The sequence below is a fragment of the Oncorhynchus keta genome, chromosome 18 (assembly GCF_023373465.1).
Source record: "Oncorhynchus keta strain PuntledgeMale-10-30-2019 chromosome 18, Oket_V2, whole genome shotgun sequence".
Lineage (NCBI taxonomy): Eukaryota > Metazoa > Chordata > Actinopteri > Salmoniformes > Salmonidae > Oncorhynchus > Oncorhynchus keta.
In genome coordinates, this window is record NC_068438.1 from 35,247,604 (window position 1) to 35,391,782 (window position 144,179).

Sequence of the window (144,179 nt, forward strand, 5' to 3'; positions counted from 1 at the left end):
ACAACCCAATTTATGTTTATTTTCCATTTTTAACTTCAACCATTTTCACAACTGTATATATCTACTTCACTTGCTTTGGCAATGCTATCATATGTTTTCCATGCCAAGTCCCTTGAAGAGCCAGAGCGATTCTTACGTGCTGACCAGACCTGACACGTAGCGAGCGTCACAAAATAAATTTTGAAATCCATGTTATTCAATTATGGCTCCCACACTGCTCACGTGCAGCAACGAGCGTCTGCGTTTCCAAGGGCTAAAATAGAAGTCATTCCTATTTCTGACGCAGATCTTTCTGAAAGTCCTGCCTCTCCCATCTCCTCATTGGTTTATAGAAGCAGGTACCCACGTGCCATCTCCTCATTGGTTATACCCACGTGGGTGATTGAAAGACGAACTGTGTTGCCTGTCGGTGTGGTAATACAATGAAAGTTTAGATTCCGATCACCATATAAGTTCAAAGATGAAAAAGCCTGGAAGGAGGAGAGATGACTACAAAACGGCAAACAGAATCGTTTATGTGTGGGTTAATTGTTGGAGTAGAGGAACTTGTGCATTTCAGGTAAAATAAGAACTCAATAACAACTTTTCCGCCGCAACCAGTGATCCGGGTCAACGGCATCAATGTAACAGCATGGCTTCCATCCCTCTCCTACCCCCTACCTGGGCTCGAACCAGAGACCCTCTGCACACATCAACAATGAGCATCGCTCCACAAAAGCTACGGCCCTTGCAGAGCAAGGGGAACAACTACATCAAGGTCTCAGAGCGAGTAACGTCACTGATTGAAACGCTATTAGCCGCTAACTAGCTAGCTATTTCACATCGGTTACACTGAATTAAAAAATGGAAATATATTTACATAAATATTACAGCGATTACAGCTTCGAGTCTTGGGTATGACGCTACAAGCTTGGCACACACGTATTTGGAGAGGTTCTCCCATTCTTCTCTGCAGATCCTCTCAAGTTGTATATAGGGAGCTTTGCTGCACAGCCATTTTCAGGTCTCTCCAGAGATGTTTGATCAGGTTCAAGTCAAAATCTAATAAAATGTTATTGGTCACATACACATGGTTAGCAGATGTTAATGTGAGTGTAGCGAAATGCTTGTGCTTCTAGTTCCGACCGTGCAGTAATATCTAACAATTTCACAACTACCTTATCCACAAGTGTAAAGGAATGAATAAGGATATGTACATATAGATATGGATGAGCGATGGCTGTGTGGCTTAGCCAAGATGCAGTAGATGGTATAGAGTACAGTATATAGTGGGGCAAAAAACATATTTAGTCAGCCACCAATTGTGCAAGTTCTCCCACTTAAAAAGATGAGGCCTGTCATTTTCATAGGTACACTTCAACTATGACAGAGAAAATGAAAGAAAATCACATTGTAGGATTTTTAATGAATTTATTTGCAAATTATGGTGGAAAATAAGTATTTGGTCAATAACAAAAGTTTCTCAATACTTTGTTATATAGCCTTTGTTGGCAATGACAGAGGTCAAACATTTTCTGTCAGTCTTCACAAGGTTTTCACACACTGTTGCTGGTATTTAGACCCATTCCTCCATGCAGATCTCCACTAGAGCAGTGATGTTTTGGGGCTGTTGCTGGGCAACACGGAATTTCAACTCCATCCAAAGATTTTCTATGGGGTTGAGATCTGGAGACTGGCTAGGCCACTCCAGGACCTTGAAATGCTTCTTACGAAGCCACTCCTTCATTGCCCGGGCAGTGTGTTTGGGATCATTGTCAAGAGAGTCTAAATACTTAAGGGATTATGGCTAGCGGAACCCCTCAACATTCCGCTGAAAAGGCAGCGCACAAAATTCTAAAATATATTTTAGAAATGTGTAACTTTCACACATTAACAAGTCTAATAAACCAAATGAAATATAAACGTCTTGTTAATCTACCCATTGTTCAGATTTCAAAAATGCTTTACAGCAAAAGCACAACATGATTATGTTAGGTCAGAGCCAAGTCACAAAAACAGCCATTTTTCCAGCCAAAAGATAGGCGTCACAAAAAGCTGAAATATAGATCAAATGAATCACTAACCTTTGATGATCATCAAATGATACTCATAGGACATCATGTTACACAATACATGTATGCTTTGTTCGATAAAGTGCATATTTATATCAAAACATTGTTTACATTGGCGAGTTACGTGCAGTAATGTTTTGCTTCCAAAACATTCGGTGAGTTTGCAGAGCCACATCAATTTACAGAAATACTCATAACATTGATAAGATATTATTCACAGAATTAAGATAGACTTCTCCTTAATGCAACCGCTGTGTCAGATTTTAAATAAAAACTTTACGGACAAAGCATACTATGCAATAATCGGAGTACAGCAATCAGAGACCAAAACAACCCAAAAAGATAACCACCATGAGTCAACATAAGTCAGAAATAGCATAAATATTCACTTACCTTTGATGATCTTCATCAGAATGCACCTCCAGGAATCCCAGTTCCACAATAAATGTTTGATTTGTTCAATAAAGTTCATCATTTATGTCCAAATAGCTACTTGTTGTTAGCGCGTTCAGCCCAGTAATCCATCTTCATGAGGTACGAGCACTAGATACTGTAGACACTATTCGATAGGCCAAGCTTTGAAAAACTACAAACCTCTGATTTCCCACTTCCTGGTTGGATTTCTCAGGTTTTCACCTGCCATGAGTTCTGTAATACTCAGACATCATTCAAACAGTTTTAGAAACTTCAGAGTGTTTTCTATCCAATACTACTAATAATAATATGCATATATTCGCAACTGGGACTGAGTAGCAGGCTGTTTACTCTGGGCACGCTTTTCATCCAAATGTGAAAATGCTGCCCCCTATCCCAAACAGGTTAAAAAAAAACATAAATGGGCACATTTTTTTCCTAATAGCCTGTTTTTCCTTTGTCATTATATGTAGAGGTATTAAATTATATTTCATAAATGTTTAGAATAATGCTGTAATGTAACAAAATGTGGAGAAACAGGTCTGAATACTTTCCGAGATCACAGTAGACAGTTTATCTGCTGGACAAGGATTGTCCCAACTTTCAAGAAACCCTGAGCTAAGGGGCAGAAGTAGCCAGGCTATATAAATAAGTGCAGGCAGAAACTTAGAGGTAGCTTACAACAAATGCTAGCAGACAACTTTATTTAACATTATTAAAAAGTTCCATTAAACCATCTCACATTTAAACAATGGAAGCCTGCTTTTTTTGTCCAACATTTTCAAGAAACAGTAAAAATGATAAACATCATCAAAAGACAAAACATTTTTTTAAATTTTATTCGCAATTAGATCCAAGATAAGAGCATAAAAGAAATGTGGCACTGGCCAGTCCAGAACAGGCACTCAAGTCCTGCTTAACCATACAAGTCAGTTAGGTACTGCATATTATATTGACGTCCCCTTCCTCCCCCTCACACCTCTTCTTGATGTGGTGGGTCAAATGTAATCTCGCAAGCCTTCATCTCAAGCTCTCTCGTTTACAATCTGAAATGTCTGGAAGTAAAAGTTGACTAAGGGCCAGCAGTCCTCATTTAGGATGTCCGTCTCCCTTCCTCAAAATGTGATACTGATTCCTCCTAAAAATGGCCCATTCCCAGAGAAAAACAGTGACGCGCACCTCATGTGTAGGCTACTGTGGGGCTTCAGGTGTGTGTAGTTGGCAGGCCCAACAGACAGGGGGCACTCAGCAGGGACGGGTGGCTGCTGACATGCATGGTCCCTGCTGTGGAGTACTTGAGGAAAGTAGCGCGAGTGTCTTTGCTCTGGGCCCGGGCTGCAGCCCCTGCCTGGATGAGCATTATCCTCAGCAGGGTCGTCTCACTGAAGGAGGCAGACAGGACAAAAAGGTTGTGTCAAAACACAACAGAAGTACATTCTACTTCAAAGTCTAATAGTGAAAATGATTGGGTATCATATCAAGTATATTTGCAATCAAGAAAAGAGCCTCTTCTCACCTGCCTACGTGGATACTTGAGGCAACACACCAGGCAGTCTCTCCCTCTGGGGTGGGGGGCTCCTGCAGTACCCTGCGGGACAGACAGAGGGCAGCACCAGCCAGGTGGGCAGCCAGGAACACAACACACTGTCCCTCCAACAGAGAGAGCTCCAGAAGGTAACGGGCCATCCACACCACCTGGATGTAGAGACACGTAAAGGGGGATGTTCCAGGTTGTCTTAATTGCGGTTGTGCTGCACATCTCAGATTACTAATATTTTCATGTGGATCTGATAATGTGAGCAGTTTGACTAGCAACTAGGTTAAAGCAGTCATTTGGCCAATGCGGCTTCTGTCTGAACATTCCCAGGGCGCCACATAGCACTCGCTAATTGACATTCTGCGGCTTATTTCTGAAAGTTGTATATCCCTATTAAGATGTCCAGTGAAGGTAGACATGCAATTTGTTGACATCACAACACCGTACCAATTTACATATGATCCTGAAGGCTAAACAAAAAACGGGTGTTAAATTCACTGCTCTGTCATTTGAGGGAACTGTCGGAGGCACTCGTCTTGTTAACTCTCCAACATTTAGAGAATAAAGGAGCCAACATGGCATCCATTCTAGAATCTGGCCGAACTGCTCAGGGTTAAAGTGGTGAGGGTTCACCCACCTTGGCACTGCAGTGGGCGATTGAGGCAGAGAGGAGCAGGAAGTGCAGGGGAGAGCAGTGGGAAAGCTCAAACTTCAGCTCAGTGAGGACTCGGCGCTCCATACGGAGCAGCTGTCTATTGGAGTAGCCATTCTCCATGAGGAAGCACAGCTCAGACACCTGGAGAGAGGAAGATGGATGTTTAGAGAACACTAGAGAAAGCCCTGGTCCAAAAACAACCCTGCTCAATCCCCTTCTCTAGCTCCCACTGTCAGTGTTTTAAAGTCTGGAAGAACCAGACATATATCCAACTCTTAATTGATTATGCTACACCAAGCTAGGCATAATGGCTTCAGTGAGGGAAAACATTGAATAACACCATATGTATCTGACCTAGGTTTTATGTAGAGTACCTCAGGGAGCAGACACTCTTCTTTCTTGGCAGCCAGGAAGAGACAGACCACTCCCAGTAGCTGCAGTTTGGCTGTGTTCACCTTGATCTGGTGTAGGCAGCGGTTCAGGAGGTGGACAGACAGGTAGAGGGTCTCCTCTGAGAAATGGAACACCTCCTGTAAGAGGCAGGGGTGATGGGAGGACACAATGGCCTGAATTCTACCACATACATTTAGTCTTAGGTACGCTTAAGGTCATCTGCTTAAAACCCGCTTCACTTTAGAGGGTCAACCTGTTGTCAAGTGCACATTTTCTACATTTGAGAAGTAGCAAGTTGAGTACATTTTAACCAGGAAATCCTTTTAGATAAATAGTAGAGGGACACGAGGGCAACTCACATGGACTTGGATGAGCCAGTCGACCAGGATGGCACGGGTGGTGTATGTGAAAGGTCTGGGTAGGTCTGCATTGGGGAAGGTGAACCGCAACTGACTTCTCTGGAAAAGGAGGCAGTGTCAATTAGAGGTCGACCGATTATGATTTTTCAACCTCAATACAGATTATTGGAGGACCAAAAAAGCCGATACCGATTAATCGGACGATAAAAAAAATGTATTTGTAGTAATGACAATTACAACAATACTGAATGAACACTTATTTTAACTTAATAAAATACATCAATAAAATCAATTTAGCCTCAAGTAAATAATGAAACATGTTAAATTTGGTTTAAATAATGCAAAAACAAAGTGTTGGAGAAGGAAGTAAAAGTGCAATACGTGCTATGTAAGAAAGCTAATGTTTCAGTTCCTTGCTCAAGAACATGAGAACATATGAAAGCTGATGGTTCCTTTTAACATGAGTCTTCAATATTCCCAGGTAAGAAGTTTTAGTTTGTAGTTATTGTAGGACTATTTCTCTCAATACCATTTGTATTTCATTGACCTTTGACTATTGGATGTTCTTATAGACACTTTAGTATTGCCAGTGTAACAGTAAAGCTTCCGTACCTCTCCTCGCTCCTCCCTGGGCTCGAACCAGCAACACAGCGACAACAGCCACCATCGAAGCAGCATTACCCATGCAGAGCAAGGGAAACAACCACAGGCTCAGAGCGAGTGATGTTTGAAACGCTATTAGCGAGCGCTAACTAGCTAGCCATTTCACTTCGGTTACACCAGCCTCATCTCGGGAGTTGATAGGCTTGAAGTCATAAACAGAGCAATGCTTGACGCACAACAAAGAGCTGCTGGGAAAACTCACAAAAGTGCTGTTTGAATGAATGTTTACGAGCCTGCTTCTGCCTACCACCGCTCAGTCAGATACTTGTATGCTCAGTCAGATTATATGCAACGCAGGACACGCTAGATAATATCGAGTAATATCAACCATGTGCAGGTAACTAGTGATTATGATTGATATTTTGTTTTTTTTACAAGATAAGTTTAATGCTAGCTAGCAACTTACCTTGGTTTACTGCATTCGCGTAACAGGCAGTCTCCTTGTGGAGTGCAACGAGAGAGAGGCAGGTCGTTATTGTGTTGGACTAGTTAACTAAGATTGGATCCCCCGAGCTGACAAGGTGAAAATCTGTCGTTCTGCCCCTGAACGAGGCAGTGAACCCACCGTTCCTAGAACGTCATTGAAAATAAGAATGTGTTCTGAATTGACTTGCCTAGTTAAATAAAGGTATTACATTTCTTTTTTTAAAGGCAAATCGGTGCCCAAAAATACCGATTTCTGATTGTTATGAAAACTTGAAATCGGCACAAATTAAAATCGGCCGACCTCGTGTCAATGACAGAAGTACAGCAAACCAACAAAATAACTCCACTAGCTTGGTTTCCAGCCCATTGGCAAAAGATTTCATGCAGATATTCAAACAATTTCCCAGTGCAGTTTCGAATAAATTGAAATTTGCAGACAAAAATAAAGTTTGCATTTCCATCACAGCTTCAACTCTACCGATAGTTTTGTCACAAAAACGGTTGCATTAAATAGCAAATGTGCAGACTCTGGCCTTCGTGACTCAACGTTTATGGTTGCTAAAATCAATAGCTTGCTGAATTAATTTTACAGACAGAAAGATCACACTATGTTGAACTAACAAATGCTCTGTCCGCATTTATAAAATTGTAACAAAACTTCCTGTTGCAGCACAGCTGACGTGATATATTTTTTTATTATACGGTATGACTACCAGCATAAAAACTGTAGCTGGAAACCTATTTACTGATTCAAATGTAGAGCAATTCTCGACTAACAATACAAGCCTACTCCCAATCTTGTTCAACTTTCCTAAGTTGTGACAAGAGTATGAGCTAAAGCCTAGGAAGCTAAAAACCCTAGGAATTAACTCTGGGATCTAACAAGACTATCTGGGTCTGACGCAAAGCTACTCATTAAATGGAACCACCTCTATTACACCCCCCACCATCATGTCAGAGAAGATGTCCCATGCGTAGCTCCTGTCGTAGATAAGACCAAGCGTCTCCATGGCCAGCTCAGTCTCATGACGAAGCATGCCAGGCACCAACGCCTGCAGGCTATAGAGGCCCTGGAGGCCATGCAGGTAGATCAGCACAGCCTCTTCCTCCATACAGCCACCTGACCTTAGTAGAGATAGGGTTAACTTAGTACAGACATGGCTTGACACACAATTATATGTTATATTTGGTAGAGGAATATATTGCAGTGACCTGAATGAGAGGGGCTGTCGTCCTCATGGAAGCCCATGATAATGCCATCATCTGTTGACACAGGCAGCCTCCTGGCCTGCACAGACATACACAGCAGGACAATTACATTAACACAGAGCGTGACACAGAAGGATAAAATATCAAAATATGGTATTGTAAGATTGCATTAATATGGAGACTCCACATACTGTTCTGAGACTTCAATAAATGATTTGATGTGAAGTGTACTCGATGCATAAAGACTAGAGAGCAAGCAATGGGGTGAGACAGTATATGCACTTGAATGTGGGCCTTCGCAGCTGGGGTTTATTCATTATGCCATTTACGTTGCAAAACCCTCCTTAAACATAAGCCAACTGAAAGGAACCTACCTGAATTTGTCCAATAGAACCTCAAATTTTACAGTATGGACTAATGTTTACACTCCAGAACAGACAGAAGAGCATTAACAGGGGGAAGAGGAAATGGAATAGAAGGCAGGTCAGGCTCTATTAGAATGAAAGAGGTGTACCCATCTGGCCTCTGGCTCAGTTTTCTGGTAGGTCCCCTTGGACTCTCCCTCCTGGGGCTGCCAACGCTCTTTGGGCCCACAGGCATTGGCCAAGGCTCTTAAGGGGGCTCGTCTCTCTTCCGCCACCTGTGTTGGAGGCAGCCAAAAATACATCTTAGGGACGGATGAAGATGTACACAACGGTTACCTATATAAACTCAGCATTGCCTGCAATGACAAGCAAAGTTCCAAGATGCGGTGACACACCACCCCAGACCACGACGGAACCTCCAGCACCAACACGATCCCGTTCCAGAGCACAGGCCTCGGTGTAACGCCCATTCCTTCAACGAGAAACGCGAATCCGACCATCACCCCTGGTGAGACAAAACCGCAACTCGTCAGTGAAAAGCACTTTTTGCCAGTCCCGTCTGGCCCAGCGATGGTGGGTTTGTGCCCATAGCCGACGTTGTTGCCGGTGATGTCTGGTGAGGACCTGCCTTACAACAGGCCTACAAGCCCTCAGTCCAGCCTATTGTGGACAGTCAGTACTAATGGAGGGATTGTGCGTTCCTGGTGTAACTTAGGCAGTTGTTGCCATTTTGTACCTGTCCAGCAGGTGTATGGATGTACCGATCCTGTGCAGGTGTTGTTACACGTGGTCCGCCACTGCGAGGACAATCAGCTGTCCGTCCTGTCTCCCTGTAGTGCCGTCTTAGGGGTCTCACAGTACGGACATTGCAATGCATTGCCCTTGCCACATCTGCAGTCCTCATGTCTCCTTGCAGCATGCCTACGGCACATTAACGCAGGTGAGCAAGGACCCTGGGCATCTTTCTTTTGGCGTTTTTCCAGAATCAGTAGAAAGGCCTCTTCAGTGTCCAAAGTTTACATAACTAACCTTAATTGCCCACAGTCTGTAAGCTGTTCGTGTCTTAACGACCGTTCCACAGGTGCCTGTTAAGCATTTCACTGTAAGGTCTACCAGTTGTATTTGGCGCACGTGACAAATGAATTTAGATTTAATGTTCATTAATTGTTTATGGTTCATTGAACAAGCATGGGAAACTGTTTTAAGCCTTTACAATGAAGATCTGTGAAGTAACTTGGATTTTTACAAATTATCTATGAAAGGCAGGGTCCTGAAAAAGGGACGTTTCTTTTTTTTGCTGAGTTTAAATCCTAATAAGCATTCTAAAAACAGAAATGACAAATTACAATGCCCCTCCCCTGGACTACATTTAAAAATCACTAAACCATCCACTTGTCTGAAATTGAAAATGCCTTTAGAAAGTATTCAGACCTGCACTTGTTTCGCATGTTGTTACAGCCTCCTAAGATGGATTCAACCCCCCCGCCCCCCCTATCAATCAATCTACACACAATACCACATAATGACAGAGAAACCAGGTCTAGAAATGTACTGTATTAAAAATGGAAAGATTTACACAAGTAGCCGGACCATTTACTCTGTACTTTGTTGAAGCACCTTCGGCAGCAATTAAAGCCTCAAGTCTTCTTGGGTGTGATGCTTCAAGCTTGGCACACCTGTATTGGGGAGTTCCTCCCATTCTTCTCTGAAGATCCTCTCAAGCTCTGTCAGGTTGGATTGAGAGCTTTGCTGCATAGCCATTTTCATGTCTCTCCAGAGATGTTTGATCGGGTTCAAGTCTGGGCTCTGGCTGGGACACTCAAGGACATTCAGAGACTTGTCCAGAAGCCATGCCTGTGTTGTCTTGGCTGTGTGCTAAGGCTTGTTATCCTGTTGGAAGGTTAACCGTCGCCCCCAGTCGGAGGTCCTGAGTAGGTTGTCATCAAGGGTCTCTGTACTTTGCTCCATTCAGCTTTGCCTCAATCCTGACTCGTTTCCCAGTCCCTGCCACTGAAAAACATCCTCCCCAGCATGATTCTGCCACCGCCATGCTTCCCCGTAGGGATGGTGCCAGGTTTCCTCCAAATGTGACGCTTTGAATTCTTTGGCCTGAATGCCATCTTGGTTATATCAGACCAGAGAATGTTTCTTATGTGCTGAGAGTCCTTCAGGTGTCTTTTGGCTAACTCCAAGCAGGTTGTCATGTGCCTTTTACTCTGGAGTGGCTTCCATCTGGCCACTACCATAAAGGCCTGATTGGTGGTGCTGCAGAGATAGTTGTCCTTATGGAAGGTTCTGCCATCTTTAGAGAGGAACTCTGGAATTCGGTCAGAGTGACCATCGGGTTCTTGGTCACCTCCCTGACCAAGGCCCCCCTCTCCCGATTGCTCAGTTTGGCCAGAAGAAGAGTCTTTGAAGTACTTTGGAACCACCATTTAAGAATAATGGAGGCCACTGTGTTCCAAGGGGCCCAACAATGACAGTCATTTTTTGGTACCCTTCCCCACATCTGTGCCTTGACACAATCTTGTCTCAGAGCTCAACAGACAATTCCTTCAACCTTGTGGCTTGGTTTTTGCTTTGACATGCACTGTCAACTGTTTAACCTTATATAGACAGGTGTGTGCCTTTCCAAATCATGTCCAATCAATTTAATTCCCCGCAGGTGGACTCCAATCAAGTTGTCGAAACAGCTCAAGGATGATCAATGGAAACAGAATGCACCTGAGATACATTTCATAGTAAGGGTCTGAATATGTAAGTGAATAAGGTATGTTTTTATAAATTAGCCAACATTTCTAAAAACCTGTTTTCGCTTTGTCATTATGGGGTATTGTGTCTAGATTGATGAGATTGTATTTAAAAAAAATCCATTTTAGAATAAGGCTGTAATGACACAAAATGTGGAAGGGGTCTGAATACTTTCCAAATGAAGTGCACACACACGTGCGCAATGTCACCCCTCATCTCTGATTCTCCCCTGGGCGGGCAATATCAAATGCGCCTAGGGGCCATCTAATGTGGTCTCAATCATTTGATTCACAAGCTACTAAGCACAGATAAAAGTTATATTTCTAAGACGCTGGGATGGTGTAAATAAAACAAGGCAGCTTTTACACACTGCAATAGATATTCCAACCCTATGCCAGTCTGCTCTTCTCTTCTCTTGCTGATCAAAATCGTTTGTGTGCTTCTTAACCAATGGCTGTGCAGTGTAGAGCTACGGTGGCAGTTCAGGAGGGGAGTCAACGGAGTCAAATAGTTTTTGATTAGGCTTGGTTCCCCCCCTCAAAATATACCATATTGTGCACAGACTAGTCTATGTTCTGTTCAGGGTAAGAAGGAGAGTGCATAGAGGAGGACCAGAGAGCAACTTTGATAGCTTGCTGCTACTACTACTACTACAATAATTATTTCCCATGATGTATTTATCAGATTCAAGTAACTTACAATACATCAGATTCATATTGGGATATCCTTGTATTGTTAGACATTTAGAGGCAAACTTCGCTTGGGAAGTAATCGAGACTGAACTATAAAACGCAGCATGTAAAGTGTTGGTCCCATATTTCATGAGCTGAAATAAAAGATCTCAGAAATGTTCCACAAGTACAAAAGCTTCACTCAAATTGTGCACAAATTTGTTTACATGCCTGTTAGTGAGTATTTCCCCTTTTCCAAGATAATCTATTTGACAGCTGTGGTATATCAAGAAGCTGATTAAACAGCATGACCACATATGCTCTCTCGGAGGACCTGAGCCCTAGGACCATGCCCCAGGACTACCTGACATGATGACTCCTTGCTGTCCCCAGTCCACCTGGCCGTGCTGCTGCTCCAGTTTCAACTGTTCTGCCTTATTATTATTTGACCATGCTGGTCATTTATGAACATTTGAACATCTTGGCCATGTTCTGTTATAATCTCCACCCGGCACAGCCAGAAGAGGACTGGCCACCCCACATAGCCTGGTTCCTCTAGGTTTCTTCCTAGGTTTTGGCCTTTCTAGGGAGTTTCCTAGCCACCGTGCTTCTACACCTACATCGCTTGCTGTTTGGGGTTTTAGGCTGGGTTTCTGTACAGCACTTTGAGATATCAGCTGATGTACGAAGGGCTATATAAATTAGATTTGATTTGACCATTACACAGGTGCACCTTGTGCTATGGAAAAAAGAAAGCCACTAAAACATGTCGCTACAGATGTCTCAAGTTGAAGGGAGCACAAGAGCCATTGCCAAAGAATTTAATGTTAATTTCTCTACCATAAGCTGCCTCCGTTGTTTTAGCTAGTCACAGAAGAGTAGCCAGCAGTTAAAGAATCGCTGTCCATTCTTAGCCTGTAATTGAGGTAATTTGTGTGGTATAAAAATAAATAAAATCTGCTAATATGTAAAAGTATGTAGAATAGCATGACATGTTTAAAGGCTTTTTACTTTTATAAAACCAGGCAAACCAAAACAGCCAAATGCATCTAAACGTGAACCAATGCTCAGTTGCGGTATAGTTCTAGAAACAAATCCCTCTACTTTCATATCACATCAAAAGTATTTCACAAATGTAAAACACTGCATACCACAAGAGGCTGGTGGTGCCTTAATTTGGGAGGATGGGCTTGTGGTAATGGCTGGAGCGGAATGGTATCGAATACATCGATTCCATTTTCTCCCTTCCAACCATTATTGAGCCGTCCTCCCCTCAGCAGCCTCCACTGCTGTACAGTTTTAACTGGTTGTAACAGTGGCAGCCGACAGTATTTTTTAGTGCCAACATGTTTGTGGTGTCTGTCTCCTGTTACACACAGATATGCAGATACTGTTTTCCACAAACAATCACCCCAACCCTACACGGCCGCGTGGAAACCCCAACCCTACACGGCCGCGTGGAAACCCCAACCCTATTACTCGATTACTCGATTGTGGGGGTTGAATAGTGTGATTAGGTAGCAGTTGGTGGGAATCACAATCAAATAAATCTGTAGAATAAATTCTAGCTCTTAAAGGGGCAGTAGACTACCTTGGGTGTACAATTTAATTTAAAGCAGTTATTAATCTGCAGTAATTCTGCCATTTCTTCTGTCCCCAATACTATTTACATGTTAATAGTAGCTTCTGATTACAATTACATCTATTAGCTTCCTAAATGTACGTAGGCACATATACACACATACACACACATGCATATATACACACATGCATATACACACACATACATATACACATACTGTTCAATAACACGTCCTGATGGAATGGCTTGTGCTTTACCATGTAAAACCCTGAGAGCATTGAGTGACTGTTGTAAAAAGACCTTGGTTTGTTCCTAAATATAGCAATGTGAATGCAAAGAGAACAGAAGCCTAAACAACAAAAAGGGATGTGAGTTCTCAACCAAAGGCAGTACAAAAAATGATTTTCATTTATTTATTTTCCCCCAGCGTTCACTTTAAAGACTGAGATGGCTTATTTTATTAAGAGGACGATGTGTAAACACCCTTAATAACAAAACTCCCTCCTACAGAAGATGCCTTTGTCCAATGACATGTGTAATGGACCTGAGAATCATGATCAAGGGCTACAAATGATTTATGAAACCATTCCCACACAAAACCAGAAAATGAATGTAAATTGTTTTAATACTTTTATTTAACTAGGCAAGTCAGTTACTAACAAATTATTATTTACAAATTGCGGCCTACCAAAAAGGCAAAAGCCCCCCTGTGGGGTTGGGATGAAAAACATAGGACGACAAACATCACGACAAGAGAACCCACAATACATAATGGACCTAAGAACACAGCATGTTAGCGCCACATGACAACACAACATGGTAGCACCATAAAACATGGTACAAACATTGGGCACAGACAACAGCAAAGGTAAGGCAGATACAGTTGTAGCTGCTTCGCGTGATGTATTGAATGTAAGTGTCCATGATTGAGTCTTTGAATGAAGAGATGGAGATAAGTGTTTTTTTTGCAGCTCATTCCAGTCGCTAGATGCAGCGAACTGAAAAGAGGAGCGACCCAGGGGTGTGTGCTTTGGGGACCTTTAACCAAATGTGACTGGCAGAACAGAACGGGTGTTGTATGTGGAGGACGAGGGCTAAAGTAGGTATTTTAGGGTGAGTGAGGCCTATAACTTGAGCACAACCAGTGGGTCGTGCGACGGGTATAAAGATATAACCAGTTTATTTAGTAAATATTTTATTCACCAATCATGCCGTTAAAATAGAGTTACGGGCTTCTAAGTAAGCATTTCACGGGAAGGTTAACACCTGTTACATTCGGCGAATGTGACAAATAAAATGTGATATACTTGGAAAGGGATAAACAAACTCGCAGGTGTGGGTCACCGGTGTTGTGCGCCATTTAAATGTTTAGACACATTATGGGACGTCGAATACACAAAACTGTACGCATTATATTTAAACTTTAAACTCACCTTCTTGTGCAAGTCCAGCAGTGGTATGGAATCGCAGAATCCAGTCTTGGCCATGATGCTTCGATCCGGAGAGAGAAAATTCACTTCGAGGCGCTGCAGCTACTTGAAACCACGAGGAGTGGCAGATGAGACGCGAGACACAAAACAGTCAACATTATGTGACAGTCGGCTAATAAACACACGTGATTGACTAATTGGGGTTGGGGATGTAGACGTCATGATTTGCATGTGTGTGACTGATCCCTGATCAGTTTACACTCTTACATATTCAGCACACATTTGGCAGATGAGGAATTAGCCTACATCAATCAATTTGTAAAAAAAACTTTTACAATACAATGCTTATTTGCATTTTTGTTGTCACGATACCCAAACGGACACACAACATTTGATTAGATGTTCAGGAGTCTTATGGCTTGGGGGTCGAAACTGTTTAGAAGCCCCTTGGACCTAGACTTGGCACTCCGGTACCGCTGGAGTCTGACAATTTCAGGCCTTCACCTGACACCGTCTGGTATAGAAGTTCTGGATGTCAGGAAGCTTGGCCCCGGTGAGGTACTGGGCCGTACGCACTACCCTCGATGGTGCAGCTCTGGAGCCTTTTGAGGATCTGAGGACCCATGCCAAATCTTTTCAAACTCCTGAGGGGGAACATGTTTTGTCGTGCCCTCTTCATGACTGTCTTTTTGTGCTTGGACCATGCTAGTTTGTTGGTGATGTGGACACCAAGGACCTTGAAGCTCTCAATCTGGTCCACTGCAGCCCTGTCTATGAGAATGGGGATGTGCTCGGTCCTCGAACACATCACAGGCTGGGAGCAGGGCACCGGAGAAATTAGGGGTATAGTGCCTTGCTCGAGGGCACAACGGCAGCAGGTAGCATATGGGACATTGAAGCTGGTAACCAAATGAAGAGACAAACACTTAATTCAGTAAAAGTCTTTACTGGCACATAATTGTCATAATGTAAAATCTTGTAACAAGGGAGCTGAAGCTGTCTACCAGGACATCATCTTCTCCCTAAAAACATAGCTCCTCCCCAGGTAAACCTCAACTCAAAAACAAGCTAAGAATTATTGGTACACCAGCATTGCGATATGACATTCGTGACTATTGATCACATTCAAAATACAGAGAAGCAAGGTAATCATTGTAAAGCTACAACTCACATTCTATCTACAAAGCTGTGGATTTCCCCCTCTTCTAGCCTATAAATGATGCATTCATCAAACCTTTTTGGTATTTACATTGCCACTGAAGAGTTCCATATCGATTGTCTGTGTGTAAAGCCTACAAGAGAGGTCAGGGGTGTTGGCTTGCATGTTAGGTGTACACACTACTAGACAAAGCACGTTCAATTTATTGAGACAGAGAGCAACAAGGTTCAGAGACGTGTGGCTTTACTGCCAGTGTCAACATTACAAAAGGTCCACAACACCCCCCCGTGGCCATCCTAACATTGAAGACGACATGAGAGGTCCATCAGAGGGAGGTTGTTCCTGAAATCCGGTCCTGCCGTTTCTGAAGCTGCATTTACCAGGGCTGAATATGGGCCTTAGTCAAAAAGGGATGGTGGAGGGATGTTTCCCATAGCCTCAGCCGTGGAGTACAGCAGTCAGACTATACTAACCCACTGAGGTACGGAGGATACAGGTACAGAGCAGACTCGAGAGCTGTTCTACAATGCCCCACATCAACCTGCTGCTGTGCATGAGTACACACACAAAGGAACACATGAATGATCGAAATGAACAACCTAAAGAAATATCAACATGTTTAAACTTGTTTTATACACACAAACACATTTAAAATAACATATAATTGAGACAATGTCTTCCAAAGTTTTGGAATAGGTGGACCAAAGGGGAACAACTTATATCAAGAACAAAGATAAATGAAATGTTCCATGAGTGAAGGAATCTTTTTTTTAAGGCATAAATGAAATGTCACAGCACTTAGCTGGAGCCCACAATGGTTGTTTCACCTGTGACCACTTCTCTATATGCCTTACGGGGAGTAGGCACGCATTCAAGACTGGTGCATCATGTGAGGGTTCCGCTCCCGTCAAAATCTGTCTACGAGAGAATACAGCGATAAGCAGATTGACTACCCTCCCACCTTTGGGACGACTCCCTTTGTTTGAGCAGAGACAAGACCATCTCATCATTATATACAGCATCACACCAGAATTGGAGTCAATTCCATTTCAGTCCATGACTAACGCCGTTGACTTCCTACATTGACCCCAACCCTTGTTTACATGGTCCTACTCCAGCATACTGACAAATGACTTGGTCTGTGTCTTATATTACTTTAAAAATACAAACCACAACCTTCAATATCAACCTCGTGATGAGTCCAGCTTGGCCTCATCACAAATAATAATTGATCCATGATTATAACGTTTTCATCCTTAAATATGGAAACATTCCAATTATTTAAAAAAACAACAGATCTTTAAATCAAAATAAAAAGTGAACAGATGATTAGAAAAAATGATTGACAGCTATTCTCCAGGATATTTCTGCTCAGAGGGAGTGACAGCTACTGGAAAAATGTGAATGCCTGTGGGGATCTGGACTGGGCTCCGGACAGGGGATTGGTCAGGCTGACGCTGTGGTCACTCTTCTATTCTTTCTTTTCTCATGACCATTCTAACCACCAGGGGAACAAGTCAATCCACAGGGCTGCTGAAGCTACAACTCCACCACCTCTCTTTTCCCCTTTAAAAGTCTCATCGACTGTGCTGTCCTTTCTTCTCCCTGTTTAGCCGACATGCAGAATCCAAAGATATCCATGCAGATGCATAAACATAAAACTGATGTTGAAATTCAAATGGTTGTTCATACATTCTCTTCAACACACTCAAACCCATTCCTATACACAGTGCAAGCAGGGAAATGGCTACTCTTCAAGGTACACACTTCTTCTTACCCCTCTCCCACTTCCAACCCACTTTCCCTCTGTAGGAACAGTCCACACGACTTGTAACAGCAAGTTTCAGCAAGAGCACTTGTAAATTGCAGAAATATGGCTTTTAAAACCGTAACAATCAAAATAAAAACGTGTTGAAATATTTTTCTTCTTCTTTCATGTGTTTCTACATTTGTTTGGATTATTATGATTATTTTTTTATCCAGTAGTAAAAAAAACAAAATCATCTGCGGTGTATGGAAGGATTGATGTGTTGCTTGTCAGAGTGTTTGTGTGTGTTGGATAGGTGCCGCATGCGTTTGGCTGGTGGTGGAGTGGTATTTGCTGGCATAACCCAGGGATGGTAAAGTGTTGTCGATGTTTTGATGTGCCCAGTGTAGTAGTAGTGTGGAGGGCAGACAGGTGGGGTCCTGCAGGCATGGCCAAGGGCAGCCCTGTCCTGTTCCACCTGGTCCCGTCAGAATGAGAGACAGGGCCGCCAGTCTAACCACACAGGCCTGCTGAGGTCAGTCATCACGTCATGCTCTAGGATCCATGTTTTCACCACTTCCTGGTGTGTGTGTGTGTGTGTGTGTCTTGTGCAAGTGTTTGTTTGAGTGTGTGAGTTTGTGTGCACGCGCACACCCATTTCCCCAGCAGTGCTAGTGTATGAACATGTGGTAGCTTGCCTGCTCATGTGAGTGTGTGAGGTCAGTCCCGTATGCTGGTGGCGGAGTAAGAGAACTGAGGGAAGTGTGTGCGAGAGAGGTCAGTCCCGTATGCTGGCGGAGTAAGAGAACTGAGGGAAGTGTGTGCGAGAGAGGTCAGTCCCGTATGCTGGCGGAGTAAGAGAACTGAGGGAAGTGTGTGCGCTGGTCCTGGTCTTCTGCGTCTAAGCTGTGGTCTGGAGTAGACAGAACCAGGAGATTTAATACACAAACAAGGACATGTTTTATTTTTCTTCCTACAATGAAAAAACATTTTTAAACAGTGAGACAAACACAAAGAGACACATTCAACTCACACTTGTCCGGGGGCGTTACGGTGATGGTCTGTGCCGTGAACTCATCGTCAAAGTAGCGCGTGTCCGTCTCCGACGTCACCTGGGGCTTGAAGGGAGGCAAGAGCTTCCTCTCTACCACATCCTGCCAGTTGATGGTGGTGAAGAACATATGAGTCATCACGTCTTTGGCATCTTCTTGTCCACCTCCAAGCCTACAAAATGATCAGTAATCATCAGCATCGTCACTATTTTCTTCACTCAATATATATATAAATATAAGACAGAAATACACACCTCTGCTTGGGGTCCTTTTTGAGCAGGCCAGCAAGCAGGGCCTTGGCTTCGGGGGCCAGGTTCTTGGGGAAGCGGATCTCCTCCATGAGAATGAGCTCAAACAACCGCTCGTGGTCCTGGTTGTAAAAGGGCAGTCGACCGCACATCATCTCATACATGACCACACCCAGACCCCACCAGTCCACCGCTCGGCCGTAGTCATTGTCCTCTAATACCTGGAGGGGAGAGAGATACAAAGAGAAATAGAAAATCCAATTATATGGAAGCCATTGCAATGTGAACAATGAACTATTTGCAGACGGGCTGTCTATTCCGGTTGATAATCATTTACTTTACAATGGTAGAGTTATTAACATTGTATGTTAAGCATTCTTTGCCGGATAGAGAATTATTGACTGGAAACCAATCCAAGATGAGAAACCAGCAAGGAATGCATCTGGAATTGTTAACTGGACACACTGCCATGTACTGTTCAAAGCACAACTAGAATGTATGATTTTGTTCACTACACTGTAGTTACCTCAGGTGCAAGGTATTCTGGAGTCCCACAAAAGGTCTTCATGGTAGCCCCATCTGTGATTCCCTCTTTACACAGTCCAAAATCTGTGATCTTTATGTGTCCATCTTTATCCAGCATTAAGTTCTCCAGCTGGAAGAGGAAGACAGAGAGAATGAAGAGTGAGTGACCACAGGAGAATCAGCAGCAGAAAACACCACCGCTGACATGACAGCTAACTGTAGAATGGACCACAGACTTACAGGCTTTTCACCAAGAGGCTGGTGCTCAAATCAAATCACAATGTATTGTCGCATACACATATTTATATATGATGGGATGTATAGACGTTGTGGACAGAATATGTAGTATATCTGAAGAACACGTAGGATAGAATAGTCACACACACACACACACACACACACACACACACACACACACACACACACACACACACACACACACACACACACACACACACACACACACACACACAGCTGAATAGAATGGACTTGACTAGAATACAGTATTTACATATTAAATGGGTGAAACAGTACGGAAACATTTCAAACAATAGGAAATATGGGCCGTTTTCCTTGACCCAGATTAAGCAGTCTGTGGTAGGATTGAGCCTAGTCCTATACTAATTCAGAAGCACTTTTAGTCCAAGACTGGGCTTCATCTGGGTCCAGGAAAACAGACCATATTTCATATTGTGCGAAATGTTAGTCTTGAGAAAATACTTTCAATGTGAGGAGGTGCGTCAGGGAAACATCAGCCAGACATCCAGTCAGGGAAGCAGCCATTACCTTAAGGTCTCTGTAGACAACGTCCTGTGAGTGGAGATACTCCAGCGCAGACACAATCTCCGCACCGTAGAACCGTGCCCGGTCTTCTGTGAACACACGGTCTCGCGACAAGTGAAAGAACAGCTCTCCTCCGTTTGCATATTCCATCACAAAGCATAGCCGGTCATGTGTTTGGAACGCGTATTTCAGTGTCTGTGTTTGAGGTGGGGGGAGGAGTCAGAATTAGTGACCACATTTGAATCAGGTGGCTCCTTGATGAAATGTTGTAATCAGTGTTCAGTAAGGTCAGATGATGTCAGATAGGAACTCACCGTTAAGAAGGGATGCCTTGTATTCTGAAGGACTCTGCTTTCTGTTACCGTGTGTGCTACCTCATCCTTATGGAACACATCACACAAAAACACACCATGAGGGACAGACGTTCACCCAGCAGTGTACAGCTGGACTTGGACTTCTGAGCCACTCAAGAACCCACAATAGAACCAAGAAGTAACAGTCATCAAAAGCAGCATACTTCCAGGGGTATGGTGCAGAAGTCTGGCCTCGTACAGAACGGAACACTTTTCCCTATACATACATAAGGAACCATTTGGACGCCTCTGTCTGAGCGACTGTCATTTCCTTTGATGCCAAATGGTTACCTTAGCGATGATGACTTCTTTCCTCAGGATCTTCATGGCGTAGTACATTCCTGTGGCCTTCTCCTTCACCAGGATCACCTTACCAAACGTTCCCTTCCCTAGCAGCTTCAGGTAGTCAAAGTCACTCATGGTCTGCGGGGGGGAGACAAACACCATGAGAGTTCAGATCTCAGGCTTATTTCAAGACAGTTTGGATGACAAGATTTATTTGACCATGACAATTACAGAGTATAAGTAATAAAGAGTTTACATAGACCTGCACAACAGTTTTATATGAAGAACGGGCAGAGAATGGAGCAGAAAACGCACCAACACACACTATGGCCCAGGTCACATAGGGAGATGGTAAACCCGCTGTGATGAGGTACTGTTACTAAGGAGGAGATATTCAGAACGAGGATACAGAGTTTCCAAACAAACGCAGCCACATCTAGAGGAGGGCTGTTGGACAAACACAAAGAGCACTGACAGGTATGCTAGGTTGGTAGGGGGACAGTGGCAGGTCTGCTAGAGGGACTGGAGGACAGGTCTGCTACGGGGTCAGGAGGACAGGTCTGCTAGGGGGACAGGTCTGCTAGGGGGACAGGAGGACAGGTCTGCTAGGGGGACAGGAGGACAGGTCTGCTAGGTTGCTAGGGGGACAGGTCTGCTAGGGGGACAGGTCTGCTAGGGGACAGGTCTGCTAGGGGGACAGGAGGACAGGTCTGCTAGGGGGACAGGAGGACAGGTCTGCTACAGGAGGACAGGTCTGCTTGGGGGACAGGAGGACAGGTCTGCTTGGGGGACAGGAGGACAGGTCTGCTTGGGGGACTGGAGGGGAGGTCTGCTTGGGGGACTGGAGGGCAGGTCTGCTAGGTTGCTAGGGGGACAGGAGGACAGGACATGTCTGCTCGGTTGCTAGGGGGACAGGAGGACAGGACATGTCTGCTCGGTTGCTAGGGGGCAGGAGGACAGTGACAGGTCTGCTTTGGGGGACAGGAGGACAGTGACAGGTCTGCTAGGTTGGGGGGGACAGGAGGACAGTGACATGTCTGCTCGGTTGCTAGGAGGGTGACAGGTCTGCTCGGTTGGGGGACTGACAGTTCTGCTAGGTTGCTAGGGGGACAGTGACAGTTCTGCTAGGTTGCTAGGGGGACAGTGACAGTTCTGCTAGGTTGCTAGAGGGACAGTGACAGGTCTGCTAGGTTGCTAGGGGGACAGGAGGACAGTGACAGGTCTGCTAGGTTGGTAGGGGGACAGGAGGACAGTGACATGTCTGCTAGGTTGCTATCGGGACAGGTCTGCTAGAGGGACTGGAGGACAGGTCCACTAGGTTGGTAGGGGGACAGTGAGGGACTGGAGGACAGGTATGCTAGAGGGACTGAGGACAGGTCTGCTCAGGGGGCAGGAGGACAGGTCTGCTAGGGGGACAGGAGGACAGGTCTGCTAGGGGGACAGGAGGACAGGTCTGCTAGGGGGACAGGAGGACAGGTCTGCTAGGGGGACAGGAGGACAGGTCTGCTAGGTTGCTAGGGGGACAGGTCTGCTAGGGGGACAAGAGGACAGGTCTGCTAGGGGGACAGGAGGACAGGTCTGCTTGGGGACAGGAGGACAGGTCTGCTTGGGGGGGAGGACAGGTCTGCTTGGGGGACAGGTCTGCTTGGGGGACTGGAGGGGGGGGGACTGGAGGGCAGGTCTGCTAGGGGGGGACAGGAGGACAGGACATGTCTGCTAGGTTGCTAGGGGACAGGAGGACAGTGACATGTCTGCTAGGTTGCTATCGGGACAGGTCTGCTAGGGGACTGGAGGTCCACTGGTTGGTAGGGGGACAGTGAGGGACTGGAGGACCGGTCTGGAGGACAGGTATGCTAGGGGGGCAGGGGGACTGAGGACAGGTCTGCTAGGGGGACAGGAGGACAGGTCTGCTAGGGGGGCAGGAGGACAGGTCTGCTAGGGGACAGGTCTGCTAGGGGGACAGGAGGACAGGTCTGCTAGGGGGACAGGAGGACAGGTCTGCTAGGGGGACAGGAGGGCAGGTCTGCTAGGGGGACAGGAGGGCAGGTCTGCTAGGGGGGCAGGAGGACAGGTCTGCTCGGTTGCTAGGGGGACAGTGACAGGTCTGCTAGGGGGACAGTGACAGGTCTGCTAGGTTGCTAGGGGGACAGGAGGACAGTGACAGGTCTGCTAGGTTGCTAGGGGGACAGGAGGACAGTGACAGGTCTGCTAGGGGGACAGGAGGACAGTGACATGTCTGCTCGGTTGCTAGGGGGACAGGAGGACAGTGACAGGTCTGCTAGGTTGCTAGGGGGACAGGAGGACAGTGACAGGTCTGCTAGGTTGGTAGGGGGACAGGAGGACAGTGACATGTCTGCTCGGTTGCTAGGGGGACAGTAACAGGTCTGCTAGGTTGCTAGGGGGACAGTGACAGTTCTGCTAGGGGGACAGTGACAGGTCTGCTAGGTTGCTAGGGGGACAGTGACAGTTCTGCTAGGGGACAGTGACAGGTCTGCTAGGTTGCTAGGGGGACAGGAGGACAGTGACAGGTCTGCTAGGTTGCTAGGGGGACAGGAGGACAGTGACAGGTCTTCTAGGTTGCTAGGGGGACAGTGACAGGTCTGCTAGGTTGCTAGGGGGACAGTGACAGGTCTGCTAGGGGGACAGTAACAGGTCTGCTAGGTTGCTAGGGGGACAGTGACAGGTCTGCTAGGTTGCTAGGGGGACAATGACAGGTCTGCTAGGTTGGCAGCAGAACACTGACCACTTTGTTGCTAGGGGGACAGGAGGACAGTGACAGGCCTGCTAGGTTGGTAGGGGGACAGGAGGACAGTGACATGTCTGCTCGGTTGCTAGGGGGACAGGAGGACAGTGACAGGTCTGCTAGGTTGCTCGGGGGACAGGAGGACAGTGACAGGTCTGCTAGGTTGGTAGGGGGACAGTGACAGGTCTGCTCGGTTGCTAGGGGACAGTGACAGGTCTGCTAGGTTGCTAGGGGGACAGTGACAGTTCTGCTAGGGGGACAGTGACAGGTCTGCTAGGTTGCTAGGGGACAGGAGGACAGTGACAGGTCTGCTAGGTTGCTAGGGGGACAGGAGGACAGTGACATGTCTGCTAGGTTGCTAGGGGGACAGTGACAGGTCTGCTAGGTTGCTAGGGGGACAGTGACAGGTCTGCTAGGTTGCTAGGGGGACAGTGACAGTTCTGCTAGGGGGACAGTGACAGTTCTGCTAGGGGGACAGTGACAGTTCTGCTAGGGGGACAGTGACAGGTCTGCTAGGTTGCTAGGGGGACAGTGACAGGTCTGCTAGGGGGACAGGAGGACAGTGACATGTCTGCTAGGTTGCTAGGGACAGGTCTGCTACAGGGGGACAGTGACAGGTCTGCTAGGTTGCTAGGGGACAGTGACAGTTCTGCTAGGGGGACAGGACAGTTCTGCTAGGGGGACAGTGACAGTTCTGCTAGGGGGACAGTGACAGGTCTGCTAGGTTGCTAGGGGGACAGGAGGACAGTGACAGGTCTGCTAGGGGGACAGGAGGACAGTGACATGTCTGCTAGGTTGCTAGGGGGACAGTGACAGGTCTGCTAGGTTGCTAGGGGGACAGTGACAGGTCTGCTAGGTTGCTAGGGGGACAGTGACAGGTCTGCTAGGTTGCTAGGGGGACAGTGACAGGTCTGCTAGGTTGCTAGGGGGACAGTGACAGGTCTGCTAGGTTGCTAGGGGGACAGTACAGGTCTGCTAGGTTGCTAGGGGGACAGTGACAGGTCTGCTAGGTTGCTAGGGGGACAATGACAGGTCTGCTAGGTTGGCAGCAGAACACTGACCACTTTGTTGCGGGACTTGGACATGGCCACCTCCATCTCCTCCATGCTGCTGCAGTCGCTGGGGGAGCCAAACGTGACGTCCATGGGCGCCTCTTCCTCTCGCATCTTCAGGCCGTTGGCCACCGCTTGGATCGCCCTCATCCATTCCTCCCTGGAAGGAGAGAAGAGGTTAAATGTAGATGACTTCAAGCCCAAAAGACATTAATGTACATTGACTGAGTGTATGTGTGTTTGTGTGTAGATATGGTGGATATGAGGGTGATTAACTAGTGAGGTCAATTGAGGTCACTAATGGGGTCAATTGCAGATCTCTAATCCTGAAAGTTGGTTAAATAAAAATAATACAACTTGGAGAAGGAGGGCATTGACCAGTTTACAGAGAAACAAACACCCACTCAACTCTTCCATGTTGTCCCTGCCTCTGGACCTTTCTGTTCTCACCTTTCTTCTTTACTCTCCACGTGGAAGGTGCGCTCTATGACTGTGGTCCACTGTAGGCAGCGGATGACAAACGTGTTGGGCCTGGGCCTTTCTGTCTTCATCAGCTGGCACTCTGCAGACAGGAAGTAATCGAGAAGTTAGAGTGTGCTACTCTAGACACTGAGTGAATCTCAATAGTCGTCCCTCGATTCCTCTCCTCCAGTCTTCTCTAAAAACCTCCTCAAAAAGTAATCTTATGATGTGAGGAGAGGATTCCAGGAGAGGAAACACATAATAAAAAATAAAATAAAAAAATTAAGAGAGCCAATCTGTGTGAACACCACCAAGCAACTCTCATCCAAGTACCACCAGGCTCTAGAAGTTGGCCCAAAAATGACAGAGACCAACCTGCCACAGAGAAGTTGTTGAGGGGTGGGAGGCTGTGGTCGGACGACATCTCTGGTTTCTCCTTGTAGCCGATGAAGGAGCCATCGCTCTTCAGGATGAAGTACCGCGGCCTCCACGTCTTAATGTACTCTCCTGCAGGGAGCGGGAGTTAGAGAGGGGGGAGAGCGGGAGTTAGAGAGGGGGGAGAGCGGGAGTTAGAGAGGGGGGAGAGCGGGAGTTAGAGGGGCACATGAGCCATGCATACAGTGGAGAGAACAAGTATTTGATACACTGCAGGTTTTCCTACTTACAAAGCATGTAGAGGTCTGTAATTGTTATCATAGGTACACTTCAACTGTGAGAGACAGAATCTAAAACAAAAATTCAGAAAATCACATTGTATGATTTTTAACTTAAGATATAGGGGGCAGCATTTTCACTTTTGGATAAATAGCGTGCCCAATTTCAACTTCCTGCTACTCATGCCAAGAATATAAAATATGCATATTAGTAGATTTGGATAGAAAACACTCAGAAGTTTCTAAAACTGTTTGTATCATGTCTGTGAGTATAATAGAACTTATTTAGCTGCCAAAACCCCGATGACTAACTGTTCAGATTTATATTTTATTTTTATAAAGTCTGTCTGTTCACTGAGGTCTCATTGGTAAACGATATTTCTTAGGAACTTGTTTTCAGTTCCTACCGCTTCCACTGTATGTCACCAGTCTTTGGAATTTGGTTGAGGTTATTCATTTGTGCAATGAAGAAGTACGGCCATCTAGGAACTGCGTAACACTGTTGAGAGTTGCGCAAGACTTGAAAAGTAGCTTGGTTTGTTGTCTTCCTGTATTGAACACAGACCCGTCTTCAATTTGATCGATTATTGTTTAAAAATACCTAAAGTTGTATTACAAAAGAAGTTTGAAATGTTTTGGCAAAGTTTACAGGCAACTTTTGAAATATTTTGTAGTGACGTTACGCAATTTGGAAGCTGTTTTTTTCTGGATCAAACGCACCAAATAAATGGACATTTTGGATATATATGGGCGGAATTAATCGAACAAAAGGACCAATTGTGATGTTTATGGGACACATTGGAGTGTCAAAAAAAGAAGCCCGTCAAAGGTAAGGCATGTTTCATATTTTATTTCTGCGTTTTGTGTAGCGCCTGCAGGGTTGAAATATGCTACCCTCTTTGTTTACTGTTGTGCTATCATCAGATAATAGCTTCTTATGCTTTCGCCGAAAAGCCTTTTTAAAATCTGACATATTGGCTGGATTCACAACGAGTGTAGCTTTAATTTAGTATCTTACATGTGTGATTTAATGAAAGTTTGATTTTCCCTGGCTGCATTTTCCCTGGCTTTTGGCCAAGTGGGACGCAAGCGTCCCCTATACCATAAGGAGTTAAGTCATTCATTTGCATTTTATTGCATGACATAAGTATTTGATCACCTACCAACTAGTAAGAATTCCGGCTCTCAAAGACCTGTTAGTTTTTCTTTAAGAATCCCTCCTGTTCTCCACTCATTACCTGTATTAACTGCACCTGTTTGAGCTCTTTACCTGTATAAAAGACACCTGTCCACACAGACTCCAACCTCTCCGCAATGGCCAAGACCAGAGAGCTGTGTAAGGACATCAGGGTAAAATTGTAGACCTGCACAAGGCTTGGATGGGCTACAGGACAATAGGCAAGCAGCTTGGTGAGAAGGCATCAACTATTGGCGCAATTATTAGAAAATGGAAGAAGTTCAAGATGACGGTCAATCACCCTGGGTCTGGGGCTCCATGCAAGATCTCACCTCGTGGGCATCAATGATCATGAGGAAGGTGAGGGATAAGCCCAGAACTACACGGCAGGACCTGGTCAATGACCTGAAGAGAGCTGGGACCACAGTCTCAACGAAAACCATTAGTAACACACTACGCCGTCATAGATTAAAATCCTACAGCGCACACAAGGTCCCCCTGCTCAAGCCAGCACATGTCCAGGCCCGTCTGAAGTTTGCCAATGACCGTCTGGATGATCCAGAGGAGGAATGGGAGAAGGTCATGTGGTCTGATGAGACAAAAATAGAGCTTTTTGGTCTAAACTCCACTCTCTGTGTTTGGAGGAAGAAGGAGTACAACCCCAAGAACACCATCCCAACCGTGAAGCATGGAGGTGGAAACATCATTCTTTGGGGATGCTTTTCTGCAAAGGGGACAGGACGACTGCACCGTATTGAGGGGAGGATGGATGGGGCCATGTATCGCAAGATCTTGGCCAACAACCTCCTTCCCTCAGTAAGAGCATTGAAGATGGGTCGTGGCTGGGTCTTCCAGCATGACAACGACCCGAAACACACAGCCAGGGCAACTAAGGAGTGGCTCCGTAAGAAGCATCTCAAGGTCCTGGAGTGGCCTAGCCAGTCTCCAGAGCTGAACCCAATAGAAAATCTTTGGAGGGAGCTGAAAGTCCTTATTGCCCAGCGACAGCCCCGAAACTTGGAAGGATCTGGAGATGGTCTGTATGGAGGAGTGGGCCAAAATCCCTGCTGCAGTGTGTGCAAACCTGGTCAAGAACTACAGGAAACATATGATCTCTGTAATTGCAAACAAAGGTTTCTGTACCAAATATTATGTTCTGCTTTTCTGATGTATCAAATACTTATGTCATGAAATAAAATTCAAATTAATTACTTAAAAATCATACAATATGATTATCTGGATTTTTGTTTTAGATTCCGTCTCTCACAGTTGAAGTGTACCTATAATAAAAATTAAAGAACTCTACATGCTTTGTAAGTAGGAAAACCTGCAAAATCGGCAGTGTATCAAATACTTGTTCTCCCCACTGTATTAGGGTTTATGTTGAACTAATTCTGAGTAAAGTGGACACAGTGTCCTAGAAACATAGTAACAGATGCAGTGAAACAGCTACTAGTGAAGCTCAGCTCACCCCTCTTATGGAGCCAGCCCTCTCTGACCACACCGATGTCGTTCATGCTGAGGACGGAGGGTTGCTGGGTGTCAGGGTGGGGTCACAGGGGGGGGGGGGCTGTGACTGTTGGCGAAGGGCGTCCGATGTGTCTCTGACAAAAACGTCACTCAATACCTGGGGGACAGAAAGACCAAAGATAAAGATATTAGCCGCAATTGAAAGAGAATACATATTCATTGATTATTATTACAAATGAAAAGCTGAGTACCGATGATCATGAAAACACGTCATAAGCCAACGCAGTGACAATGGAAAATAATTGCCTGCATGACGATTACATAAACATCACTTTTTCAGATGTGTGTGTAATGTAAACTAGAAATAAGAGGCACTGTCGGATAGGAAAAACACTGTTGCATGGCAGGGGGCGTGGCAATGAGCGTGGTTGGTCGTCGGGGAGGCTACATTTTAGAGTACATTATAGAGGCCCCCATCTTGGTGCCGCAGAAGTTAATTTCCTGCAAATTGTACAAATTTCTCCATTGAGCTGAGAGAACATTTTGCCGTTTTAAAGCTAGTTTCCTACAATTCTATAGATTTTGCCCGGTGTTCTTTTGCTCAAACATAAAATACTTCTAAATTCATTGTTTTTGGAATGTTCTATTCTGCCTGTCTAGCTTCTATTTTTAAGTTCTTAAAGATGATATATAAATATAAAATAAATAAATAAATATATATTTATATAATAATAAAAAACTTGACCTTGGCGGCATGAAAAAAAAAGTAGGATTACAATGGCAGAAGGCTGCTTTGTGATGGTCACCTGTACAATGGTAGAGTAAGGGATAGTACATTACAGCCTTAATCTAATTAAATCAATTTTAAACACACAATAGCAAAAACAGGGTTTAGACAAATCACATTTACAGTTGAAGTTGGATGTTTACATACACCTTAGCCAACTACATTTAAACTCAGTTTTTCACAATACCTGACATTTAATCCTAGTAAAAAATCCATGTCTTCGGTCAGTTAGGATCACCACTTTATTTTAAGAATGTGAAATGTCAGAATAATAGTGGAGAGAATGATTTAATTCAGCTTTTATTTCATCACATTCCCAGTGGGTCAGAAGTTTACATACACTCAATTAGTATTTGGCAGCATTGCCTTTAAATTGTTTAACTTGGGTCAAATGTTTCAGGTAGCTTTCCACAAGCTTCCCACAATACGTTGGGTGAATTTTGGCCCATTCCTCCTGACAGAGCTGGTGTAACTGAGTCAGGTTTGTAGGCCTCTTTGCTCGCACACGCCTTTTCAGTTCTGCCCACAAATCTTCTATAGGATTGAGGTCAGGGCTTGTGACGGCCACTCCAATACCTTGACTTTGTTGTCCTTAAGCCATTTTGCCACCACTTTGGAAGTATGCTTGGGGTCATTGTCCATTTGGAAGACCCATTTGCAACCAAGCTTTAACTTCCTGACTGATGTCTCGAGACGTTGCTTCAATATATCCAGATACATTTTCCATCCTCATGATGCCATCTATATTGTGAAGTGCACCAGTCCCTCCTGCAGCAAAGCACCACCACAACATGATGCTGCCACCCCGTGCTTCACGGTTGGGATAGTGTTCTTCGGCTTGCAAGCCTCCCCCTTTTCCTCCAAACATAACGATGGTCATTATGGTCAAACAGTTCTATTTTTATTTCATCAGACCAGAGGACATTTCCCCAAAAAGTACAATCTTTGACCCCATGTGTAGTTGCAAACCGTAGTCTGGCTTATTTTAATGGCGGTTTTGGAGCAGAGGCTTCTTCAATGCTGAGCTGGTTTCCTCCAGCATCTTCACAAGGTCCTTTGATGTTGTTCTGGGATTGATTTGCACTTTTCGCACCAAAGTACGTTCATCTCTAGGAGACAGAACGCGTTTCCTTCCTGAGCGGTATGATGGCTGTGCGGTCCCATGTTGTTTATACTTGCGTACTATTGTTTGTACAGATGAATGTGGTACCTTCAGGCCTCTGGAAACTGCTCCCAAGGATGAACCAGACTTGGGAGGTCCACAAATTTTTTTTCTGAGGTCTTGGCTGATTTGATATTCCCATGATGTCAAGCAAAGAGGCACTGAGTTTGAAGGTAGGTCTTGAAATACATCCACAGGTACATATCCAATTCTCAAATGATGTCAATTAGCCTATCAGAAGATTCTAAAGCCATGACAATTTTTCCCCAGCTGTTTAAAGGCACAGTCAACTTAGTATATGTAAACTTCTGACCCACTGGAATTGTAACACAGTGAACTATATGTGAAATAGTTTGTCTGTAAACAATTGTTGGAAATATTACATGTGTCATGCACTGTATATCATTAACTTTTATGAATTAGAAAATCATCTAGCCTAGGCAGCCAATGTGCATATCTAGCCGAGTGCATATCGAACACGCATTATTGGCTTCCTAGGCTACATATCATCATCATCATATATAGCTATTTCTTTACATAACCAATATTTACAGTTACACCCCTGTTTCTGCATGAACATTTTGTTCCTCTCAAAACATCTCGAGTAGTCTGATGGTGCCCAGAATATATTGTTTGCAACTTATTTGGCTTTCCACCTCTGGGAGTACTTGGCCCATCCACAGGGGGTACTTGAGAAGACTCATGAGACCTACTGGTAAAATATACATAAGGGGGTACTTCAGTGGTACTCTGAACAAAGCTAAATGTACTTGGTGTTACATTAGGATAATTTTAATATTGCGCTACAATTGCTCCAACCCTAGCAGTCTTAGCAAGAGACAACAATAGTCATGTCATTCATGTAAATGTTATCCAACATATAGACATTCAAGCTCAGGACAGTACAATAACCTAGTCACCCCCCCACCTCCAAAAGAGCAAACATTTGCCCATAAAACATGCAGACAGTGAGAAACTTTAAGTGAAATAATCTGTCTCTAAACAATTGTTGGAAAAATTCCTTGTGTCATGCACAAAGTAGATGTCCTAACCGACTTGCCAAAACTATAGTTTGTTTACAAGAAATTTGTGGCATTGTTGAAAAAAAAAGAAAGGGTTACACTTATTAAGTTATGTAAACTTCCGACTTCAACTGTAGATAAAAGTATTCAAAGCCTTTACCTAGTACTTTATTGAAGCACCTTAGGTTGCGATTTACAACCTTGAGTTGACGCTACAAGCTTGGCACACCTGTATTTGGGGAGTTTCTCCCATTCTTCTTTGCAGATCCTCTCAAGCTCAGGCAGGTTGGATGGGGAGTGTCGCTGCACAGCTATTTTCAGGTCTCTCCAGAGATGTTCGATCGGGTTCAAGTCTGGACTCCGGCTGGGCCACTCAAGGACATTCAGAGACTTGTCCCGAAGCCACTCCTGTGTTGTCTTGGTTGTGTGCTTAGGGTCGTTGTCCTATTGAAAGTGAACCTTCGCTCCCAGTCTGAGGTCCTGAGCACTCTGGAGCAGGTTTTCATCAAGGATCTCTCTGAACTTTGCTTCATTCAGCTTTCACTCGATCCTGACTTGCCTCCCAGTCCGTGCAACTGAAAAACATCTCCTCAGCATGATGCTGCCACCATGCTTCACCGTAGGGGTGGTGCCAGGTTTCCTCCAGACGTGGTGCTTGGCATTCAGGCCAAAGAGTTCAATCTTGGTTTCATCAGACCAGAGAATCTTGTTTCTCATGGCCTAAGAGTCTTTAGGTGCCTTTTGGCACGCTCAATGCGGGCGGTCATGTGCCTTTTACTAAAGGCCCGATTGGTGCTGCAGAGATGGGGGAACCTTCCAGAAGGACAACCATCTACACAGAGTAACTTTGGAGCTCTATAGAGTGACCATCGGGTTCAAATCAAAATAAAATAAAATTGTATTTGTCACATGTGCCGAATACAACGGGTGTAGACCTTACAGTGAAATGCTTACTTACAAGCCCTTAACCAACAACGCTTTAAGAAGTAAAAAAAAAGTATGAAGTAAAAAAATAGAAAATAAAATGAACAAATAATTGATTTTTTTTGGTACCCTTTCCCAGATCTGCGCCTCGACACAATCCTCTCTTGGAGCTCTACGGAAAATTCCTTCGACCACATGGCTTGATTTTTGCTCTGACATGCACTGTCAACTGTGGTGTGTACCTTTCATAATCATGTCGAATCGATTGCATTTACCACAGGTGGAAACAGGATGCACCGGAGCTCAAATTCAAATCTCATAGCCACGGGTCTGAATAATTAATATATTTTTTTCACCTCTTTTTCATGATATCCAAGTGGTAGTTACAGTCTTGTCCCATCGCTGCAACTCCCGTACGGACTCGGGAGAGCTGAAGGTCGAGAACCGCGCGTCCTCTGAAACATGACCCCGCCAAGGCGCACTGCTTCTTGACACAATGCTCGCTTAACCCAGACCCCAGGCAGCGTGCATTGCGCCCGGCCCGCCACAGAAGTCGCTAGAGCGAGATGGGACAAGGACAAACCGGCCAGCCAAACCCTCCCTTAACCCACACAACGCAGGGCCAATTGTACGCCGCCACATGGGTCTTGCGGTCAAGACAGGCTGCGACACAGCCTGGGATCGAATCAGGATCTGTAGTGATGCAGATAGACCTGCGTTGCTGTGCTTTAGAACGCTGCGCCACCCGGAATGCTAGGGTCTGAATACTTATGTACATAATGAATCTGTTTTAAATGTGCTCCTAAATTTTATAATAAGGCTGTAACATAACAAAATGTGGAAAAAGGTGTTAATACTTCCCGAATGCACTGTAAATGTGTTGGTAACATTTTCAGTGGCCATTTTTAAAAGTAGTCCTTGTGCATAGTTCTATTGTTTGTTAAAACCTCTTAAGGATCTGACCCTTTTTCAATTTCTGCCTAAAACAACCAAATCTAACTGCCTGTAGCTCAGGACCTGAAGCAAGGATATGCATATTCTTGATACCATTTAAAAGGAAACACTTTGAAGTTTGTGGAAATGTGAAATTAACGTTGGATAATTTAACATTACATCTGGTAAAAGGTAATACAAAGAAAATAAACACGAGTTTTGTTTTTGTACCATCTTTGAAGAGAGAAAGAGAACGGCCATGATGTATTATTCCAGCCCGGGTGCGATTTGGATTATGGCCACTAGATGGCAGCAGTGTATGTGCAAAGTTTTAGACTGATCCAATTAACAATTACATATCTGTTCAAAATGTCAAAACATATGCCCTAACTGTTCCAAACTGTTATGGTTGGGAAGCATGTGGACGCATGCAGGTGTAAAATAAGGAGAGCAACAAAAAAAAATTGGACCAGCAAGGCTGACATGTTTTTTATTAAATCATCAAGTCTCTGTTGACTGACTCCTCTTTCTGATTCTGTATGTGAATCCTCATCACCAGAAAGTGTTGGGTCTGTGTCTGTTCTGCAGCCAGCTCTGTTCATACTCCTGGTTACCATGGGCACCACACTACCGAATAATCCCCACCTTGTGATGCACTGCCCACCGGCTGTTACACAACTAGGCTACACAATCAAATAACTGCCAACTACCTTTCATCTCCCCCACCCCCCGCTGCTGCTTCCTTATCTCATTTACCCAACTCATACACACGTGAAGTCCTTTAGAGCAGGGATTCCCAAACCTTTTCACTCGGGCCGCCATTCCAGCATTGGGGAACATCTTGCCTCCCCCCCACGCACGATCCACGTCTATTTCTATGCGCACAAGCACTGCCGATGACACAAACTATTCACATCCCTCTTGTTGGTGGAGACATTTTGTGGGTTTAAAGCAAATTTTCTTGCAATTCTATACATTTTGTCATGTGTATGCATGTGATATTTGAGTGACTAAAACAATATATATGGGCTAGAAAACATGACCTGAAGAACTGACGATGCAATACCCAAGGTGCATTCTACAATTACAACTTTAAAGAGTAAGTTTAGTTCCTGCCAACCCCTCAGTTTGGGAACCACTGCTCTAGAGGAACAAGACAAACAGAACTAGTGCTACCATCATGGTAGTAACATGACCTTATTGGGTCAAATCTTTTGCAGCTAGCTTGAGCTGTCGCCTCTTTTCGGTTTGTTTACCCATTACTCTGACTTCCAACTGACATTTCAAAAGAAAATGGCATGATGCAAGTCGTAATGACAGATGGAGGTAGGCAACAGTACTGGTACTCTGGTGTTGCCAGGTAAAGAGATGAGCTCTCTACTGGTATGTCACTAGCGATTTGTTTTGTTCCAAGGGATGGGCAACATGCCTGAACACTGCAGTGTCAAATCTCAGATTAGACCTACAAAGTAGAGGTCGACCGATTATGATTTTTCAACGTCGATACGATTATTGGAGGACCATAAAAGCCGATACCGATTAATGGGCCGATTTGTTTATTTATTTGTAAAAATGACAATTACAACAATACTGAATGAACACTTATTTTAACTTAATATAATACATAAATAAAATAAATTTAGCCTCAAGTAAATAATGAAACATGTTCAATTTGGGTTAAATAATGCAAAAACAAAGTGTTGGAGAAGAAAGTAAAAGTGCAATATGTTCCGTGTAAAATATGTGCCATGTAAGAAAGCTAACGTTTCAGTTCCTTGCTCAAGAACATATGAAAGCTTTTAACATGAGTCTTCAATATTCCCAGGTAAGAAGTTTTAAATTGTAGTTATTATAGGAATTATAGGACTATTTCCCTCAATACTATTTTTATTTCATTAACCTTTGACTATTGGATGTTCTTATAGGCACTTTATTATTGCCAGTGTAACAGTATAGCTTCCATCCCTTCCTCACTCCTCCCTGGGCTCGAAAATGCAACGTAACGACAATTTGCGCACGCTACCTTGCTCGCCATTTAACTTCGGTTACACGAGCCTCATCTCGGGAGTTGATAGGCTTGAAGTCATAAACAGAGCAATGCTTAACGCACAACAAAGAGCTGCTGGGAAAACTCACAAAAGTGCTGTTTGAATGAATGTTTACGCGTCTGCTTCTGCCTACCACCGCTCAGTCAGATACTTGTATGCTCAGTCAGATTATATGCAACGCAGGACACGCTAGATAATATCTAGTAATATCATCAATCATGTGTAGTTAACTAGTGATTATGATTGATTTATTGTTTTTAAGTTAAGTTTAATGCTAGCTAGCAACTTACCTTGGCTTACTGCATTCGCCTAACAGGCAGTCTCCTTGTGGAGTGCAACGAGAGAGAGGCAGGTTGTTATTGCGTTGGACTAGTTAACTGTAAGGTTGCAAGATTGGATCCCCCGAGCTGACAATATGAAAATCTGTCTTTCTGCCCCTGAACAAGGCAGTTAACCCACTGTTCCTAGGCCGTCATTGAAAATAAGAATGTGTTCTTAACTGACTTGCCTAGTTAAATAAAGATGAAATAAAGGTGTAAAAAAAAAAAGTTGGCGCACAAAAAAAATACAGATTTCCGATTGTTATGAAAACTTGAAATCGGCCCTAATTAATCGGCCATACCGATTAATCGGTTGACCTCTACTACAAAGCACAATCCAAACTGCAGCTCATCATGGCAACTGGTCTCTTGGCCAATAGATTGACATGTGAGTTTCAAAGAATCACATGTGAAATTGTTCTGCTTTAGAGGATGAGCTTTTCCCTTCATCAACTAATAGGTCAGACGTCTGTTGGGATCCAAAACATTTTGCTTCCTATCTCCAAGATGGCAGAAACAGCATAACATTATATATTTTAGTAATTTATTTGACACACTGATTCCGAGCAACTTAGAGGAGCAATTACGGTTAAGTGCCTTGCTCAAGGGCATATCGACTGATTTTCCATCTAGTCAGTTCGGGGACCTTTGGTTACCGGCCCAAAGTTCTTAAAAGGAAAACGCCACCCAAAAACTATTAGTCCATTATTGATATAGTCCCAAAATGTTTTGCATGTCAGCAATCAAGTTTAAGACATTTAACTTTGAAAATATAGACTAATGAAACAAATACCGAAAGACCATTTTTGGGTGAAATTGTCCTTTAACCGTTAGGCTACCTGCCTCCCCACAGGGGAACCAGCATTATCAATTCCTAGAAACACAATGGGACAACACGTTCTGCTTCAGGATAGGCTACATAGATTTAACCACATTCTATTATGAGAGGAGTAGTCAAATGTTCAATGATTATTTGTTAACACAATAAAATGATAAACAGTGAGAGGGACATTACACAGAAGTGACTGGTGTCTGTTTGAACTGTACTGTTTGCAGAGATAAAATCCAATGGATCCCTTCCACTTAGTCAATTCCAAATATATTATTAAAATAATCAAGTGTAAATCTGTGGGCTATTTAATGGGTTGATTTTGATGAGAACTGGGTACCACCAGTAAGACACTTGTATTGATACAAATTCAAACAACACCAATAACAGCATCAACTAGGTGGGTAGGTTGCTACTTTCAAAAGAAAAACTTGCGTGTGGGTGACATGACTTAGCTAAATAATATTACTGCACGAAACACATGAGGCTACCTCAACTGAAGCCTTATATGACCGGGCCTTTTCAGAGTAGCGTTACGTCGAACGGTGACCATGAATCGATATTAGCCGACTCAAGTCATCATAAATCGTGGAGTTTAGTTTAATCGGCTAGGTCGCCATCTACACCTGCCCCTTGTAAAAATGTTGTTGACAGATAAAATGACAACTGCATGGAGGCGTGGGTGAATGAACAACAATGGATAATGTTTAGTTAATAATAACACTTAACTAAATTCGCCTCTGCAGGACCTGCTGTGAACAATGGCCGGTTAGCTAGCCATCTGGCTCTCTCTACCTAGCTACCAATGACTGATGTTTACAAAATGAAGTTACAATTAGCCATCCTGTATGGCCTACTGAAATTAATAACATTAACTAAGCAACGATAGCAAGACAAAACGTTAACCTTACTAGATAGCTAGTTACTTACTAAACATGCTAAAATAAAGCCAAAGATGCCGGTAACCTATGAAAGTTAGCAAACGACCTGACCAATTTGTTCACATTAACGTTATCAACCAAACAAACTGCTATTTACCAACAAAGAACATGGCTTGATTAGTCATTTTCATCAGCTCTGTTGGTGGTCCAACATGTACGGAGTGACAAGACAAGGAGGGCCTTTAGCATCTGGCAAAAAAATATTTGAATCAGTTATAGAACCCATTGCCCTTTATGGTTGTGAGGTCTGGGATCCGCTCACCAACCAAGAATTCACAAAATGGGACAAACCACAAATTAAGACTCTGCATGCAGAATTCTGCAAAAACATCCATCTTCCTTATACAATGTAAAGCACAAAATAAAGCATGCAGCGCAGAATCCTGCCTATAACCGTTAATTATCAAAATCCAGAAAAGTGACGTTAAATTCTACAACCACCCGAAGAAAAGATTCCCTAACCTTCCATAACAAAGTCAACACCTAGAGAGAGATTAACCTAGAGAAGAATCCCCTAAGCAAGCTGGTCCTGGGACTGTGTTCACAAACAGACCTCACAGAGCCCCAGGACAGCAACACAATTAGACCCAACCAAATCATGAGAAAACAAAAAATTAATTACTTGACACATTGGAAAGAATTAAGAAAAAAACTGAGCAAACTAGAATGCTAGTTGGCCCTAAACAGAGAGTACAGAGGGAGAATAACTGACCACGTAACTGACCCAGAAGTAAGGAAAGCTTTGACTCTGCACAGACTCAGTGAGCATAGCCTTGCTATTGAGAGGCCACCCTAGGCAGACCTGGTTCCCAAGAGAAGACAGGCTATGTGCACACTGCCCACAAAATGAGGTGGAAACTGAGCTGGATTTCCTAACCTCCTGCCAAATGTATGACCATATTAGAGACACATATTTCCCTCAGATTAAACAGATCCACGAAGAACTTGAAAACATATTACATTTTGTTCCCATATCTATCGGGTGAAATGCCACATTGTGCCATCACCGCAGAAAGATTTGTGACCTGTTGGCACAAGGGCAACCAGTGAAGAACAAACACCATTGTTAATACAACCCATATTTATGTTTATTTTCCCTTTCGTACATCATTATGACACTGTACATAGCCATGTACATTTATTCATTTGAAACTTTTGTTAATGTAATGTTCACTGTACATTTTGTATTGATTATTTCACTTGCTTTGGCAATGTAAACATGTTTCCCATGTCAATAAAGCAATTTGAATTGAATAGTAAATTAACGTTTTACTGCCGTTAGTTGTGTGTTGTTAGCAGCTAGCTGGCTAACATGCTCTGGTTAGTTACTAACAGCTAGTTCTCAATCATTCGAGTTCTGCGTCGACTGACGATAAGCTCCTTACCTTGACTTCTGTAGATACTTTAGCCAAAGAGACCCTCTCCCCGAAATAATAGCAAACTGGATAACGCTCTCACGAAGTAGCAAATCCTCTGCAGATTCTCCAAGGTGGTGTATTGAGCTCTGTCTCACATCCTCCAAAAAATAACCAACGAATGCCAGCTGAGCTTGTTTTTCTTCCCACAACGGCGGCGTGTTATTGCAGGTTAGTTAGCTAACTTAGCATAACGTTAGCTAGCAAGATAATGTTAGTAAAACGGTGGTCGTGTAAACTCGCGAATTGTACGTTAGTTTTTACTAGTCAACTTTTAAAGAATTACAAATCGTTATGATTTGGAATTACAGTTCATGTATATTTTTTTCCGGCATTATTGTTCTCCCTTTTACGTTATAACAATATTTGCTTTTACCTTCAGTCCCCTGTTATTGCTGGTGTTTCAATTATAATCAGCAGGCCCCGTCCAAACGCTCACAAACAGGATATGACGTTTTGAGAGGCCACCCCACATGAAACAACGGAGAACTCGAAAAGAAACACCAACTATTTGTTTGCACTTGAAAATAGATACTACAAAATAAAATGTGTAATGGCACTCAAAATTGATGACGTATATGGGGCGGCAGGTAGCCTAGTGGTTAGAGCGTGGGACTAATAACCGAGAAGTTGCAAGGTCGAATCCCTGAGCTGACAAGTAAAAAAATGAACCATTATTCCTAGGCCGTCATTGAAAATAAGAATTTGTTCATATCTGACTTGCCTAGTTAAATAAAGGTAGAATAATGCAAAGATCCCATTACAATAGCTGATATTATCAACATTTGTCTAGTCCTTTTATGAAAACCTTTACAACTCACAATTTCAGGAAGATGGCTGTGATAGCTACATTTGCCACATTCAGAATTATGTCCCTGTAATTGAAGATTAGTTCCACTGTTTGCGATTCACCTGTGTCAATCGAAGAAATTAGATGAGGCTCTGAATTCAATGAAAAAAGGGAAATAACCTGGGCCTGATGGCCTGTCAGATGAATTCTATAGGCAGTTTTGGGAGATACTAGAATGCCCTATTTTTAATGTTTCAAGGTTTCATTGAAAATGGTAAAATAGTCTCCACTATGAAAAAGGGCCTTATTTCACTGATTCCGAAGCCTGACAAATACCCTTCTTTCATTGACAATTGGAAACCAACTACTTTATTAAATATTGATTACAAATGTATTGCTCTGGTTTATGACAAAATATGTTTTTTTTTACATAGATAAATAGTTATGTGATATTAAACCTTACTACTTCCAAAATATTCAGTATCAACAGAAGTGTACAACAGAGATGCCCAATTTCAGCCTTTTTATTCATTTTGGTAGTGGAACTTTATCTCTAGATATTCTTAATAATACAAATCTGCATGGCTTATCCATTTTTACATAGCAATCAAAATTTCCCAACTGGCTGATGATACAACTTTTTTTTTGTTTTTTAAGACAAAGACCAGGTCGTCCATACCCTTAATGCTATCACTGCATTCTCTATCACATCTGAATTCAAACTGAACATTTCTAAATGTGAAATCTTGATTGATAATCTTGATGATTATATGACTCTGATGTAAAGAAATAGAAAATATTCCTGTAAATGGCTGTGTTAAATATTTAGGAATACATCTACCAAAAAAGCACTTAGTCAGACATTAATTTCTCACATTTAAAAAAAGAAAAGAAAACCAAGAATATATTTAATAATTGGCTACAAAGGGATCTTTCTATACTTGGGAGAGGGACTGTCTCGCTTTGGGTGCGCCTCATTATCTTTATTTGTAAATCCCTCTACCTATAAAGACATCAACAACACCTTTATTGACTTCGACTGGAAAAATACATTTTACAAACTAAAAAAGTCAGTCCTCTCAAATAAAATATCTGAAGGAGGTCTGGAAGTGTTGGATTTTGTTGACATAAATAACACTTTCAAGAGCAATTGGTTGAAAATATGTTTGGTCAATACAGAATCAATTGGGTATTTAATTCTAAACGATGTGTTTAATAAGTTGGGAGGTATTCAGTTTTTACTGAAATGTAATTATATTCCTGAAATAGTACCCGCTAAATTGGCTAGGTTTCACCAACAAGCTTTAATGTCCTGGAAAATATGTTTCCTGCACAATTTTTAACAACACAAAGCTCTTTTGTGGCATAATTCAGACATAACTGTAAAGAAGAAGTAATTGTTCTACCCTAGCTGGCATGAGAAGAAAGAATATTCACTTTGTTCTTGATGTTTTTGACAACAGGGGTAATATTCTTTCATGTTTCTTTCACATTTCAATTTATAACATTGAATGTTTCCAATACCTTTCAGAGAGTTTATTTCTGTGATCAAAACCATTCCCAGTGGTCTTACTACACGAATGAAAACTCATCTTAACTTTGGTGATGACCACAGAGCTTATCCAGAACTCAGTTTGGAAGGTGTGAGCTTGAGAAATCTTGTTGTAACAAATACATAAGACACATTTTCCATTCACTGAACCAACTTACGACTAGAGGAAAACATTTCTGGAACATGCTTATTCCTGACATTGTCTGGAAAAAAAGCTTGGTTGATGCCTTACAAATATTGTATACCAAACTGCACTTTTAAGGTTCTACATAAGATGTATATGATATATCTATGTAATTCTATGTTGTCGAAATTTGTTGATATTGATGATATCTGCGTTTTCTGTGAAAAAGACGGTGAATATCTGACTCACTTGTTCTATGAATGTAAATCTGTGATATATTTTTGGAAAAACCTTGCAGTGTACTTATTGACCTTTTTTTAACACTGCCCATGTGTTTAACATGAAGGATATAATATGTTACTATTGCAATGATAACAAGATCATTGAAATGACTGTGATTCTTTTTATTCTTGCTGCCAAATACTTTATACACAAACAAAAATTCCACAATTCTATACCAAAATTACAAATATCTTGTTATTAAGACATTAGCCATAGTGAATAACAAAAAGAATAGCATCTTGCTGAATCATTACAATGATACTTTTTTTCTGAGTGACTACAATTGCACTAGAATTGTCATATTTTTTAAATATTTTTTAAAATATATATTTTTAATGTTATTTATATATATTTTTTGTTGTTGTATGTATTTAGTATTTTCTTGTTTATACCTGTGTTTTGTTTTGTTAGACATGTTTGATGTAGGGAATAATAAATATATACAGTACCAGTCAAAAGTTTGGACACACCTACTCATTCAAGGGTTTTTCTATATTTTTACTATTTTCTACATTGTAGAATAATAGGGAAGATATTAAACTATGAAATAACACATGAAATCATGTAGTAACCAAAAGAAGTGTTAAACAAATAAAATATATATTATATGGGAGATGGCTAGCACAGCGTGGGCAGAACTGAAAAAGTGTGTGCGAGCAAAGAGGCCTACAAACCTGACTCAGTTACACCAGCTCTGTCAGGAGGACTGGGCCAAAATTCACCCAACGTATTGTGGGAAGCTTGTGGAAAGCTACCTGAAACATTTGACCCAAGTTAAACAATGTAAAGGCAATGCTGCCAAATACTAATTGAGTGTATGTAAACTTCTGACCCACTGGGAATGTGATGAAATAAAAGCTGAAATAAATAATTCTCTACTATTATTCTGACATTTCACGTTCTTAAAATAAAGTGGTGATCCTAACTGACCTAAAACAGGGGATTTTTACTAGGATTAAATGTCAGGGATTGTTAAACTGAGTTTAAATATATTTAGCTAAGGTGAATGTAAACTTCTGACTTCAACTGTACATGATTCCATATGTGTTGTTACATAGTTTTTGAGGTCTTCACTATTATTCTACAATGTAGAAAACTGTAAAACAACAAAGAAAAACTCTGGAATGAGCAGGTGTGTCCAAACTTTTTACTGGTACTGTATAAATCATGCTGCATTCTCTTAACCCACATGTTCCCTCTTTGAGGAATGGGAACAGAGGAAGAAAATGTAAAATAGACAAATGTTGCTTTAGAAATGTAATTTGCCTTTTATTTCCTAAATACAAAATAGATTCTGTGGTTATTCTTACTTCCAATGTGCTTGAATCAGGAGAGACTCGAATGCATCCTCTGCTCAGTTTAATACAGAGAGGCTTTCATTTACATTTACATACATTTACATTTAAGTCATTTAGCAGACGCTCTTATCCAGAGCGACTTACAAATTGGTGCATTCACCTTATGACATCCAGTGGAACAGCCACTTTACAATAGTGCATCTAAATCTTTTAGGGGGGTGAGAAGGATTACTTATCCTATCCTAGGTATTCCTTAAAGAGGTGGGGTTTCAGGTGTCTCCGGAAGGTGGTGATTGACTCCGCTGTCCTGGCGTCGTGAGGGAGTTTGTTCCACCATTGGGGGCCAGAGCAGCGAACAGTTTTGACTGGGCTGAGCGGGAACTGTACTTCCTCAGTGGTAGGGAGGCGAGCAGGCCAGAGGTGGATGAACGCAGTGCCCTTGTTTGGGTGTAGGGCCTGATCAGAGCCTGGAGGTACTGAGGTGCCGTTCCCCTCACAGCTCCGTAGGCAAGCACCATGGTCTTGTAGCGGATGCGAGCTTCAACTGGAAGCCAGTGGAGAGAGCGGAGGAGCGGGGTGACGTGAGAGAACTTGGGAAGGTTGAACACCAGACGGGCTGCGGCGTTCTGGATGAGTTGTAGGGGTTTAATGGCACAGGCAGGGAGCCCAGCCAACAGCGAGTTGCAGAAATCCAGACGGGAGATGACAAGTGCCTGGATTAGGACCTGCGCCGCTTCCTGTGTGAGGCAGGGTCGTACTCTGCGGATGTTGTAGAGCATGAACCTACAGGAACGGGCCACCGCCTTGATGTTAGTTGAGAACGACAGGGTGTTGTCCAGGATCACGCCAAGGTTCTTAGCGCTCTGGGAGGAGGACACAGTGGAGTTGTCAACCGTGATGGCGAGATCATGGAACGGGCAGTCCTTCCCGTCTTGCCGAGGTTCAGCTTGAGGTGGTGGTCCGTCATCCACACTGATATGTCTGCCAGACATGCAGAGATGCGATTCGCCACCTGGTCATCAGAAGGGGGAAAGGAGAAGATTAATTGTGTGTCGTCTGCATAGCAATGATAGGAGAGACCATGTGAGGTTATGACAGAGCCAAGTGACTTGGTGTATCGCGAGAATAGGAGAGGGCCTAGAACAGAGCCCTGGGGGACACCAGTGGTGAGAGCGCGTGGTGAGGAGACAGATTCTCGCCACTCCACCTGGTAGGAGCGACCTGTCAGGTAGGACGCAATCCAAGCGTGGGCCGCGCCGGAGATGCCCAATTGCTTTCATCCCCCAAGTGTGGAGGTTCTGTCCTGGTCAGTCCTACAACCAAAGATAATGGGTGCATTTGAGCGGGTGAAATGTATGCAATCAGTCTGGTGTGTGTGTGTTTCAGCAACTGAGAAAAAGTGTAAATGTATCTCAATGTGCAAATTCATGAGTGAGCTTGTGGCTTTGTATCATCCCCATTAAGATTGCCTGTAGCCTTGATTTCTGAGGCATAAGATTTTCTAATGTAACACAGTGGAACACCCCTAAACCCCCTGGAGAGAAGGAGACAAGCAGAATGAAATGTCATCTTCTTTACTCTTTCAACTCTGAGTGAATCTTAAACATGCTGCAGGCAGCTTGGGGCTCTGGCTCTTCTGCTCATCTGCCTATCATTGTCGAGAAAAGCTGGTTTATACTGCCACCTAGTGAGAAGGATGAGACATTGCATTTACTTGTAATTTATTACATACCTCAGCACTTATTCTCAAAGCGTAGAACTTCCTACAATCTTTGAATCACCATCCAAGATGCATGGCCACAGCCAAAAAGCTTTTCATCATTAAGTCTGGAGGGTACTTTCACTGTCCTCTCCTCATTCTCTCGTCTTCACCACAGTTGGAGCCCCCCAGCAGAGACTTCTTAATGGACATGTTTGTTGTCATGTTGGGTTCGGTGAAATGAAAATATACAGCTAAACCTAGAATAAAGGTGTCATTAAAACCTGAGAGAAAAACGTGCCCTGGAGGAACGGAAATGAATATTCACACAGGAAAGAAGTGTCTGTTTTCCGATAGAGGGCGCTAGTATGGGTAATTTGGTAGTGGACGAGGGCAAATATTTTTCCTCCCACGTAAAACTACGGTCAGGGTGTGGACGCTGGGGATGTAGACAATCTGTTTCAATCCCAATCTAGCTAACTCTTTCTGTGTAATTATATATCCTGTTGAATCCATAGGGTAAGTTCAATTCAGTTGTCTTTTTTTTACGCTGATGTATATTCACACTTAGAAATCATAATATGTATTGGGTTTGTTTGCTATCGAGATTGCTAGCTTCAGGCGTCCGGTCTGAAGTCAAAGAAGAAGAAGAGGAGGAAAAACGGCTCCAACTGTTTTCCCTCTACGGGGCTTGATAATTTAACTAAGTATAAATGGTTGTTGAACAAAGTTAAGTACCTAGTGCAGTAACTAGCCACAGTATAACTTTGGACTGAAAACAGTAGCCTATTATCAGTATTCAAAACTGCTGCTAAGTAACGCTAACTATCAAAGTAGCTCGAAAGCCAGGTACTGTACTATAGTAGGAGTAGCGGGCCAGCTAACTTAGTGTAACGTTAGTAGCTAGATATGACATTCATTTTGGGCTGCCTTTGGCCAATGATTCCTGATTGTTGCTGTTGTCAGTGTCTACAATGGTAGATACAGTATTTGTACTTTTTGTACATTATTTTTTTACACAATAATACACTTTGCTTCAACACAGTAATTTACACAGCACCGAGTTATATTTTAATTAATCTCAAATAAATCATTCGTCACTAACTACTAGGCTTACTAGCTAAATGGCTATAGCTAACTAGTAATTGTATTTTGGGAAAGAACCCTAGCAAGAAAATTTGCTCTAACTGTCAGGTACTATAAATTAGCTAGTTTTATGCGATTAGCTAGTGAAATGTAATGTGGAATGCTCCCTGACAGCCACTGCTCATGCCATGGGTCTCATCATGGGCTATTTATCTGTGCATGTACGATAATATCCACCAATAGCACTAATACGACCATTGCTTGTCTTTACAAATACATTAATCTATGAATTTCAAATCAGTCTAAACTTAACCCAAAATGAAAGTGTATGCAGTTTGTGTTCTCGCCCTGAGAAGCCTTCAGAAAATTGTTCAAACAGGGTTTTAACTCAACTCCGAGTAGTGGATTACTGCAGAGTTTGTCAAGGTGTGAGTCACGACCAGGCATTAGGTCAGGGTATCCCAAACTCTGTAATCGTTTTGTTTTTTGCCCTAGCACAGTACACCGCTGATTCAACTAATCATCAAAGTTTTATCATTTGAATCAGCTGTGTAGTGTTAGGGTAATAACCAAAACGTGCACCCTGCGTTTGGGGAACACTGTATTAGGTAAATCACAAACAACTTGGCTTTACTGCACACCCAATGCAGTTGATTCAGAGTTTGACTGGATTGCCCAATGACTGAGAGGTCTCCTGTTGCAGTGCAACTAGACAATCCTTGTGCTGCAGTGCTGTGAAACTAATGAGGGCCCTGAAAGCCTGCTGTGACCTCGTCAAAGTTTTTAGTCTATAGATTACATTGTTTGGTAGTCGGAACAGTGTTCACTGTCATGTTTTAGAATGTATTTAAGAACTGCGAGGAATCTTTGTCTGTAGTTCTGTTCGTCGAGCATCATACTTCTCGTGTTTGTCTTTTCAGGATTGTGTCACTGGAACTCCAGTGTAGCTGAACGTCTCCTGTCGGTGTCCCTGACTGTAGCTGTTGTCTCCTTGCTAAGGGACGAATGCACTCCAGGCCACCCCTGAATTCCTTTGGCTGCCTCCCTTGTGTATCCCAGTCCCATCAACGTCTCTCAAAGTGTGAGTGTAAGTTAACAGAAGAAGCAGAGTGAGCCATCATGGATGATATTTTTACCCAGTGCCGGGAAGGCAACGCAGTAGCTGTTCGCCTATGGTTGGACAACACAGAGAATGACCTCAATCAGGGGTGAGTAACTTATCAACACCTTTTTTTACATAAACATTTTTGTGTCAGATGTTGAATTGTACGTACAAGGATATTGATTCACCTGCAATCAGTATCAAGTCTCAGAATCATGCATGTAGGCTGGAGCTTGTGACGCACTATCAGGAAGCCATGTTTCTATTGGAAATAAGAAAATATATTTTTTTTTAAACCTCATCTGTCCTATATTCAGGCCTGTTATCTCTGCATTCAGAACTATAGAGACACAATTGCTGCCCCCAGGGCAATGCTGTCTGGAGCTGTTTTTCTCAGTCTCATGCAGAGGCTTGATTGTTGTTGATTACCTTGCTTAGACATTACAGAGCACTATGCATAGATTTTATTTACTAGCGTTCATTGTTTCATTTTTAGTTTTGCGTTCATGCTATTGTGTGTACTTCACTGTAAGTAGCCTTTGGGATACACATGCATGGATCTATTGTATTTGTGTGAGTTTGCACGGCCAACCTAACACGTGTGACCCTTCTCCATTAGCCGATTGCCTGTCAAGTCCCACTTATCGGTTAGGTTGATGTATATTTTCCTACTGGGCCTTTCAGCCCCTGCAATAACTGTGATTACATGGGTTTTATAGCTGACTGTACAAACACCCACATCCACCCTGTTGAATCCCACCATATCCTATATATTCCTATCCCACACTTTCTCATTGATGGTTTAGTGAAGGTGATTGTGAGCTCTCTTCTCTGTGTGGATGCACAAATGTAAATGTGAGACAAGGACCGTAGTGGAATGCTGAATTCCCTTACAAGGAATAACACGCCAAAAATGAGCAAGAGAAAGGGGAGGTGTAAACCAGGGAATTGTTGTGGGCTGGACGTAGGGCGCAAAGGTGTGTTAGGCAGCGTGTAGACAGGCGGCCCATTTCTGTTCTGTTTTTTTCACTAGTTGGTCTTTTGACCAATCAGATCCGCTTTGAAAAATATCTGATGTGATTGGTCAAAAGACCAATTAGTGGAAAAAAGATCAGAACTCTGCTGCCTGGGCAAACACAGCCTTAGTGTGTGCAAAGATTTTTCTGCCATTCAAATCCTTGTATTGGCCGCTTGTGGATTTTCGGGACGCCTAAGTACAAACAGTTAAAACATTTTAACAAAGTATATTTAAAAAAAATACATTTCCGGGACGGTAAAATGCTTTCTGTGCAAACGTAAATGACAAAACATATCTACAGCATGTAGAAAAGATGATGGACCTATATATTTCTTTGAATAATCTTTGAGAACTAACAATTGCTAAAATATAAGCAAGACAGTCACCTGACTTTAGCATTATTGTATTTTTTTATCCATGGCAAACTGCATGAAATTGCAGTAAATTTGTTTTTAAAAGGCAAACAATTATCTCTGCTCCATGAAGACATTTGTAGAGTAGCTGCAAATTGGTTTTAAAATGGCAAGATTTCTCTACACTGCCAAGATGTGGGCCTCTAAAATGTTATCTTAAGCCCCTAAGGTCGATGTTCACGCCCCCGCAGAAGTCTAATTACCGTAATAAAACGACTCGTCTGAAGGTCCCTGGTACCAGCTGAAAAAATGAATGGAAGTACATATGGAGACCTTTTAGTGCCAAAAATAAAGGGTTAAATACACATTAAATAAATGGAAAGGTTTCCTGATCTTTCCTGTCTCAGATCTAGGACAGATACTTCAGAACACACTTCCTTTAGATTTTGTTGGGGGACAATCTGTTCCATGTTGTGAATATCTTATTCAATGCGTTTGTATGGCAGTAAAGCAAACAATGTTTTTCACTTTTTTATATCTTTGTTATATACTTCAAGGTATCTTAATTCAATATCAAATTGAAAAATGATCCTTGGTTTGCCCTTGTTAAAACAATTCCATATGACGTAGTTGATGTTGGTTAATAAATCTATTTGTGCATAAAGCTCTTTCCACCACCACCTTTTTTTGCATGCTGAGATTTACAGACACAAAATGATCCCTCCATGTCGAACGAACAAATTCTGTCGCCATTTATAAAATTGTACCGACACTTCCTATTTCCATCGCAGATATTGTTTTTTATTTTATACGGAATTACTTGACTATGGATGAAACGTAGTTTGAGTTTTTGCAGAAGGAATGCACAGGCAGAGCCATAACACCTTCCTCTCAATCATTCTTCTGTTTCCTGTACTCCTCTCCCAGTGGTAATTAGATGGTGCCACTCATTTCCCCTCAACATTTCCTCACGATGGACCAGCTAATTACAAACGTACGCAAATGAGTGACACTTTAAAAAAAATGCAGCATAAGGCTATTTCTTGAATTTGAATCTTTCATTAAGGCCAACTCTACCATACTACTTTATTTTCTCTTATACATCTCTGATTTGAACTGAAACTGTAATTGAACATTTGAGAAAATTCCTACACTGAAGATTGAGGCTCTTAAAGATAATATTGGCTATGTTTACACAGGCAGCCCAATTCCTATCTTTTGACCAATTATTGGCAAAAGAGCTGATCAATTTGTCAAAAGACCAGAAAGAGCTGCCTGTGTAAACGCAGGTTTTTCAGACGGTCAGTGTATTTGGTCCACTTAGCATAGAAAAAGCCGACACCAGAACATTACAAATGCGACTCCCCACTCTTGAAAATACCTTGTTTGTGTTGTGGACTGTTCTGCCAGTTTTCTGGGTGGCAAAGGAGTGTGAACCATGGCTGGAGGCGTAGTATAGTCAAAGCACATTCAAGAAGTATAATTCATGTTAAGGATTCTTGCTTTAATTTCTTCTCTAGTCTAGCTGACTACTTCTGTAGATTTCTGCTGTGGGTGAAAAGCTGTCATTAGGCCTATATTAGAGGTCAACCGATTATAATTTTTCAACGCTGATACCGATACCGATTATTGGAGGACCAAAAAAGCCGATACCGATTTTACTCGGCCAATAAAAAAAAAAAGACAAAAAATACTGAATGAACACTTATTTTAACTTAATATAATACATCAATAAAATCAATTTAGCCTCAAGTAAATAATGAAACATGTTCAATTTGGTTTAAATAATGCAAAAACAAAGTGTTGGAGAAGAAAGTAAAAGTGCAATATCTGCTATGTAAGAAAGCTAACGTTTCAGTTCCTTGCTCAGAACATGAGAACATATGAAAGCTGGTGGTTCCTTTTAACATGAGTCTTCAATATTCCCAGGTAAGAAGTTTTAGGTTGTAGTTATTATAGGACTGGGCTCGAACCAGCAACACAACAACAACATCCACCATCGAAGCAGCGGTTACCCATGCAGAGCAAGGGGAACAACTACTAGAAGGCTCAAAGCGAGTGACATTTGAAACGCTATTAGTGTGCGCTAACTAGCTAGCCATTTCACTTCGGTTACACCAGCCTCATCTCGGGAGTTGATAGGCTTGAAGTCATAAACAGTGCAATGCTTGACGCACAACGAAGAGCTGCTGGCAAAACGCCTGAAAGTGCTTTTTGAATGAATGTTTACAGGCCTGCTTCTGCCTACCACCGCTCAGTCAGATACTTAGATACTTGTATACTTAGTCAGATTATATGCAACGCAGGACACGCTAGATAATATCTAGTAATATCATCAACCATGTGTAGTTAACTAGTGATTATGATTGATTGTTTTTTATAAGATAAGTTTAATGCTAGCTAGCAACTTACCTTGGCTTACTGCATTCGCGTAACAGGCAGTCAGTCTCCTTGTGGAGTACGAGAGAGAGACAGGTCGTTATTGTGTTGGACAAGTTAACTGTAAGATTGGATCCCCCGAGCTGACAAGGTGAAAATATGTTGTTCTGCCCCTGAACAAGGCAGTTAACCCACCGTTCCTAGGCCGTCATTGAAAATAAGAATGTGTTCTTAATTGACTTGCCTAATTAAATAAAGGTATATTTCTAATTAAAAAAATATCTATATATATATACTTGAGGCTATATATTTTTTTATCTGCAAATCGGCGCCCCAAAATACCGATTTTTACGATTGTTATGAATACTTGATATCGGCCCTAATTAATCGGCCATTCCGATTAATCGGTCGACCTCCAGTCTATATTCAGTGCTGTGATATACCATGGTAATGAGTTAGAGGCTCCTTGTTTGGTGAGGAGGCAGGGTGGGTTGTGTATGGTCATGGAGAATGCTGTTTATATTTAATTCCCCAGGGGAGGTTGGTAAATATTGTTCACCCGCCTAGCTCCTGACTGGGCAGATCACATAGTGGTCTTGGAGGGTCACCAACCTAACACGTTACGTCTGTGTGAGAGGGGCTGGCCCGGGACTGGGGTGTGAACTCTAGAGCCAGCTGTATACTCTTGGCCTTCCCAGCTCCCACTGGAGCCAGCTGCAACCAATCCTACTGTAGGCTACAGTCAGACACGAAACAAGTATGAGATTTCTCAAATCAAGGTCATACCTCTTTAATTGGTAGCTTGACTCTCCTTTCTGTGGCTGTGTGGATGACTTGTTTCTTGTGTGCAAATAGACTAGTGTGAAAGAGTAAGTCCGTATCAGCCTATTGATGTGAGTCATATGATCTCACAGTGAGCTCAGCATAGAGACAGACAGGGTGTAGATGGGGCTCTTCAGTCTACAAATCTGAGCCCTGTTGGCAGGTGGAACTGCCTGAAATAACCCCACCCAGGGGGTTGGGAGGGGGGGCAGGCAGGAGAAAGCACCTCTGAAGCCCCCTGGCCTGGGCAACCTTGCTGGGAAAGGTTGGAGACACCCCCACTCCTGGCTCCACTGACTGATTCATTGGCCTGGGTCAGAGCCCTGCACAGGCATGAACTTTAATCCCGAACCATGCCCGCGATGTTCAGGCCCTACACTACCCAAGCCAGATTGCTTCTGCCAAATTTAACGCCCTGGCTGAAATCAGAAATAACTTCCTTTTAGTAAATCCGTTAGCTTCTCCTCTCTGCATGCACTCTGCATATTGCGGCTCCGAGTATCCATAGCAACGGCTCTGCTTGGGCTGCTCTGCTCAACGAAGAGACCTTAGGGCAGTTAGCTACTTTGTCACTCAACTCAGACAACTAAACAAGCATTATTTTCTGTGAAATATCTCCTGCAGTGGTGTAGTGGAGGGTATACGCTGTATACCCACGTATTCTTCAATTGACATTGAGAATACTCACTACTTAATCCCCACACACCGTAACAATTAAGACTGATGGAACCAATCAGAATGTTTATCTTAAAATGTTAATGGTTCTTAACATTTTAGGCATAGAAATGGGCACACGGCGGTAGGTCTACGCCAGTACATGCTCCTCGAAGGAGGAAGGGTGAATTAAAAAAATAAATAATTGTGAAACATTTTCAAATGGATCCTTTTTAGATAACTACTAAATATATTCATGTCACCAAATAATAGTTAAAACACTGTTTTGCAATGATGTTACTGTAGACCTTCAACAACACTGTAGGGTATCACCATGGTGTAGCCGGAGGACAGCTAGCTTCCATCCTCTTCTGGGTACATTGATTTCGATACAAAACCTAGGAGGTTCATGGTTCTCACCCCCTTCCATAGACTTACACCGAAATTATAACAACTTCTGGAGGATGTCCTCGAACCCTTCGGAGCTCTTTGCAGCATGAACTGACATGTTGTCAATCAAAGGATCTGAGAATGAACCTAGTACTGTAAGCATAAGCTACAGCTAGCTAGAACTGCAGTTCATTAAAGGTGGTGAGTAATTGACTCTGAGAGATGAATACAATAGTAGAACAGTTTTTAAAAATGAATTTCTTCCAAAATAAAGAAGCAAGAGATTTCATTTTTTTTTCCAGTTTCACTTACTTAGCTAGCAAATGCAGCGAGCTAGTTTAGCTTATTCAAACACCTTACTCAAACACCTTTCTCAAACAGAGGGATGCTATGTTAGCGAGCTGGCTATGACTATCCAACACAACACTGGAACTCTTCCAAATCATGGTACGTTTTTGGTTTTACTAATTTATTACCGGCGGTGTAAGTGCTAAACGCTTACTGACTGTACTCTGCAATAGAGGTCGATCGATTTCAATACCGATTATTGGAGGGCCAAAAAAGCCAATGCCGATTAATCGGCCGATTTGATTAAAAAAAAATTAAACAATTTGTAATAATGACAATTACAACAATACTGAATTAACACTTATTTGAACTTAATATAAAACATCAATAAAATAAATGTAGCCTCTAATAAATAATGAAACATGTTCAATTTGGTTTAAATAATGCAAAAACAAAGTGTTGGAGAAGAAAGTAATATGTGCCATGTAAAAAAGCTAACATTTAAGTTCCTTGCTCAGAACATGAGAACATATGAAAGCTGGTGGTTCCTTTTTAATATGAAACTTCAATATTCCAAGGTAAGAAGTTTTAGGTTGTAGTTAATATAGTATTTATAGCACTATTTCTCTCAATACCATTTGTATTTCATATACCGTTTTATTATTTCAGTGAAATACGGAACCGTTCGGTATTTTATCTAAAGGGTGGCATCCCTAAGTCTAAATATTGTTGTTACATTGCACAACCTTCAATGTATGTCATAATTACGTAAAATTCTGGGGAATTAGTTCGCAATGAGCCAGGCAGCCCAAACTGTTGCATATACCCTGACTCTGAGTGCAATGAACGCAAGAGAAATTACACAATTTCACCTGGTTCATATTGCCTGCTAAACTGGATCAGTAGTTATAACTATTGATTATGATTGTTTCTTATAAGACAAGTTTAATGCTAGCTAGCAATTTACCTTGGCTTCTACTACAGTCGCGTAACAGGCAGGCTACTCGTGGAGTGCAATGGTTAGAGCGTTGGACTGGATAACTGTGGTTGCAAGATTGGAACCCCTGAGCTGACAAGGTGAAAATCTGTCGTTCTGCCCCTGAACAACACAGTTAACCCACAGTTCCTAGGCAGTCATTGAAAATAAGAATGTGTTTTTAACTGACTTGCCTAGTTAAATAAAAGGTATGTTTTTTTTTTTAATAATCGGAAATCGGCACCCAAAAATTCAGATTTCCGGTTGTTGTGAACTTGAAATCGGCCCTAATTAATTGTTCAACCTCTACTCTGTAACATTACTGTGTGTTTGTAGCAGGTTTGTTCTATTGTAACACGTTAGTTCTATTAGCTATGTTGACCTTAGGTGTCAACGATGTAAGTTGTGTGTAGCAGTTAGGATATGGTTTAGAGGTCGACCGATTAATCGGAATGGCAGATTAATTGGGGCCGATTTCAAGTTTTCATAACAATTGGAAATAGGTATTTTTGGATGGCAATTTTGAAACTTTTTTTTAAACATTTATTTTTACAAGTCCGTTAAGAACACATTCTTATTTTCAATGACGGCCTAGGAACGGTGGGTTAACTGCCTTGTTCAGGGGCAGAACGACATATTTTCACCTTGTCAGCTCAGGGATTCAATCTTGCAACCCTACGGTTAACTAGTCCAATGCTCTAACCACCTGCCTCATGAGGAACCTGCTTGTTACGCGAATGCAGTAAGCCAAGGTAAGTTGCTAGCTAGCATTAAACTTCTCTTATAAAAAAACAATCAATCATAATCACTAGTTAACGACACATGGTTGACGATATTACTAGATATCTAGCGTGTCCTGTGTTGCACATAATCGATGCGGTGCACTTTCGCGAAAAAGGACTGTCATTGCTCCAACGTGTACCTAGCCATCAACATCAATGCCTTTCTTTCTTACAACGAAGTATATATTTTTAAACCGTCATATTTAGCTAAAAGAAATCCAGGTTAGCAGGCAATATTAACCAGGTCAAATTGTGTCACTTCTCTTGCTTTCATTGCACGCAGAGCCAGGGTATATGCAACAGTTTGGGCTAAACTAATTTGTCAGAATTTTACGTAATTATGACATTGAAGGTTGTGGAATGTAAAAGCAATATTTAGACATATGGATGCCATCCGTTAGATAAAATACGGAACGGTTCCATATTTCACTGAAACAATAAACGTTTTGTTTTCGAAATGATAGTTTCCGGATTTGACCATATTAATGACCTAAGGCTCTTATTTCTGTGTGTTATGTTATAATTAAGTATATGATTTGATAGAGCAGTCTGACTGAGCGATGGTAGGCACCAGCAGGCTCGTAAGCATTCATTCAAACAGCACTTTCGTGCGTTTTGCCAGCAGCTCTTCGCATTGCTTCAAGCAATAGTCCAAGGTATATGAAATACAAATGGTATAGGGAGAAATAGTCATAATTCCTACAATAACTACAACCTAAAACTTCTTACTTGGGAATATTGAAGACTCATGTTAAAAGGAACCACCAGCTTTCTGATGTTCTGAGCAAGGAACTTAAACGTTAGCTTTCTTCCATGGCACATATTGCACTTTAAATTCATTCTCCAACACTTTTTTTTGTTGCATTATTTAAACCAAATTGAACATGTTTATTTATTTGAGGCTAAATTGATTTTATTGATGTATTATATTAAGTTAAAATAAGTGTTCATTCAGTGTTGTAATTGTCATAATTACAAAAAAAGAATAATAATTGGCCTATTAATTGGTATTGGCTTTGTTTGGTCCTCCAATAATCGGTATCGACGTTGAAAAATCATAATCGGTCGACCTCATATGGTTAGGCTTGGAATTTTTTATTTTTTTATTTTTGGCCTGGTAACACAACTGATGTGTTGTGCATTTGATGTCCACAAACGAAGGGAAAGGGTCATAAGAGGAGAGCACATAGATGCAAGAAGGAATACAACGTGGCTGCTATGAAAGTGAACTGTGTTTACGTGTGCTCAAGGGTGTATTCATTCTGCTGATTCTGTTGGGGAAATCAAAAATCTTAAATGGAAGTGAATGAAATGGTGTCAAACATTTCTGAATTGGTATAATAGAAACTCTTATGCAGCTGTTTGGACTAATGATTAACCCTAGATCAGCTAGATACAGGCAAGAGTGTGCGAGGCGTTATTGAATGTGTCACTGTCTGTCCATGTGTCACCTCAATCTTCTCTCGACCTGTGCACCTAGTAAACTTTCCTTCATAGTCTAGGCTGTAGCTACCTCATGATGGGTATAAGGAAAATTAGAGTATCATGTAGTAGCCTAAACCTACTGCTGTTAAATTGAACTGGGTGAATGGAATAGGAATGACAGTCATCCAATATGCTGTAATAGAAATAAGGCCATGCTCATGAAGAGAGAGAAAAATAATCGTCCTCCCTCAACTTAAACGGCACAATCCGCCACTGGTATACGTGTGAAAGTTCCAAAATGCAATTTGTGGGAAAAGACCATTCTGAAATGCGCACTGTTTATGTGAGCAGTTTCATGGACAGAAATATCTGTTAGAAATTTAGAGGAGAGCTCTTATGACGGAGCACTAGGAATAATGACTTTGGCTTCTAGACAAAGAATTTAGAAAACCAATAGAACAAGAGAATGCATATGAGGAATCCTTTATCAAATTATTGCCTCCATGTTTCTATGGTGGGATTTGGGCAATAGGGTACTTTGAAGCAAGAACCTGTTGCGACGAGCAATCCCGTATCCGGGATCCTATTTATAGCCTCAAGCTCATTACCATAACGCAACGTTAACTATTCATGAAAATCGCAAATGAAATGAAATAAATATATTTGCTCTCAAGCTAAGCCTTTTGTTAACAACACATGTCAGAATTTCAGAATATGCATTTGAACCATAGCTAAACAAGCAGTTGTGTAAGAGTATTGATAGCCTAGCATAGCATTAAGCCTAGCATTCAGCATGCAACATTTTCACAATAAGAAAAGCATTCAAATAAAATAATTTACCTTTTGAAGAACTTCAGATGTTTTCAATGAGGAGACTCTCAGTTAGATAGCAAATGTTCAGTTTATCCAAAAATATCATTTGTGTAGGACAAATCGCTCCGTTTTGTTCATCACGTTTGGGTAAGAAAAAACCCTAAAATTAAGTCATTACAACGCAAACTTTTTTCCAAATGAACTCCATAATATCGACAGAAACATGGCAAACGTTGTTCAGAATCAATCCTCAAGGTGTTTTTCACATATCTATCGATGATAAATCATGCGTGGCAGTTTGGTTTCTCCTCTGAAGAAAATGGAACGCGCATGGACCTGGAGATTACGCAATAATTTCGACGGAGGACACCGGGCGGACACCTGGTAAATGTAGTCTCTTATGGTCAATCTTCCAATGATATGCCTACAAATACATCACAATGCTGTCGACACCTTGGGGAAACGACAGAAGGTGCAGGCTCATTCCTGGCGCATTCACAGCCATATAAGGAGACATTGGAACACAGGGCATTCAAAATCTGGACCATTTCCTGTATGAAATTTCATCTTGGTTTCGCCTGTAGCAGTAGTTCTGGGGCACTCACAGATAAAGATCTTTCCAAAGCTGTCAATTACATGCATAGTCGAGCATCTTTTCGTGACAAAATATCTTGTTTAAAACGGGAACGTTTTTTTATCCAAAAATTAAGAGTGCCCCCTATCTCGAAGAAGTTAAGACATGCCTCATATCAAGTGAAACGTCCAGATTTCAAACAATTAAGGAACAGTAAAAATATAGCAATGCTAATGATGGGCCTTAGTCTTCTGGTAGAGGGGAAGGCTTTCTGAAAAACCTTAATTAAATGTTAACTAGCTACAAAGATGCCATGATTATTTGCGTCAATCCAGTGGCCATTTGTTTAGCAACCTCCATCTCATGTGCTAGAGAAACCCCATTAGCCAAACAACAGTTCTAGGTGCCTGTGCACTAGAATTAAAGTGTAACTAACTACAGACCTCAAGTGTTGTTGTGGTTTAAGCATTGTTATGGACTTCGACAATAATTCATGTTTTTTTTCTATTAACAAAAAAGTGACTGGGGAAAAAAAGAATCTGAAACCTGTGAATTTCTGACTCAGTTGACACTCTTTTTACAGCTTTTGTTGGCCTTACTGTGAAAGACCAATATTTGATTGATCATTTTAGGTCATTCAGAGGGTGTGTCACTGTTTCACATTACATTTTTCACGGGGGTTATCTTTGCCTGGTGGGCAATTTGGGAAATGTTTTGCTAAATTTGATTATACCCATTTCTCCAAGCACCACGACACCACTGCTTTCTTTAGTGACCAACTGAGGGGTTGATAGGTCGCTTTAAATGGCCTGTATTTACTATGGCCGCACAATTAATCAAATTCACATTGAAATCGTAATATTGACGCTCAATAGCCATATCGCATGCAATATTTTGAAATGCATCTCCATGTATTGTTTACTCTGTTTCTTCTCCTTGTGGCTGCTTCCCACATACACCATGCTCCGCCCCCTGTCACTCAAAGAGTGTGGTTCCTCCTCCCCGCTGTTAAGATTCAATATAAATGTGCATGCTGTTCTGTTATGTCAAATGCGGTCAACCGATTGTTCCAAACTAGAACGATGCTGCTTTCCACTTTACTTCTTAATACACGTCATTACATTTCTTTGATTCCAACAGTTCATCTAAGTGTTTTGCTTCATATTGTGTGTCAAATCGCAATATTTGGTGAAAACAAATTGCAATTAGATTTTTTGGGGGCCCATATTGTACAGCCATAGTATTCATCCTGAATGAACTCTGCTGGGATCATTGATTTACAATTACTGTCCTACTTGATATCATTGTCTGCTGGAGTGTTTTTTTTATTTTATTTTTTTAACCTTTATTTAAGAACACATTCTTATTTTCAATGACGGCCTCGGCGGCCTAGGAACAGTGGGTTAACTGCATGTTCAGGGGCAGAATGACAGATTTGTACCTTGTCAGCTCGGGGGTTTGAACTTGCAACCTTCCGGTTACTAGACCAACGCTCTAACCACGAGGCTACCCTGCCGCCCCACAGAGGAGGGCTCTGTCTGCCCCCACTGCCTCACTACTATACGCCAGCCAGCTCTGTCTGCCCCCACTGCCGTATGAGTACATTGGGCTAAATCTGTTCTGAGCACATCTACAGGTCATCCACCCAGGTTTCTGGATGGTGTGTGTTAGGGGAGGCAGGGTCTCTGTGGGCCTCATTGATGCTGTTTTCCCTGGAACACTGTCTCCTCTGTGTGTTGTTGTGGAAGTGGAGGGTTAGAACTCCATAAAGGGGGCTGTTTTCATCACAATACCCCCTCAGTTCTCAACTTCCAGATCTAAACATTCAGCACTTTTCTCTCACTGTCGTGTTTCTATAAAGTGCAGCATGATTTAATTTATACACCGAGCGTCACACATCTTGGCACAAATCATAAGCACATCAGAGCCCTATGGAATTCTTCTGACATTCAGGAATGAGTGGAGAATGGAAAATTTCATCCTCAAATTCCTCTCCATTTGTTGACAGGCTGTGAGAGCGAGAGAGAGAGAAGGAAAGAGGGAGGGAGCTTGTGGTAGAAGGGAGGGTAGTGGAGAAGTTTTGGCGTGTGCGGGAACAATCTGGAGGGGGGGGCTAAGGTGATGAAGGCCAGTGACAGGATAAAGCAGCGGAGGCCTGAGAAATGCAGCATGACATGACTCCCCAGCTGCTGTGTGTGTGTGTGTGTGTGTGTGTGTGCCCCCGGTGAAGGAAGTCTCCCCGACCCTTATAAGGCCTGCAGAGAATGCTTGTCCTGTTGTTCACCAGCTAGCCAGCTCTCTGTCCCCACTGCCTCACTACTATACACCAGCCAGCCAGCTCTTGTCTGTCCCCACTGCCTCACTACTATACGCCAGCCAGCTGTCTGTCCCCACTGCCTCACTACTATACACCAGCCAGCCAGCTCTGTCTGCCCCCACTGCCTCACTACTTACTATACACCAGCCAGCCAGCTCTGTCTGTCCCCACTGCCTCACTACTATACACCAGCCAGCTCTGTCTGTCCCCACTGCCTCACTACTATACGCCAGCGAGCTGTCTGTCCCCACTGCCTCACTACTATACACCAGCCAGCCAGCTCTGTCTGCCCCCACTGCCTCACTACTTACTATACACCAGCCAGCCAGCTCTGTCTGTCCCCACTGCCTCACTACTATACACCAGCCAGCTCTGTCTGTCCCCACTGCCTCACTACTATACACCAGCCAGCCAGCTGTCTGTCCCCACTGCCTCACTACTATACGCCAGCCAGCTGTCTGTCCCCACTGCCTCACTACTATACGCCAGCCAGCTGTCTGTCCCCACTGCCTCACTACTATACGCCAGCCAGCTCTGTCTGCCCCCACTGCCTCACTACTTACTATACACCAGCCAGCCAGCTCTGTCTGTCCCCACTGCCTCACTACTATACACCAGCCAGCTCTGTCTGTCCCCACTGCCTCACTACTATACGCCAGCGAGCTGTCTGTCCCCACTGCCTCACTACTATACACCAGCCAGCCAGCTGTCTGTCCCCACTGCCTCACTACTATACGCCAGCCAGCTGTCTGTCCCCACTGCCTCACTACTATACGCCAGCCAGCTGTCTGTCCCCACTGCCTCACTACTATACGCCAGCCAGCTGTCTGTCCCCACTGCCTCACTACTATACGCCAGCCAGCTGTCTGTCCCCACTGCCTCACTACTATACGCCAGCCAGCTGTCTGTCCCCACTGCCTCACTACTATACGCCAGCCAGCTGTCTGCCCCCACTGCCTCACTACTATACGCCAGCCAGCTGTCTGTCCCCACTGCCTCACTACTATACGCCAGCCAGCTGTCTGTCCCCACTGCCTCACTACTATACACCAGCCAGCCAGCTCTCTGTCCCCACTGCCTCACTACCATACACCAGCCAGCCAGCTCTTGTCTGTCCCCACTGCCTCACTACTATACGCCAGCCAGCTGTCTGTCCCCACTGCCTCACTACTATACACCAGCCAGCCAGCTCTGTCTGCCCCCACTGCCTCACTACTATACACCAGCCAGCCAGCTCTGTCTGTCCCCACTGCCTCACTACTATACACCAGCCAGCTCTGTCTGTCCCCACTGCCTCACTACTATACGCCAGCCAGCTGTCTGTCCCCACTGCCTCACTACTATACGCCAGCCAGCTGTCTGTCCCCACTGCCTCACTACTATACGCCAGCCAGCTGTCTGTCCCCACTGCCTCACTACTATACGCCAGCCAGCTGTCTGTCCCACTGCCTCACTACTATACGCCAGCCAGCCAGCTGTCTGTCCCCACTGCCTCACTACTATATGCCAGCCAGCCAGCTGTCTGCCCCCACTGCCTCACTACTATACGCCAGCCAGCCAGCTGTCTGCCCCCACTGCCTCACTACTATACGCCAGCCAGCTGTCTGCCCCCACTGCCTCACTACTATACGCCAGCCAGCTGTCTGTCCCCACTGCCTCACTACTATACGCCAGCCAGCTGTCTGCCCCCACTGCCTCACTACTATACACCAGCCAGCCAGCTGTCTGCCCCCACTGCCTCACTACTATACACCAGCCAGCCAGCTGTCTGTCCCCACTGCCTCACTACTATACGCCAGCCAGCTGTCTGTCCCCACTGCCTCACTACTATACGCCAGCCAGCTGTCTGTCCCCACTGCCTCACTACTATACGCCAGCCAGCTGTCTGTCCCCACTGCCTCACTACTATACGCCAGCCAGCTGTCTGTCCCCACTGCCTCACTACTATACCAAATCAAATTTTAGTAGTCACGTGCGCTGAATACAACAGGTGTTGACCTTACAGTGAAATGCTTACTTACGAGCCCTTAACCAACAATGCCGTTAAAAAAAATACATAAGAAATAAAAGTAACAAGTAATTAAAGAGCAGCAGTAAAATGACAATAGCGTGACTATATACATGGGGGTACCGGTTAGTTAATGTAATTGAGGAAATATGTACATGTAGGTAGTGTTATTAAAGTGACTATGCATAGATGATAACAGAATAGCAGCGGAATAGCCATTTTTAACCTCATAGTCTACCAATACCGGATCCGGGTTCGTGACTACAGCTCAAGCTCATTAGCATAACGCACAATGCGAAAAAATATTCCTAAAAATATTTAACCTCCACACATTAACAAGTAAAATAGCTCAAATGAAATATAAACAAGTTGTTTATCTACCCAGCAAGTCAGATTTCTGAAATGTTTTACGGCGAAAACATAGCACATATTTATGTCAAACCACCACCACAGACATAGCTCATTTGCATAGCCAAGTAGGAAAAAATATGCAATCAACAAACGCAGGATTAAAAGAAATCATTTCACTAACCTTTTGAAATCTTCAGATGACAGTAATATAACATGTTACACAGTACATTCATTTTTTTTTTTAATAATCTGCAATATATATCCATAAATCTCTGTTTACAATGATGCATCGTTCAAAAAATGCTACTAAAATGTCAGGAGAAATGCTGATAGCTCCGGCAGATAACGTCAGCTAACAAGGAATACACATCATAAACTTTGACTAAATATGCATGTACATATGTATAGGAAGATACACTTCTTCTAAATGCAATCGCTGTGTTACATTTATTTTTAACGTTACAGGTTGCGTTCACTAGGCTATACTAGGAGTCGGCGCTCCAAAATTAGCATTATCGCTCCTCTATCTTGGAGTCGACAGAAACCCAAATTTACCACATAAATATTCCCTTACCTTTGCTGTTCTTCCATCAAAAGACCTGGAAGGGATTATACTTACCAAATCAGCGTTTAGTTTTCAAGTCTGTCTTTCGGTTCTCAAAATAGCCACATTTCGGTCGAAATGTAGGCAAAATGTACATTTAAGTCATTTAGCAGACGCTCTTATCCAGAGCGACTTACAAATTGGTACATTACCTTATGACATCCAGTGGAACAGCCACTTTACAATAGTGCATCTAAATCTAATTCAAGTGGATGCGCACCAAAACGTTGAAATTACATATATGTCGAGTAAACTTGTCAAACTATGTTCATAATTAAGCTTTAACATGTTATAAAGGTGCACAGAAATCGTGAGGACGAACAGAAACACACACGTCGTTTAATCGATCCTGAAGAAAATACATCACCCGGCCAGAGCGCGCGTAACAGTCACCTTTTTTTTCCGCTTGGCCGAGAGGTTTCGGCTCGCTCAAACTCCCGTGAGCGCGCAATTCTCACAATGAGAAGCCCCATTGAAAGCAGGCTTCACGCTGAACACGTACAGACTGTTCCCAGAGCGGTAGCTGTTTGGGAAGTGCGTGTGAGATGACGTCAAAGTTGGGCCAACTTTTTCCATGACAAGAGAGCATTTGGGAGAATGCATGCCCTGAGACTTCTGCTTTACATAGAGACAAAATTTAAACGGTTTTAGAAGCTTTAGAGTGTTTTCTATTCGATAATATTTTTTATATGCCTATATTAGCAATTTTGGGGAAAAATATTTTCAGTTTACTATGGGCACGCACTTTCTCCAACAGGGGCAGTATAGAGCAAGAGTTCTAAGAGGTTAATAGATGTTCAGGAGTCTTACGGCTTGGGGGTAGAAGCTTTTTAGAAGCCTCTTGGACCTAGACTTGGCGCTCCGGTGCCGCTTGCCGTGTGGTAGCAGAGAGACTAGTCTTTGACTAGGGTGGCTAGAGTCTTTGACACATTTTAGGGCCTTCCTCTGACACCGCCTGGTATTAGAGGTCCTGGATGTCAGGAAGCTTGGCCCCAGTGATGTACTGGGCCATTCGCACTACTTTCTGTAGTGCCTTGCGGTCGGAAGCCGAGCAGTTGCCATACCAGGCAGTGATGCAACCAGTCAGGATGGTGCAGCTGTAGAACCTTTTGAGGATCTGAGGACCCATGCCAAATCTTTTTAGTCTCCTGAGGTGGAATAGGCATTGTCGTGCCCTCTTCACAACTGTCTTGGTGTGCTTGGACCATGTTCGTTTGTTGATGTGGACACCAAGGAACTTGAAGCTCTCAACCACTGCAGCCCCGTCGATGAGAATGGAGGCGTGCTCGGTCCTCTCTTTCCCGTAGTCCACAATCATCAGGATGTCTTGATCACGTTGAGGGAGAGGCTGTTGTCCTGGCACCACACGGCCAGGTCTCTGACCTTCCTATAGGCTGTCTTGTCGTTGTTGGTGATCAGGACTACCACGCCGGCCAGCTCTCGGTGTGTCCCCACTGCCTCTCTACCATACGCCGGCCAGCTCTCGGTGTGTCTCCACTGCCTCTACCATACGTCGACCAGCTCTCGGTGTGTCCCCACTGCCTCCACCATACGCCGGCTAGCTCTGGGTGTGTCCCCACTGCCTCTCTACCATACGCCGGCCAGCTCTCGGTGTGTCCCCACTGCCTCTCTACCATACGCCGGCCAGCTCTCGGTGTGTCCCCACTGCCTCTCTACCATACGCCGGCCAGCTCTCGGTGTGTCCCCACTGCCTCTCTACCATACGCCGGCCAGCTCTCGGTGTGTCCACATTTCTACTTGGGCTGGGTAGTTCCTGTGAAGAAGGTTTTGGAGAAACATGTTGTTCAGTACAAAGCGTTACGCAACGTACCAAACGTTCAATCGGACTGAACGCACTAACCATGCTCTCTTGCCCCTCTGTCTGACTGTCATTGTCACTGTTATGGTTGTTAAGGTCATCGTGGGGACGCTGTCATGAGGTGTCACTTCTGTCCTGTCAAGCCACTGTCCTAACATGTGTTTCTGTCAATGTGACTAAGGCAGAGTGGGACGGGTTGCCACTGCCAGCAGCACATCTCCTCTGTTGCTCTGTGACTGACTGCAGGGCAGGCTGAGTTCATATTCAGTTCCTGTTTCCTGGCTGGATGTTGACAGAATTTCACTATCAGTCATGATCCTCTGTTTTCACCATTTCTCTGTTCTTTGCTCACAGCTGTGCATTGCTGCACTTCATTCCCCTGCCTACTGCCAAACTCTGCTGTTTTAACTAGATAGGCTTACTTAAAGGCATTTCATGCTTCTATAAGCCATTAGGCCAAGCAGGCACTGGGAGTTTTTGCTTACCTCTCAGTTACGAACAAGGCTATGCTGTAGGTAGCAGTATCTCATGTCCTTTAGTACTGAGAATCCAGATAGGCCTACACCATTAGTCAGACAGAGTCCTGCTAGGCGCTTGCAGTTCTATACTGCTGTTATATGACAGGGTTGGGTGGTTGTTAAATTACCAGGGGCTAGTAGTTTCCTCCTTGCTCGTAGCAAACGGTCTGTGGCGTGAAAGCAGTATGGTGTGATGTTATTCTGTCCTCAGGGATGACCATGGCTTCAGTCCTCTCCACTGGGCCTGCAGGGAAGGCCGCTCCAGCGTGGTGGACATGCTCATCATGAGAGGGGCTCGCATCAACGTCATGAACAGAGGAGATGACACGCCCCTGCACCTGGCCTCCAGCCACGGCCACAGAGACATCGTGGGCAAGGTGGGGCTGAGTGGAGACACTGCACAAAAACTACTTACATACATACACACTACACTTACTACACACACACAACCACTTGATGTCAATTATATCATTGGGTTGATGCAGCTTCTCTTTAGGTTGATATAGCTTCAGCTATTAAAGCCCAGGAAGGAACTTAAGAAACCAGAGTTGATGGCTGCCCAACACCCCAACTCACTGCATGGTTAAGACTTGTCTGCTCTTGTTGCAGTGCTGACTGACATCAGTCGCAGTTTCTGGTTTGGTAGCGCTGCATAACCATGGTTATGATTTGGTTTAATATTAGACATGTCACGATACCTCTGGAATGTGTGAGCAGACAGGAGATATCCTTTTCCAGGCCTGCCATAGTTGGATTACTAGCATCACTGTATATAATCCAAACAGGATCTGGACAGCCTTTTGTTGTGTCTAATCTTGTGTTTCGGTCTCCTAGCTGATCCAGTGCAAAGCAGACACCAACACTGCCAATGAGCACGGCAACACACCATTGCATTACGCCTGCTTCTGGGGACAGGAGTTAGTGGCTGAGGTCAGTATGCCCCCTGGTGGCCTACTCTGGCCACTGTCTCTTTTCTGTGTGAACAACAGCTTTTGTACCACTAGAGTTACATTGATGTCTGTCTTCCTCAGGACCTGGTGACTAACGGAGCTCAGGTGAACATCTGTAATAAGTATGGAGAAACTCCTCTGGACAAAGCCAAACCTCACCTACGTGAAGCCCTCCAAGGTATTCAACATCCCATCACTCTGCAATTTTGGCAAGAAAAAGGTGATTATTGTCTGTGTGTTAGCCCTGTTACCTAATCAATGCGTGCTTTGTGTTCGCCCCCCCTCTCAGAGAAAGCAGAGAAGTTGGGCCAGAGTTTGACCAAGGTCCCCTTCAAGGACACGTTCTGGAAAGGCACCACCAGAACTCGACCCCGTAAGTCCCACAGCCACAAAGCCATTTACTAGCAAGAAGAGAAGTGAATATCGGGTACAGTTTGTTGGAATAAATATCCAGTAAATGTCCCACTGAGGTCTCTGGTAGTCTCCAAGGTGCCTGATGATATTTCCACTGCCTTTCAGTGTGCTAAATTGTGCAGAAATAGTAAGGCTTTTTGCCAGACCTCGGGCTTCAGCTATGCTCTTCAACTCTGTCCTCTGTGTGTACAGGTAACGGCACGTTGAACAAAGCAGCGGGCATTGACTTCAAACAGCTCTCCCTCCTGGCTAAGATCAATGAGAACCAGTCTGGAGAGGTATGGAGCTGTTGTTTCTACATGACTGTTGTTTTATCTGTTACTGATGTCCGCAACTCATGTTACAAAGTGATTCATCTCACACCAGCATATGTTTTGTTTTGCATAGTTACACTGTATATTGTCATATTGTGGAGGTTATGCTGGAACTTTGTCTCAATCATTTCTTCTTTAGTTGTGGCAAGGCCGCTGGCAGGGGAATGAGGTTGTGGTGAAAGTGTTGAAGGTTCGCGACTGGTCCACCAGAAAAAGCAGAGACTTCAATGAGGAGTATCCCAAACTCCGGTAATAACGGTTTACCTGCTTATTGTTCATTGTAGGTGTAATTTCTCCTGTTGTGTGGATATCATGTCTGTCTTCCTCATGTACCTTTTTTTATTTACTGGATTGTCCCTCATATGTCCCATCCTATATGCATATTTGTCTGTCTCCTCCCCCCCCTGTCCCTCTTCCTCGGGCACATCCCAGGATATTCTCCCACCCCAATGTGCTGCCCATGTTGGGAGCGTGTCAGTCTCCTCCTGCCCCTCACCCCATCATCATCACACACTGGATGCCCTATGGCTCCCTCTACAACGTGCTTCACGAGGGCACCAGTGAGTACCACATTAACCTGCACTGTACTAAAGACTTCCAATAAGGTCATTGATTCATAGAATATTCCTGGATGTCTTTTGGAAGTGCAGGCTTAAGTATTGGAAAAGAGAGCAATTCATATTACTGTACTAGTTAATAGAGACTGAGTACAATGTTTCAGCTGTTGCAGACGTGTGAAAAGGACTGACATGGCTCTGTTGTCTTCTGTCAGACTTTGTGGTTGACCAGACACAGGCGGTGAAGTTTGCTTTGGACATTGCCTGTGGGATGGCCTTCCTCCACACGCTCGAGCCCATGATCTCTCGACACTCTCTCAACAGCAAGAGTGTCATGGTGAGAGATGACCTCACATTAACATTACATATTCACTTCAGTGATGTACTGTAGTTGTCATGTGTTTCACTCATGCTTCTTATGCCTTGGTGGATGACTGACTTTGTGTTCGAAACCCACTGTTATAATGACCTGATATTCCTTGACAGATCGACGAGGACATGACAGCCAGGATCAGCATGTCAGACGTCAAGTTCTCCTTCCAGTGTCCTGGCAGGATGTACTCCCCAGCATGGGTTGCCCCTGAAGGTACATTACACACTCAACAACTTTTTCTCTGCTTACCGTTTTTCTCCGTTGAGAATGTAAATATTTGCTTTATGTAACTATAAGGCATACAACTCCTACAGCTATGAACGTGTGTGTGATCCTCTTTCTCTCTCTGTCCTGTACCCATGCAGCCCTGCAGAAGAAGCCTGAGGAGATCAACCGGCGGTCAGCAGACATGTGGAGCTTTGCTGTGTTGCTATGGGAGCTGGTGACCAGGGAGGTGCCCTTCGCTGACCTCTCCAACATGGAGATTGGCATGAAGGTGAGACCGCTGGAGCTCAGGGTGCTGGAAGTTGTAGGATTCGTTACAACAGGAATCTCAAAACACATGTCTCAGTTTAGTCTTGTCCTTCCCAGTGTCTCTGACATGGTTCTATCTCTGTTCTGCCCTCAGGTGGCCCTGGAAGGCCTACGACCCACAATTCCTCCGGGCATCTCACCCCACATCTGCAAGCTCATGAAGATCTGTATGAACGAAGATCCAGCCAAAAGACCTAAATTTGACATGATCGTACCCATCCTAGAGAAAATGCAGGACAAGTGAACTGCTTTTTTGCTCTGCCTTGAGCAGAGCAAAACCCCAGATATCTTGCCCCAGATATCATCCAGAGATGTGGTGCTTACCAGTGTTGCCTTAGACCTACTCTCAAAACTTACCGCTGCCCTCAATGTCACTAACTTAAGCCTCTGAAACCGGCGACAGTCACTTATTCTATTCTTGATTATGATTTTTACTTGACTTATCAACACACGTTTTTATCAGTACTTTCATCTACGTCACTGTCTTATCGCGTCCATGCTGGAACTAAGAACTGACACTTACGACTGTTGTGTTCTAATCATGTGGCCTGAGTGCAAGCCTCTGTGACTGAATAACCTGTGGAGGTCAGGATGACAATCTGTCTTTCGCACAGCTTCCTTTCTTTACCTTTTTATGAGGTCTCACTAACTCGGGGTCAGACGCTGTAAAGTGACTTGCAACCTATTATTCCTGAAAATGAAAGCTCTTCTGAAAACAACACGTTGCTGTATTATCCTGAAGCTTGTCTTGTGGAACTGAGTGTGTACTATGTGGCTTGTTTCCTTTATTGTTTCAAGTGCAAGTAGTATGTATGTATGCAAACAGGGTTATAGGACTGCTCCTGCTGTTAGACTATTTATCCAACAAAGCATTTCCATGTCCAGTATTCTTCAGGAAGTGCAGGGGAATGAGCGGAACCACTTTTTACACGTGTGCTACTTTGTGTTAATTGTTCATCTTTGATTCCAATGGATGTTGAAAGAGGGAACTACCCTCTGAGTGGGAAGTCAGAAGTATAGTATCTGACTTTATAAGGCATCCGCATACTAGGTTCGGTTTGATCCTAACATGACTTGGTTAGGCGACGGGAATGTCTGTGCCTTGCATACTTCATTAAGACATTTGCTTGAAAAACGAGAAAGAAGCGTCAATATTACTTTAGCCCGCATCAGAAGCCGTACAACAACAAAGCCATAATACTTCCTCAAAATTGCCTGAATTAATCTAACATAAATCAAGGAATCTGTAATCAATATTGACCTTTTTGCTGAAGTCTTAGTTGTACAATTTTACATCTAAGCTGCATGTTGCAGTATTTCTCAAGTTAACAAAATGTGTGTGAAAACTTCTCATAGAATGACAACATTTAATTGAAGAATTCCTGTTGACCAATCACTGATGAAAGGCCGTGGTCTTTGGCTACCAAACTTCAGCTTGCATCAAGGAAGAGAAGTGTGCTGTAACAGGTGAAAAAACCACCTGTCGAATGCTGCTGAACACCAAAACAAATGACAACATTTTGTCAATATATGCACAAAGTTTTTCGACTGGGAAGCATACCTCTCTGTGCACTGCATCAGACAGTTTGGTATATTTCATCCACAGTATTTTCTGCCCTCAGATCATTGGGATTTGTTTTCTTCAACTCTCATCTTTGTTGAATTCTGTGGCTATGTTTATGCCTGAGGCAATTCTCAACTTTTCACAGGCGAGTGAAGATGAAATGGACAATAAGGGGATAGCATTAACATTCTGCTATCTGTTACTTTGTTTCCGCTTGCTTTTTGACTTCACTGCATTGTTGTGCCCTGATATGAGTTCCGTCTTTATTGGCCAATGTTATACTTATTTGTTTTTGAACAGAAGTTCTTTGTGCCTCCACCAGCTTGCTTATTTCTGCTGAATCACTGGGGTGAAAGTCAAAACCAAGCATGTCTTATACAAATGTATGTAATTTATAAGTATATTAATAAAAAAAATGTTGGTATCTAGTCCGAAAGATCTTGTTTTGGTGTTTTTCTCAGACTAGTGCATGATAGTGGAGGTTAATTCATGCAGGTAGGCACAGACAGGAAAGTATCTGGCAGAATTACCAGCATTTACTACAGTGTCAAATCAAATTTTATTGCTCACATACACATTTAGCAGATATTATTGTGGGTGTAGCGAAATGCTTGTCCTCAATTATCTGACTTAAAAAAAAATATTGGGTCTACTATACTGAACACAAATATAAGTGCAACGATTTTATTGAGTTAACATAAGGAAATCCGTGAACTTAATTTAGAGCCTAATGAATTTATTTCATATGACGACAGGGGCGCAGCCATGGGGGGCATACGCTCACCCACTGGGGAGGCAGGCCCAGCTAATCGAGTTTTTCCCCACAAGGGCATTATTACAGTCAGAAACACACCTCAGTTTCATCAGCTTTCGGGGTGGCTGGTCTCAGATGATACTGCAAGTGAAGAAGCTGGATATGCAGGTCCTGGGCTGGTGTGGTTGTGAGGCCGGTTGGACGTGCTGCCAAATTCTCTAAATCGACATTGAAAGCATCTTATGGTAGAGAAATTAACTTAAAATTCTCTGGCAACAACTGTGGTGGAAATTCCTGCATGCCAATTGCACGCTCCCTCAACTTGAGACATCTCTGGCATTGCGTTGTGTGGCAAAACTGCACATTTTAGATTTGTTTTTGTCACCAGCACAAGGTTCTTGATATGCCATATCTGTCAGGTGGATGGATTATTTTGGCAAAGGAGAAATGCTCACGAACAGGGATGAAAAATTTGTGCGTACATTTTGAGAGAAATAAGCTTTTGTATGGAAAGTTTCTGGGATCTTTAATTTCAGATCATGAAACATGGGGCCAACACTTTACATGTTGCATTTATATTTTTGTTCAGTGTTTATCAGGGGTTCCAAACCTTTTCACTTGGGGGCCCCCCCTTTCAGCATTGGGGGAAAACATTAGCTGACAGGCTAGTTTCTCTGGACATTTCTGACACGTTATAGATAGCTTTAAGGTATGCAATGATTAACAGACAAGAGGAACTGATGATGCACTACCCCATTTCTGAATTGTACCTTGTGCATTTTACGATTCCAACTTTCAAGAGTAATTTTAAACCCGGACTTCCTTTTAATATATATCTGCAAAACACCAGTCTCAATGACTCCAGGATGCTGGCTTCCTAGGCAGACTTCCTCTGTCCCGTGTCTGTTTTCTTTTGCCCATCTTAAAACTTTTATTTTTATTGTCCAGTCTGAGATATGGCTTTTTCTTTGCAACTCTGCCAAGAAGGCCAGCATCCCGGAGTCACCTCTTCACTGTTGACGTTGAGACTGGTGTTTTGCGGGTATTCTGTGAAGGGAGTAGTACCCAGCGCTGTACGAGATCTTCAGTTTCTTAGCAATTTCTCACATGGAAAGTCCATTTCTAGGAACAAGAATAGACTGACGAGTTTCAGAAGAAAGTTGTTTGTTTCTGTCCGTTTTGAGCCTGTAACTGAACTCACAAATGCTGAGGCTCCAGATACTCATTTAGTTTAAAGAAGGCCAGTTTTATTGCTTCTTTAATCAGAACAACAGTTTTCACCTGTGCTAACATAATAATTGCAAAAGGGTTTTCTAATGAGCAATTAGCCTTTTTAAAACGTTTAACTTGGAGTAGCTAACACAACGTGCCATTGGAACACAGGAGTGATGGTTGCTGATAATGGGCCTCTACGCCTATGTAAATATTCCATAAAAAAATCGGCCGATTCCAGGTACAATAGTCATTTACAACATTAACAACGTCTACACTGTATTTCTGATCAATTTGATGTTATTTTAATGGAAAAGAAATGAGCTTTTCTTTTAAAAACAAGGACATTTCTTTTTGAGCGGTAGTGTACATATGAGATGAGTAATGCAAGATATGCAAACATCATTGAAGTGGCCAATTAGTTCAAGTCTGTATGAAGGCAGCAGCCTCTGTGCTAGTGATTGCTGTTCAAAAGTCTGATGGCCTTGAGATGTTTTTCAGTCTTTCGGTCCCAGCTTTGATGCACCTGTACTGACCCTGCCTTCTGGATGGTAGCGGGGTGAACAGGCAGTGGCTCGGGTGGTTGTTGTCCTTGATCTTTTTGGCCTTCCTGTGATATCGGGTGCTGTAGGTGTCCTGGAGGGCAGGTAGTTTGCCCCCGTTGATGTGTTGTGCAGACCGCACCACCCTCCGGAGAGCCCTGCAGTTGTCATACCAGGCAGTGATACAGCCCGACAGGATGCTCTCAATTGTGCATCTGTAAAAGTTTGTGAGGGTTTTAGGTGACCAGACAAATTTCTTCAGCTTCCTTAGGTTGAAGAGGTACTGTTGCGCCTTCACCACACTGTCTGTGTGGGTGGACCATTTCAGTTTGTCTGTGATGTGTACGCCGAAGAACCTAAAACTTTCCACCTTCTCCACTACTATCCCATCTATGTGGATAGGGTGCTCCCTCTTCTGTTTCCTGAAGTCCACGATCATCTCCTTTGGTTGACGTTGAGTGAGAGGTTATTTTCCACACTCTGACACCACACTCTGAGAGCCCTCACCTCCTCCCTGTAGGCTGTCTCGTCGTCGTTGGTAATCAAGCCTACTACTGTTGTGTCGTCTGCAAACTTGATTGAGTTGGAGGCGTCATTGGTGAACATAGAGTACCAGAGGTGGCTGAGCACGCACCCTTGTGGGGCACCAATGTTGACGATCAGCGAAGTGGAGATGTTGTTTCCTACCTTCACCACCTGGGGGTGGCCCGCCAGGAAGTCCAGGACCCAATTGCACAAGGCGGGGTTGAGACCCTGGGCCGCAAGGTTAATGATGAACTTGGAGGGTACTATGGTGTTGAATGCTGAGCTATAGTCAATGAACAACATTCGTAAATAGGTATTCCTCTTGTCCAGATGGGATAGGGCAATGTGCAGTGTGATGGAGATTGCATTGTCTGTGGAGCTATTGGGGTGGTAAGCAAATTGAAGTGGGTCGAGGGTGACAGGTAAAGTGGAGGTGATATGATCCTTGACTAGTCTCAAAGCACTAAATGATGACAGAAGTGAGTGCTATGGGGCGATAGTCATTTAGTTAATACCACTGTACTATGGCACTGATTTAGTACGAAAACACCTCTATAAATCTATTTTGATAATGTATTCTGTGGACTCCGATCGTAAGAGGGTTGAGGCAGAGAACCTCGAGGCAACACAGAGCGACAAATTCTTGACGTTCGCCCGCCTCCCCTTCCCATCTTTCATCATCACTATACACATCAGCGCAACATCAGTATTGCCTGGGAATCCAGATAAACGACCCCTCTATACGTGTGGAAATATGTAACAATAACGAGAACATATTTAATGCGAAGACACACTGACAGCACAAGTAAGTATATTTAGTAGTTAATGGCGCATATTTTAAAGTGCCGTCCTTTGTGTTCGTGTACCAATTCTGGCTATATTATGGGATGATGATGGCGGATGATGCCCGTTTTTTCAGATGGTCACCTAGCTACTTTCTGTAGCTAGCGAGCAAGGAGGCTAACGAAGCCGCGTACCTTTCCTTTTAGTTGACTTAACGTTAGCTAACCCACATTGCTGGTATGCTAAATTAGCAATAATACAGTAGCTAGCGCTTGACATTGTCATGGCATTTAAATTGTTATTGATTGCTTGCTAAATTAGCAACTAGCAAGCTAGCTAGAGAGGCCTAGCCAACTATCGTTATCTAGTAACGTTTGCTAGCTGTATAGCGTAGCGATTTGTGCCATCATGGATAATGTACTGTAGCTAGCTAATGGCGCAGTTAACATTAGCTACCTAGCTTACTACTTTAATATGTCAACGTTAGTTAGCGAACTAGTTAGGCTGGGTAGCTAGCTACCTGGCTAGCTTGCTAACATTACATTTACCTCGCTGGCAAGTTAACTAATGTTAGTTAACCTTACAATGTCAAACAGTTGACAAGCCAGCCAGGTCACTTTCTCTCATTACTAAACTGACACACCTCTCAATAGTTATTTTTCTGGACATTCGAGCGACAGATAAGCAAAGGCATGTATTTTCTCTCAAACCATACCCCCCTGTATTCCCCTCAGAGCTGCTGTATAGTACCATGGGTGGCCATGATGATGATGATGAAATGTCTTATCATGTAGCCAACAACCATCATCAAGATGAAGTGCTGAAAAACAAATTGAATGACAGTGGCCTTTGGAGTGACCAAGAATCCACTGGCGGCAACAATGCTAAGTGGGTCAAGGAGGGCCAAAACCAGCTGAGGAAAGTTGCTGAGAAACATCAGGACCAGAATGGGAACCAAGAGGACTTCTCCCCTCATAACACCACTGAGGAGGAGCAGAGGAACGAGGAGCAGACCAAATCTCCCAAGACCATCCTCGAGGAGCCAGTACTCATTGATACTCTACTGTCTGCCGAGGATAAAGAGGGTGAGGGCGAAGAAAATGACAAAGAAAAGGAAGATCCATCTGAGGCAGATGAAGAGGCCTGCAGTTTTATAGAGGAAGAGCGGGAGTCCGAACAGAGTAATGTGGAGGCTGAAAGAGAGGGAGGTGGGGTGGCTAGAAATCCCTGTCTGCTGTTTTCTAATGTGAATGGAACACCAAGTGATGAAGAATCCAACTGGCCTGCACTGTCTCAGGAAAGCAGTGCTGAAATCCCTCCAAATGGAAACAAAGGTAAGGGCGAGTTGTTGAAATCAGTCGTGTGACTGTTTTGTTGGAGCAATGATGATTATAGTCTAGTCTCACATAACAAGTGCTTCTCAGGTTGCAAGCAACGTTGAGACACCTCGTTCTAACCCTCCCCTTCTCTCCACACAGAGTCCTTCTGGGACTCGGAGGCCTTTGAGGCGGACACAGACCTGCCCTCTGGGTGGATGCGGGTTCGAGACACCTCAGGCACCTACTACTGGCACATCCCTACTGGAACTACTCAGTGGGAGCCCCCCTCCCCTCTGGACAAGGTGGGAGACTCTATGATGTCCTCCAGTATGTCCCTGGAGACAACACCCTGTGAGGAAGAGCAGGAGGTGAGCTCTTACTCATAGGCCTTAGGGATGATTTGTGACATGTTCTGTTCTTAGAAGACTTATATCTATGCTCTCCCAATTTAGAATAAAAACGGCATCATGTTTTTGTCTGACTCCTAGGAAACATGGGGAGACCTCTCTAACCCAGATGAAGGGACTAGTGATGGAGAGTTGTGGAAGGTAAGAGACAGAGGGAATATTAATAAGTACTAATGAGAATCTTGACATGGCTAAGACCTCACATTTAGGATATCCTATACCAAAAGGTCAACACTGACAGTTAAAATATGTTCTATTTATTTTAATGAGTAATAAAAATGACATTTTCCAGTCTCCAATTATTAATTGAAAGCATCATTTGTAATATACATTCAACGAAACTCTTACCACAGACTGCGGATAAATCATTATTATGTGGAAAATAGTTGACATGGGAAAAAGTAGGCTTACGTTTTGTTTTTGCTGTCTTGGCGTGTACTAAGGGACAGAAGCAGAGCATTACGCTTCAATAGCCAAAATAATAATACAATAACAGAGCACATGACATTTCCCAGCTTCAACCCTCAATATTTCAGTTTTTCGAAACAGTGAAGTTTAGAAGGCAACACATCTGAATGTTGATCAACTTGGTGATAATGAATTGACAAATTCTTCGTATTTTTCGTGATTGCTGGAGGGAGAGGTGGCTTCTGATCAGAGCCTGAAGGAGTTTGAAGGGGCAACCCTGCGCTATGCATCCATCAACCTGAAGTAAGTGGTGTGGTGGTAGTACATTATGTGATAAGCTTTCTCATTCTCAGCCAAAACAGTTTCTCTTAAACCCTTCTCTTATTCTTTCTCAAACTATACCTGCCTCGTAACTAGCTGTTCCCAGTCTGAGGAAGAGGAGAACCTTGATCCCCATGGCACTGACTTGGAGGCTAAGGTACATTCAAATTCACTTACATTTACACTCACTAATGCACTGAGGCAGGAAGACTGTAGTCATCTGACTGTCCCTTCCCTGTCAACATACAACTACTCTTCCCTTTCCTAATTGGATTGCGTCTGTCGGTTTATCCCTCTCTCCGGGCCATCCTGTGTTCTCTCCTGCCTCAATTTGCTATTCCAGTATTTTGCTGTGCGCTCTCTGGGCTGGGTGGAGATGTCTGAAGAGGACATGGCACCAGCGAAGAGCAGCGTGGCTGTCAACAACTGCATTAGACAGCTGTCCTACCATAAACACAACCTCCATGACACTGCTGGCATCTGGGGAGAGGTGAGTCTGAGGAGCAGGGCTACAGTAAGGGACTGGGGTAGGCTCTTCATGTTTGGGGGAAGAGCCTGGGCATGGGGTTGATGTCTGGGCAACACCCTCTGTTTACCTTGCTTGGTCTATTTTTACCCAGCAACCTCTCACATTTACTGCTATTCCCTGCAGCTGCTCTGTGTTGAATAATGTTGAACATCAGAGTAATTATAGTCATCCATATGCACCAATGCTTGGGAATGTCTCCATCTAAAACGGTGTTTGCTAGAATATTATCAGTTGTAGAACAGATGGCACATTCAAATGTAATTTGGTTCAATTTGCTGTGCATGGTGGTGCTTCAGGAGGATTGTGATATGTTTGTGTTGTGTTACCAGGGTAAGGACATGCTGATGGTCCTGGAGAATGACACTATGAATCTGATCGACCCACTGGGCCAGACTCTGCTGCACTCCCAGCCTATTGCCAGCATCCGCGTGTGGGGTGTGGGCCGAGACAACGGCAGGTCAGTGTCTACTAGTTAGTCACCGTTTGGCACCACATGTGGAGGTTGTAAAGCACTGCACAACTGTTGCAGTCCGATTAAGTGGTGTAGCTACTTTTACAGGAACAGAAAATGCTGTTTAACTCTTTGGAATTTGTACTATTTTATATAGTGTTTATTTAGCACAATCTATTAGTAAATTGTTAGTCTTAGCCGTCACTTAACAATTACTTCATCATCACCCATCCACACCTAATTAAGAGATATTAGACACTGGGAATTACATAATAGCTGGTAATTTGTTCCATTTTCTTAAAGATGCAGACTGTAGAAATTGCTACTCCATTTCCTGGTTGCAAAAATTCTAATAGTTTACCAAATTTCAGTTTGTGACAAAACAAGCAAGTTTAAGTGTAGAGAATGTTTGTACCTTCTAAACTGCTGTGAAAGATATTTTGCAAAACTAAAATTATTGTCTTTTCAGCTGTTTGAATTTGGTGTACACAAAAAATATTCATTCTCATTGAAGCATAGAAATAGTGCACATAGAATAGATCTACCACTTATTAGACTTGCTTTCAATGAGTGACAGATCTATAACTCTCATTTGTATGTGAATTTGGTCGGGCCCCCGAAAAGTTACATATTGCAGCATTACATTTTTCTAGGTAAAACCCCGCCTTATCTCAGTTTACTGGTCACCATAGCAGCACCCATCCACAGCACGCTCTCCAAGCTGGAGACTCTTATCTCCCTCACTAACTTCAACCACCAGCTGTCAGAGCAGCTCACAGATCATTGCACCTGTACATAGCCCATCCAACTACCTCATCCCCATACTGTATTTATTTATTTATTTTGTTCCTTTGCACCCCAGTATCTCTACTTGCACATTCATCTTCTGCACATCAATCACTCCAGCGTTTAATTGCTATATTGTAATTACCTTGCCACTATGGCCTACTTTATTGCCTTACCTCCCTTACCTCATTTGCACACACTGTATATATACTTTTTTCTACTGTATTATTTATTGACTGTATGTTTGTTTCTTCCATGTGTAACTCTGTGTTGTTGTATAGGTCAAACTGCTTTGCGTTATCTTGGCCAGGTTGCCTACCTGGTTAAATAAAAGTGAAATAAATCTAAAAAATAAAGAAGTGTTATTAAAACATGTTCATCTTCATGCCTTAGGGTAGTGTTTTCCCATCCTAGACCTGTGGATATGGGTCTGTTTTCCTGCTGAAATTGCACATAGCAGTTCTTTGCCCAGCTGTGTGTCATTACAGCTGCATTTGCACAGGCAGCTCAATTCTGATATTCTTTCCACATTTTGATCTTTTGACCAATCAGATCAGATTTTTTCACATTAGAATTTTTTAGACCTGAACTGATTAGTCAAAAGACCAATTAGTGAAAAAAATATCTGAATTGGGCTGCCTTTGTAAATGCGGCCTATGGGTCCAAACAGGATTTGAACCCAACTTGGCAAATGGCATGCTTAAATACAGAACTGCACCCATGAGACAACACTGCCCTCTGGTGGGTTGTCCATGGTGTTGCAATGATACAGCTGCCCTCTGGTGGGTTGTCTCTGGTGGGTTGTCCATACATCTGCCCTCTGGTGGGTTGTCCATGGTATTGCAATAACATTTCCTTTCAATGACATTCACTACGAATCTGATTTTAATTTTCTACTAGTGTTTTTGTAATAACTGCGATTTAACTGATCATTATTTATTTTCATGCTGCATTTCGCTGCCTTATACAGGGAAAGGTATTGTACAGATATGATTATTTGCAGTTTTTCTTTTAGAAATGTATTCTCATGTCCGATGTTGTTTATCCTACATATAGTTAAATTTATTGTATTGTCATATCTAACATGATTGCATGCAATCATTTTTGTTTTGCCAGTATTTTTCTTGTGGGTTGTTATCATTAAAGTTGGAGAAATGCGTGGGTTCATGTACCAGTATGTAAATTATGTACTTTTCTGTATTTGTTACAACAGAGACTTTGCTTATGTAGCGCGAGACAACCTGACCCAGGTACTCAAGTGTCACGTGTTCCGCTGTGACTCACCTGCCAAGAACATCGCCACCAGTCTGCATGAGATGTGCTCCAGGGTGAGACTCCCATGACTTCTACAGTTGAAGTTGGAAGTTTACATACACTTATATTGGAGTCATTAAAACACATTTTTCAACCACTACACACATTTCTTGTTAACAAACTATAGTTTTGGCAAGTCGGTTAGGTCATCTACTTTGTGCACAACACAAGTAATTTTTCCAACAATTGTTTGCAGACAGATTATTTCACTTATAATTCACTGTGTCAAAATTCTATTGGGTCAGAAGTTTACATACACTAATTTGACTCTGCCTTTAAACAGCTTGGAAAATTCCAGAAAATGATGTCATGACTTTAGACGCTTCTGATAGGCTAATTGACATCATTTGAGTCAATTGGTGGTCTACCTGTGGATGTATTTCAAGGCCTACCTTCAAACTCAGTGCCACTTTGCTTGACATCATGGGAAAATTAAAAGAAATCAGCCAAGACCTCAGAAAGATAATGGCGGACTTCCACAAGTCTGGTTCATGCCTGAAGGTACCACGTTCATCTGTACAAACAATAGTACGCAAGTATAAACACCATGGGACCACACAGCTGTCATACCACTCAGGAAGGAGACGTGTTCTGTCTCCTAGAGATGAACGTATTTTGGTGTCAATGTGCAAATCAATCCCAGAACAACATCAAAGGACCTTGTGAAGATGCTGGAGGGAACTGGTACAAAAGTATCTATATCCACAGTAAAATTAGTCCTACATCGACTTATCCTGGAAGGCGGCTCAGCAAGGAAGAAGCCACTGCTCATAAACCGCCATTAAGAAAAACACTACGGTTTGCAACTGCACATGGGGGCAAAGATCGTTCTTTTTGGAGAAATGTCTTCTGGTCTGATGAAACAAAAATAAAACTGTTTGGCCATAATGACCCATTATTTTTGGAGGGAAAAGGGGGAGGCTTGCAAGCTGAAGAACACTATCCCAACCGTGAAGCACGGGGGTGGCAGCATCATATTGTGGTGGTGCTTTGCTGCAGGAGGGACTGGTGCACTTCACAAAATAGATGGCATCATGGGGCAGGAAAATTACGTGGATATATTGAAGCAACATCTCAAGACATCATTCAGGAAGTTAAAGCTTGGTCGCAAATGGGTGTTCCAAATGGACAATGACCCCAAGCATACTTCCAAAGTTGTGGCAAAATGGCTTAAGGACAACAAAGTCAAGGTATTGGGAGTGGCCATCACAAGCCCTGACCTCAAGCCTATAGAAAATGTGTGGTTAGAACTGAAAAAGCGTCTGCGAGCAAGGAGGCCTACAAACCTGACTCAGTTACACCAGCTCTGTCAGGAGGAATGGGCCAAAATTCACCCAACTTATTGTGGAAAGCTTGTGGAAGGCTACCTGGAACGTTTGACCCAAGTTAAACATTTTAAAAGCAATGCTACCAAATACTAATTGAGTGTATATGAACTTCTGACCCACTAGGAATGTGATGTAAAAGCTGAAATAAATCATTCTCTACTATTATTCGGACATTTCACATTCTTAAAATAAAGTGGTGATCCTAATTGATCGAAAACAGGGATTTTTTTACTAGGATTACATGTCAGGAATTGTGAACTGAGTTTTAAATGCATTTGGCTAAGGTGTATGTAAACTTACGACTTCCACTGTATGTCACATATCTAATATACTATTTCCTGTGGAATCTCATTTCACAATGAGCTGAACATGTCTCTCTTTACATTCAGATAATGACAGAGAGGAAACTATCCAAGCCATTTCTGAGCAGGTACAATTCTGACCAGTGCAAAGCCATGGAGATTCCTACTCAAGGTAACCCCTGTGATAGTTCTACAGTTAATTTTAGAACAGAAGTAAAACACCAGACACTAACTCCATCCCTATCTTCTTCCTCTGCAGAGTTTCCTGTTCCAAAAAATGAGAATTTCCAACGTTTCCTTGTGTATTACCTTGGTAACGTACCTGTGACCAAGCCTGTAGGTAAGGGACGCATGGGTAAGGAAATCTTTTATTTACTTAGTAGTTAGGTAAATATATCTAGCTGTGCAATAAAGCATATGGCTGTGCTTTGTGTGGGACTGTGTTTTGCTTCACTTCACATGTGGCTAGCTAGCTACTCCCATGCAGTTTACCTTGCCCTGTGGATACTGTTAACAGCCAAACCTTCTCGTCTCCTAGGTGTGGACACAATCAATGATGCTTTGGAGGCTGCAATGAACAGCACAAGGAAGCAGGATTGGACCCCCGTCTCTGTGAACGTGGCCCCTGCCACTCTCACCATCCTCACCAGAGAGGTAGTTACTAACTAACCCATCCACAACATCATCTCCTTTACACACAGACATTTGGTAGCAGTCATGTCAGTATGGCTCTCTCCTGACCCTGCTGTGTCCTCTGTCCTCCCCAGACTGAGGAGGTGATGTCAGAGTGCCGGGTGCGGTTCCTGTCTTTCATGGGTGTGGGAAAGGACATCCACACCTTTGCCTTCATCATGGCCAAGGGCCCCGGGGACTTCATCTGTCACATGTTCTGGTGTGAGCCCAACGCTGCCAGCCTGAGTGAGGCGGTGCAGGCCGCCTGCATGGTGAGTCAAAATCAGTGGTCTAGAGAGACGGGCTGAAGGATGATATTTTGTCTATAGTATAGAACATTTTATTAATAAACTGGAATGGTATTGATGTGTTTCAGTGTCTGTAATGATGGAGTCCTGCTGTGTGTGTGTGTGTGTGTGTGTGTGTGTGTTCTGTCCACAGCTGCGCTATCAGAAGTGTCTGGACGCGAGGCCTCCCAGCCTGGGCTCCTGCTTGCCCACTCCGCCTGCTGACTCCATGGCCCGCCGGGTCAGGATGGGGGTCCAGAGTCTGCTGGGAAGCTTCAAGCAGTACAGGTCAGGGTCCCAGCCCCCCTGAGCAGAAGAGAGAAGATCTCCCCACCAACACTAACCCATCACAGCAGCTCTAGCTCACTCCTCCACTCCTCTCTCTCTTTCTCTCTCGCTTTCTGCCGTTTCTGTCGGCCTTACACTCCTTTTGGCCCTCCTTAGAGATAGTCCTTTCATTAGTGCATGGAGTTATATGTAACTGAGGAAATGATTACTTACTAGTGATTGCAAAGTGTTTTTCCTATACATCTACTGTATAACTCTCCTTTAGCTTTGTACTCAAACTGAATGAGCCCTGACAACGGCCCATTGTTTGTTCTGTTGTTGGGATTTAATCTGTTTGTCACTATTTTTGTGTTTTAGCAGAAACTATGTCTGGCAGGAAGCGTTCATATTATGGGATGTAACTACATGTTTCTTCACTGTAGGAAGCTAGGAGGATTCCACACAGAAATACATCTAATTTCTTTGCAACTATGGTTGAGTCATGGGGCCGTGCTCTTCCCCAAACAGTAACAGCACCTCTTTTTAAAAATGTTCTACTGGTGTCTGAAGAAGGTCATGCAGTCACTGTCGAGCCTAGTAGAGTCTCCTGATGTTTGTTTTCTACCATGTCATTACCCTGTACACTCCTCAGCCTCTACTCCTGTCCAACTGAGGTTCAAAGAGCCCAAGTAGAAGTTCACCTAGAGAGCTTCATGTTCCCCACTGCAAACAGTGTGTTTTAGTCTTCCATTAAAGAAGTGAATAATCATGTCGCGTCGTAGTGAACAACCAGTGATTTCAGAGTGTACTGTAGTTGCGTTTCCCCTACATTTGCATGAACATTTGCAAGTTCAGTGCTTCTGTGCAATAATCAGACTTTCCTGTATGTGGTGTTGGTAGAATGGCTTCCAAACGGTTATATAGCAGCACACACTGTGCTGTGGGTTCTTCAATGTAGGGGCCTGGCTATATCTGACTAGGGCTTAGCCAACAACAAGAGGCAATGGTGAAAATAGACTTCTGATCATGGAAAAGTGACTGAGAAAACACAACAGCTCAAGGCCTGAGTTTTCTATCTGAGTCAGTCAACCGCAGCTGGTAACCACCACCACCAAATCGTAGTGTAGGACCTCACCACACACGGCATGTTTTAATAGCTTAGAGGAATAACCAGGTTCATATCTGCCTGCAGCGGTTTAGTGCTGAACTCTTAGTTATTGTAACATACTAGATGTGTGCTACTTCATGGTAAAGAGGGCTGAATTCTGTACCTGTTAATAAGTGTTTGTAAGGCATGTCACTAGCCTGTATCCGTGTCTATCAATATATATGCTAGTAGTAGATTAGTTGTCACTGTCAGGTCCTTTCCACTGAGTAGCTGAGAACAGGTCAGTATCTGTCTCCTTTCGTCAGCGCCCTGGGACAGGGATAACATTGAGAGAATCATTTATGATTTTATTTATTTACATTTTTTTGTACCACTTTTTGCTCTGTTTGGGCCATGGTCCCTCTAAGTAATGTATTTTGTATTGTTTTCATACACTATAATGGACACTACTGAGGAGCAGTTGCACAGTTGCTCATTATTGATTGTATTAGAGAACAAATCAGACTAGTTGTGGTTTTTATGTAAAAAAAAAATACAGATGAAATGTGTTTGTCAGAAGTATTTAGTGCAATAGTTATTTGACTAACAAAATTAAACATGTAAAATATAGAAACACTATCTGACATAATTAGACTGGATTGAATTGTATAATACTGTATCTCATGTCACTGTTCACTTATCATTGTGCTCCTTTTTCTAATTCTGTTATGTTAGTACTTCCAAAGTCAACTTTAAAAATGAGGAATATTGGAACACTAGCTGATACATTTATTTCACAATTCATGTAAATTAGAAGTATAAAATGTATCTGTATATAAAAGTCCCTGCACAAGAAATAAATGTGAACATATCTTATTTTTGGTGTTGCATATTTTTTTCACCCGCTTAATGGAATAATTGTAATGGTTTTGGTGTGACGTGTTTGAGTGAAGCCATGTGGATTGGTGAGATTGTATTCCAAAAGGCAGTTGTGGATTAGTCTGTAAATCGTCTCCTTTCGTAACCGGTGGTAAAACCACATAAATCCTCAATTTTCAATCAATGTTTTTTTTCTGACATTCCTGGTAATCCCATTAAAATGGAAGCGAAGCCAGACTGCAGGCTGTCTAGTCCTTTGCATATGTATGAAACCTGCTGACATTGGTTTTACCAAATGTATTGTGAGAGGTGCACGCATAGAGATAGATAGAGGACTACTCTTTATCTGTACCATTGTAGTGTATGTGACAGCATGGGCAGCGCCATTGAGGATCATTTTTAAGTAGTCAATCTTCACGATTGGCTGATCCTTCCTGATGACCCGGTTGGACATGACTCCAACAGGGTCACCAGGAGGGATCAGCCAATGAATTTGGAAGTCCCACCCAGTTGACTAGATTAAAATGGTGGAAGCCCTCAATTGCGCTGTCCATGCTAATAAGGCCTTTTGGCCACGAAAGGCCTCTATCATTCTCTATTGGTGCAAGGCCCATGCGTGAATAACATGCAGAGGTCACCCCATGTCACCTGTTCATTCATGTCTGTATGCTTTCCCCCTCCTGTTGTATTGAAAAGGCCCAGGGAGGGATGAAATCAAAAGGCCCAGGGAGGGATGCTGTATATAGGCTGGTTATTGTTTCCATAGGAGATGGTTTTGGGGGGAAAGGTGCACATCAAGTGGTCCAGGCCCAGACGTGTAATGGACACTCCTTCACGAGGATATCTCTCCTATTCCCTGCCAGCGGGACTGCACTGCTGTGCTGTGGGACACATCAGGTGCTTGGCGGTAATCAGGTCCTTTATAAGGGATCGGACAGCTCCCCGCCCCATTCAGACTGGGTTGGTTGTGTGTTTGGGGTTTTGCTTGTGTTCCCTCATTTGTACTGTAGTTTGATTAATTTGAGGCCTGCTGGCTCACAGTGGGAGGGTGTCTGAGTTCAGTGTGTTGTTGATGGAGGTGATCCATATCAATGTCCTGCTACCCTCTCATACTTCCACCCACAAATTATTTTTTTTAGCCTATACAACTGTATGCTTAAACAACATGCTATAGATTTGATCTTGGTTATTATCTCTATTAGAAAATGATATACTTACATGAAAATGTGCTCTTCAAAAGCAAGGAAATATAATTATTTCTGTCTCTGATTTTCCTATATCCTCAAATGTATTCACACTGTTCCATATAATTATGAATGAGCGGTGGTATGTGTTTAGCCACCATGCTGAGTCCCATTGTTATGTGTCTTTATTCTACTGGTTGCCATCACGCTGAAACACATTTCTAAAGCATATTCAACGTGTGTGAGTGTCTGTGACTAGATTTATTTATTCACATGTGCCTGTGTTAGTCTTTCACACTATGTGTCAATCACAATTTAAAGGAGTTCGGCTCACGGAGGAAATAATCACAACTATAATTATTTCTATAATTATGCATACGGCATTTGTGTAATGGAGATTTATTTTGAGTAATGAATGTGTAGTCTTGTGGAACATTGCTTTTCCTCTAAGAGCTGTGGAGTGGACTCATATCTTCACTGCTGGGCACTTTAATCTAATCACACATCTAGAGAACAGCCTGGATAAAGGAAGTGAACAGCAGCTTCATCTTAAACCTGGTATCAAGGTTTGGGAGAGATGGTAGAAATCCCTGTAGGATGCATCCTCCTCTTGGTTCTCATGGTGTGAATATATCCACTTCACTGAATGAGGATTCTCAAAACCCTTAGAGGCTTTCTGGTGGAAATGTGCGTTTATTGAGAAGGTTACTTTTGTTTTTCCTCTTTTTTGGCGATCTGTAGTTTCTGGTAATCAGGAAAGACACTGTTGGGCTCTGAGTCAGTCAGGTCATAGTGAATCAATCACAACCACAGGAGGGGAGTTTGCACAACACAGAGGTGGATCAACTTCACACGAATCAGGAGGGAAGGAAACAATGGATGAACCGCCTCTCCTGCTGAGCTAGAAAACTAGGATGTACTGGAGAGATGGAAAAAGGGAAAGACAAGGAGCTGTTGCGTTGTAGGAATTCATCATGTGGGCGTATTGATGTTCATCATGTGGGCGTATTGATGTTCATGTGGGCGTATTCATCATGTGGGCGTATTCATCATGTGGGCGTATTGATGTTCATCATGTGGGCGTATTCATCATGTGGGCGTATTCATCACGTGGGCGTATTCATCATGTGGGCGTATTGATATTCATCATGTGGGCGTATTGATGTTCATCATGTGGGCGTATTCATCATGTGGGCGTATTGATGTTCATCATGTGGGCGTATTGATGTTCATGTGGGCGTATTGATGTTCATATTGGCGTATTGATGTTCATCATGTGGGCGTATTGATGTTCATCATGTGGGCGTATTGATGTTCATGTGGGCGTATTGATGTTCATGTGGGCGTATTCATCATGTGGGCGTATTGATGTTCATCACATGGGCGTATTGATGTTCATCATGTGGGCGTATTGATGTTCATCATGTGGGTGTATTGATCATGTGGGCGTATTGATGTTCATCATGTGGGCGTATTGATGTTCATCATGTGGGCGTATTGATGTTCATCATGTGGTCGTATTGATGTTCATCATGTGGGCATATTGATGTTCATGTGGGCGTATTGATGTTCATCATGTGGGCGTATTGATGTTCATCATGTGGTCGTATTGATGTTCATCATGTGGTCGTATTGATGTTCATGTGGGCGTATTGATGTTCATCATGTGGTCGTATTGATGTTCATCACGTGGGCGTATTCATCATGTGGGCGTATTGATGTTCATCATGTGGTCGTATTGATGTTCATCACGTGGGCGTATTCATCATGTGGGCGTATTGATGTTCATCATGTGGGCGTATTGATGTTCATCATGTGGGCGTATTGATGTTCATCATGTGGGCGTATTCATCACGTGGGCGTATTCATCATGTGGGCGTATTGATGTTCATCATGTGGCGTATTCATCATGTGGGCGTATTGATGTTCATCATGTGGGCGTATTGATGTTCATCATGTGGGCGTATTGATGTTCATCATGTGGGCGTATTCATCATGTCATCGTATTGATGTTCATCATGTGGGCGTATTCATGTGGGCGTATTTATGTTCATCATGTGGGGTATTGATGTTCATCATGTGGGCGTATTGATGTTCATCATGTGGGCATATTGATGTTCATGTGGGCGTATTGATGTTCATCATGTGGGCGTATTGATGTTCATCATGTGGTCGTATTGATGTTCATCATGTGGTCGTATTGATGTTCATGTGGGCGTATTGATGTTCATCATGTGGTCGTATTGATGTTCATCATGTGGGCGTATTCATCATGTGGGCGTATTGATGTTCATCATGTGGTCGTATTGATGTTCATCACGTGGGCGTATTCATCATGTGGGCGTATTGATGTTCATCATGTGGGCGTATTGATGTTCATCATGTGGACGTATTGATGTTCATCATGTGGGCGTATTCATCACGTGGGCGTATTCATCATGTGGGCGTATTGATGTTCATCATGTGGGCGTATTGATGTTCATCATGTGGGCGTATTGATGTTCATCATGTGGGCGTATTGATGTTCATCATGTGGGCGTATTGATGTTCATCATGTGGGCGTATTCATCATGTCAGCGTATTGATGTTCATCATGTGGGCGTATTCATGTGGGCGTATTTATGTTCATCATGTGGGGGTATTGATGTTCATCATGTGGGCGTATTGATGTTCATCATGTGGGCGTATTTATGTTCATCATGTGGGCGTATTGATGTTCATCATGTGGGCGTATTCATCATGTGGGCGTATTGATGTTCATCATGTGGGCGTATTCATCATGTGGGCGTATTGATGTTCATCATGTGGGCGTATTGATGTTCATGTGGGCGTATTGATGTTCATGTGGGCGTATTGATGTTCATATTGGCGTATTGATGTTCATGTGGGCGTATTCATCATGTGGGCGTATTGATGTTCATCATGTGGGCGTATTGATGTTCATCATGTGGGCGTATTGATGTTCATGTGGGCGTATTGATGTTCATGTGGGCGTATTCATCATGTGGGCGTATTGATGTTCATCACGTGGGCGTATTGATGTTCATCACGTGGGCGTATTCATCATGTGGGCGTATTGATGTTCATCACGTGGGCGTATTCATCATGTGGGCGTATTGATGTTCATCATGTGGGCGTATTGATGTTCATCATGTGGGCGTATTGATGTTCATCATGTGGTCGTATTGATGTTCATCATGTGGGCGTATTGATGTTCATGTGGGCGTATTGATGTTCATCATGTGGGCGTATTGATGTTCATCATGTGGTCGTATTGATGTTCATCATGTGGTCGTATTGATGTTCATGTGGGCGTATTGATGTTCATCATGTGGTCGTATTGATGTTCATCATGTGGGCGTATTCATCATGTGGGCGTATTGATGTTCATCATGTGGTCGTATTGATGTTCATCACGTGGGCGTATTCATCATGTGGGCGTATTAATGTTCATCATGTGGGCGTATTGATGTTCATCATGTGGGCGTATTGATGTTCATCATGTGGATGTATTGATGTTCATCATGTGGGCGTATTCATCACGTGGGCGTATTCATCATGTGGGCGTATTGATATTCATCATGTGGGCGTATTGATGTTCATCATGTGGGCGTATTGATGTTCATCATGTGGGCGTATTGATGTTCATCATGTGGGCGTATTGATGTTCATCATGTGGGCGTATTGATGTTCATCATGTGGGCGTATGATTTCATCATGTGGGCGTATTCATCATGTCAGCGTATTGATGTTCATCATGTGGGCGTATTCATGTGGGCATTTATGTTCATCATGTGGGGGTATTGATGTTCATCATGTGGGCGTATTGATGTTCATCATGTGGGCGTATTTATGTTCATCATGTGGGCGTATTGATGTTCATCATGTGGGCGTATTCATCATGTGGGCGTATTGATGTTCATCATGTGGGCGTATTGATGTTCATCATGTGGGCGTATTGATGTTCATCATGTGGGCGTATTCATCATGTGGGTGTCATGTTCATCATGTGGGCGTATTGATGTTCATCATGTGGGCGTATTGATGTTCATCATGTGGGCGTATTGATGTTCATCATGTGGGCGTATTGATGTTCATCATGTGGGCGTATGTTCATCATGTGGGCGTATTGATGTTCATCATGTGGCGTATTGATGTTCATCATGTGGGCGTATTGATGTTCATCATGTGGGCGTATTGATGTTCATCATGTGGGCGTATGTTCATCATGTGGGCGTATTGATGTTCATCATGTGGGCGTATTCATCATGTGATGTTCATCATGTGGGCGTATTGATGTTCATCATGTGGGCGTATTGATGTTCATCATGTGGGCGTATTGATGTTCATCATGTGGGCGTATTGATGTTCATCATGTGGGCGTATTGATGTTCATCATGTGGGCGTATTGATGTTCATCATGTGGGCGTATTGATCATGTTCATCATGTGGTCGTATTGATGTTCATCATGTGGGCGTATTGATGTTCATCATGTGGGCGTATTGATGTTCATCATGTGGGCGTATTGATGTTCATCATGTGGGCATCATGTGGGCGTATTGATGTTCATCATGTGGGCGTATTGATGTTCATCATGTGGGCGTATTGATGTTCATCATGTGGGCGTATTGATGTTCATCATGTGGGCGTATTTCATCATGTGGGCGTTCATCATGTGGGCGTATTGATTTCATCATGTGGGCGTATTCATCATGTGGGCATATTGATGTTCATCATGTGGGCGTATTGATGTTCATCATGTGGGCGTATTGATGTTCATCATGTGGGCGTATTGATGTTCATCATCATGTGGGCGTATTGATCATCATGTGGGCGTATTGATGTTCATCATGTGGGCGTATTCATCATGTGGGCGTATTGATGTTCATCATGTGGGCGTATTGATGTTCATCATGCGTATTGATGTTCATGTGGGCGTATTGATGTTCATCATTGGCGTATTGATGTTCATCATGGGGCGTATTGATGTTCATCATGTGGGCGTATTGATCATGTGGGCGTATTGATGTTCATCATGTGGGCGTATTGATGTTCATCATGTGGGCGTATTGATGTTCATCATGTGGGCGTATTGATGTTCATCATGTGGGCGTGGGCGTATTGATGTTCATCATGTGGGCGTATTGATGTTCATCATGTGGGCGTATTGATGTTCATCATGTGGGCGTATTGATGTTCATCATGTGGGCGTATTGATGTTCATCATGTGGGTGTATTGATGTTCATGTGGGCGTATTGATGTTCATCATGTGGGCGTATTGATGTTCATCATGTTCATCATGGGCGTATTGATGTTCATCATGTGGTCGTATTGATGTTCATCATGTGGGCATATTGATGTTCATGTGGGCGTATTGATGTTCATCATGTGGGCGTATTGATGTTCATCATGTGGTCGTATTGATGTTCATCATGTGGGCGTGGGCGTATTGATGTTCATCATGTGGGCGTATTGATGTTCATCATGTGGGCGTATGTTCATCATGTGGGCGTATTCATCATGTGGGCGTATTGATGTTCATCATGTGGGCGTATTGATGTTCATCATGTGGGCGTATTCATCATGTGGGCGTATTGATGTTCATCATGTGGGCGTATTGATGTTCATCATGTGGGCGTATTGATGTTCATCATGTGGGCGTATTGATGTTCATCATGTGGGCGTATTCATCATGTGGGCGTATTGATCATCATGTGGGCGTATTGATGTTCATCATGTGGGCGTATTGTGTTCATCATGTGGGCGTATTGATGTTCATCATGTGGGCGTATTGATGTTCATCATGTGGGCGTATTGATGTTCATCATGTGGGCGTATTGATGTTCATCATGTGGGCGTATTCATCATGTGGGCGTATTGATGTTCATCATGTGGGCGTATTGATGTTCATCATGTGGGCGTATTTATGTTCATCATGTGGGCGTATTGATGTTCATCATGTGGGCGTATTGATGTTCATCATGTGGGCGTATTCATCATGTGGGCGTGTGGGCGTATTTATGTTCATCATGTGGGCGTATTGATGTTCATCATGTGGGCGTATTCATCATGTGGGCGTATTGATGTTCATCATGTGGGCGTATTGATGTTCATCATGTGGGCGATGTTCATCATGTGGTCGTATTGATGTTCATCATGTGGGCGTATTCATCATGTGGGTATTCATCATGTGGGCGTATGTTCATCATGTGGGCGTATTGATGTTCATCATGTGGGCGTATTGATCATCATGGGGGTATTGATGTTCATCATGTGGGCGTATTGATGTTCATCATGTGGGCGTATTCATCATGTGGGCGTATTGATGTTCATCATGTGGGCGTATTGATTCATCATGTGGGCGTTGATGTTCATCATGTGGGCGTATTCATCATCATGGGCGTATTGATGTTCATCATGTGGGCGTATTGATTCATCATGTGGGCGTATTGATATTCATCATGTGGGCGTATTGATGTTCATCATGTGGGCGTATTGATGTTCATCATGTGGGCGTATTCATCATGTGGGCGTATTGATGTTCATCATGTGGGCGTATTGATGTTCATCATGTGGGCGTATTGATGTTCATCATGTGGGCGTATTGATGTGTTCATCATGTGGGCGTATCATGTGGGCGTATTGATGTTCATCATGTGGGCGTATTGATGTTCATCATGTGGGGGTATTGATGTTCATCATGTGGGCGTATTGATGTTCATCATGTGGGGCGTATTGATGTTCATCATGTGGGCGTATTCATGTTCATGTGGGCGTATTCATCATGTGGGCGTATTGATGTTCATCATGTGGGCGTATTGATGTTCATCATGTGGGCGTATGATTTCATCATGTGGGCGTATTGTGGGCGTATTGATGTTCATCATGTGGGCGTATTCATCATGTGGGCGTATTGATGTTCATCATGTGGGCGTATTGATGTTCATCATGTGGGCGTATTGATGTTCATCATGTGGGCGTACTGATGTTCATCATGTGGGCGTATTGATGTTCATCATGTGGGCGTATTCATCATGTGGGCGTATTGATTTCATCATGTGGGCGTATTGATGTTCATCATGTGGGCGTATTGATGTTCATCATGTGGGCATATTGATGTTCATCATGTGGGCGTATTGATGTTCATCATGTGGGCGTATTGATGTTCATCATGTGGGCGTATTGATGTTCATCATGTGGGCGTATTGATGTTCATCATGTGGGCGTATTGATGTTCATCATGTGGGCGTATTCATCATGTGGGCGTATTGATGTTCATCATGTGGGCGTATTGATGTTCATCATGTGGGCGTATTGATGTTCATCATGTGGGCGTATTCATCATGTGGGCGTATTGATGTTCATCATGTGGGCGTATTGATGTTCATCATGTGGGCGTATTGATGTTCATCATGTGGGCGTATTGATGTTCATCATGTGGGCGTATTGATGTTCATCATGTGGGTGTACTGATGTTCATCATGTGGGCGTATTGATGTTCATCATGTGGGCGTATTGATGTTCATCATGTGGGCGTACTGATGTTCATCATGTGGGCGTATTGATGTTCATCATGTGGGCGTATTCATCATGTGGGCGTATTCATCATGTGGGCGTACTGATGTTCATCATGTGGGCATATTGATGTTCATCATGTGGGCGTATTGATGTTCATCATGTGGGCGTATTTATGTTCATCATGTGGGCGTATTGATGTTCATCATGTGGGCGTATTCATCATGTGGGCGTATTGATGTTCATCATGTGGGCGTGGGGCGTATTGATGTTCATCATGTGGGCGTATTGATGTTCATCATGTGGGCGTATTGATGTTCATCATGTGGGCGTATTCATCATGTGGGCGTATTGATGTTCATCATCATGTGGGCGTATTGATGTTCATCATGTGGGCGTATTGATGTTCATCATGTGGGCGTATTCATCATGTGGGCGTATTGATGTTCATCATGTGGGCGTATTGATGTTCATCATGTGGGCGTATTGATGTTCATCATGTGGGCGTGATGTTCATCATGTGGGCGTATTGATGTTCATCATGTGGGCGTATTCATCATGTGTGGCGTACTGATGTTCATCATGTGGGCGTATTGATGTTCATCATGTGGGCGTATTGATGTTCATCATGTGGGCGTGTTCATCATGTGGGCGTATTCATCATGTGGGCGTATTCATCATGTGGGCGTATTGATGTTCATCATGTGGGCGTATTCATCATGTGGGCGTATTGATGTTCATCATGTGGGCGTATTGATGTTCATCATGTGGGCGTATTGATGTTCATCATGTGGGCGTATTCATCATGTGGGCGTATTGATGTTCATCATGTGGGCGTATTCATCATGTGGGCGTATTGGGCGTTCATCATGTGGGCGTATTGATGTTCATCATGTGGGCGTATTGATGTTCATCATGTTCATCATGTGGGCGTATTGATGTTCATCATGTGGGCGTATTCATCATGTGGGCGTATGATGTTCATCATGTGGGCGTATTCATCATGTGGGCGTATTGATGTTCATCATGTGGGCATCATTGGGCGTTCATCATGTGGGCGTATTCATCATGTGGGCGTATTCATCATGTGGGCGTATTGATGTTCATCATGTGGGCGTATTCATCATGTGGGCGTATTGATGTTCATCATGTGGGCGTATTCATCATGTGGGCGTATTGATGTTCATCATGTGGGCGTATTGATGTTCATCATGTGGGCGTGTTCATCATGTGGGCGTATTCATCATGTGGGCGTATTGATGTTCATCATCATGTGGGCGTATTGATGTTCATCATGTGGGCGTATTCATCATGTGGGCGTATTGATGTTCATCATGTGGGCATTGATGTTCATCATGTGGGCGTATTGATGTTCATCATGTGGGCGTATTCATCATGTGGGCGTATTGATGTTCATCATGTGGGCGTATTGATGTTCATCATGTGGGCGTATTGATGTTCATCATGTGGGCGTATTGATGTTCATCATGTGGGCGTATTGATGTTCATCATGTGGGCGTATTCATCATGTGGGCGTATTCATCATGTGGGCGTATTGATGTTCATCATGTGGGCGTATTGATGTTCATCATGTGGGCGTATTCATCATGTGGGCGTATTGATGTTCATCATGTGGGCGTATTCATCATGTGGGCGTATTGATGTTCATCATGTGGGCGTATTCATCATGTGGGCGTATTGATGTTCATCATGTGGGCGTATTGATGTTCATCATGTGGGCGTATTGATGTTCATCATTCATCATGTGGGCGTATTGATGTTCATCATGTGGGCGTATTGATGTTCATCATGTGGGCGTATTGATGTTCATCATGTGGGCGTATTGATGTTCATCATGTGGGCGTATTGATGTTCATCATGTGGGCGTATTGATGTTCATCATGTGGGCGTATTGATGTTCATCATGTGGGCGTATTCATCATGTGGCGTATTGATGTTCATCATGTGGGCGTATTGATGTTCATCATGTGGGCGTATTGATGTTCATCATGTGGGCGTATTGATGTTCATCATGTGGGCGTATTGTGGGCGTATGATGTTCATCATGTGGGCGTATTGATGTTCATCATGTGGGCGTATTGATGTTCATCATGTGGGCGTATTGATGTTCATCATGTGGGCGTATTGATGTTCATCATGTGGGCGTATTGATGTTCATCATGTGGGCGTATTGATGTTCATCATGTGGGCGTATTGATGTTCATCATGTGGGCGTATTGATGTTCATCATGTGGGCGTATTGATGTTCATCATGTGGGCGTATTCATCATGTGGGCGTATTCATCATGTGGGCGTATTGATGTTCATCATGTGGGCGTATTGATGTTCATCATGTGGGCGTATTGATGTTCATCATGTGGGTGGGCGTACTGATGTTCATCATGTGGGCGTATTGATGTTCATCATGTGGGCGTATTCATCATGTGGGCGTATTTATGTTCATCATGTGGGCGTATTCATCATGTGGGCGTACTGATGTTCATCATGTGGGCGTATTGATGTTCATCATGTGGGCGTATTGATGTTCATCATGTGGGCGTATTGATGTTCATCATGTGGGCGTATTGATGTTCATCATGTGGGCGTATTGATGTTCATCATGTGGGCGTATTGATGTTCATCATGTGGGCGTATTGATGTTCATCATGTGGGCGTATTCATCATGTGGGTGTACTTCATCATGTGGGCGTATTGATGTTCATCATGTGGGCGTATTGATGTTCATCATGTGGGCGTATTGTTCATCATGTGGGCGTATTGATGTTCATCATGTGGGCGTATTCATCATGTGGGCGTATTCATCATGTGGGCGTACTGATGTTCATCATGTGGGCATATTGATGTTCATCATGTGGGCGTATTGATGTTCATCATGTGGGCGTATTTATGTTCATCATGTGGGCGTATTGATGTTCATCATGTGGGCGTATTCATCATGTGGGCGTATTGATGTTCATCATGTGGGCGTATTCATCATGTGGGCGTACTGATGTTCATCATGTGGGCGTATTGATGTTCATCATGTGGGCGTATTGATGTTCATCATGTGGGCGTATTCATCATGTGGGCGTATTGATGTTCATCATGTGGGCGTATTGATGTTCATCATGTGGGCGTATTGATGTTCATCATGTGGGCGTATTCATCATGTGGGCGTATTGATGTTCATCATGTGGGCGTATTGATGTTCATCATGTGGGCGTATTGGGCGTATTCATCATGTGGGCGTATTGATGTTCATCATGTGGGCGTATTGATGTTCATCATGTGGGCGTATTGATGTTCATCATGTGGGCGTATTGATGTTCATCATGTGGGCGTATTGATGTTCATCATGTGGGCGTATTGATGTTCATCATGTGGGCGTATTGATGTTCATCATGTGGGCGTATTCATCATGTGGGCGTATTGATGTTCATCATGTGGGCGTATTCATCATGTGGGCGTATTGATGTTCATCATGTGGGCGTATTCATCATGTGGGCGTATTGATGTTCATCATGTGGGCGTATTGATGTTCATCATGTGGGCGTATTGATGTTCATCATGTGGGCGTATTCATCATGTGGGCGTATTGATGTTCATCATGTGGTGGGCGTATTCATCATGTGGGCGTATTCATCATGTGGGCGTATTGATGTTCATCATGTGGGCGTATTGATGTTCATCATGTGGGCGTATTCATCATGTTCATCATGTGGGCGTATTCATGTTCATCATGTGGGCGTATTGATGTTCATCATGTGGGCGTATTCATTCATCATGTGGGCGTATTGATTTCATCATGTGGGCGTATTGATGTTCATCATGTGGGCGTATTCATCATGTGGGCGTTGATTCATCATGTGGGCGTATTCATCATGTGGGCGTATTGATGTTCATCATCATTCATCATGTGGGCGTATTGATGTTCATCATGTGGGCGTATTGATGTTCATCATGTGGGCGTATTCATCATGTTCATCATGTGGGCGTATTCATCATGTGGGCGTATTGATGTTCATCATGTGGGCGTATTCATCATGTGGGCGTATTGATGTTCATCATGTGGGCGTATTGATGTTCATCATGTGGGCGTATTCATCATGTGGGCGTATTCATCATGTGGGCGTATTGATGTTCATCATGTGGGCGTATTGATGTTCATCATGTGGGCGTATTCATCATGTGGGCGTATTGATGTTCATCATGTGGGCGTATTGATGTTCATCATGTGGGCGTATTGATGTTCATCATGTGGGCGTATTGATGTTCATCATGTGGGCGTATTGATGTTCATCATGTGGGCGTATTGATGTTCATCATGTGGGCGTATTGATGTTCATCATGTGGGCGTATTGATGTTCATCATGTGGGCGTATTGATATTCATCATGTGGGCGTATTGATGTTCATCATGTGGGCGTATTGATGTTCATCATGTGGGCGTATTGATGTTCATCATGTGGGCGTATTGATGTTCATCATGTGGGCGTATTGATGTTCATCATGTGGGCGTATTGATGTTCATCATGTGGGCGTGTTCATCATGTGGGCGTACTGATGTTCATCATGTGGGCATATTGATGTTCATCATGTGGGCATATTCATCATGTGGGCGTATTCATCATGTGGGCGTATTGATGTTCATCATGTGGGCGTATTGATGTTCATCATGTGGGCGTATTGATGTTCATCATGTGGGCGTATTCATCATGTGGGCGTATTGATGTTCATCATGTGGGCGTATTGATGTTCATCATGTGGGCGTATTGATGTTCATCATGTGGGCGTATTGATGTTCATCATGTGGGCGTATTCATCATGTGGGCGTATTGATGTTCATCATGTGGGCGTATTGATGTTCATCATGTGGGCGTATTGATGTTCATCATGTGGGCGTATTGATGTTCATCATGTGGGCGTATTGATGTTCATCATGTGGGCGTATTGATGTTCATCATGTGGGCGTATTCATCATGTGGGCGTATTGATGTTCATCATGTGGGCGTATTGATGTTCATCATGTGGGCGTATTGATGTTCATCATGTGGGCGTATTCATCATGTGGGCGTATTGATGTTCATCATGTGGGCGTATTGATGTTCATCATGTGGGCGTATTGATGTTCATCATGTGGGCGTATGATGTTCATCATGTGGGCGTATTGATGTTCATCATGTGGGCGTATTGATGTTCATCATGTGGGCGTATTCATCATGTGGGCGTATGATTTCATCATGTGGGCGTATTGATGTTCATCATGTGGGCGTATTGATGTTCATCATGTGGGCGTATTGATGTTCATCATGTGGGCGTATTGATGTTCATCATGTGGGCGTATTCATCATGTGGGCGTATTGATGTTCATCATGTGGGCGTATTCATCATGTGGGCGTATGATCATCATGTGGGCGTATTGATGTTCATCATGTGGGCGTATTGATGTTCATCATGTGGGTATTCATCATGTGGGCGTAGTGATGTTCATCATGTGGGCATATTGATGTTCATCATGTGGGCGTATTGATGTTCATCATGTGGGCGTATTGATGTTCATCATGTGGGCGTATTGATGTTCATCATGTGGGCGTATTCATCATGTGGGCGTATTGATGTTCATCATGTGGGCGTATTGATGTTCATCATGTGGGCGTATTGATGTTCATCATGTGGGCGTATTCATCATGTGGGCGTACTGATGTTCATCATGTGGGCGTATTGATGTTCATCATGTGGGCGTATTGATGTTCATCATGTGGGCGTACTGATGTTCATCATGTGGGCGTATTGATGTTCATCATGTGGGCGTATTCATCATGTGGGCGTATTCATCATGTGGGCGTACTGATGTTCATCATGTGGGCATATTGATGTTCATCATGTGGGCGTATTGATGTTCATCATGTGGGCGTATTGATGTTCATCATGTGGGCGTATTGATGTTCATCATGTGGGCGTATTTATTCATCATGTGGGCGTATTGATGTTCATCATGTGGGCGTATTGATGTTCATCATGTGGGCGTATTCATGTTCATCATGTGGGCGTTGATGTTCATCATGTGGGCGTATTGATGTTCATCATGTGGGCGTATTGATGTTCATCATGTGGGCGTATTCATCATGTGGGCGTATTGATGTTCATCATGTGGGCGTATTGATGTTCATCATGTGGGCGTATTGATGTTCATCATGTGGGCGTATTCATCATGTGGGCGTATTGATGTTCATCATGTGGGCGTATTGATGTTCATCATGTGGGCGTATTCATCATGTGGGCGTATTGATGTTCATCATGTGGGCGTATTGATGTTCATCATGTGGGCGTATTGATGTTCATCATGTGGGCGTATTCATCATGTGGGCGTATTGATGTTCATCATGTGGGCGTATTGATGTTCATCATGTGGGCGTATTGATGTTCATCATGTGGGCGTATTGATGTTCATCATGTGGGCGTATTGATGTTCATCATGTGGGCGTATTCATCATGTGGGCGTATTGATGTTCATCATGTGGGCATCATGTGGGCGTATTGATGTTCATCATGTGGGCGTATTCATCATGTGGGCGTATTGATGTTCATCATGTGGGCGTATTTATGTTCATCATGTGGGCGTATTGATGTTCATCATGTGGGCGTATTCATCATGTGGGCGTATTGATGTTCATCATGTGGGCGTATTGATGTTCATCATGTGGGCGTATTCATCATGTGGGCGTATTGATGTTCATCATGTGGGCGTATTGATGTTCATCATGTGGGCGTATTCATCATGTGGGCGTATTTCATCATGTGGGCGTATTGATGTTCATCATGTGGGCGTATTGATGTTCATCATGTGGGCGTATTGATATTCATCATGTGGGCGTATTGATGTTCATCATGTGGGCGTATTGTTCATCATGTGGGCGTATTGATGTTCATCATGTGGGCGTATTGATGTTCATCATGTGGGCGTATTCATCATGTGGGCGTATTGATGTTCATCATGTGGGCGTATTGATGTTCATCATGTGGGCGTATTGATGTTCATCATGTGGGCGTATTGATGTTCATCATGTGGGCGTATTGATGTTCATCATGTGGGCGTATTCATCATGTGGGCGTATTGATGTTCATCATGTGGGATATTCATCATGTGGGCGTATTGATGTTCATCATGTGGGCGTATTGATGTTCATCATGTGGGCGTATTGATGTTCATCATGTGGGCGTATTGATGTTCATCATGTGGGCGGCGTATTCATCATGTGGGCGTATTGATGTTCATCATGTGGGCGTATTCATCATGTGGGCGTATTGATGTTCATCATGTGGGCGTATTGATGTTCATCATGTGGGCGTATTGATGTTCATCATGTGGGCGTATTGATCATGTGGGCGTATTGATGTTCATCATGTGGGCGTATTGATGTTCATCATGTGGGCGTATTGATGTTCATCATGTGGGCGTATTTCATCATGTGGGCGTATTGATCATGTGGGCGTATTGATGTTCATCATGTGGGCGTATTGATGTTCATCATGTGGGCGTATTGATGTTCATCATGTGGCGTATTGATGTTCATCATGTGGGCGTATTCATCATGTGGGCGTATTCATCATGTGGGCGTATTGATGTTCATCATGTGGGCGTATTGATGTTCATCATGTGGGCGTATTGATGTTCATCATGTGGGCGTCATCATGTGGGCGTATTGATGTTCATCATGTGGGCGTATTGATGTTCATCATGTGGGCGTATTGATGTTCATCATGTGGGCGTATCATGTGGGCGTTCATCATGTGGGCGTATTCATCATGTGGGCGTATTGATGTTCATCATGTGGGCGTATTGATGTTCATCATGTGGGCGTATTGATGTTCATCATGTGGGCGTATTCATCATGTGGGCGTACTGATGTTCATCATGTGGGTGTATTGATGTTCATCATGTGGGCGTATTGATGTTCATCATGTGGGCGTATTGATGTTCATCATGTGGGCGTATTGATGTTCATCATGTGGGCGTATTGATGTTCATCATGTGGGCGTATTCATCATGTGGGCGTATTCATCATGTGGGCGTATTCATCATGTGGGCGTATTGATGTTCATCATGTGGGCGTATTGATGTTCATCATGTGGGCGTATTGATGTTCATCATGTGGGCGCGTATTCATCATGTGGGCGTATGTTCATCATGTGGGCGTATTCATCATGTGGGCGTATTGATGTTCATCATGTTTCATCATGTGGGCGTATTGATGTTCATCATGTGGGCGTATTGATGTTCATCATGTGGGCGTATTTCATCATGTGGGCGTATTCATCATGTGGGCGTATTGATGTTCATCATGTGGGCGTATTGATGTTCATCATGTGGGCGTATTCATCATGTGGGCGTATTGATGTTCATCATGTGGGCGTATTGATGTTCATCATGTGGGCGTATTGATGTTCATCATGTGGGCGTATTCATGTTCATCATGTGGGCGTATTGATGTTCATCATGTGGGCGTATTGATGTTCATCATGTGGGCGTATTGATGTTCATCATGTGGGCGTATTGATGTTCATCATGTGGGCGTATTGATGTTCATCATGTGGGCGTATTGATGTTCATCATGTGGGCGTTGATTCATCATGTGGGCGTTGATGTTCATCATGTGGGCGTATTGATGTTCATCATGTGGGCGTATTCATCATGTGGGCGTATTGATGTTCATCATGTGGGCGTATTGATCATGTGGGCGTATTGATGTTCATCATGTGGGCGTATTCATCATGTGGGCGTATTGATGTTCATCATGTGGGCGTATTGATGTTCATCATGTGGGCGTATTGATGTTCATCATGTGGGCGTATTCATCATGTTCATCATGTGGGCGTATTGATCATCATGTGGGCGTATTGATGTTCATCATGTGGGCGTATTGATGTTCATCATGTGGGCGTATTGATGTTCATCATGTGGGCGTATTGATGTTCATCATGTGGGCGTATTCATCATGTGGGCGTATTGATGTTCATCATGTGGGCGTATTCATCATGTGGGCGTATTGATGTTCATCATGTGGGCGTATTGATGTTCATCATGTGGGCGTATTGATGTTCATCATGTGGGCGTATTGATGTTCATCATGTGGGCGTATTCATCATGTGGGCGTTTTCATCATGTGGGCGTATTCATCATGATTGATGTTCATCATGTGGGCGTATTGATGTTCATCATGTGGGCGTATTGATGTTCATCATGTGGGCGTATTCATCATCATGTGGGCGTATTCATCATGTGGGCGTATTGATGTTCATCATGTGGGCGTATTCATCATGTGGGCGTATTGATGTTCATCATGTGGGCGTATTGATGTTCATCATGTGGGCGTATTGATGTTCATCATGTGGGCGTATTGATGTTCATCATGTGGGCGTATTCATCATGTGGGCGTATTGATGTTCATCATGTGGGCGTATTGATGTTCATCATGTGGGCGTATTGATGTTCATCATGTGGGCGTATTCATCATGTGGGCGTATTGATGTTCATCATGTGGGCGTATTGATGTTCATCATGTGGGCGTATTGATGTTCATCATGTGGGCGTATTGATGTTCATCATGTGGGCGTATTCATCATGTGGGCGTATTGATGTTCATCATGTGGGCGTATTGATGTTCATCATGTGGGCGTATTCATCATGTGGGCGTATTGATGTTCATCATGTGGGCGTATTGATGTTCATCATGTGGGCGTATTGATGTTCATCATGTGGGCGTATTGATGTTCATCATGTGGGCGTATTGATGTTCATCATGTGGGCGTTGATTTCATCATGTGGGCGTATTGATGTTCATCATGTGGGCGTATTGATGTTCATCATGTGGGCGTATTGATGTTCATCATGTGGGCGTATTCATGGGCGTATTGATGTTCATCATGTGGGCGTATTGATGTTCATCATGTGGGCGTATTCATCATGTGGGCGTATTCATCATGTGGGCGTATTGATGTTCATCATGTGGGCGTATTGATGTTCATCATGTGGGCGTATTCATCATGTATTGTTCATCATGTGGGCGTATTGATGTTCATCATGTGGGCGTATTGATGTTCATCATGTGGGCGTATTGATGTTCATCATGTGGGCGTATTGATGTTCATCATGTTATTCATCATGTGGGCGTATTGATGTTCATCATGTGGGCGTATTGATCATCATGTGGGCGTATTGATGTTCATCATGTGGGCGTATTCATCATCATGGGCGTATTGATGTTCATCATGTGGGCGTATTCATCATGTGGGCGTATTGATGTTCATCATGTGGGCGTATTGATGTTCATCATGTGGGCGTATTGATGTTCATCATGTGGGCGTATTTCATCATGTGGGCGTATTGATGTTCATCATGTGGCGTATTCATCATTGGGCGTATGTTCATCATGTGGGCGTATTGATGTTCATCATGTGGGCGTATTGATGTTCATCATGTGGGCGTATTGATGTTCATCATGTGGGCGTATTGATGTTCATCATGTGGGCGTATTGATGTTCATCATGTGGGCGTATTGATGTTCATCATGTGGGCGTATTGATGTTCATCATGTGGGCGTATTGATGTTCATCATGTGGGCGTATTGATGTTCATCATGTGGGCGTATTCATCATGTGGGCGTATTGATGTTCATCATGTGGGCGTATTGATGTTCATCATGTGGGCGTATTGATGTTCATCATGTGGGTTCATCATTCATTCATCATGTGGGCGTATTCATCATGTGGGCGTATTGATGTTCATCATGTGGGCGTATTGATGTTCATCATGTGGGCGTATTGATGTTCATCATGTGGGCGTATTGATGTTCATCATGTGGGCGTATTGATGTTCATCATGTGGGCGTATTCATCATGTGGGCGTATTGATCATGTGGGCGTATTGATGTTCATCATGTGGGCGTATTGATGTTCATCATGTGGGCGTATTCATGTGGGCGTATTGATGTTCATCATGTGGGCGTATTGTTCATCATGTGGGCGTATTGATGTTCATCATGTGGGCGTATTGATGTTCATCATGTGGGCGTATTTATGTTCATCATGTGGGCGTATTGATGTTCATCATGTGGGCGTATTCATCATGTGGGCGTATTGATGTTCATCATGTGGGCGTATTGTGGGCGTATGTTTCATCATGTGGGCGTATTGATGTTCATCATGTGGGCGTATTCATCATGTGGGCGTATTGATGTTCATCATGTGGGCGTATTGATGTTCATCATGTGGGCGTATTGATGTTCATCATGTGGGGCGTATTCATCATGTGGGCGTATTGATGTTCATCATGTGGGCGTATTGATGTTCATCATGTGGGCGTATTGATGTTCATCATGTGGGCGTATTCATCATGTGGGCGTATTGATGTTCATCATGTGGGCGTATTCATCATGTGGGCGTACTGATGTTCATCATGTGGGCTATTGATGTTCATCATGTGGGCGTATTGATGTTCATCATGTGGGCGTATTCATCATGTGGGCGTATTCATCATGTGGGCGTATTGATGTTCATCATGTGGGCGTATTCATCATGTGGGCGTATTGATGTTCATCATGTGGGCGTATTGATGTTCATCATGTGGGCGTATTCATCATGTGGGCGTATTGATGTTCATCATGTGGGCGTATTGATGTTCATCATGTGGGCGTATTCATCATGTGGGCATATTGATGTTCATCATGTGGGCGTATTGATGTTCATCATGTGGGCGTATTGATGTTCATCATGTGGGCGTATTCATCATGTGGGCGTACTGATGTTCATCATGTGGGCGTATTGATGTTCATCATGTGGGCGTATTCATCATGTCGGCGTATTCATCATGTGGGCGTATTGATGTTCATCATGTGGGCGTATTGATGTTCATCATGTGGGCGTATTCATCATGTGGGCGTACTGATGTTCATCATGTGGGTGTATTGATGTTCATCATGTGGGCGTATTGATGTTCATCATGTGGGCGTATTTATGTTCATCATGTGGGCGTATTCATCATGTGGGCGTACTGATGTTCATCATGTGGGCGTATTGATGTTCATCATGTGGGCGTATTCATCATGTGGGCGTATTCATCATGTGGGCGTACTGATGTTCATCATGTGGGCATATTGATGTTCATCATGTGGGCGTATTGATGTTCATCATGTGGGCGTATTGATGTTCATCATGTGGGCGTATTTATGTTCATCATGTGGGCGTATTGATGTTCATCATGTGGGCGTATTGATGTTCATCATGTGGGCGTATTCATCATGTGGGCGTACTGATGTTCATCATGTGGGCGTATTGATGTTCATCATGTGGGCGTATTTATGTTCATCATGTGGGCGTATTGATGTTCATCATGTGGGCGTATTCATCATGTGGGCATATTGATGTTCATCATGTGGGCGTATTCATCATGTGGGCGTCATCATGTGGGCGTATTGATGTTCATCATGTGGGCGTATTGATGTTCATCATGTGGGCGTATTCATCATGTGGGCGTATTGATGTTCATCATGTGGGCGTGTTCATCATGATATTCATCATGTGGGCGTATTGATGTTCATCATGTGGGCGTATTGATGTTCATCATGTGGGCGTATTGATGTTCATCATGTGGGCGTATTCATCATGTGGGCGTACTGATGTTCATCATGTGGGCGTATTGATGTTCATCATGTGGGCGTATTGATGTTCATCATGTGGGCGTATTCATCATGTGGGCGTATTCATCATGTGGGCGTATTGATGTTCATCATGTGGGCGTATTCATCATGTGGGCGTATTGATGTTCATCATGTGGGCGTATTTATGTTCATCATGTGGGCGTATTGATGTTCATCATGTGGGCGTATTCATCATGTGGGCGTATTGATGTTCATCATGTGGGCGTATTGATGTTCATCATGTGGGCGTATTCATCATGTGGGCGTATTGATGTTCATCATGTGGGCGTATTCATCATGTGGGCGTATTGATGTTCATCATGTGGGCGTATTCATCATGTGGGCGTATTGATGTTCATCATGTGGGCGTATTCATCATGTGGGCGTATTGATATTCATCATGTGGGCGTATTGATGTTCATCATGTGGGCGTATTGATGTTCTTCATGTGGGCGTATTGATGTTCATCATGTGGGCGTATTCATCATGTGGGCGTATTGATGTTCATTATGTGGGTGTATTGATATTCATCATGTGGGCGTATTGATGTTCATCATGTGGGCGTATTGATGTTCATCATGTGGGCGTATTGATGTTCATCATGTGGGCGTATTGATGTTCATCATGTGGGCGTATTCATCATGTGGGCGTATTCATCATGTGGGCGTATTCATCATGTGGGCGTATTGATGTTCATCATGTGGGCGTATTGATGTTCATCATGTGGGCGTATTGATGTTCATCATGTGGGCGTATTCATCATGTGGGCGTACTGATGTTCATCATGTGGGTGTATTGATGTTCATCATGTGGGCGTATTGATGTTCATCATGTGGGCGTATTGATGTTCATCATGTGGGCGTATTGATGTTCATCATGTGGGCGTATTGATGTTCATCATGTGGGCGTATTCATCATGTTCATCATGTGGGCGTATTCATCATGTGGGCGTATTGATGTTCATCATGTGGGCGTATTGATGTTCATCATGTGGGCGTATTCATCATGTGGGCGTATCTGATGTTCATCATGTGGGCGTATTGATGTTCATCATGTGGGCGTATTCATCATGTGGGCGTATTGATGTTCATCATGTGGGCGTATTGATGTTCATCATGTGGGCGTATTCATCATGTGGGCGTATTGATGTTCATCATGTGGGCGTATTGATGTTCATCATGTGGGCGTATTGATGTTCATCATGTGGGCGTATTCATCATGTGGGCGTACTGATGTTCATCATGTGGGCGTATTGATGTTCATCATGTGGGCGTATTCATCATGTGGGCGTATTCATCATGTGGGCGTATTGATGTTCATCATGTGGGCGTATTCATCATGTGGGCGTATTGATGTTCATCATGTGGGCGTATTTATGTTCATCATGTGGGCGTATTGATGTTCATCATGTGGGCGTATTCATCATGTGGGCGTATTGATATTCATCATGTGGGCGTATTCATCATGTGGGCGTATTGATGTTCATCATGTGGGCGTATTCATCATGTGGGCGTATTGATGTTCATCATGTGGGCGTATTCATCATGTGGGCGTATTGATGTTCATCATGTGGGCGTATTCATCACGTGGGCGTATTGATATTCATCATGTGGGCGTATTGATGTTCATCATGTGGGCGTATTGATGTTCTTCATGTGGGCGTATTGATGTTCATCATGTGGGCGTATTGATGTTCATCATGTGGGCGTATTGATGTTCATCATGTGGGCGTATTGATGTTCATCATGTGGGCGTATTGATGTTCATCATGTGGGCGTATTGATGTTCATCATGTGGGCGTATTGATGTTCATCATGTGGGCGTATTGATGTTCATCATGTGGGCGTATTCATCATGTGGGCGTATTCATCATGTGGCGTATTCATCATGTGGGCGTATTGATGTTCATCATGTGGGCGTATTGATGTTCATCATGTGGGCGTATTCATCATGTGGGCGTACTGATGTTCATCATGTGGGCGTATTGATGTTCATCATGTGGGCGTATTGATGTTCATCATGTGGGCGTATTGATGTTCATCATGTGGGCGTATTCATCATGTGGGCGTACTGATGTTCATCATGTGGGAGTATTGATGTTCATCATGTGGGCGTATTGATGTTCATCATGTGGGCGTATTGATGTTCATCATGTGGGCGTATTCATCATTCGTATTCATCATGTGGGCGTATTGATGTTCATCATGTGGGCGTATTCATCATGTGGGCGTATTGATGTTCATCATGTGGGCGTATTGATGTTCATCATGTGGGCGTATTGATGTTCATCATGTGGGCGTATTCATCATGTGGGCGTATTGATATTCATCATGTGGGCATATTCATCATGTGGGCGTATTGATGTTCATCATGTGGGCGTATTCATCATGTGGGCGTATTGATGTTCATCATGTGGGCGTATTCATCATGTGGGCGTATTGATGTTCATCATGTGGGCGTATTCATCACGTGGGCGTATTGATATTCATCATGTGGGCGTATTGATGTTCATCATGTGGGCGTATTGATGTTCTTCATTTGGGCGTATTGATGTTCATCATGTGGGCGTATTGATGTTCATTATGTGGGCGTATTGATATTCATCATGTGGGCGTATTGATGTTCATCATGTGGGCGTATTGATGTTCATCATGTGGGCGTATTGATGTTCATCATGTGGGCGTATTGATGTTCATCATGTGGGCGTATTGATGTTCATCATGTGGCGCGTATTCATCATGTGGGCGTATTCATCATGTGGGCGTATTCATCATGTGGGCGTATTGATGTTCATCATGTGGGCGTATTGATGTTCATCATGTGGGCGTATTCATCATGTGGGCGTACTGATGTTCATCATGTGGGCGTATTGATGTTCATCATGTGGGCGTATTCATCATGTGGGCGTATTCATCATGTGGGCGTACTGATGTTCATCATGTGGGCGTATTGATGTTCATCATGTGGGCGTATTGATGTTCATCATGTGGGCGTATTTATGTTCATCATGTGGGCGTATTGATGTTCATCATGTGGTCGTATTCATCATGTGGGCGTATTGATGTTCATCATGTGGGCGTATTCATCATGTGGGCGTACTGATGTTCATCATGTGGGCGTATTGATGTTCATCATGTGGGCGTATTGATGTTCATCATGTGGGCGTATTCATCATGTGGGCGTATTGATGTTCATCATGTGGGCGTATTGATGTTCATCATGTGGGCGTATTCATCATGTGGGCGTATTGATGTTCATCATGTGGGCGTATTGATGTTCATCATGTGGGCGTATTGATGTTCATCATGTGGGCGTATTGATGTTCATCATGTGGGCGTATTCATCATGTGGGCGTATTGATGTTCATCATGTGGGCTTATTGATGTTCATCATGTGGGCGTATTGATGTTCATCATGTGGGCGTATTCATCATGTGGGCGTATTGATGTTCATCATGTGGGCGTATTCATCATGTGGGCGTATTGATGTTCATCATGTGGGCGTATTGATGTTCATCATGTGGGCGTATTCATCATGTGGGCGTATTGATGTTCATCATGTGGGCGTATTGATGTTCATCATGTGGGCCTATTCATCATGTGGGCGTATTCATCATGTGGGCGTATTGATGTTCATCATGTGGGCGTATTCATCATGTGGGCGTATTGATGTTCATCATGTGGGCATATTTATGTTCATCATGTGGGCGTATTCATCATGTGGGCGTATTGATAATATAATATAATAATAATAATAATAATATATGCCATTTAGCAGACGCTTTTATCCAAAGCGACTTACAGTCATGTGTGCATACATTCTACATATGGGTGGTCCCGGAATCGAACCCACTACCCTGGCGTTACAAGCTCCATGCTCTACCAACTGAGCTACAGAAGCGTATTCATCATGTGGGCGTATTGATGTTCATCATGTGGGCGTATTCATCATGTGGGCGTATTGATGTTCATCATGTGGGCGTATTCATCATGTGGGCGTATTGATGTTCATCATGTGGGCGTATTCATCACGTGGGCGTATTGATATTCATCATGTGGGCGTATTGATGTTCTTCATGTGGGCGTATTGATGTTCATCATGTGGGCGTATTGATGTTCATCATGTGGGCGTATTCATCATGTGGGCGTATTGATGTTCATCATGTGGGCGTATTGATGTTCATCATGTGGGCGTATTGATGTTCATCATGTGGGCGTATTCATCATGTGGGCGTATTGATGTTCATCATGTGGGCGTATTCATCATGTGGGCGTACTGATGTTCATCATGTGGGCGTATTGATGTTCATCATGTGGGCTTATTGATGTTCATCATGTGGGCGTATTCATCATGTGGGCGTATTCATCATGTGGGCGTATTCATCATGTTGGCGTATTGATGTTCATCATGTGGGCGTATTCATCATGTGGGCGTATTGATGTTCATCATGTGGGCGTATTCATCATGTGGGCGTATTGATGTTCATCATGTGGGCGTATTGATGTTCATCATGTGGGCGTATTCATCATGTGGGCGTATTCATCATGTGGGCGTATTGATGTTCATCATGTGGGCGTATTCATCATGTGGGCGTATTGATATTCATCATGTGGGCGTATTGATGTTCATCATGTGGGCGTATTGATGTTCATCATGTGGGCGTATTGATGTTCATCATGTGGGCGTATTGATGTTCATCATGTGGGCGTATTGATGTTCATCATGTGGGCGTATTGATGTTCATCATGTGGGCGTATTGATGTTCATCATGTGGGCGTATTGATGTTCATCATGTGGGCGTATGTTCATCATGTGGGCGTATTGATTTCATCATGTGGGCGTATTGTATGTGGGCGTATGATGTTCATCATGTGGGCGTATTGATGTTCATCATGTGGGCGTATTGATGTTCATCATGTGGGCGTATTGATGTTTATCATGTGGGCGTATTGATGTTCATCATGTGGGCGTATTGATGTTCATCATGTGGGCGTATTCATCATGTGGGCGTATTCATCATGTGTTCATCATGTGGGCGTATTGATGTTCATCATGTGGGCGTATTGATGTTCATCATGTGGCGTATTCATCATGTGGGCGTACTGATGTTCATCATGTGGGCGTATTGATGTTCATCATGTGGGCGTATTCATCATGTGGGCGTATTGATGTTCATCATGTGGGCGTATTGATGTTCATCATGTGGGCGTATTCATCATGTGGGCGTATTGATGTTCATCATGTGGGCGTATTGATGTTCATCATGTGGGCGTATTGATGTTCATCATGTGGGCGTATTCATCATGTGGGCGTACTGATGTTCATCATGTGGGCGTATTGATGTTCATCATGTGGGCGTATTGATGTTCATCATGTGGGCGTATTCATCATGTGGGCGTATTGATGTTCATCATGTGGGCGTATTCATCATGTGGGCGTATTGATGTTCATCATGTGGGCGTATTTATGTTCATCATGTGGGCGTATTGATGTTCATCATGTGGGCGTATTCATCATGTGGGCGTATTGATATTCATCATGTGGGCGTATTGATGTTCATCATGTGGGCGTATTGATTGTTCATCATGTGGGCGTATTCATCATGATGTTCATCATGTGGGCGTATTCATCATGTGGCGTATTGATGTTCATCATGTGGGCGTATTGATGTTCATCATGTGGGCGTATTGATGTTCATCATGTGGGCGTATTCATCATGTGGGCGTATTGATGTTCATCATGTGGGCGTATTGATGTTCATCATGTGGGCGTATTCATCATGTGGGCGTATTGATGTTCATCATGTGGGCGTATTGATGTTCATCATGTGGGCGTATTGATGTTCATCATGTGGGCGTATTGATGTTCATCATGTGGGCGTATTCATCATGTGGGCGTATTGATGTTCATCATGTGGGCGTATTGATGTTCATCATGTGGGCGTATTGATGTTCATCATGTGGCGTATTCATCATGTGGGGCGTATCATCATGTGGGAGTATTGATGTTCATCATGTGGGCGTATTCATCATGTGGGCGTATTGATGTTCATCATGTGGGCGTATTGATGTTCATCATGTGGGCGTATTCATCATGTGGGCGTATTGATGTTCATCATGTGGGCGTATTGATGTTCATCATGTGGGCGTATTCATCATGTGGGCGTATTCATCATGTGGGCGTATTGATGTTCATCATGTGGGCGTATTCATCATGTGGGCGTATTGATGTTCATCATGTGGGCATATTTATGTTCATCATGTGGGCGTATTCATCATGTGGGCGTATTGATAATATAATATAATAATAATAATAATAATATATGCCATTTAGCAGACGTTTTATCCAAAGCGACTTACAGTCATGTGTGCATACATTCTACATGGGTGGTCCCGGGAATCGTACCCTGGCGTTACATCCATGCTCTACCAACTGAGCGTACAGAAGTTTCATCATGTGGGCGTATTGATGTTCATCATGTGGGCGTATTCATCATGTGGGCGTATTGATGTTCATCATGTGGGCGTATTCATCATGTGGGCGTATTGATGTTCATCATGTGGGCGTATTCATCACGTGGGCGTATTGATATTCATCATGTGGGCGTATTGATGTTCTTCATGTGGGCGTATTGATGTTCATCATGTGGGCGTATTGATGTTCATCATGTGGGCGTATTCATCATGTGGGCGTATTGATGTTCATCATGTGGGCGTATTGATGTTCATCATGTGGGCGTATTGATGTTCATCATGTGGGCGTATTCATCATGTGGGCGTATTGATGTTCATCATGTGGGCGTATTCATCATGTGGGCGTATTGATGTTCATCATGTGGGCGTATTGATGTTCATCATGTGGGCGTATTGATGTTCATCATGTGGGCGTATTCATCATGTGGGCGTATTCATCATGTGGGCGTATTCATCATGTGGGCGTATTCATCATGTGGGCGTATTGATGTTCATCATGTGGGCGTATTTATGTTCATCATGTGGGCGTATTGATGTTCATCATGTGGGCGTATTCATCATGTGGGCGTATTGATATTCATCATGTGGGCGTATTGATGTTCATCATGTGGGCGTATTGTATTCATCATGTGGGCGTATTCATCATGTGGGCGTATTGATGTTCATCATGTGGGCGTATTCATCACGTGGGCGTATTGATATTCATCATGTGGGCGTATTGATGTTCATCATGTGGGCGTATTGATGTTCATCATGTGGGCGTATTGATGTTCATCATGTGGGCGTATTGATGTTCATCATGTGGGCGTATTGATGTTCATCATGTGGGCGTATTGATGTTCATCATGTGGGCGTACTGATGTTCATCATGTGGGCGTATTGATGTTCATCATGTGGGCGTATTCATCATGTGGGCGTATTGATATTCATCATGTGGGCGTATTGATGTTCATCATGTGGGCGTATTGATGTTCTTCATGTGGGCGTATTGATGTTCATCATGTGGGCGTATTGATGTTCATCATGTGGGCGTATTGATGTTCATCATGTGGGCGTATTGATGTTCATCATGTGGGCGTATTGATGTTCATCATGTGGGCGTATTCATCATGTGGGCGTATTCATCATGTGGGCGTATTCATCATGTGGGCGTATTGATGTTCATCATGTGGGCGTATTCATCATGTGGGCGTATTCATCATGTGGGCGTATTCATCATGTGGGCGTATTGATGTTCATCATGTGGGCGTATTCATCATGTGGGCGTATTGATGTTCATCATGTGGGCGTATTGATGTTCATCATGTGGGCGTATTCATCATGTGGGCGTATTGATGTTCATCATGTGGGCGTATTGATGTTCATCATGTGGGCGTATTGATGTTCATCATGTGGGCGTATTCATCATGTGGGCGTACTGATTCATCATGTGGGCGTATTGATGTTCATCATGTGGGCGTATTGATGTTCATCATGTGGGCGTATTCATCATGTGGGCGTATTGATGTTGATCATGTGGGCGTATTCATCATGTGGGCGTATTGATGTTCATCATGTGGGCGTATTTATGTTCATCATGTGGGCGTATTGATGTTCATCATGTGGGCGTATTCATCATGTGGGCGTATTGATATTCATCATGTGGGCGTATTGATGTTCATCATGTGGGCGTATTCATCATGTGGGCGTATTCATCATGTGGGCGTATTGATGTTCATCATGTGGGCGTATTCATCACGTGGGCGTATTGATATTCATCATGTGGGCGTATTGATGTTCATCATGTGGGCGTATTGATGTTCTTCATTTGGGCGTATTGATGTTCATCATGTGGGCGTATTGATGTTCATTATGTGGGCGTATTGATATTCATCATGTGGGCGTATTGATGTTCATCATGTGGGCGTATTGATGTTCATCATGTGGGCGTATTGATGTTCATCATGTGGGCGTATTGATGTTCATCATGTGGGCGTATTGATGTTCATCATGTGGCGTATTCATCATGTGGGCGTATTCATCATGTGGGCGTATTCATCATGTGGGCGTATTGATGTTCATCATGTGGGCGTATTGATGTTCATCATGTGGGCGTATTCATCATGTGGGCGTACTGATGTTCATCATGTGGGCGTATTGATGTTCATCATGTGGGCGTATTGATGTTCATCATGTGGGCGTATTTATGTTCATCATGTGGGCGTATTCATCATGTGGGCGTACTGATGTTCATCATGTGGGCGTATTGATGTTCATCATGTGGGCGTATTGATGTTCATCATGTGGGCGTATTTATGTTCATCATGTGGGCGTATTGATGTTCATCATGTGGGCGTATTCATCATGTGGGCGTATTGATGTTCATCATGTGGGCGTATTCATCATGTGGGCGTATTGATGTTCATCATGTGGGCGTATTGATGTTCATCATGTGGGCGTATTGATGTTCATCATGTGGGCGTATTCATCATGTGGGCGTATTGATGTTCATCATGTGGGCGTATTGATGTTCATCATGTGGGCGTATTCATCATGTGGGCGTATTGATGTTCATCATGTGGGCGTATTGATGTTCATCATGTGGGCGTATTGATGTTCATCATGTGGGCGTATTCATCATGTGGGCGTATTGATGTTCATCATGTGGGCGTATTCATCATGTGGGCGTACTGATGTTCATCATGTGGGCGTATTGATGTTCATCATGTGGGCGTATTGATGTTCATCATGTGGGCGTATTCATCATGTGGGCGTATTCATCATGTGGGAGTATTGATGTTCATCATGTGGGCGTATTCATCATGTGGGCGTATTGATGTTCATCATGTGGGCGTATTGATGTTCATCATGTGGGCGTATTCATCACGTGGGCGTATTGATGTTCATCATGTGGGCGTATTGATGTTCATCATGTGGGCGTATTCATCATGTGGGCGTATTGATGTTCATCATGTGGGCGTATTGATGTTCATCATGTGGGCGTATTGATGTTCATCATGTGGGCGTATTCATCATGTGGGCGTATTGATGTTCATCATGTGGGCGTATTGATGTTCATCATGTGGGCGTATTCATCATGTGGGCGTATTCATCATGTGGGCGTATTGATGTTCATCATGTGGGCGTATTCATCATGTGGGCGTATTGATGTTCATCATGTGGGCATATTTATGTTCATCATGTGGGCGTATTCATCATGTGGGCGTATTGATAATATAATATAATAATAATAATAATAATATATGCCATTTAGCAGACGCTTTTATCCAAAGCGACTTACAGTCATGTGTGCATACATTCTACATATGGGTGGTCCCGGGAATCGAACCCACTACCCTGGCGTTACAAGCTCCATGCTCTACCAACTGAGCTACAGAAGCGTATTCATCATGTGGGCGTATTGATGTTCATCATGTGGGCGTATTCATCATGTGGGCGTATTGATGTTCATCATGTGGGCGTATTCATCATGTGGGCGTATTGATGTTCATCATGTGGGCGTATTCATCACGTGGGCGTATTGATATTCATCATGTGGGCGTATTGATGTTCTTCATGTGGGCGTATTGATGTTCATCATGTGGGCGTATTGATGTAGTGGTCCTTCTGTGGCTCAGTTGGTAGAGCATGGCGCTGTAACGCCAGGGTAGTGGGTTCGATCCCGGGACCACCCATACGTGAATGTATGCACACATGACTGTAAGTCGCTTGATAAAAGCGTCAGCTAAATGGCATATATATATCATGTGGGCGTATTGATGTTCATCATGTGGGCGTATTTATGTTCATCATGTGGGCGTATTGATGTTCATCATGTGGGCGTATTCATCATGTGGGCGTATTCATCATGTGGGCGTATTCATCATGTGGGCGTATTCATCATGTGGGCGTATTCATCATGTGGGCGTATTGATGTTCATCATGTGGGCGTATTCATCATGTGGGCGTATTGATGTTCATCATGTGGGCGTATTCATCATGTGGGCGTATTGATGTTCATCATGTGGGCGTATTTATGTTCATCATGTGGGCGTATTGATGTTCATCATGTGGGCGTATTCATCATGTGGGCGTATTGATGTTCATCATGTGGGCGTATTGATGTTCATCATGTGGGCGTATTGATGTTCATCATGTGGGCGTATTCATCATGTGGGCGTATTGATGTTCATCATGTGGGGCGTATTCATCACGTGGGCGTATTGATATTCATCATGTGGGCGTATTGATGTTCATCATGTGGGCGTATTGATGTTCTTCATTTGGGCGTATTGATGTTCATCATGTGGGCGTATTGATGTTCATTATGTGGGTGTATTGATATTCATCATGTGGGCGTATTGATGTTCATCATGTGGGCGTATTGATGTTCATCATGTGGGCGTATTGATGTTCATCATGTGGGCGTATTGATGTTCATCATGTGGGCGTATTGATGTTCATCATGTGGGCGTATTCATCATGTGGGCGTATTCATCATGTGGGCGTATTCATCATGTGGGCGTATTGATGTTCATCATGTGGGCGTATTGATGTTCATCATGTGGGCGTATTCATCATGTGGGCGTACTGATGTTCATCATGTGGGCGTATTGATGTTCATCATGTGGGCGTATTGATGTTCATCATGTGGGCGTATTTATGTTCATCATGTGGGCGTATTCATCATGTGGGCGTACTGATGTTCATCATGTGGGCGTATTGATGTTCATCATGTGGGCGTATTGATGTTCATCATGTGGGCGTATTTATGTTCATCATGTGGGCGTATTGATGTTCATCATGTGGGCGTATTCATCATGTGGGCGTATTGATGTTCATCATGTGGGCGTATTCATCATGTGGGCGTACTGATGTTCATCATGTGGGCGTATTGATGTTCATCATGTGGGCGTATTGATGTTCATCATGTGGGCGTATTCATCATGTGGGCGTATTGATGTTCATCATGTGGGCGTATTGATGTTCATCATGTGGGCGTATTCATCATGTGGGCGTATTGATGTTCATCATGTGGGCGTATTGATGTTCATCATGTGGGCGTATTGATGTTCATCATGTGGGCGTATTCATCATGTGGGCGTATTGATGTTCATCATGTGGGCGTATTCATCATGTGGGCGTACTGATGTTCATCATGTGGGCTTATTGATGTTCATCATGTGGGCGTATTGATGTTCATCATGTGGGCGTATTCATCATGTGGGCGTATTCATCATGTGGGAGTATTGATGTTCATCATGTGGGCGTATTCATCATGTGGGCGTATTGATGTTCATCATGTGGGCGTATTGATGTTCATCATGTGGGCGTATTCATCATGTGGGCGTATTGATGTTCATCATGTGGGCGTATTGATGTTCATCATGTGGGCGTATTCATGATGTGGGCGTATTGATGTTCATCATGTGGGCGTATTGATGTTCATCATGTGGGCGTATTGATGTTCATCATGTGGGCGTATTCATCATGTGGGCGTATTGATGTTCATCATGTGGGCGTATTGATGATCATCATGTGGGCGTATTCATCATGTGGGCGTATTCATCATGTGGGCGTATTGATGTTCATCATGTGGGCGTATTCATCATGTGGGCGTATTGATGTTCATCATGTGGGCATATTTATGTTCATCATGTGGGCGTATTCATCATGTGGGCGTATTGATAATATAATATAATAATAATAATAATAATATATGCCATTTAGCAGACGCTTTTATCCAAAGCGACTTACAGTCATGTGTGCATACATTCTACATATGGGTGGTCCCGGGAATCGAACCCACTACCCTGGCGTTACAAGCTCCATGCTCTACCAACTGAGCTACAGAAGCGTATTCATCATGTGGGCGTATTGATGTTCATCATGTGGGCGTATTCATCATGTGGGCGTATTGATGTTCATCATGTGGGCGTATTCATCATGTGGGCGTATTGATGTTCATCATGTGGGCGTATTCATCACGTGGGCGTATTGATATTCATCATGTGGGCGTATTGATGTTCTTCATGTGGGCGTATTGATGTTCATCATGTGGGCGTATTGATGTAGTGGTCCTTCTGTGGCTCAGTTGGTAGAGCATGGCGCTTGTAACGCCAGGGTAGTGGGTTCGATTCCCGGGACCACCCATACGTAGAATGTATGCACACATGACTGTAAGTCGCTTTGGATAAAAGCGTCAGCTAAATGGCATATATATATATATCATGTGGGCGTATTGATGTTCATCATGTGGGCGTATTTATGTTCATCATGTGGGCGTATTGATGTTCATCATGTGGGCGTATTCATCATGTGGGCGTATTCATCATGTGGGCGTATTCATCATGTGGGCGTATTCATCATGTGGGCGTATTGATGTTCATCATGTGGGCGTATTCATCATGTGGGCGTATTCATCATGTGGGCGTATTCATCATGTGGGCGTATTCATCACGTGGGTGTATTGATATTCATCATGTGGGCGTATTGATGTTCATCATGTGGGCGTATTGATGTTCTTCATGTGGGCGTATTGATGTTCATCACGTGGGCGTATTCATCACGTGGGCTTATTGATATTCATCATGTGGGCGTATTGATGTTCTTCATATGGGCGTATTGATGTTCATCATGTGGGCGTATTCATCATGTGGGCGTATTCATCATGTGGGCGTATTGATATTCATCATGTGGGCGTATTGATGTTCATCATGTGGGCGTATTGATGTTCATCATGTGGGCGTATTGATGTTCATCATGTGGGCGTATTCATCATGTGGGCGTATTGATGTTCATCATGTGGGCGTATTGATGTTCATCATGTGGGGGCGTATGTTCATCATGTGGGCGTATTCATCATGTGGGCGTATTCATCATGTGGGCGTATTCATCATGTGGGCGTATTCATCATGTGGGCGTATTGATGTTCATCATGTGGGCGTATTGATGTTCATCATGTGGGCGTATTCATCATGTGGGCGTATTGATGTTCATCATGTTGGTGTATTGATGTTCATCATGTGGGCGTATTCATCATGTGGGCGTATTGATGTTCATCATGTGGGCGTATTGATATTCATAATGTGGGCGTATTGATGTTCATCATGTGGGCGTATTGATGTTCATCATGTGGGCGTATTGATGTTCATCATGTGGGCGTATTCATCATGTGGGCGTATTGATGTTCATCATGTGGGCGTATTGATGTTCATCATGTGGGCGTATTGATGTTCATCATGTGGGCGTATTGATGTTCACCATGTGGGCGTATTGATGTTCATCATGTGGGCGTATTGATGTTCATCATGTGGGCGTATTGATGTTCATCATGTGGGCGTATTCATCATGTGGGCGTATTCATCATGTGGGCGTATTGATGTTCATCATGTGGGCGTATTGATGTTCATCATGTGGGCGTATTGATGTTCATCATGTGGGCGTATTCATCATGTGGGCGTATTCATCATGTGGGCGTATTCATCATGTGGGCGTATTCATCATGTGGGCGTATTCATCATGTGGGCGTATTGATGTTCATCATGTGGGCGTATTGATGTTCATCATGTGGGCGTATTCATCATGTGGGCGTATTGATGTTCATCATGTGGGCGTATTGATGTTCATCATGTGGGCGTATTCATCATGTGGGCGTATTGATGTTCATCATGTGGGCGTATTGATATTCATCATGTGGGCGTATTGATGTTCATCATGTGGGCGTATTGATGTTCATCATGTGGGCGTATTGATGTTCATCATGTGGGCGTATTCATCATGTGGGCGTATTGATGTTCATCATGTGGGCGTATTGATGTTCATCATGTGGGCGTATTGATGTTCATCATGTGGGCGTATTGATGTTCATCATGTGGGCGTATTGATGTTCATCATGTGGGCGTATTGATGTTCATCATGTGGGCGTATTCATCATGTGGGCGTATTGATGTTCATCATGTGGGCGTATTGATGTTCATCATGTGGGCGTATTGATGTTCATCATGTGGGCGTATTGATGTTCATTTGGGCATATTCATCATGTGGGCATATTGATGTTCATCATGTGAGCGTATTGATGTTCATCATGTGGGCGTATTCATCATGTGGGCGTATTGATGTTCATCATGTGGGCGTATTGATGTTCATCATGTGGGCGTATTGATGTTCATATTTGCGTATTGATGTTCATCATGTGGGCGTATTGATGTTCATCATGTGGGCGTATTGATGTTCATCATGTAGGCGTATTCATCATGTGGGCGTATTCATCATGTGGGCGTATTGATGTTCATCATGTGGGCGTATTCATCATGTGGGCGTATTCATCATGTGGGCGTATTCATCATGTGGGCGTATTCATCATGTGGGCGTATTGATGTTCATCATGTGGGCATATTGATGTTCATCATGTGGGCGTATTCATCATGTGGGCGTATTGATGTTCATCATGTGGGCGTATTCATCATGTGGGCGTATTGATGTTCATCATGTGGGCGTATTGATGTTCATCATGTGGGCGTATTCATCATGTGGGCGTATTGATGTTCATCATGTGGGCGTATTGATGTTCATCATGTTGGCGTATTGATGTTCATCATGTGGGCGTATTCATCATGTGGGCGTATTGATGTTCATCATGTGGGCGTATTGATGTTCATCATGTGGGCGTATTGATGTTCATCATGTGGGCGTATTGATGTTCATCATGTGGGCGTATTCATCATGTGGGCGTATTGATGTTGATCATGTGGGCGTATTGATGTTCATCATGTGGGCGTATTCATCATGTGGGCGTATTGATGTTCATCATGTTGGCGTATTGATGTTCATCATGTGGGCGTATTCATCATGTGGGCGTATTGATGTTCATCATGTGGGCGTATTCATCATGTGGGCGTATTGATGTTCATCATGTGGGCGTATTGATGTTCATCATGTGGGCGTATTGATGTTGGCTTTCAGTTTTTTTGTTTACATTTCTAGCCTTTCATGGCAAAATTAAAATGCAACTATCTTTAGACATCCTATGTGTCAAAAGCTTTTTAGTTTTTTGAGGTAGTACTATACATAATCAAGATAAATGTAGGCCACAAATAATGCCAGAATTTTTCTATTACGTTTTCTCTTCAGGGCTGATGGGTTTATGTCAATGTTTCCTTTGTCATGTCTCCTATAACACTTTGGTAAAAAACAATATTCAGAGCACATAAAATGTAATGTGACTGAAAATGGTTGATTGATTCAGTTTGATTTTGGGGATGTTCATGGGGAATATATTATGCAAATACATGTGTCTGGTCCTATTAGTGGAAGGTTCCTTCGGTGTCTTTTGTTTCTCGTCCCATGTGCATTGAGTGAAAGGTTCAAAGGGCATATTCCTTAACCCCCTCTCCTCTGGTAGTCACGTTAGTGGGCGTGACATACCACTAAGAGGTGTTAGAAGCTCAATTTCCCCCTTGGTTTTATCCTGCTTTGCAGGAAGCTGACTTTAATTTGTGCTCTCTGGTATGGAGGGTGAATATTTTCTTCAATCAGAGAGTGTTCATTTTAGACATGGATTCATCAAAATGACAGCATATGCTTTCTGGACACGTAAAATATCTCCACAGCATGCACTGTATTTCTCCTCATTGAATGTATCATTGTCTGAGGAAAAGGGTGGGGAAGGGAAGATAGGGAAGAAAATAAAAGTGCATGTTTGGAAATTGACGTCTATGTGCCCTCTGATTTTGATTTCTCTGACACTTATCTTAAATCCCAGCTTGTATTGCCTCAGACATAGCGTATATATACACCTGTTGTAAAACACAGCGGATGTAGAATGCATGTACATGTATGTACTACCAGAATGCACACACAGCCTCTGAACCTGTCGCAAATCTTTCACAAAAGACATTGGCCTTTTATTTCCAGACATATATTCTCCTCTCCCTCACCTTGGTCCTCTCCTCCTTCACCTCTTCTGTATTAAAACTGGTCCAAGTCCATTACAGAGTAATTACTTTGGAGAATAGGAAGTGTCATGTTCATGAGTGGATGGCAGGCCATTTTTCTTTAGTGCTCTACTGTCTCTCTGGAATGTTTCATCATTAGTCTAAGATGACAGACCAATTCCTATTTCCATGTCAAACCTGTTCAGAGAGCACTGTCAGTCTGTTATGGTCAGTGATTATAGTTCATAGAAATGACACATCTTATTAGTTTGAAGGAAACACTCTGAAACGGTGTCTGAGATGTTTCTAAATACAACAGAATCCTGGCAACACACCTTGTTGTCTGTGAGCTCAAAGAACTGAGACACGTACTTCATTTAAGTCATGATTCCTCACCACTCTTCAGAGTCTTAGTGAAGCAGAGCCCATGCTTAAATGAACTTGTTGATTGGTTTACAGGTGTACTCATCAAGAGTAAGAATAATCTACTGAAAACACGAGTCCCTTTGAGAAAGAGATGACTTCTCCATCCCATTCTTGCTCCAGAGATCCTCCCAGTTTCATAGACCCCAATCCTTCAGTGGCGCACAGCAACAAATTGCATTGTTACTTTGTAAATTTGTTCAAGCAATGAACTCAATCTCACTTGGGGTACCAATCTGACAACAGACATGATTATAATCCTGGGCGGCTCACTGGCTGTCTCCAGGGAGAGGAATGAGAGAAGCATGAAGATGAGGCTTGAAATGGTTTATTATTATTATTATATATCCACCTTTCCCTATTTTCTCCGTCCTTCCTCAGCCTCGGCCCAATGCTGCTCCATCCCAATGTTTCAGCACACCCAAACTACCACCATAATGGCACACACCACTGTGATAGGGTCTCGCATGTAATCTTTATGGGCTTGGGGACTGAACATATATCCATCCGCCACTTCAACCTATTGATAAAGGGGAACCACAATAAATGGGGCTGAGGTTGCAATACCTACAGCTTCCACACGATGTCAACAGTCTTGTCATTTGCCTAGGCTTTGTTTCTTGGTCAAACGAAGAAGAGACAAGCCATTTGTTCAGGTCTCCGACCGGATATTTTGGTTGAGATTTACCCGGACATTATTTCCAGACGGACAGCTAAAGAATATACATCGCCTCATGATCAATTTGGTCGCTTATTAACATGTACCAATACCTAAAGTTGCATTACAAAAGTATTTCGAAGTGTTTTGTGAAAGTTTATCGTCAACTTTTTTAATTTAAAAAAATTACGTTACTTATAAGACGCTATTTTTTTTTGTTTATCACACAGTCTTCATAGATCGATATCTAGGCTATATATGGACCGATTTAATCGAAAAAAAGAGCCAATAGTGATTATGGGACATCTAGGAGTGCCAACAAAGAAGATGGTCAAAGGTAATGAATGTTTTATATTTTATTTGTGCGGTTTGTGTAGCGACGACTATGCTAATTATTTTGTTTACGTCCCCTGCGGGTCTTTTGGGGTGTTACATGCTATCAGATAATAGCTTCTCATGCTTTCGTCGAAAAGCATTTTAAAAATCTGACTTGTTGCCTGGATTCACAACGAGTGTAGCTTTAATTCAATACCCTGCATGTGTATTTTAATGAACGTTTGAGTTGTAACTAGTACTACTAGCATTTAGCGTAGCGCATTTGCATTTCCAGATGTCTAGATGGGACGCCTGCGTGTCAGGTAGGAGCAAGAGGTTAAACAGGTCAAGATACACAAGGCCAGACGGATTACCAGGAGGTGGGCTCTGGGCATGTGCTGACCAGCTGGCAGGTGTCTTCACTGACATTTTCAACATGTCCCTGATTGAGTCTGTAATACCAACATGTTTCAAGCAGACTGCCATAGTCCCTGTGCCCATGAACACAAAGGCAACCTGCCTAAATGACTACAGACCCGTAGCACTCACGTCTGTAGCCAAGAAGTGCTTTGAAAGGCTAGTAATGGCTGACAACACCATTATCCCAGAAACCCTAGACCCACTCCAATTTGCATACTGCCCAAACAGATCCACAGATGATACAATCTCTATTGCACTCCACACTGTCCTTTCCGACGTGGACAAAACGAACACTTATGTGAGAATGCTATTCATTGACTACAGCTCAGCGTTCAACACCATAGTGCCCTCAAAGCTCATCACTAAGCTAAGGATCCTGGGACTAAACACCTCCCTCTGCAACTGGATCCTGGACTTCCTGACGGGCCGCCCTCAGGTGGTGAGGGTAGGTAGCAACACATCTGCCACGCTGATTCTCAACACTGGAGCCCCCCAGGGGTGCGTGCTCAGTCCCCTTCTGTACTCCCTGTTCATCCACAACTGCATGGCCGGGCCAACACCATCATTAAGTTTGCAGACGACACAACAGTGTTAGACCTGATCACCGACAATGACGAGACAGCCTATAGGGAAGAGGTCAGAGACCTGGCTGGGTGGTGCCAGTATAACAACCTATCCCTCAACGTAACCAAGACTAAGGAGATGATTTTGGGCTACAGGAAATGGAGGACCGAGCACGCCCCCATTCTCATCGACAGGGCTGTAGTGGAGCAGGTTTGAGAGCTTCAAGTTCCTTGGTGTCCACATCACCAACAAATTAGAAGGGTCCAAACACACCAAGATGGTCATGAAGAATGCACAACAATGCCTATTCCCCCTCAGGAAACTAAAAAGATTTGGCATGGGTCCTGAGATCCTCAAAAGGTTATACAGCTGCACCATCGAGAGCCTCCTGACTGGTTGTATCACTGCCGGGTATGGCAATTGCTCTGCCTCTGACCACAAGGCACTACAGGGGGTAGTGCGAATGGCCCAATACATCACTGGGGCTAAGCTGGCTGCGTTCCAGGACCTCTACACCAGGCGGTGTCAGAGGAATGCTCTAACAATTGTCAACGACCCCAGCCACCCCAGTCATAGACTGTTCTCTCTACTACCGCATGGCAAGCGGTACCCGAGTGCCAAGTCTAGGGCAAAAAGGCTTCTCAACAGTTTTTACCCCCAAGCCATAAGACTGAACAGGTAATCAAATAGCTACCCGGACTATTTGCATTGTGTGCCTCCCCCCAACCTCTCTTTTACGCTGCTGTTACTCTGATACTGTTACTCCCGACCAACCAGTGCTCCCGCACATTGTCTACCCGGGCTATCTGCATTGTGTCCCGCCACCCGCCACCCACCACCCACTAACCCCTCTTTTACGCTACTGCTACTCTCTGTCTATCATATGCATTGTCACTTTAACCATATCTACATGTACATACTACCTCAATCAGCCTGACTAACCGGTGTCTGTATATAGCCTCGCTACTTGTATAGCCTCGCTACTGTATATAGTCTCACTACTGTATATAGCCTCGCTACTGTATATAGTCTCACTACTGTATATAGCCTCGCTACTGTATATAGTCTCACTACTGTATATAGCCTCGCTACTGTATTTAGCCTCGCTACTGTATTTAGCCTCGCTACTTGTATAGCCTCGCTACTGTATATAGCCTCGCTACTGTATATAGCCTCGCTACTGTATATAGCCTCGCTACTGTATTTAGCCTCGCTACTGTATATAGTCTCGCTACTGTATATAGCCTCGCTACTGTATATAGCCTCGCTACTGTATATAGCCTCGCTACTGTATATAGCCTCGCTACTGTATATAGCCTCGCTACTGTATATAGCCTCGCTACTGTATTTAGCCTCGCTACTGTATATAGCCTCGCTACTGTATATAGCCTCGCTACTGTATATAGCCTCGCTACTGTATATAGCCTCGCTACTGTATATAGCCTCGCTACTGTATATAGCCTCGCTACTGTATATAGTCTCACTACTGTATATAGCCTCGCTACTGTATATAGTCTCACTACTGTATATAGCCTCGCTACTGTATATAGCCTCGCTACTGTATTTAGCCTCGCTACTGTATTTAGCCTCGCTACTTGTATAGCCTCGCTACTGTATATAGCCTCGCTACTGTATATAGCCTCGCTACTGTATATAGCCTCGCTACTGTATATAGGCTCGCTACTGTATATAGCCTCGCTACTGTATATAGCCTCGCTACTGTATATAGCCTCGCTACTGTATATAGCCTCGCTACTGTATATAGCCTCGCTACTGTATATAGCCTCGCTACTGTATATAGCCTCGCTACTGTATATAGCCTCGCTACTGTATATAGCCTCGCTACTGTATATAGCCTCGCTACTGTATATAGCCTCGCTACTGTATATAGCCTCTCTACTGTATATAGCCTCGCTACTGTATATAGCCTCTCTACTGTATATAGCCTCTCTACTGTATATAGCCTCGCTACTGTATATAGCCTCGCTACTGTATATAGCCTCGCTACTGTATTTAGCCTCGCTACTGTATATAGCCTCTCTACTGTATATAGCCTCGCTACTGTATATAGCCTCGCTACTGTATATAGCCTCTCTACTGTATATAGCCTCTCTACTGTATATAGCCTCGCTACTGTATATAGCCTCGCTACTGTATATAGCCTCGCTACTGTATATAGCCTCGCTACTGTATATAGCCTCGCTACTGTATATAGCCTCGCTACTGTATATAGCCTCGCTACTGTATATAGCCTCGCTACTGTATATAGCCTCTCTACTGTATATAGCCTCGCTACTGTATATAGCCTCGCTACTGTATATAGCCTCGCTACTGTATATAGCCTCTCTACTGTATATAGCCTCTCTACTGTATATAGCCTCGCTACTGTATATAGCCTCACTACTGTATATAGCCTCGCTACTGTATATAGCCTCGCTACTGTATATAGCCTCGCTACTGTATTTAGCCTCGCTACTGTATAAAGCCTCGCTACTGTATAAAGCCTCGCTACTGTATGTAGCCTCGCTACTGTATTTAGCCTCGCTACTGTATAAAGCCTCGCTACTGTATGTAGCCTCGCTACTGTATTTAGCCTCGCTACTGTATTTAGCCTCGCTACTGTATTTAGCCTCGCTACTGTATACAGCCTCTCTACTGTATATAGCCTCTCTACTGTATATAGCCTCGCTACTGTTATAGCCTCTCTACTGTATAAAGCCTCTCTACTGTATATAGCCTCTACTGTATATAGCCTCTCTACTGTATTTAGCCTCGCTACTGTATATAGCCTCGCTACTGTATATAGCCTCTCTACTGTATATAGCCTCGCTACTGTATATAGCCTCTCTACTGTATATAGCCTCGCTACTGTATATAGCCTCGCTACTGTATATAGCCTCGCTACTGTATATAGCCTCGCTACTGTATATAGCCTCTCTACTGTATATAGCCTCTCTACTGTATATAGCCTCTCTACTGTATATAGCCTCTCTACTGTATATAGCCTCGCTACTGTATATAGCCTCTCTACTGTATATAGCCTCTCTACTGTATATAGCCTCTCTACTGTATATAGCCTCTCTACTGTATATAGCCTCGCTACTGTATATAGCCTCTCTACTGTATATAGTCTCACTACTGTATATAGCCTCGCTACTGTATATAGCCTCTCTACTGTATATAGTCTAACTACTGTATATAGCCTCTCTACTGTATATAGCCTCTCTACTGTATATAGCCTCTCTACTGTATATAGCCTCTCTACTGTATATAGCCTCTCTACTGTATATAGCCTCTCTACTGTATATAGCCTCGCTACTGTATATAGCCTCTCTACTGTATATAGCCTCGCTACTGTATTTAGCCTCGCTACTGTATATAGCCTCGCTACTGTTATTGTTCACTGTCTTTTTTAATGTTGTTTTAATTTTTGACTTACCTATTGTTCACCTAAGACCTTTTTCACACTATTGGTTAGAGCCTGTAAGTAAGCATTTCACTGTAAGGTCTACCTACACCTGTTGTATTCAGCTCACGTGACAAATAAACTTTTATTTTATTTAATTTTATTTGATTCACTATCACACAGTGGTATGCCGGTATTTACGTCATGTTATGAATGCAGCATAAGGCCACAGGCATGGGTGCGGTTGGAGGCTTGTCCAACTCACAGGTGCCATTTTGAAATAAGCTACAAACCAATTGTTTGGAGAGCATTGTATTCTACTTCAGGCCTCTTTTCAACCATCATTTCACACTGCTTTGCTAGAAAATCATAGAGATAATTAGAGGACTCATCTTTGTATCTGTCCTATTACGGCATATGTAAGAGCATGGGCAGTGCCATTGAGACTATCTCCATTTTGAAGTAGTCCATTTTTGTTGTTGTTAAAAAAAGCATCAATCTAATATTGGTGATTTACCGCCACCTGCAGTACCGAAGTCCTGAACCAAATCTTGTGTTTCATTTATTTATTGTGGCCACTGTGGCACTGATTTAGCTTAAAGTCATTTACAAACCAATCAAACAGATTTGAAGAATACAACGCTCAGATAATGGGCTGATCGCTCCCAAGCCATAATAATCGCCACCCAGTTAACTACTTTAAAATGGCGAAAGCCCTCAATGGCAATGTCCATGCAAAATAGGTCCTCTAACTAACTCTATGTAGAAATTAGACATCCGTTGTCATTGGATTATATACAGTATACTTCCTTGGATTTGGACTTGGATTTAAGGACTCAAACCTACTGTGGATATTGTCTTTGGACTGTTGGCTCTGACAGATTTATTTATTTGTTGATTATTTAATCATTGTTTTGTTGCGTATGTTAAACCCTATCATTTTCCTATAAAGAATACACTATTACTGCACTCCAAGTTCCGCAATCTTTTATTTCTGGCAAGTTTATGTTTTATGCAAGTTACAGTGTCTGTTTTGGTTGGTGCTTGTGTCTTTACAGTATGTGTGTGAGAGAGTTCATGTGTGTGTGTGTGTGTGTGTGTGTGTGTGTGTGTGAGTGTGTGTGTGAGTGTGTGTGAGTGTGTCAAATGTCACCTAACTCAATATTGATGGAACATTGTCTACCCGGTTTTTATTTGTCCCCTTATGTTTTCGGTTCTTGACATGCCTCTTTTGTTCAGGGGTTGAACACCAAGACACCAAAAAACCAAAAGCAAAACGGGTATTTGTACATTGCCTTTCAGTCACCCACTATCAGTTATTTTCTTGTTATGGAGAGAGTTGATGTGAGACTCCATGTCATGTTTCATTCCTCCCATCTGTAAAACATGACCAGTGTCTGCCTGGGTGCCCTCCACTGTAACCTCTGTGATATTAGGCTTCTCTCTGAATTGCCGCCTGTCGAGTGTATTACACCATGTCAATCAATTCTGAAATCGAGATGGAGCTTGATGATTCGTGGGTGACTTTCTTTTGACACATGCCGGCATGCTTTTTTATAAATCAGTGATAAGGAAGACTTCTCTGAGACAGCTGTATAATAAACTACCTGTATCTGAGAGAATATTGGGAACTCTTTCTATATTCTCTCTCTCTCCAATTATGTTAATGTATGTACAATGGGTCTGGTTTAAAGTGGATGATTGAATGTGTACTTCTATTATAGATAGTGCCTGCGTGTATACATATTGTTGTATATGTAGCAATACATGGATCCCCTTTTCGTGGACTAAAATGCAGAAATGGTAAATGACGTACTCACACACATACATGTCAGATCACACCAACTATCACAATGAGTCAGTCACAAAAAGGATTGGTCAATATGCCATTGAACATATCCCAGCTGTTTATTATACAGTAGTCGCTAGCTGTAAACAGTAGCTTAGTGTCACCATGTTTTGAAAAGAGAAGCTTAGAAACAAAGTTAGCCTGTGTTTAGCATCCCATAGCAGAAAGTATAAAACAAAATCATTTCTGCACTGCAGGCTACTGTGTTTCCACCAGTGTTAAATAGCACTGGCTCTCCCCCCATACTCATTCAAAGCCAAATCTCTCCTTCTAGGCCTGCCGGTAATATGGGTTAATTGTTCTGGATGGTTGGATCACTTCCAACAGTTCATCCAATTTCCATTTAAATTGAGCTATCGGAGCGTGACATGGGCGACGCTCTGATCCGCCCGGCACTGTCACACGCAGCCATGGGAGGCCTGGCCCACTCCTGGGCTGGATGTGGAGCGGGTAACCTTGTATACAGGTCTGTCTGAGGGTTCTCAAGTGGCACACACAGAATGGAATGCATGTGCCCACCTTGCCTGGATCTCCCAATAGGGTTGATCCGTTAAGCCAGAGGCAGCCGAAAGCCCCCTCATATAGTTAGAGCAGTGGAGTGTATACTCATAGCCACAATCTCCTGTTGGCAATCATCACAGTTTGTCGTGACCTGCCAGTCTGTACAGTGGAGTAGAGGGGAAGCCATAAGCATCTCCTTTAATAGTTCTGTTCACTTTCAATGGGAAATGTGATGGTATTCTCTTACAATTTCATCAATCTCTTTTCCATATTTAATTCAATAATTGCATGTTTAAAATCAAAGGAGGTGCATTTTATAATGACAGATTTATGATGACACACACCTACAGTATAGTTCTAAATAATGGTGACAATGTACAATTACTTCTGAATGTTACAAACAGCTTATAGACAACACATACAGTACATTTGTCTATTTTAGCACCCTCAGCCACACCTTGCATTGTCCAGATATCCACAGTGATGTGGAGCACTGGAGTGTGTCATTCAGAGTCACAGAGTCAGAGTCAGAGGGCCAGAGTTAGAGAGTCAGAGAGTCAGATTTAGAGAAGGGTAGTGTCTGTAGGTAGCATGGCCTTCCAGTGAGCTGTTATCCTCTCCCCATCGTCTGTCTCCCCTCACTGCCCCTATACATCATACAGACAGGTCCTGTGCTCCTGTGGACGTGGCTCCTAATAGCCATGCACTAGGGCTGAGCAAGCATAACATCCCATAGGACCCTATTGTATCATCAATCTGTTCCATTCTAGAAACCACCCCCATGTCGTACTTATTATTTCTACACTCTTAGAAAAAAGGTGCTATCTAGAACCTTTTAGAAGTGTCTTTGGCTGTCCTCATTAGATAATCTTTTGAAGAACCCTACTGGGTTCCATGTAGAACCCTTTCCACAGAGGGTTCTACATGAACCAAAAAGGGTTCTACCTGGATCTCGAAAAGGGTTATCTTATGGGGGCAGCCGAACAACCCTTTTGGAACCCTTTTTTCTTGGAGTTTAAATGGGGTTGAGGAAAGACCTGCATTAAATCACATGCTTCCTATCAAACAGAGAAAGGAGACTTTAGAAGTGTCTGATAGGATGGCTACTGTGGAAAGCCATTGTCTTAGTAGGCTATTCTCTGTGCTTGTCCCTAACCTCAGTGGGCCAGAACCTCCATCACTGTCTGGTCCGATGCTGTGAAGTGGGGTGGGCATTTCTATGTTTTGTGTTTCTATGATTTCTATCTTCATGTTTTGGCCGGGCATGGTTCTCAATCAGGGACAGCTGTCTATCGTTGTCTCTGATTGGGAACCATACTTAGGTACCCTTTTTCCCACTTGTGTTTGTGGGAAGTTGACTTTATTTATGGCACTTAGCCTTAAGTTTCACGGTTTTGTTTTGTCTATTGTTTTGTTCGGCATCTTTTTCTTAATTAAAGAACATGAACGCTCACCATGCTGCACCTTGGTCCGCTCCTTTCCGCAGCCGTGACAGATACGTTGAAGAGCATACATTTAGTTTTACTTGCATTTAAGAGCAATTGGAGGCCACGGAAGGAGTGTTGTATGGCATTGAAGCTCGTCTGGAGGTTTGTTAACACAGTGTCCTAAGAAGGGCCAGAAGTATACAGAATGGTGTCGTCTGCGTAGATGTGGATCAGAGAATCACCAGCCGCAAGAGCAACATCATTGATGTATACAGAGAAAAGAATTGGCCTGAGAATTGAACCCTGTGGCACCCCCATAGAGACTGCCAGAGGTCCGGACAACAGGCCCTCCAATTTGACACACTGAAATCTGTCTGAGAAGTAGTTGATGAACCAGGTGAGGAAGTCCCTTGAGAAACCAACACTGCTGAGTCTGCCAATAAGAATGCGGTGGTTGACAGAGTCGAAAGCCTTGGCCAGGTCGATGAAGACGGCTGCACAGTATTGTCCTTTATCGATGGCGGTCATAATATCGTTTAGGACCTTGAGCGTGGCTGAGGTGCACCCATTACCAGCTCGGAAACCAGATTGCATAGCGGAGACGGTACGGTGGGATTCGAAATGGTCGGTAATCTGTTTAACTTTGCTTTCAAAGACTTTAGAAAGGTAGGATAGATATAGGTCTGTAACAGTTTGGGTCTAGAGTGTCTCCCCCTTTGAAGAGGGGGATGACCGCTTTAGCTTTCCAATCTTTAGGGATCTCAGACAATACGAAAGAGATGTTGAACAGGCTAGTAAATGGGGTTGCAAAAATTGTGGCAGATAATTTTAGAAAGAGAGCTGTTTTGTATGGGTCCAGATTTTCTAGCTCTTTCAGAACATCAGCTATCTGGATTTGGGTGAAGAAGAAAAGGGGTAGGCTTGGTCAAGTTGCTGTAGTGGGTGCAAAGCTGTTGACCGGGGTAGGGGTAGCCAGGTGGAAATCATGGGAAAATGCTTATTGAAATTCTCGATTATCGTAGATTTATCGGTGGTGATTGTGTTTCCTACCCTCAGTGCAGTGGGAATCTGGGAGGAGGTGCTCTTATTCTCCATGGACTTTGCTGTGTCCCAGAACGTTTTGTAGTTTGTGCTGCAGGATGCACATTTCTGTTTGAAAAAGCTAGCCTTTGCTTTCCTGCCTGTGTATATTGGTTCCTAACTTCCCTGAAAAGTTGCATATCGTGGGGGCTATTCGATGCTAATGCAGTACGCTGGTCAAGGGCAGTCAAGTCTGGAGTGAACCAAGGGCTATATCTGTTCTTAGTTGAATGGGGCATGCTTATTTAAGATGGTGAGGAAAGCACTTTTAACCAGGTCATCCTAGGGGGGCGCTGTGTCATTATTGGATAAAAACACGTGCCCGTTTTAAGCGCAATATTTTGTCACAAAAAGATGCTCGACTATGCATGGAATTGATAGCTTTGGAAAGAAAACGCTCTGACGTTTCCAGAACTGCAAAGATATTCACTGTGAGTGCCCTAGAACAGAAGCTTCAGGCAAAACCAAGATGAAACTGCAACCAGGAAATGAGCAGGATTTCTGAGGCTCTGTTTTTCATTATCTCCTTATATGGCTGTGAATGCGACAGGAATGTGCCTGCCCTTTCTATCGTTTCCCCAAGGTGTCTGCAGCATTGTGACGTATTTGTAGGCATATCATTGGAAGATTGACCATAAGAGACTACATTTGCTAAGTGTCCGTACGGCGTCCTGCGTGGAAATTGGTGCGCAAAACTCAGCTGCTGGTATATTTCCATGGGATTCTGAGACGAAAGCATGCTTCCACGAACGGCATATCAATGAAGATGAAGAGATATGTGAAAAAACACCTTGAGGATAGATTCAAACAACGTTTGCCATGTTTCGGTCGATATTATGGAGTTAAATTGGAAAAAAGTTCAACGTTTTGGTGACTGAATTTTCGGTTAGTTTCGGTAGCCAAATGTAATGTACAAAACGGAGCGATTTGTCCTACACAAAGAATCTTTCAGGAAAAACTGGACATCTGCTATGTAACTGAGTCTCCTCATTGAAAACATTCGAAGTTCTTCAAAGGTAAATTATTTTATTTGATTGCTTTTCTGGTTTTTGTGAAAATGTTGCGTGCTAATTGCTACGATAAATGCTAAGCTAGCTATCAATACTCTTACACAAATGCTTGATTTTCTTTGGTTCAAAAGCATATTTTGAAAATCTGAGATGACAGTGTTGTTAAGAAAAGGCTAAGCTTGAGAGCAGGCATATTTATTTCATTTCATTTGCGATTTTTAGAAATCGTTAACGTTGCGTTATGGTAATGAGCCTGAGGGTGTATTCACGATCCCGGATCCGGGATGGCTAAGATCAAGAGGTTAAAGAATAACCAGGCATCCTCTACTGATGGAATGAGGTCAATATTATGATGACCCTGCCACTCTGTCTGCCATATTCTGTTTCTTAGCTCTTGTTTTCCTTAATAGGATGTCAGTGGGCGGAGCCGGGAGGGTCATCAGCGAAATGGGACACACTTGGGCTCCGGTGTGTCCCAGGATAAATACACCTCTTCCCCATTCATTGGGGAGACTCTCCATGCAGATGCAGATTTTGGTTGTGGCTGTTTTTGGTTTGCAGTGGCACCGGTCAACACCCCTCATCACATTTATGCACGCAACCACTCACTTACACTACTGATTACATACACCCTTGTTAATTTTATTTAGTTTACTTTAGTTAAATATATTTTGTTATTCCTTATCTCCACATTGTCTCCCTTTTTGTTACAGACTTTGAGCCTGTTTGTGACAAGTGGGGGCTCATCCAGGATAATAAGGTTGGTTTCTAGACATTTTGGCGTATAGCACTTTGTTGCATTATGAAGCACTAATACTAGTGTTTGGTTTACTAGTATGCGTGTTTTGTTTGGGAGAAAACGTGGAGTTAAACTCTGTAGTTGCTTTGTTTGCATCAGCTTGTTTGAGTTGTAATGTTTGGTGCCCAGTACAAGTTGCCTTTGTTTGTTTGGTAAACTTGCTGCTGCGGTAGGTAGTTTGTTGTGTGCTGTGTTGTAGAAAGTACATTTGTTAGATCCCAGACCCCTGCCCTGGCTGGAGACTCTTGCTCTACTTGCTGTTGGGATATCGGTACGAGGAGGTGAGTACAATCGACTGTGTACCTCAGTGGATTTGGGTAGGGTAGTGACACTTGCTACCCGGAGCTATAGCCTTTTTCCTCTGTTAGGCTTAGCGATGTGTTTCACTTTGAAATATGTTGGGCATGGTTATTTAGTTATTTTTGTGTGGTGTCTGTGGACTGAGCAGTTGTCTCGGGCACATCCGTGGCTTGGGGGAATCTGCCAGCGTGTTGGGTGGTTTATTTACTTGCCAGCGGGCTACAGTGTGTTACCCACTGCAAATCTGCACGAAGACTAGAGTTGAGTTGCTGTAGGTTTTGGGGAAGCTCCATATATCTCATCTCTCTTCTGTGGTGCCCAGTGTGATTGTCATTTCTCTGGTTTTGGTCTGGTGTGCTCAGCAGAGGGGAAGAGTGAGATTTTTATTTTGTATTTTCTTGTGGCTATGGTGTCTTACGTAGCTGAGTTCATTCGCTTTCCATCAGAGGAACTGTTATAATTATGTACTAAATAACAACTGTTGAAGGTTGCTGAACACTACAAGGTTGAAACTAGTGATCAATGTCTAAAATTCTATTAGGTTAATATTAAAGGCCAATCTGATGGAGAGGTATTCTTGAAGTTACCACTGGGGCAGCCTCTGCTGAGGAGTCGCTGTCTCCCCGTAACGTTACAATGGCCGCTCCATCGGTTAGTTCCAGTAGTCTTACCGCCAACGATTTAGAACTTTAAAAAGGGATGATAAACAGACTCATGTTGAGTTTGCACGAGAATTATCTTCAGTTTAATCGCTGGTGTTCCCCCTCTGAGGTTATGACTTTCCAAGGGCTGTGTAATCTGATTATGCTAGAGCAATTTAAGGACACAATCCCTGATCATAGCCACGTACATGAACGAAAAGTAAAGACTGTCGCTGTAGTTTTGGCGGACGAGTATGTTTTGACTCAAGTGTCTTTGCAGAGCCCCGTATTCCGAGTGAGTGGGGGCGTTCGGAGAGATTTGGGCCTCGCTCACCGAGATACTTTGGCTCACGGGCGACGTTTCATTCACCTAGGGTTGAGCCTGACTCCCGTGGTAAAGCTGACTTTGGTCAAGAGTGTCACTACTGTCAAGGTTCGGGTCATTGGAAAAACGAATGTCCGGTTCTCAGGGCTTGTGGTAAATTCAGTACTTGTGCTTACGTTAAATCTAAGCCTACGGCATTAGTTGTGCCTGTTCCACATCAGTTCACTCCTGACACATTGTCTCATGCACAGGGACACGTGAAAGTCCATATTGACCCAGACTATTTACCTTTCATTAGAGGGTTTTGTATCTATGTTAGGAAGTAAGGACCTTGTGCCAGGGAAGATCCTGAGACACAAGTGCCTCTGAATCATTTGTGTTGGAGTCTGTTACCCTTCTCTGCTGAGACTGATTTGGGGACTAGTGTTCTAATTAGGGGAATAGGTTTGAACACTCTTGTCATTTCTATTGCATAAACTGATGTTGGATTGCGGACTGGTGAAAGGTGAGGTTGTTGTGGGGGTGCGTCCTTTGTTGCCTATTGAGGGTATCGACATTATCCTTGGGAATAACTTGGCTGGTGAGCGTGTATGGCCTGTCATGTTTCCATCTCTAGTGGTTTCCACTAAGCCGTCATAGGGATTCCTGATGAGAGTGTGCAGAGTTTCCCAGAGGTGATCTCTGCGTGTGCAGTGACTTGTTCTATGAGCCATGGCGACCTGGTCACTGTGCCGGCTAACGAGAATACCACGTTATCTGTATCCCACTCTGATCTAATCAAGGCATAACGGGCTGACCCCACATTAGAAGAGTTGCGTGACCAAATTGTGCCTGTGGAACAGTTGGGAGATGTCGCCCATGGAGGATGTCCTGATGAAGAAGTGGGTGTGTCATAGTCTGGAGTCCAAATTGGAAATAGTTTTTCCAACCACTGTGTCTTTGTGAGATGCGGTGTGGGTGAATGGATGATCTCCGCATGTATATTTCCCACCTTAAAGCATGGAGGAGGTGTTATGGTGTGGCGGTGCTTTGCTGGTGACACTGTCTGTGATTTATTTAGAATTCAAGGCACTTAACCAGCATGGCTACCACAGAATTCTGCAGCGATATGCCATCCCATCCCATCTAGTTTGGGCTTAGTGGGACTATCAGTTATTTATCAACAGAACAATGACCCGACACACCTCCAGGCTGTGAAGGGCTATTTTACCAAGGAGAGTGATGGAGTGCTGCATCAGATGACCTGGCCTCCAATCCCCGGACCTCAACCAAATTGAGATGGTTTGGGATGAGTCTGTTTTCAACTCACACCATCACAGGTAGATCCCCTGAACGCAGCCCACTTTCCAGCTCACACTCTCAAACACCTAGATTCCCCAAACACAGCTCACTCTCCAGATCCCAATCACCTGTTCACACACCTGTATGTCATTATCACACACTATTTAGTTCATTTCTTTACACCCCATAAATGTGAGGTACTTGTTTTGTGACGCACGTCTTCAGAGCTGTCTTTCCCGTGATTTACTCCTGTGTATGATAGTTTTTGCCTGCCTCACGAATGACGCCTTTTGCCTATTCCCTGCCTGTACTTTAGCCTTTTGGATTTCCTATTACCTGATCTCCCAGACTACGTTATAGCCTTTTCTCTGCCTGTACTGTTGTCCTTCTGGACCCCCTGTGTACAGTGTCGTGCAATAGTAGTAGTCCCCTCTGTGTCTTTCCTATTTTGTTGCATTACATAATTTAATTTGGATTTCATGTAATGGAAATATGCAAAATAATCCAAATTGGTGAAGTGAAATTAAAAAAGTAACTTGTTTAAAAAAATTCTCAAATTAAACAGAAAAGTGGTGCGCCAATATGTATTCACCCCCTTTGCTCTGAAGCCCTTAAATAAGATCTGGTGCAACCAATTACCTTCAGAAGTCACATAATTAGTTAAGTACAGTCCACCAGTGTGCAATCTAAGTGTCACATGAAACTGTCACATTATCTCAGTATATATACACCTTTTCTGAAAGGTCCCAGAGTCTGCAACACCAAGCAAGTGGCACCGTGAAGACCAAGGAGCTCTCCAAACAGGTCAGGGACAAAGTTGTGGAGAAGTACAGATCAGGGTTGGGTTATAAGAAAATATCAGAAAATTTGATCCTCCCACGGGGCACCATTAAATCCATTATTACAAAATGGAAAGAATATGGCACCACAACAAACCTGCCAAGAGAGGGCCACCTTTCCAACTCACAGACCAGGCAAGGAAGGCATTAATCTGAGAGGAAACAACGCGACCAAAGAAACTCCACAGCGGAGATTGGAGTATCTGTCCATAGGGCCATTTTAAGCCATACACTCCACAGAGCTGGGCTTTACGGAAGAGTGGCAAGAAAAAAGCCATTGCTCAAAGAAACAAATAAGCAACCCGTTTGTTGTTCGCCAAAAGGCATGTGGGAGACTCCCCAAACATATGGAGGAAGGTTCTCTGGTCAGATTAGACTAATATTGAGCTTTTGGCCATCAAGGAAAACGCTGTGTCTGGTGCAAACACAACACCTTTCATCACCCCGAGAACCGCATCCCCACAGTGAAGCATGGTGGTGGCAGCATCATGCTGTGGGGATGTTTTTCATCAGCAGGGACTGGGAAACTGCTCAGAATTGACGGAATGATGGGTGGTGCTAAATACAGGGAAATCCTTGAGGGAAACCTGTTTCAGTCTTCCAGAGATTTCAGACTGGGACGGAGGTTCACCTTCCAGCAGGACAATTACCCTAAGCATACTGCTAAAGCAACACTCAAGTGGTTTAAGGGGAAACATTTAAACGTCTTGGAGTGGCCTAGTCAAAGCCCGGAAGTCAATCCAATTGAGAATCTGTGTATGACTTAAAGATTGCTATACACCAACGGAACCCATCCAACTTGAAGGAGCTGGAGCAGTTTAGCCTTGAAGAATGGGCAAAAATCCCATTGGCTATATGTGCCAAGCTTATAGAGACACCCCAAGAGACTTGCAGCTGTAATTCCTGCAAAAGGTGGCTCTACAAAGTTTGAATTTTGGGGGGTGAATAGTTATGCACGCTCAAGTGTTCAGTTTTTTTGTCTTATTTCTTGTTTGTTTCAAAAAATATATATTTTGCATCTTCAAAGTGGTAGCCACGTTGTGTAAATCAAATGATCAAATCAACACCACCAAAAATCTATTTTAATTCCAGGTTGTAAGTTAACAAAATAGGAAAAATGCCAAGGGGGTGAATACTTTCTTAAACCACTGTATGACCTTCTGCCTGCCCCTGGACCCAGCTACCTGCCTTATATGGTCCTTTGCAATAAACACCTGCTGCGCCCTGCATTTGAAACCAGTTCTCTGTCTCCCCTTGTGTTACATTTACATTACATTTAAGTCATTTAGCAGACGCTCTTATCCAGAGCGACTTACAAATTGGTGCATTCACCTTATGACATCCAGTAGAACAGTCACTTTACAATAGTGCATCTAAATCTTAAAGGGGGGTGAGAAGGATTACTTATCCTATCCTAGGTATTCCTTAAAGAGGTGGGGTTTCAGGTGTCTCCGGAAGGTGGTGATTGACTCCGCTGTCCTGGCGTCGTGAGGGAGTTTGTTCCACCATTGGGGGCCAGAGCAGCGAACAGTTTTGACTGGGCTGAGCGGGAACTGTACTTCCTCAGTGGTAGGGAGGCGAGCAGGCCAGAGGTGGATGAACGCAGTGCCCTTGTTTGGGTGTAGGGCCTGATCAGAGCCTGGAGGTACTGAGGTGCCGTTCCCCTCACAGCTCCGTAGGCAAGCACCATGGTCTTGTAGCGGATGCGAGCTTCAACTGGAAGCCAGTGGAGAGAGCGGAGGAGCGGGGTGACGTGAGAGAACTTGGGAAGGTTGAACACCAGACGGGCTGCGGCGTTCTGGATGAGTTGTAGGGGTTTAATGGCACAGGCAGGGAGCCCAGCCAACAGCGAGTTGCAGTAATCCAGACGGGAGATGACAAGTGCCTGGATTAGGACCTGCGCCGCTTCCTGTGTGAGGCAGGGTCGTACTCTGCGGATGTTGTAGAGCATGAACCTACAGGAACGGGCCACCGCCTTGATGTTAGTTGAGAACGACAGGGTGTTGTCCAGGATCACGCCAAGGTTCTTAGCGCTCTGGGAGGAGGACACAATGGAGTTGTCAACCGTGATGGCGAGATCATGGAACGGGCAGTCGTTCCCCGGGAGGAAGAGCAGCTCCGTCTTGCCGAGGTTCAGCTTGAGGTGGTGATCCGTCATCCACACTGATATGTCTGCCAGACATGCAGAGATGCGATTCGCCACCTGGTCATCAGAAGGGGGAAAGGAGAAGATTAATTGTGTGTCGTCTGCATAGCAATGATAGGAGAGACCATGTGAGGTTATGACAGAGCCAAGTGACTTGGTGTATAGCGAGAATAGGAGAGGGCCTAGAACAGAGCCCTGGGGGACACCAGTGGTGAGAGCGCGTGGTGAGGAGACAGACTCTCGCCACGCCACCTGGTAGGAGCGACCTGTCAGGTAGGACGCAATCCAAGCGTGGGCCGCGCCGGAGATGCCCAACTCGGAGAGGGTGGAGAGGAGGATCTGATGGTTCACAGTATCGAAGGCAGCCGATAGGTCTAGAAGGATGAGAGCAGAGGAGAGAGAGTTAGCTTTAGCAGTGCGGAGCACCTCCGTGATACAGAGAAGAGCAGTCTCAGTTGAATGACTAGTCTTGAAACCTGACTGATTTGGATCAAGAAGGTCATTCAGAGAGAGATAGCGGGAGAGCTGGCCAAGGACGGCACGTTCAAGAGTTTTGGAGAGAAAAGAAAGAAGGGATACTGGTCTGTAGTTGTTGACATCGGAGGGATCGAGTGTAGGTTTTTTCAGAAGGGGTGCAACTCTCGCTCTCTTGAAGACGGAAGGGACGTAGCCAGCGGTCAGGGATGAGTTGATGAGCGAGGTGAGGTAAGGGAGAAGGTCTCCGGAAATGGTCTGGAGAAGAGAGGAGGGGATAGGGTCAAGCGGGCAGGTTGTTGGGCGGCCGGCCGTGTTCATTACAGTCGGACCGCAGAGTAAAGGAACATCAGCCAACAAGTGCTCAGCATATGTGGGAACTCCTTCAAGAATGTTGGAAAAGCATTCCAGGTGAAGCTGGTTGAGAGAATGCCAATAGTGTGGAAAGCTGTCATCAAGGCAAAGGGTGGCTATTTGAAGAATCTCAAATATAAAATATGTTTTGATTTGTTTAATACTTTTTAGGTTACTACATGATTACATATGACTACATGATTACTAGTGAAGCCATCTAGTTTTCTCCAATGTAGAAAATAGTACAAAATAAAGAAAATCCCTTTAATGAGTAAGTGTTCTAAAACTTTTGACCGGTAGTGTAGGTTTATTTAAACACTTTGGAATTATTAGAACTGCAATTTTATTTTGAGTGGTTGCAAGTCAAATATTTCTCCCTTTTTGTTATTGTGTAAGGTTCAATGTTTGTTTCTGTGTGTTTTGGTACAAGTTTGTATTCATGCAGTGTGTATGTGTGCACTCACCTACCGTATGTTTACATAAGCTTGCGTTGTGTGTTTGCATGGTGTGATGCGGGAGTACTTTCACTACACGGCTGTCTGCCAACCCACTGAGTGACTCATTGGAATCTGGTCCCCTTGAGGTGCCCTTCACTCTAACACACTGAGACGGGCTGGGGCCCCTCAATACTCCCCTCCCGCAGTGAAGCTCTGCAGATTCTCCACAGAAAATACATGTCCAGATATGTCTATTGTTCTGCTGTCTGATATTCAGTGTTCTAAAACAAAGCCCTGGTATGAAAATGTATAACTCCTCTGATGGGATCAATGGGAAGAGAGAGAGCCTGAATAATCATCCATCTATACTTCCAGACCTTTCTCTTATCTCCTCTCCATCTCTCTGAAGTACTCTCTGTTTATTATCTATGCATAGTAACTTTACAAATTACCTGGACTAACTTGTACCCCCCGCACATTGACTCGGTACCACTACCCCTGTATGTATATAGCCTTGTTATTGTTATGCAAATGTATATTTTTACTTTTTGGTTACTTAAAAAAAATGTTTATTTTATTTAGTAAATATTTCGTTAACTCTTTCTTAACTGCATTGTTGGTTAAGGGCTTGTAAGTAAAATGTTATTTGATTTGAAAGAAAACTAGAGAAGGACAGAAAGAGCATGTTGGCTTGGTATTGCTACCTTGACAGGAATCATGTAGTTATTCCTGTTGCAGCTTCTAGGAATTATTGATAGAATAAGAATAAAGCTATGCTAGTTTGGCCTCTGCATTCTAAATCTAGGCATCCACTTCTGGATCCACAACCTTCATAACACCTCAGCTCATTTTGTTTTTGTTCTTTCACATCCCATGACTCTCACACTCCCTCTCTTACCTCAGCATCTCTGACTAAACTTATTTTGTTTTTGTTCTTTCACATCCCATGACTCTCACACTCCCTCTCTTACCTCAGCATCTCTGACTAAAATGATTTGTGTGTGTGTTTTGTGTGTGTGTGTTTGTGTGAGAGCGAGAGGGACAGAGCGCTCAAGCTCTGGTTGGACTTGGAACAGACCCCTGGTGTCTTCATTAGCATGCCCAGCATGGAGGATCTCAGAGATAAAAGTCAGACAGGCTGAGACTTTCTGCTCTGTGTCTTCAGTGGGTGGTGGGCACACTGCCCGGTGCTCAGTAAGTCAATTAGGTCGGCACTGTGCCCACCACTGGCCCTCCCTGACAGACAGTAGCCCTGCCACAAGCTCTTTAACTGCACAAGGAGAAAACCATTCATCAGAGGTGCTTGCATCTCCCAGCTTTTACTGTTCTGCAGAGAGGGGAGCAGCGGACGAGCCCTGAGTCCTTGATGATGAATGCCCTAGCTTCCACACCTTTTAAAAGTACACTTTATCAATGAGGAATGGAGCAGTGTGTTCAGGTAGCTGAGGGGAAATTGGCTTTTTCCTTTCACCTGCAGCCAATGGTGAAGAAGTGAATGGAAAGGGATGGGAGGCCGGCTGCCCTCTGAGCTGATGTATATGGGGAAAAGGAGAGGAGCAGGCATTTCAATCTCTTTCTCTCTCTCTCTCTCTCTCTCTCTACTGCCTCTTTTCTTCTCATTCTTTATTTTTTATTCCTCTACTCCCATTCCCCCATGTGTTGACAGGGAGGTCCTGAGGGTGAGGGCAGCATTTGCGATTTGGGGACAGAAACCTGAGACAGCAAGGCCCTGTCTGAGAACAGTGTGCAGAACCAATACTGAGGCCAGAGCAGAGCAATACAGGGTTCAGTAACAATCCTGAGGCCAGACAGAGGTAAAACAGAACAGTGTGCAGCATCAATACTGAGGCCAGAGCAGAGCAGAACAGAACAGTGTGCAGCACCAATACTGAGGCCAGAGCAGAACAGAACAGTGTGCAGCACCAATACTGAGGCCAGAGCAGAGCAGAACAGAACAGTGTGCAGCACCAATACTGAGGCCAGAGCAGAGCAGAACAGAACAGTGTGCATCACCAATACTGAGGCCAGAGCAGAGCAGAACAGAACAGTGTGCATCACCAATACTGAGGCCAGAGCAGAACAGAACAGTGTGCAGCACCAATACTGAGGCCAGAGCAGAACAGAACAGTGTGCAGCACCAATACTGAGGCCAGAGCAGAACAGAACAGTGTGCAGCACCAATACTGAGGCCAGAGCAGAGCAGAACAGAACAGTGTGCAGCACCAATACTGAGGCCAGAGCAGAACAGAACAGTGTGCAGCACCAATACTGAGGCCAGAGCAGAACAGAAGTGTGCAGCACCAATACTGAGGCCAGAGCAGAACAGAACAGTGTACAGCACCAATACTGAGGCCAGAGCAGAACAGAACAGTGTGCAGCACCAATACTGAGGCCAGAACAGAACAGAACAGTGTGCAGCATCAATACTGAGGCCAGAGCAGAGCAGAACAAAACAGTGTGCAGCACCAATACTGAGGCCAGAGCAGAACAGAACAGTGTGCAGCACCAATACTGAGGCCAGAGCAGAATAGAACAGTGTGCAGCACCAATACTGAGGCCAGAGCAGAACAGAACAGTGTGCAGCACCAATACTGAGGCCAGAGCAGAACAGAACAGTGTGCAGCATCAATACTGAGGCCAGAGCAGAGCAGAACAGAACAGTGTGCAGCACCAATACTGAGGCCAGAGCAGAACAGAACAGTGTGCAGCACCAATACTGAGGCCAGAGCAGAACAGAACAGTGTGCAGCACCATTACTGAGGCCAGAGCAGAGCAGAACAGAACAGTGTGCAGCACCAATACTGAGGCCAGAGCAGAACAGTGTGCAGCACCAATACTGAGGCCAGAGCAGAACAGAACAGTGTGCAGCACCAATACTGAGGCCAGAGCAGAACAGAACAGTGTGCAGCACCAATACTGAGGCCAGAGCAGAACAGAACAGTGTGCAGCACCAATACTGAGGCCAGAGCAGAGCAGAAGAGTGTGCAGCACCAATACTGAGGCCAGAGCAGAGCAGAACAGAACAGTGTGCAGCACCAATACTGAGGCCAGAGCAGAACAGAACAGTGTGCAGCACCAATACTGAGGCCAGAGCAGAGCAGAACAGTGTGCAGCACCAATACTGAGGCCAGAACAGAACAGTGTGCAGCACCAATACTGAGGCCAGAGCAGAGCAGAACAGTGTGCAGCACCAATACTGAGGCCAGAGCAGAACAGAACAGTGTGCAGCACCAATACTGAGGCCAGAGCAGAACAGAACAGTGTGCAGCACCAATACTGAGGCCAGAGCAGAACAGAACAGTGTGCAGCACCAATACTGAGGCCAGAGCAGAACAAAACAGTGTGCAGCACCAATACTGAGGCCAGAGCAGAACAGAACAGTGTGCAGCACCAATACTGAGGCCAGAGCAGAACAGAACAGTGTGCAGCACCAATACTGAGGCCAGAGCAGAACAGAACAGTGTGCAGCACCAATACTGAGACCAGAGCAGAACAGAACAGTGTGCAGCACCAATACTGAGGCCAGAGCAGAACAGAACAGTGTGCAGCACCAATACTGAGGCCAGAGCAGAACAGTGTGCAGCACCAATACTGAGGCCAGAGCAGAACAGAACAGTGTGCAGCACCAATACTGAGGCCAGAGCAGAAC

The 144,179-nt window shown here is 43.6% G+C and overlaps 4 protein-coding genes and 1 long non-coding RNA gene across 11 annotated transcripts; 3 read left to right on the forward strand and 2 right to left on the reverse strand.

Annotated features, from left to right (window-relative positions):
• Window positions 1-3,138: 3,138 nt before the first annotated feature.
• Window positions 3,139-14,678, reverse strand: ccnp (cyclin P). 2 transcript variants are annotated; one of them, XM_035792467.2, is made up of 9 exons: window positions 14,510-14,678; window positions 8,222-8,347; window positions 7,711-7,786; window positions 7,446-7,618; window positions 5,410-5,508; window positions 5,032-5,187; window positions 4,640-4,798; window positions 3,982-4,160; window positions 3,139-3,847 (listed from the first exon to the last, which is right to left on the reverse strand). In XM_035792467.2, exons 1-9 carry the CDS (start codon window positions 14,561-14,563, stop codon window positions 3,670-3,672), a joined length of 1,200 nt encoding a protein of 399 aa, XP_035648360.1. In that variant the 5' UTR covers window positions 14,564-14,678; the 3' UTR covers window positions 3,139-3,669. The 2 variants fall into 2 exon arrangements, with proteins under 2 accessions (XP_035648360.1, XP_035648359.1); XM_035792466.2 differs by having other exon boundaries at window positions 7,428-7,618.
• Window positions 14,679-15,436: 758 nt separating this feature from the next.
• On the reverse strand, window positions 15,437-28,315 carry akt2 (v-akt murine thymoma viral oncogene homolog 2). Its single transcript, XM_052467993.1, has 11 exons — window positions 28,217-28,315; window positions 25,291-25,422; window positions 24,904-25,015; window positions 24,463-24,613; window positions 20,665-20,796; window positions 20,335-20,400; window positions 20,024-20,215; window positions 19,239-19,367; window positions 18,719-18,933; window positions 18,446-18,636; window positions 15,437-18,325 (listed from the first exon to the last, which is right to left on the reverse strand). Exons 1-11 carry the CDS (start codon window positions 28,260-28,262, stop codon window positions 18,246-18,248), a joined length of 1,446 nt encoding a protein of 481 aa, XP_052323953.1. The 5' UTR covers window positions 28,263-28,315; the 3' UTR covers window positions 15,437-18,245.
• LOC127908752 (uncharacterized) lies at window positions 22,694-23,950 on the forward strand. 2 transcript variants are annotated; one of them, XR_008068339.1, is made up of 4 exons: window positions 22,730-22,822; window positions 22,932-23,094; window positions 23,148-23,186; window positions 23,670-23,950. It is a non-coding gene; the product is annotated as an uncharacterized LOC127908752 (long non-coding RNA). The 2 variants fall into 2 exon arrangements; XR_008068338.1 differs by having other exon boundaries at window positions 22,694-23,094.
• A 16,376-nt stretch (window positions 28,316-44,691) lies between the features above and the next one.
• On the forward strand, window positions 44,692-69,762 carry LOC118397569 (integrin-linked protein kinase). Its single transcript, XM_035792469.2, has 13 exons — window positions 44,692-44,860; window positions 46,348-46,635; window positions 64,832-64,997; window positions 65,455-65,550; window positions 65,652-65,748; window positions 65,860-65,943; window positions 66,177-66,262; window positions 66,438-66,547; window positions 66,731-66,858; window positions 67,071-67,192; window positions 67,342-67,441; window positions 67,594-67,724; window positions 67,857-69,762. The coding sequence occupies exons 2-13, from the start codon at window positions 46,547-46,549 to the stop codon at window positions 68,004-68,006; spliced, it is 1,359 nt and encodes a 452-aa protein (XP_035648362.1). The 5' UTR covers window positions 44,692-44,860; window positions 46,348-46,546; the 3' UTR covers window positions 68,007-69,762.
• A 1,658-nt stretch (window positions 69,763-71,420) lies between these two features.
• LOC118397570 (amyloid beta precursor protein binding family B member 1-like) lies at window positions 71,421-83,496 on the forward strand. Of its 5 annotated transcripts, none has more exons than XM_052467997.1 (14): window positions 71,421-71,533; window positions 73,877-74,476; window positions 74,621-74,829; window positions 74,950-75,008; window positions 75,502-75,579; window positions 75,694-75,754; window positions 75,941-76,087; window positions 76,456-76,583; window positions 78,577-78,691; window positions 80,395-80,479; window positions 80,567-80,662; window positions 80,846-80,961; window positions 81,075-81,251; window positions 81,421-83,496. In XM_052467997.1, the coding sequence occupies exons 2-14, from the start codon at window positions 73,894-73,896 to the stop codon at window positions 81,574-81,576; spliced, it is 2,010 nt and encodes a 669-aa protein (XP_052323957.1). In that variant the 5' UTR covers window positions 71,421-71,533; window positions 73,877-73,893; the 3' UTR covers window positions 81,577-83,496. The 5 variants fall into 5 exon arrangements, with proteins under 5 accessions (XP_052323957.1, XP_052323955.1, XP_035648368.1 ...); XM_052467995.1 differs by lacking the exon at window positions 71,421-71,533 and adding an exon at window positions 72,986-73,164 and having other exon boundaries at window positions 74,950-75,009; window positions 75,506-75,579; XM_035792475.2 differs by lacking the exon at window positions 71,421-71,533 and adding an exon at window positions 72,986-73,164 and having other exon boundaries at window positions 74,950-75,009; window positions 75,506-75,579; window positions 80,567-80,647.
• The last annotated feature ends 60,683 nt before the right edge of the window (window positions 83,497-144,179 follow it).

Excerpts from the sequence above, each read along its gene's own strand:
- LOC118397569 (XM_035792469.2), top strand. The coding sequence starts at position 46,547 with ATGGATGATATTTTTACCCAGTGCCGGGAAGGCAACGCAGTAGCTGTT. Across the intron at positions 66,859-67,070 it reads CGTGCTTCACGAGGGCACCA|ACTTTGTGGTTGACCAGACA; the intron begins GTGAGTACCACA and ends GTCTTCTGTCAG. Across the intron at positions 67,193-67,341 it reads TCAACAGCAAGAGTGTCATG|ATCGACGAGGACATGACAGC; the intron begins GTGAGAGATGAC and ends ATTCCTTGACAG.
- akt2 (XM_052467993.1), bottom strand. The coding sequence starts at position 28,262 with ATGAACGACATCGGTGTGGTCAGAGAGGGCTGGCTCCATAAGAGGG. Across the intron at positions 20,216-20,334 it reads CAAGGCATCCCTTCTTAACG|ACACTGAAATACGCGTTCCA; the intron begins GTGAGTTCCTAT and ends CCTCAAACACAG. Across the intron at positions 18,637-18,718 it reads AAAAAGGACCCCAAGCAGAG|GCTTGGAGGTGGACAAGAAG; the intron begins GTGTGTATTTCT and ends ATCATTTTGTAG.
- ccnp (XM_035792466.2), bottom strand. The coding sequence starts at position 14,563 with ATGGCCAAGACTGGATTCTGCGATTCCATACCACTGCTGGACTTGCAC. Across the intron at positions 8,348-14,509 it reads TGCTGGACTTGCACAAGAAG|GTGGCGGAAGAGAGACGAGC; the intron begins GTGAGTTTAAAG and ends CCTCCAACACAG. Across the intron at positions 7,787-8,221 it reads CTGAGCCAGAGGCCAGATGG|GCCAGGAGGCTGCCTGTGTC; the intron begins GTACACCTCTTT and ends ATGTCTGTGCAG.
- LOC118397570 (XM_052467994.1), top strand. The coding sequence starts at position 73,140 with ATGCGAAGACACACTGACAGCACAA. Across the intron at positions 75,009-75,501 it reads AGTGATGGAGAGTTGTGGAA|GGAGGGAGAGGTGGCTTCTG; the intron begins GGTAAGAGACAG and ends TTCGTGATTGCT. Across the intron at positions 75,580-75,693 it reads TATGCATCCATCAACCTGAA|CTGTTCCCAGTCTGAGGAAG; the intron begins GTAAGTGGTGTG and ends CCTCGTAACTAG.